The 144,179-nt window shown below is 37.0% G+C and overlaps 1 protein-coding gene and 3 long non-coding RNA genes across 10 annotated transcripts; 3 read left to right on the forward strand and 1 right to left on the reverse strand.

The window, feature by feature from the left end:
• Positions 1-26,038: 26,038 nt before the first annotated feature.
• LOC122019220 (dentin sialophosphoprotein-like) lies at positions 26,039-52,920 on the reverse strand. The gene is made up of 13 exons (XM_042576712.1): positions 52,901-52,920; positions 52,354-52,816; positions 49,943-50,169; positions 48,979-49,052; positions 47,182-47,250; positions 46,717-47,072; positions 45,053-45,121; positions 44,897-44,985; positions 28,501-30,618; positions 27,759-27,836; positions 27,499-27,610; positions 26,938-26,988; positions 26,039-26,820 (listed from the first exon to the last, which is right to left on the reverse strand). Exons 1-13 carry the CDS (start codon positions 52,918-52,920, stop codon positions 26,770-26,772), a joined length of 3,777 nt encoding a protein of 1,258 aa, XP_042432646.1. The 3' UTR covers positions 26,039-26,769.
• A 39,062-nt stretch (positions 52,921-91,982) lies between these two features.
• On the forward strand, positions 91,983-92,802 carry LOC122021370. Of its 4 annotated transcripts, none has more exons than XR_006122530.1 (4): positions 91,983-92,297; positions 92,368-92,476; positions 92,544-92,588; positions 92,677-92,802. It is a non-coding gene; the product is annotated as an uncharacterized LOC122021370 (long non-coding RNA). The 4 variants fall into 4 exon arrangements; XR_006122531.1 differs by having other exon boundaries at positions 92,373-92,476; XR_006122529.1 differs by having other exon boundaries at positions 91,983-92,262.
• Positions 92,803-100,906: 8,104 nt separating this feature from the next.
• On the forward strand, positions 100,907-101,726 carry LOC122021369. 4 transcript variants are annotated; one of them, XR_006122526.1, is made up of 4 exons: positions 100,907-101,221; positions 101,292-101,400; positions 101,468-101,512; positions 101,601-101,726. It is a non-coding gene; the product is annotated as an uncharacterized LOC122021369 (long non-coding RNA). The 4 variants fall into 4 exon arrangements; XR_006122527.1 differs by having other exon boundaries at positions 101,297-101,400; XR_006122525.1 differs by having other exon boundaries at positions 100,907-101,186.
• Positions 101,727-139,043: 37,317 nt separating this feature from the next.
• On the forward strand, positions 139,044-139,397 carry LOC122019735. The gene is made up of 3 exons (XR_006122009.1): positions 139,044-139,088; positions 139,196-139,257; positions 139,355-139,397. It is a non-coding gene; the product is annotated as an uncharacterized LOC122019735 (long non-coding RNA).
• The last annotated feature ends 4,782 nt before the right edge of the window (positions 139,398-144,179 follow it).

The raw sequence follows: 144,179 nt of genomic DNA on the forward strand, positions 1-144,179 counted from the left end.
AAGGACGGAAGTTGGGTTCAGGTGAGCCCTATTCCGGATGGCCAAGATCACCCAAGCGAGCGGAAGACTCGGACTGAGGGGAACGGAGCCGGAGCAGAAGACCCGGGCTGAAAAAGTCAACGAGGTTGACTTTCCCCACTCGGGGTGCCCGGAATAGTCTGGGGCGCCCGAAACCATTTAGGGGCGCCCATAACCATTCCGGGCGCCTGGAGTTGACTTTTTGACCAGGATCGTGTCAAACGCGATCCGTTGTGAAGGGATAAAATTTTATCCCTTCCCAGGCCTGGAACCCTTCCAGGTACCCCGACCAAGGCTATAAATACAGCCTTAGTCCAGAAGCTTAAAATCATCTCAGAAATTGTGTATTCCAACACTTGTGTGCTTCCAGTTATAGTTTAGCTTCTATTTCTTTGTGCGTCATTGTTGTAAGAGGCTTCTTCACCTGAAGGAGTACTAGTGGGATATTTTCCTTGGATTAACAACCTCCCCTGTTATAACCAAGTCAAATCTTTGTGAGCCTCTTATTTTACTTTCTGCTTATTTATTTTATGCAAGTGTTAGTTTAAGAAGTCCGAGAAGGGTTGGTCTTTATTTTTGCAGGGCTATCCAACCCCCCCCCCCTTTCTAGCCGGCCCAACGATCCAACAAGTGATATCAGAGCAAGGTTGCTTCAGGAGGACTAACCGTCGATCGAATCGAAGACGATGGTCGGACCAAGCATATACCCGCCAAAGTTCAAAGGGGAATTTGCTACCTGGAAAAAGCGAATGTAGGTATTTTTTAAAATTGATTTTGATTTATTATTAATTATGGAATTCGATTTTGTAGCACCAGAGGGAAAAGAGATGTATTAGTGGACAAAAAAAGAGCATGTCGACTACGTGGCAAATGGAAAAGCAGAGTACCATCTGCTGAGCATTCTTCCGCCACAAGAAGTCAACCGAAACGGTAACTACAACTCTGCGAAGGAACTTTGGGAGAAGTTCCTTGACCTACATGAAGGGGCGTCCGAAACCAAGCTCGCAAGATGGGATCTAATTCGCAACCAGCTCACCAACCTGCGACTTGGAGAAGGTGAAACAACTGCATATCTGCACTCGAGAGTCAAAGAACTTATCACCAAACTTTCGAATCTTAGAGAAAAGGTAAGTAATCGAGATTCACTCAGGTACGCACTAAATTCTTTTCCTATAAATACGAAATGGGCATCACCAGTAGATGCCTTTTATATTTCTAAAGATTTAGAAAAAATTACTTTAGAAGAATTATTCTCGACATTTGAAGTACATGAATCAAGATGTGCAGGTACGAAGGAGCCCAAGCACAACGTCACCTTCAAAGCATCGAGAGATGAACTTGAGTCAGAGTCCTCTCTCGATGACAAGGAAATGGTTATGATGGTAAGACGTTTCAAGAAACTTTATAAATCTAAAAATACTAACCATCTGCAGGGTAGAAAAAAGAGGCTAATCCGCTGCTACCACTACAACGAAGAAGGGCACGTTAAGGTCAACTGCCCCAAGCTGAGGAATAAGGACAAGGATAAAGTTAAGAAGCCTATTCAAAAACACAAGGCATTAAAAGCGACGTGGGACGATACATCGTCCAAATCGAAAATTGAGGCCTTCTCCGGACTTGCACTAATGGCAAGTCATCAAGACGACGACTGCGAGTCAAGCTCTTCCGAAATGAGCATCGAGAGCATCGATGAAGGGAGAGCTACATCGGAAGATAGTAGCAGTTCAGGGGGAGACACGGACAACGAGATCAACAAGTTAAGTTAGGTACGATCTCTTCCTCCCGATAAACTATTTAAGTTTATTAAAATGTTAACTAAGGATTGCTATAAGTTAGAAAAAGAAATTAAAATTTTAAAAGCACTACTTGCTAAATCTTGCCCTTTAGAAGAGTTTGAAAAAATAAAATTAGAAAATGATAATTTAAAAATACAAGTAAATAACTTGAAAATCGTGCATGCTCATCTAATACAAATGTTAGAAAATTTAATAATCTAAATTGGTATTTTAGATACCACAAGGCACAAATTAGGAATATCTCAAAAAGGTATGCCCCTAAGAAATTTTTAGTCAATCCAATAGACTGGAACCTATATTGGGTTTCAAAGTCCTATTTAACTTGAACTATTAATTAGATTTAGAGCTTTCAGTGAGAAAATTAGACATTAAATTTCTTTATGAGGCTTTGTCTAAGAAAGTGGTTGTTGCTTCAATAACCAAGAAGGCATAGTGCCTCACCACTACTTGGAAGGCAAAATATTAAAAGAAAATGTTTAATTAACTTTCTGATAAAGCATTAAGAAAACTTAGATTTAATAAAAAAAATCTTTGAAATTTAATAATGCTTTAAAAAGTTTCTTAAACATTTTTTTGGAAATCTTTCAAAAATATTTGTATACTTATAAAAAAAATTCTTTCATAAAATTTTTACTTAGAAAAATTCTCAAAATTCTTTTACCTAAGTTAAAAAAAATTTTCTGAAAAATTAGAAATTATTTTTACTCAGAAAATTTTCTTACCTAAAGTTTTTTTTACTTAGAAAATTCTCAAAAATTTAAGTTAGAAAAATTCTTTCAAAAATATTTCTTTTGCAAAACTTAAAATTTTTTTTTAACTTAGAAACATTGTTGAAAATTATTACAAGTTTTTTACATAATTTTTAAAACTATCTAAGTCTTAACCCTTAGAATTTTTCTTGAAACTCCATTTTTTATGTGATCAAAGTGAGAGAAGGAAAAAGTATAAGTCTAGGGGGAGGTAGACCAATCAATTTTTTCTACAATCTCTCTATATTTTTGCACTTTATTGTAATATTAGTTATTTCTTTTTATGTCTATTTACCCTACCTTAACTTGGGTTGCTTACATCAAAAAGGGGGAGATTGTTGAAACCCCAAGGTCATTTTGGTGTGATCAACAAGTTAAGTTAGGTCCTGTCATATTTTTAACCTTGTGTCTAAGTGTGCAGGAGCTTAGGAGCACAAGGAGTCGAGCAAAAGACGCATCTAGCGAAAAGGACGGTACGGGAGGGAGCCGACGGGCTCAGTGTGTCTGAGGTACGAGGCGCTGTGGAATAGTACACAGGCGGACGAGAAGGAGGCGCGCAGCGTTTCCGAGGGACGAGAAACCAGAGCGGAAGGTTGCTCGAGAAGGCCGAAAGTTGGGTTCGGGTGAGCCCTATTCCGGATGGCCGAGATCACCCAAGCGAGCGGAAAACTCGGACTGAGACGAACGGAGCCGGAGAAGAAGACCCCGGCTGAAAAAGTCAATGAGGTTGACTTTCCCCACCCAGCGCGCCTAGAGTTGACTTTTTGACCAGGATCGAGTCAAACGTGAACCGTTGCGAAGGGATAAAATTTTATCCCCTCCTAAGCGCCTGGAACCCTTCCAGGCACCCCGACCAAGGCTCTAAATATAACCTTGGTCCAGAAGCTTAAAATCAACTCAGAAATTATGTATTCCAACACTTGTGCACTTCCAGTTGTAGTTTAGCTTCTATTTCTTTGTGCGTCATTGTTGTAAGAGGCTTCTCCGCCTGAAGGAGTACTAATGTGATTTTTCCTTGGATTAACAACCTTCCCGGTTGTAACCAAGTCAAACTTTGTGAGCCTCTTCTTTTACTTTTTGCTTATTTATTTTATGCAAGTGTTAGTTTAAGAAGTCCGAGAAGGGTTGGTCTTTATTTTTGCAGGGTTATCCAACCCCCTTCTAGCCGGCCCAACGATCCAACAAATATCTATCCTACCTGATGTCAATTGGTATTAAAGCAAAGGTCATCATCAGATCCAATGGAAAGTTATCATGGTCGTGGTCGTGGTCGTGGTCGCATTTGCAACAACAGGTAGATTTTGGCTGAGGAAGCCTTGCACCATGGTTATAGCATTCATGACATAATAGTGATGAGGAATTTACATAGACAAGTCGCAAACCTAACCCAGCATCTAGCTGAGGCGACGTGAATTATTGAGTCTCATGGGCTCTCAGATCATGAGATCTCATATCATAGATCAAAGTCTTCTTTTGAGAACTCTTTTCACCAATAGGCTGCGTGCCAGGAGCATTATAGTTGGTAGGAGCCCTATGGAGACCTCGATTTTCTGGTTGAACTGCCCGAATTTTCTTGTTCATTGCAAGAAGAGGACTTCATTGATTGGGTCAATGAAGTGGAGTGAATTTTTAACTATAAGAAATTTCAAGATTGGATGAAGATAAAGTTAATTGTTGTCAAACTCAAGAGGCGAGCATCAGCGTGATGGGAGCAGATGCGGCGCTTATGGGACAAATAGAGCAAAACACAAATAACTGATTGGGCAGAGATGAAGCAGAAGATGAGGGAGCACTTCCTTCCTTTCGGCTATGCCCAAGCTCTGTTTCAGTGACTTCACTCATTGAGATAGGGTGCAAGATCGATCAACAATTATATAGAAGAGTTCTTCTAGTTGATCGCCCAAAATGACTTGTCCGAGACGGAGGAACATATAGTGGCATGATACTTAGGGGGTTGTGCCTGACCTTCCAAGATATCCTTAGCCTTTATTTATTGTTGATATTTTTAGATGCCTACCAGTGTGCACAGGTAGTTGAAAAGTAGCAGAATTAGAAATTGGTGGGGAGAAGCGACCAAAACAGTCAGCCAGCTCGCCCTCAGAATTATTTCCTGCACAACAATAGCCACCACAGGTTTACTCTAAGACCCATATCAGATATTATCAATGTGGTGAACAGGGACATAGGGTGAACTAATGCAGGAAACCTGCTCTTACTGATCCGAAGGGTAAAAATTTACTAATCGAGGAAGATGTAATAGAAGATACAACAGTAATTAAAGAACTAGTGTATGCAGCTGATGATATGTTTTACGATGATGGCTATGAGACTTTGGTCATACGCAAGATTCTGTAGACCCCCAAAGGTGATTCAGGGGATGAATGGTTGAAACTAATATTTTTCACACTACTGTTGATGTCAGCCGTAAGTGCATGATTTTATCATCAAGTAATAAAAATATAGATCCCATAGAAACTATTAATTAATCACTAGTGACTTCACAAAATAAGTTATCTAGATAATCAAAGGTTGAGTTGGTCATGAATGCATAAGGAGAGAGAGAGAGAGAGAGAGAGAGAGAGAGCACAAGTGAGCAAAGAGGAAGGTAAGAAGTTGAATTGGTGGATGATAGATTCTAGAATTTCAGTTTCACTATGATGCTAGTTAATGTCCCTATGAATTATTCATCTCCTGAATTCCTTACTTAGACACTTGTAGGGATTTTAACTAAAGTCTAACATAACCCTGCAAAGATCACACTAGAGAGTCTACACCCAGTTCCAATGCCATTAAGTAAAGAAGGAACACAAGAAAGTCCGATTAAAGAGATACCCGAGGGTCCTCCGGTCATACAATCGCTAGAATTATTTAATGTACTTCCTAATGATAGATTAATGATATTAAATAGAAGAAGTAACCTTAAAAGTCCAGTTAAAGGGATACCCTCTATCAAAGGGTCCCCCAGTTATATAATTGTTAGATTACACAAGTAATTTCCTAATATTAATTTGGAGCAAACTCATTAAACTCTAATTGGCTTCCCTTCTATAGAATTGATTCCCATTTCAAGGAAATGTCATAGAAAGTAAGGATATCCTCTATCATAAGATTCCCTAATTATATAATCTAAAGTACCTCCTCTACATGGTACCCAAAACTCTACATCAAAATGTATTGGCCTCATACATATTTTGTCAAATACATACAAGGCACAACACACAAGAATAAGTTATACAACATGTCATTAAACAAGGAAAAGATTAATTATATAGTTCATACATCAACATCACGACATAATTATGTCCTACATCCTAGATCTGGAAATCTTATCAATTGTGAAGGTATTACAACCAAGAGACAAGAAATAAACCATCCTACAATCAAACCACAAGATAAAGAGGAGAGAAATGCTTATCCATGTGATGTTATTCTTCTCAGTTGAAATCCTTGCTCCGGAGGTGGACGAATCATTGAAATCAATGAAGAAGAAGGCTCTAGGATTCCCCCAAAGGGGGAGAACCCTTATTCAAGGAATGGGATGGAGCCCCCAACCCTAGATTAGAACATAAGATGTGAAACAAAGGGGAGAAACCCCCTTTTATAGGTGGGGGCATGACCCCTACCTAGCCCATGTCACAATTATGCCCCTAGGGCATGACATGGCTATGTGCCACCCCTTGAATGGGGCAACATGACCATGCCTAAAGGCATGACCCCTCCCTAGTTCAGGTCTGGAAATATGGCATGGCTAGGCCATGTGATCTAATGGTTTTTAAGGGGCACGACTGACACCTAACTTTGCTCTGGAAGGGGGCACAGCCATGTGATTTCACACGGCCACACCCTGGAGTCCCTTTGGTGGGAGGCATAGCCTACTCCTATTTTTCTCAAGAGAAGACACACGGTCATGCCTCTTGGCATGACCCCTATTGTTGATCTTCCAAAATTGCTTAAATGTGCCTTTCTACTATAGTTTCACTCCAATTTGTGCTCTATTAATAAAAATAAACAAAGAGAGCATCTCTAAAAAAAAGATATGTAAGTAAGATATTATAATGAAGTAGGGTGCAATATATATGTGCAATATAGATTATACTCATGACATGCAAATAGATGTGCATCAAACAATGGTTGAAAATACCCCTAGACTTAAATCTTTGTTTGTCCTTAAGTAAAAACTACAATCTAGATTTATGTGTGTAGATGGTGTGTCATAATCCCTAGTGAGTAAATTGAATCCTAACAAATTATTTCATTGGTAAGAAAAATACAAAAGTTATTCGATTAAGGCCTGAGAAATAATTCTCCATGCTCAATGCAATAGTAGCCTAAGGTTCTCAAGTTCCAATCTCTAATCCTAATCAAGTCATCATATAAATGTGTTTTATATGCCTCCAGTAATAGGAACTTACTTGCCATATGCATGGTTCATCCTTTTCAATTTACCCAAGGTCTCAATGGCGTACTCAATATCAAGAGAAACATAGCAGTTATTTCCCTAGTAACCTAATTCGGTTTCAAAGAATAATCACTAGTTTCTACTCATGACAACTATTTTCTATCCCTTATTTTAAATGATTTGATTTTTTATGATATAAAAGTGTATCACTAACACAAATGCAAATATATAAATACAAGGATTTTAATTTTTCCAAGTGAGCTGACATGATTCAAGTCTCATCCCGTAACTAAAATGTAATTCAAGAAATCACCATGAAAACACAAGTACTAATCAAGCTTTATGAATCATTACTATTTTTAGAGTTATCTACCATCAAAACTAGACAAAGTGAAACGAGATCCTAAAATAAGGCTAACACTCAAACTCTTATGGTAAAAGCATTACTCACTTCATGCTAAAATGGATACGAGAAGATAGATCACTAAACAAACTAGAATACCAAATCATAGCACATAAATATCTAGAACAAGTGTGCTAGTATTTTACATTAAGGGACAAATAATCATGACATGATGTATGATGCAACTAAAAAACTTTTTGCTCAAAAAGAAATATGAAAAAAATAAATCTAAACACAATACATCCTCTAGACTTAAATTTTTCATTGTCCTAATAAAAACTAGAAATATAATATGGAGGAAGTTTTAAAGTTAGAGAGGTTACCAAGTGATATGCTCTAAAATGGTTGAGACATTGATGTGCTAAAAATGCTCCTCTATCTGGTATTCTCATTCCTCCACAACCTTGAATCCTACAAAAAGAAGATAGACAAGAACAACTAAGTAGAGAGGTTAGGTTAAGGAAAAAGAAAAGTACACTAAAAATAAACTTAAAACTTAAATAAAAACAACAAAGAACTTGGGTTGTCCCCCAAGAAGCTCTTATTTAAGGTCATTAGCTTGACCCCTTATTGGTTTCATATAAATCTTGCTCTTGCTAGAGTAAGATACCTCTGGACTTTCCTGTTAATGGCCCAACATACGGAGGGGGCTTTCATCGTGGGAATAATATCGTGACGAATCGCTCCTTCTTCTTCTTCTTAAAGATTCTCTCTAAAAGTTGGAGAAGGTGCAATTGAAGTATCTAGGTCAAGAGCACAATTATTATAATTGATGTCGAGCCTTATTCAGAAGAAATTGATGCATCGGTAGAAGTGTGAGTGCCCAACATTGGGGTTTCCAGCTATCCACTACTTCCCACTTAGAGGGTTGCACATTATTATCATCATCTACCCCATCTATAATCCAATCATCAATCAAGCATATACTATCAGGAGTTGCAATAAGAACAATAGAAAGATTGGTTGAACATACACCAAAAGTCCTAACAATGTTTGGACTATCATCAAATATATTATCCCCATGCGAAATAGTAGAGAAGTTCTGTAGAGCCGAAAAATCATATGCAGAATTGCCATCAACTTTACAATCCATCCCCTCCAAAACATCATTTATCTATAACTCCAAATTAAGACTTGATATAAAAATTAACATGATAAAGGGTGTAAAAGCATAGATCATAGGCATTGAATATAGAAAGATGTGCATTAAATAGTACAAAATAACATATATAATCTATGCACATCACACCCCCAGACTTAAACTTTTTACTTGCCCTCAAGCAAACTCTGCACTCTAGATTCTGATGGATCGAAAGCGCTAGAGGGGGGGTGAATAGCGCTCGTGGCTATTTTATATGTTTATCGAAGTCGTAAAACACTCGAGTAAAAACGTAGCGGAAATGAAAGAAACACAAGCAGATGAACACAGTGGATTTACTTCGTTCGGATCCTTGATCGACTCCTACTCGAAGGCCCGCGATCCTTGATCGCTTCCGGTGGGCAACAACTATAATTCGTAAAAGTTACAATCTGAATTACAATTAAAGCAGTAAGTAAACTAATACCGACAACAACAGATCGAAGAGTCTGAGCTTTGGGTTGTCGACGTCGAGTAGTAGCACTTCAAGGTCGTCTCGTATGCAGTACTTCACAAAAGAAAGCTTAGAAGATTGTTGTCTTGAAGCTGCACCTCGACCCTCTTTTTATATGACATTCAGGGCGCCTGGATCCTTTCCGGGCGCCTGGAGTGTGACGTGGCCAACCAACCAGGATGCTCCACGTGGCGAAGTCGTGCAGGGGATAAAACTTGGTCCCGGGCGCCCGGACCTGTTCCGGGCGCCCGGACCTGTTCCGGGCGCCCGGACCTGTTCCGGGCGCCCGGATCCATCCTGGGCGCCCGGACCTCCTTTTTCCAGGAGCTGCTTCTCCTGCAAAACAAGGTTAGTCCGAGCAATTGCATACCCTGCAAGATAATGTTAGAATCTGATAAAACATAGTAAAGAAGAGCTGACAGTCTTCGGACTGTCCGAGTCTGACTTCGGATTTCCAACCGAAAACCCTAAGTCGACCCGACGCCTACTGTTCCCTCTACAGGGAACGCGTCCTCACCTACTCCCCTCAGGAGAGATTACCTGATGCCAGTCTGGTCCTCCAGACCGACTGGACTTTCCGCCTAGGGTTACCACCCCCTAGGACCTAGGGTTACCGCCCCCTAGGGTTTTTCTCCACCTAGGGTTACCACCCCCTAGGACCTAAGGTTGCCGCCCCTTAGGGTTTTCCTCCACCTAGGGTTACCGCCCCCTACGACCTAAGGTTACCGCCCCTTAGGGTTTTCCTCCACCTAGGGTTACCGCCCCCTAGGACCTAAGGTTACCACCCCTTAGGATTTTCCTCCACCTAGGGTTACCGCCCCCTAGGACCTAAGGTTACCACCCCTTAGGATTTTCCCTCGCCTAGGGTTACCGCCCCCTAGGACCTAAGGTTACCACCCCTTAGGATTTTCCCTTTGCCTAACCGCAGCTAGGACTTTCATGAAACACTTATTCAACATGTTAGATCACCATAAACCTTAACTTTGAATCCTTTGTCATTATCAAAACTCAGGTTCGATCGTCGGATGCTCCCCGCACCAACAATCTCCCCCTTTTTTATTATGGCAATCGAAATTCAAAGTTAAGTAATAATATGCAGTAAGGTATAAGTACAAGGAAAGGGGAAAAAAAATGGCATTACAAACTCCCCCTTAATATAACCTCCCCTTTGGATTTTTGTTCTCTTTGAATTTCTCTACTCTCCCCCTTTGCCATACATCAAAAATAAGCTAGTTTTGAAAAAAAACTTAACTTTTCAAGACAAAACTTAGCAGAATTTTCTTACAGAATAAAAAATTTTAAATAGAAGAGACTTGAAAGTCTTAAATTTGAAAAATTTTGAAAAGTTGTTTAAGGCAAAGGAGAATCGATAACCTTAGTGTTTAATAGTTTACAAATTTTGTTTTAGTAAGGTATCAGAGCCCTAAGGTCCAAGCATGAGTCAAGATTTGGTTTTGATCAGGTATCAGAGCCCTTAAGTACAAGCATGCTTAAATTTTAATATTGCCTCTAGAGAACATCTTGCCAATTAGCTAAGTTTAGAAAATAATTTAACTAAGTTTAGTTAGAGAAAACTTAATTAAGTACTTAGCTTTGAAAACATTATGATTTGAAGGTCATAAATACTTTTAATTTTAAAGCTAAAAAAAATAGCTTGAATTTTCGAAGATATGCCAAAAATAGTTTTTTAATTTTGAGGTCAAGTCAAAAATTTTTAAAGAAAAACCAATTTTAAAACTGATTTAAAATCACTCCCCCTTAATTAATAAATTTTTGAGTTCAGGAGTTCAAGCATGAGAGGTTAAAAAATTATTTTTCTAATTTTCCATCTCACTCATTCTAGATTAACAAGCATGTTTAGCATATGAGTGAGTGTGAGATGAAGTTTACTTTAACTTTACAACATTGAAAATATCAGTTAGAATTCCAAATAGGTGACCATTATTTTTAAGATTTAAGAATTAATTGAGTTTAGAATTTCAAAGAATTTTAATAACTTCTGAAAAGAATTTTGAAATTAATTTATAAAGATTTTGAAATGATTTTGAAAAGATTTCTCACATAAATTTTAAAAGAATTTTGAAATTAAATTTTAAAGATTTTGAAATGATTTTGAAAAGATTTCTCAAATAAATTTTAAAAGAATTTTGAAATTAAGTTTTAAAGATTTTGAAAAGATTTCTCAAATAAATTTTAAAAGAATTTTGAAATTAAGTTTTAAAGATTTTGAAATGATTTTGAAAAGATTTCTCAAAAGAATTTTGAAATTAAGTTTTAAAGATTTTGAAATAATTTTGAAAAGATTTCTCAAATAAATTTTAAAAGAATTTTGAAATTAAGTTTTAAAGATTTTGAAATGATTTTGAAAATATTTCTCAAATAAATTTTAAAAGAATTAAGTTTTAAAAGAATTTTTCAAATAATTTTGAAATGAATTTTAAAGAATTTTTCAAATAATTTTGAAATGTTTTTTTTTAAAAAGAATTTTTCAAATAATTTTGAAATATTTTTTAAAGAATTTTTCAAATAATTTTGAAATGATTTTTAAAGAAATTTTGAATTAATTTTAAATTTCTTAGTCATCTCACCTGATCTAAATTTTCAATCAGGGAATTCTATAATTTTTGTGAGATGAATTGAGGTTCAATTTTAGGATTATGTTAAACTTTGTGTTAGATTCAGGTTTAGCTTTGGGTTCAACAAGTAAGCATTCTTTGGATAAACTTCTGGGCTATGGTGAGTCACAAGGAACTCATTAAAGTAACCATGCCTTCGAGGTTTTCCAAATAGTCCTACCCATTGAACTTAATACTAAACCTTGGTCTAACTAGTTAGGATCCATTTAAGGGTAGCTTCGGTCAGTTTCACTTAGCCAAATGCACCAGGTCGAAGCCATATCTTCCTAGACATGCGATGCCCAATTTTCCCTAACGTACTATCATCCAAAAACTTTACCAGTACTGTGCTTCAAGTTAAAATTTAACCCTTTTTTAATCTATCCTTATTTACCCATCCGGGTAATCTACTCTTGTATACCCATTTTGGGTAGATTAAGTTAGGTTACCCTGTCGGGTAAATAGATTTCGGAGTTGCCAGCTATTCTGGACCCTCCTTCTATTTGATTTTTGAATTCTGAATTTTGAGTTTTAGATTTATTTTGAATTTTTAAATTTGAGTATTAGAATAATTTTGATTTTTAAATTTTGAGTTTTGGATTGATTTCGAATTTTGGATTTTGAGTTTTAGATAAATTTCGAATTTTTAAATTTGGGTTTTAGATTAATTTTGAATTTTGAGTTTTGAGTTTTGGATTAATTTCAAATTTTGAATTTTGATTTATTTTGAATTTTGAAATTTAAATTTATTTTGAATTTAAATTATGTTCTTAATATTGTTTTTCTATTAGCTCCCCCTGGATCATAGCCTCGATATGGTCTATCAAGGTAATAGACTTGATCCTTGGGGACCCAATAGTGACCATTTCCAACTTGATTAACCAAGTTGGATTTTGGCACCCATGCTTAGACAATTTTTCTATTATTTCTATTAACTAGCGATAAATATGATTTGTATTTTATTTTAGTTTTAAATCCAAGTCCAGTTTTATTGTAAACTGCTCGCTGTTTTCCAAGAATCAGATTCAGATTCTTGGAGCCCAAGGTGAACCGTTCCAATGTGTCCTTGAGTTCTTTAATTTGAGCTTTCAAATTGGAATTTTCTTCCTCAAGTTGTTGGACTTGAGTTGAACTTCCAATTTAAACTGACTTAGTTAAAGGGCTCGAGTCAGTCGCTTCCTTAAGGGCTGTTACCTCCTTTTGGAGCGACTTAACCCGGACGTTGGATTTAGCCAACTTTTTTACTAAGTAAGGCAATAATTCATGCAAGTTATCTAATTGAAATTCTGCGAGTAGTGAACTTACAGTGGGTTTTGGTCCTTCGGAAACGAATGCGGATTCGTGGCTTCGATCAGACTCAGTCTCGGATTCGCTCTCGGTTTCTGACTCATACTCGGACTCAGTTTCCGCCACGGTTGCTTGTACTGGTAGAGCGAGGAAGCTCGTTGGTTCTTCTTCGTCGGACCCGGATTCATCTGAAGACTCGGACCATATCTTTTCCTCTGTCTTTCTTGTACCTGCAACCATCGTAATACCTTCCTCGACCGAAGTAGTGTCATACTGTTCATCTAATTCAAATAAATTGTCTATTAAATTATGCTTACTTACTTGGGTACCTTCGTGTAACTGAATCAGATTCTCCCATAGCTCCCGGGCGCTTGAGAATGGGCCGACGCGATTCAGCTCCTTATTCGTTAAGCCGCATTGTAGTGTATACGTTGCTTTTGCGTTTGCTTCTACCTTTTTGATAAGGTTCGCGTCCCAGTTCTCGTACGGTAGTGGCATGCCGGCGCCGTCAGTTGGTATTTCGAGCCCGGTCTTGGTGATCATCCAGACATCGAACTCGGTTTGTAGATACGACTCCATTCGGCCTTTCCAGTAGCCGAAGTCTTCGCCGGAGAAAAGCGGTGGACGAGTGGTGCTATAGCCTTCTTGAAGAGCCATTGAATCTTGCACGAAAAAGTTAGCAAAAAACTTGTCCCATGACTTAATCCTGGATTAGTAGTGTGGTAGAAGGAAAGAAATAGAAATTTACGAGTTTCGAGAAAAAATAATAAAATAATAATAAAATATTATTAAAAAAAATATTTAAAAAATATTATTTCAAATTTTGCCAAATTCAATATTTTATCAATACTAATAAACCGTGAAAGGATGAAAATGAATTTTTCGAAAATAATTTTGGAGGGAAAAAATGAAAGGCGTAAGGTTTTATTTTTACCCTATACAAACGACAAAGCCACGAAAAATGCTTGAATGGTGGTTGCACCAGTTCAAAGCGACCCCGCTCTGATACCAATTGATGGATCGAAAGCGCTAGAGGGGGGGTGAATAGCGCTCGTGGCTATTTTATACGTTTATCGAAGTCGTAAAACACTCGAGTAAAAACGCAGCGGAAATTAAAGAAACACAAGCAGATGAACACAGTGGATTTACTTCGTTCAGAGCCTTGATCGACTCCTACTCGAAGGCCCGCGATCCTTGATCGCTTCCGGTGGGCAACAACTATAATTCGTAAAAGTTACAATTTGAATTACAATTAAAGCAGTAAGTAAACTAATACCGACAACAACAGATCGAAGAGTCTGAGCTTTGGGTTGTCGACGTCGAGTAGTAGCACTTCAAGGTCGTCTCGTATGTAGTACTTCACAAAAGAAAGCTTAGAAGATTGTTGTCTTGAAGCTGCACCTCGACCCTCTTTTTATATGACATTCAGGGCGCCTGGATCCTTTCCGGGCGCCTGGAATGTGACGTGGCCAACCAACCAGGATGCTCCACGTGGTGAAGTCGTGCAGGGGATAAAACTTGGTCCCGGGCGCCCGGACCTGTTCCGGGCGCCCGGACCTCCGGGCGCTCGGATCCATCCTGGGCGCCCGGACCTCCTTTTTCCATGAGCTGCTTCTTCTGCAAAACAAGGTTAGTCCGAGCAATTGCATACCCTGCAAGACAATGTTAGAATCTGATAAAACATAGTAAAGAAGAGCTGACAGTCTTCGGACTGTCCGAGTCTGACTTCGGATTTCCAACCGGAAACCCTAGGTCGACCCGACGCCTACTGTTCCCTCTACGGGGAACGCGTCCTCACCTACTCCCCTCAGGAGAGATTACCTGATGCCAGTCCGGTCCTCCAGACCGACTGGACTTTCCGCCTAGGGTTACCACCCCCTAGGACCTAGGGTTACCGCCCCCTAGGATTTTTCTCCACCTAGGGTTACCACCCCCTAGGACCTAAGGTTGCCGCCCCTTAGGGTTTTCCTCCACCTAGGGTTACCGCCCCCTACGACCTAAGGTTACCGCCCCTTAGGGTTTTCCTCCACCTAGGGTTACCGCCCCTAGGACCTATGGTTGCCACCCCTTAGGATTTTCCTCCACCTAGGGTTACCGCCCCCTAGGACCTAAGGTTACCACCCCTTAGGATTTTCCCTCACCTAGGGTTACCGCCCCCTAGGACCTAAGGTTACCACCCCTTAGGATTTTTCCTTTGCCTAACCGCAGCTAGGACTTTCCTGAAACACTTATTCAACATGTTAGATCACCATAAACCTTAACTTTGAATCCTTTGCCATTATCAAAACTCATGTTCGATCGTCGGATGCTCCCCGCACCAACAAATTCATGAGCTAATAATGAGTATCCCTAGTGATTCTATTTAGCACTATCAAACTAGTAAAACTAATGAGCATAATCAAGAATGATTTACAAGAAAACATTTGATTGTTATCAAATAAAATTCTGCAATCTAGAAACATATGTAGGAGTAAGTGCATCATAATCCTTAGTGAATAATTTAACTCTATCAAACAATTTTAATAATGAGCATGATCATAGATGGATTTAACTCATCTTAAGAATGATTTCTCCATGCTCAATGTAAATTGTGGCATAAATTTCTCAAATATCAATTCCTAATCCTAGTCAAGTTGTCATTGAACCATCTTTTTTTTTTATTCCCAGTAGTAAACACTGCTTGGTTCATCTATCTTAAATCTACCCAAGGTCTAAAGAATGTGCTCGATATCAAGAGAAATCTAGTGTTCATTTCCTCAGTAACCTAACTCGATCTCAAAGGGGCAATCAACTAGTTTCCACTCACAATAACAAATTTTTCAATCCCTTATTTCATATACTCCTTTTTTTCGTTTCTCTTTTTTTCAATTACACATTTGTAACAATGCAATTGGTGGGATTTCCATTTTTTCCAAATGAGTGTTAATGCTTTGAGTATCAATCTAGTGACCAAGATGTAGTTAAAAAATCACCATGGGAATTCAAGTACTCATCAAGTCTAATGAATCATGACTATTTTCAAAACCATCAACTATCAAAATAAGGCAAAGTGTAATGAGATCCTTAAGCTAGACTAGAATCAAATTTTTTCAATAAAATACAATGCTCATGTCCTGCTATTGAAGATAGAGAAAAGTAGGTCACCAAACATACTAGCACTAATAACCTAACAACATGAATCTAAATGATAACGTGCAGAAAAAATTTTGTTATCAAACAAATGTTATGCTCATTTTGTTTCACTAGAGATAAAAATAAATAAATTACTAAATATACTAGTACTAAAAAGTGTAACTCATGACCTCTAGATAATTATCATGCTAGAAGTTTACCATTGGACAAGTCAGTAGTAATAGTATGGATAGTGTAACTCAAAATGCCTCAAAACATAAGAGAAAACTAATCTAAGAAAACAAAGTCCAACTAAGTAAGAAATGTATGCATCTAAGTATGCAACCCCCCAGACTTAACTTTTCATTGTCTCAATGAAAACAAAGTCAAATATGAAAGAGATTTAAGGTTAAATGAGTTACCAAGTGAGGCATAACAAGTTAATGGGTCAATCGATTTCTGAAATTACTCCATTATCCTCAAGCCTCCTAAACAATATATTCTAAAAAAAGTATGGGCAAGAAAAACTAAGTGATTAGGTTAAGAAAAGAGAAAATAAAATAAACTAAAATAACTATATATAAGAAAGAAACTTGGGTTGCCTCCCAAGAAGTTCTTGTTTTAGGTCTTAAGGTCAACCCCTTATCATATCCACCAAGCTTAAATCTCAACCTTGGCGGCATCAAATATTTTAAACCTTCTTGCATAAGGTTCTAAAATTCTCCTTAACTAATATGTCTTTCTTCAAAGGTTTGTCATGAAATTATCTATGTGAATCCTTTGCAACATTTTCCTTGAAGCCAACATGCTCAACAAAGAATTGGTTAGTAGCATTAGATATATTAAATAAAAGCATACTACTACCAATTATAGGAAAAATTAAATCATTGAGCATGGGTGTCACTGAAGGAAATGATTCTTGGGGCTTTGCATAAGTCCCTATATTACCTTCATTATTCATATCTGGTCGTACATCATCTATAGAATTAAATTGCTATGTGAACCAAGGAAATGATGCTTGGGGCATTGCCCCTACACTTCCTTCCACAACTTCATCAATAGCAAGACAAAGGGAAGACTCATCTTGATTATTGACAATAGGAGGTATTGGAATTAGAGCTATGCACTCCTCTATTAGATTCTCTATTTCATTTGCCCCAAGCTCATTTATATTATCATCAATCATCTCATTTGATTGAGCCTAGGAGGCTTTGAAGTTTTCCCACATTTCACATAATCTATCTTCCAAGGTGTGGAAAAAAAATTCTATATCTTGTTCCTCAAGCTCATATTCATGTATAATGCTCATCTAAGGGTCCTCCTAAATTGAGAGTAGATCCGACGGCCTTTCATGATGGAAGTTCCATTCCTCTATTTTGTAGGCATCCATCCTGCTCTATCGAACCCGCACGAGGTTCTGATCCCCATTCTCTCTTGATTGGCTTCCACTGATCGGGCATGCTCTCTATGAACCCCACTCTAGGCTCTGCCGGACCCACACTGGCTCTCTACTGATGTGTATAGATTATATATATATTTGGATATTGTTTGACGCATATCTACTTATATTTTATGAATATAATCTATATTTATTGCATCCTATTTTATTATTATATTATACTTCTACTCTTTTATTCGGAGATCTATTCTTTGCTTGTTTGGATTAATAGGATGCAAATTGGAGTGAAAATAGAGTGAAAATGCACATTGAAGCAACTTTAAAAGATCAAAAATAGAGGTTGTGCCAAGAGGCATGGTCATGTACCCCCTCCAGAGTAGACCTAGGGGCAGGCTGTGCCTATCCCCATAGAGATCCACATGGCAAGTTCATGCCTCTAATTTCTAGACAAAGACGTGGCTTGGTTGTTCCTCTTTCTTCCACCAAGTGCCACGGCCTGGTCGTGCCTTCAAGCACAGTCGTGCTGCCCTCCTCCCATAGCTTACACACCATGGTCGTATCTTTTAACATGGCTATGTGGCAGAGAAAGCAAGGGCCATGTGCCATGTAGTCAAGGTTATGTCATGTAGAAACAAGGTCATGTTGAATCCTAGGCAGACTAGAGACCAAAAGTAAAACGACCGTAACTTTGTGCTCGATTGGAGTTACGGGTTGTTTCATATACCAATATATAGCTAACTTCAATATCTACAACTTTGCTTCAATCTTCAACATAAGAATCCATGGTCTAGATATGCTAAATAGTATGGCCATGTCGTATCCTCTACCAAGACTATAGACCCAACTTTGAACCACATAACTTATAGCTTAGTTGGAGTCACGGGTTGATCTAACTATAAAAATATAGATAATTTCAAGAAATACAACTTTGGTTCAGAGCTAAACACAAGAAAACCACATTTAAGGGGTGAAAAACCTATTTTGGTGGAACCCTATAAACCTGGCTTAGGGCTCCATCCCCTTCCTTTGGGAAGGGTTTTCCCTCTAGAGAAACCCCTATAACCTCTATCTTCGAGTCGTCGATGATCCATCCACATCCGGAGCAAGGAAATGCCTCCAAAGACATGGAACTTCAAGGATAAACGTTCTTTCCTCTCTATTTCCATATATTGAGAGTTATAGTTTGCTACTTTTTTTGTCCTTTGGTTGTATTCTCTTGTAATGGAGTAGATTCTCCAATCCTTAGAATGTGGAAAGTAGTTATGATGTGATGTTGGTGTATGAACTAAGTATATTCCAATTTTCCTATTCTGTGATATATTTATGATTAGTCTATGTGTGTTGTGTCTTATATGTGTTTGACAAAATATATATATGGTGAATGCATGCAAATGTGAGGGATTTGTATTTATATTAAAGTAACTGGACTAGATAATCAGGGGATTCTTAGTGACAAAGGATATCCATTCAATCGGACGTATTAAGCCCTTAGTGATAAAAGGGCATCGATATTATCCCATTTTTTGGAGACCTTGATATAGGGATCAATCTTTTACTATAGAAATTCTAATTTTTGATATGATTAGAATCTCTATAAAAGTATAAGCATTGAGATTAAGGATATAAACATATTCTAGAGATATTAACTAGCATCATAGTGAAACTAAAATCCTAGAATCATTCCCCCGAGTAACTCTTCTCCCTTGATCACTTTCTTTTTCTCTCTCGAGATCACTCTCCGTCTCTCCCTCTCTCTCTCTCTCTCTCAACCCTAGTTCTCAAGACTTCACCCGACTTTTTACCATCTAAATAATTCACCATGAGAAATCAACTAGTGTTTAATCTACAGTCCCTGTAGATCATATTTTTATAACTTGACGATAAACTGTGCACTTGCGGATACACATCACTCTCGATTGGCTTTCGTCGATCAGACAAGCTATCTACAAACACTAGTTCTGGCTCTTTCAGACCCACAAGGGGTTCTGATCCCCATTCTCTCTCGATTGGCTTCCACAGATCGGACAGGCTCTCTACGAGCCCCACTCCTAGCTCTGCCAGAGCCACACTAGGCTCTACTCCCCGTCATCTCCCGATTGTCTTCCATCGATTGGACAGGCTCTCTATGAGCCCCACTCTTAGCTTTACCGGACTCGCATAAAGCTCTGCTCCCCATCCTCTCTCGATCAGCTTCCGCCCATCAAACAACCTCTCTACGAGCCCCTCTCCCAGCTCTATTGGACTGACACGGGGTTCTGCTCCCCATGCTCTCCCGATCAACTTCCGCTGATCAAACATACTCTCTACAGGCCACACTCCTAGCTCTACAAGACCCGCACAGGGCTCTGCTCCCTGTCCTCTCCCAATTGGCTTCTACCAATCAGACAGGCTCTATATAAGCCCCACTCCCAGCTCTGTCAGACCTACATGGGGCTCTTCTCCTCGTCCTCTCCCGATTGGCTTCCTCTAATTAGATAAACTCTCTCCGAGCCCCACTCTCGGCACTGTTAGACCCACAAAGAGATCTACTCCCCATCCTCGTCTGATTGGTTGTCGTCGATCAAACAAGCTCTGACGAGCCCCACATCCAGTTCTATTGGACTCGTACGGGGCTCTGATCCCCATCCTCTCTTGATTGGCTTCCATCAATCTGACAGGCTCTCTACGAGCCTCACTCCCAGCTCTATCAGACCCACACGGGGATCTGCTCCTCGTCCTCTCCCGATTGGTTTCCACCAATCAGACATACTCTCTACGAGCCCCACTCCCTGCTCTGCTAGACCCACACGGGGCTCTACTCTCCGTCCTCTCCTGATTAGCTTCCGCTGAACAAATAGGCTCTCTAGACCTACACGAGGATTTGCTCCTCACCCTCGCTCGATTATCTTTCCTCGATCGAACAGACTTTGTATGAACCCCACTCTCGGCTCTGTCAAACCTGCAAGGGGCTCTAATCCTCGTCCTCTCTCGATTGGGTTCCACTGATCAGATAGGCTCTCTATAAGCTCCACTCCCGGCTCTGCCAGACCCACTGATGCGTGTAGATTATATATGTTATTTTGCACTATTTGACGCATATTTATTTATATTTCATGTTTATGATCTACGTATTCTACACCCTTTTTTATACCATATTTCAGCATAATTACCATTTTACGTCCAAAGATTTTCTTGGTGTCTATTTTCATTTTCAAGAGTAGTTTGGAGCAGTAAAGGATTTAGAATAAGCAAAAGGAGACAACATGAAGAAAACTCTGACCTAGCCATGCCTTTCCCTTGGTGAGGGAAATGAAGGAGTGGAGTGCCCAAGTCAATGAGTGCAACCAACAACCATTTCAGAAACAAATTAGACCTAGCCATACCTTAAGGCACAACCAGGAGAAGCTGCAGGAGTTGGCCATGTCATATGGCATGACCAAGGAATAAGAAAGGATGTAGGTCATGCCAAATAGTATGGCCAGGAAGCAGACCCAGCACAAGTGAAGACATGGTCGTGCCTCAGAGCATGGCTAAGAGTCTGCCCTTGCTGATCTCCAAAGAAGAAATGGACTAAATCGTGCCTTAGGGCACGGCCATGCTTCCAAGAGTCAGAAAACTATAGGGTTAAAGAACTGGCCATGCCAAATGGCACGGCCCAGATAGAGAAAACAAAGTAGTCTATGTTTTAGTTGTGCTATTTAGCATGGCCAAACACCAAAGACAACGCTAACTGTGCCATACGGTGTGGCCTGGTGCCCAGAACCAAAGCCAATTTGGTTCTGGCCACGCCAAATGGCATGGCTAGATGCACAGGGAGTGGCTTGGTCGTGCCTCACCTCATCTCCTTCAAAGGAGAGGAGGATCCTAGGCGAGAAAGGGTGATAGAGGTCAAATCCTTGCACTCGAATACGTCATCTGGGCGATCCGAGACTGCCCTACTATTCCATCCTCACCGGTACTCTAAGATCTTCATCCAAGGGCTTCACTCGACATCAAGAATAAGTTTTTCTTCACCTTCTTTAGGGTTCTTGAAATTCTTTTGGATTGTAAATCTTCCAATTATAGAGTAGATTTTTATTATTCTAGGATGTATGGAATAATTGTAATGTGTGGATGTTGTAAACTCTATTGAATTGCCAATTTCCTTATTTGATGAAGCTTATACGGCACTTGTTTTATTTGATAAAATGCTATCAATTAGGCTTTCCTTATTAACATGAAGTTATCTATCTAGATTGCATTTTTGTATACCTAAATCTAATTTCTGAGTTAGATACATTGTTGTGTGTCTATGTCTGGCTGTGAACTTGAATTTTCATTAAATTAATGCATAAGTTTTTGCCTCTTTTGAGTATACATTCTGATATAGCTCGGCATGGCCTTAGGATACTTTTTTAACGTTGAGTATCTAAGGTAACTATCCTTTTATATAGAACGTAACCTCCTAAGGGAGAACAATTCTATATATGGATAAGTCTATCACTTGACTTAATGGGCTTCCCCTAATCATATGCTACGCAAGTGACCTACATAATCTAGAGATGTACACCTGAGAGAGGCCTTATGGCAGGAGGTACTCTACTAAAAATCTGAACTCTCTATGTTACTTCTTCACTTGATGGCATACCTGGTTATTAGCAAGGGAAATACTCTGATATACCGTCATGGGATGGTATTCGATAGTAATTTAGATTGTCATGCAAATATACAAGTGGAAAACTAGGAAAGGGCAAATTCATAGCACATCATTCACCATTACAATGAAACCCACAGCCTAGAATATTTTCTGAACTAAGGACTTCCTCAGTTATCTTCTTTTTCAATTATTTTTCACGTCTTAGTTAAAAACCTAAAACAAACGATTATCAATTGCTATCTAGCTTAATTCGAAGTGTAAAACCAATTAGTATTTAATTCTCAGTTCTCGTGAGATTGACTTATAAATGTTATTACTTAACGACGATCGTGCGCTTGTGGTTACGCACATCACCCGCAAGGGGCTTTGCTCCCCGTCCTCTCCCATTTGGATTTCACAGATTGGGCAGGCACTCTACAAGCCCCACTCTTGGCTCTATCGGACTCACACAAGGCTCTATTCCCCATCCTCTCTCGATCAGCTTCCACCAATCGGACAAGCTCTCTATGATCCCCACTCTCGGCTCTACCGGACTAACACAGGGCTCCGCTCCTTGTGCTTTTCCAATCGGCTTCCGCCAATCGGACAAGCTCTGTATGAGCCCCACTTTCAACTCTTCCAACCCCCGCCCCACCCACGAGGCTCTGCTTCTCGTCCTCTCTAGATTGGCTTTCGTCGATCGAACAAGCTCTATAGGAGCCCCACCCCAAGCACTGTCGGACCCCCATGGGGCTCAGTTCCCTATCCTCTACTGATTGACTTCCGCTGATCGGGCAAACTCTCTACAAGCCCTACTCCCAGCTTTGTTAGATCTACAAGGAGCTCTGCTCCCCGTCCTCTCCCAATTGGCTTCTGTCGATCAAGCAGGTTCTCTACCAGCCCCACTCTCAGCTCTGTCGAACTCACACAGGGCTCTGCTCCTCGTCCTCTCCCGGTTGGTTTCCGCCGATCAGACAGGTTCTCTACAGGCCCCACTCCTGGCTTTGCCAGATCCGCATGAGCTCAGCTCCCCATTTTCTCTTGGTCGATTCCTGCCAAGCAGACTGGTTGTAAAAGAACCAGCACTAGCTTACTGGGTCGTGCATAGAACTCTACTCCCTCTCCTCTAGGGATATCGACACAACCCATTTAGGCCTCATAAAAGAGTGGGCTCGCTATAAGGTACTCATCCTTTAGCTAACCGCCTAATAGGCCTCCCGGCCCGTAACCCCATTTCACCGTTAATATAGCACATGAGTGTGTCAGAGAGACAAAAGATAGTATTTGTGTACATATACACAATATACCCTCCCCATACTAGCAATGTGACTATCGGATATAGTGTAAGCATGGTGATGAGACAAGTTGACTGATAACAGGATAATGTCTTATTAAAAATGAGGATTAAGAGAGATATTATAAAAGGGTGTCATTCTCTGCTAGTGCAAGTACACGCACATATAGTGAGGCATTCTCCTACTTTTTATTTTGTACCACCACTTTGCTATCATTATTTTCTAACTTGATCATCAAAATAACTACACCAAATACCCTTCTAGTCCGCCCACTGATGATTTTTCGTCTCCCCTTTCTAGTATTCAGAGATGATTACTGAAGTTCTTTAGCTTAAAGTTTTCTTCATAGTCAACTTTCACTCAACTCACCGACAGGCCAGGGCTCCCTGCTTCCAAATGGAATCAAGTTATGGCTTATTCAAGGCCAACCAATAGGAGTTCATGCCTAAACTCGACCCTCTTAAAGAGGGAGATTAAACATAGATGCATGCCCGATGACATAAAGATAATACACAAATCTAAACTAATTATGGAGGTAGATCTTTTTGTGATATGTATATATTCATAACATAATGTATTCATCTTATTTAAAATTTAAAACTTAATCCTCTTATTATTCTTGTGAAATAAAAAAAAAAGCACAAATCTTATATATATATATATATATATAAAAGATAATACACAAATCTAAACTAATTATGGAGGTATATCTTTTTGTGATATGTATATATTCATAACATAATGTATTTATCTTATTTAAATTTTAAAACTTAATCCTCTTATTATTCTTGTGAAATTAAAAAAAACACAAATATGATATATATATATATATATATATATATCACGTGGCACATGCAGGTTTGTACAGCAAGATAATAAAATAAAGATAAAAATAAAATGAATGAAGGAAATGGTTGATACTTGATATGTTAACAAGGTTTTGTTCCTTGAATAAATCTATGAGAAATCTATTTTACTCTCCCTTTTAAGAGTATAATTTTGATGGAATAAAATGAAAAGTGATAGGACCTGGCTTGATGAACTTGATAATTTATTGTATTTCCTTTTTTAATTTAATTTTTTGATAAAATACGAGAGATTGCACACATATATATTCTAGTTTATTTGTTTAATTTAATAAATTATTTAATATTATTTATTTAATTAATTTTATTTATATTGAGCGAATAGAAATAAACTATTAACAAATTTAACATCAAAATTATTCACAAACGTTCAATTAATTTACAATTATATTTGAGATGATGCTTGTCACTGGCAAAACCAATTTGATACTCGAATAATAGAATTACCATATAGAGTAAGATTCAAATCTCATGAAATTCATTCGGTAGAGAATAAATTCCACCCATTTAGAATTTTAAGTTGTCTCACACATGTCCAAACAATAAGTGCCAAACATATCACGTAATTTTGAGAGCAGGGAAAAGGAAAAAGCTGCAATGCGTCATTCATATCCATGGACAAGACATTTTTAAAATAATAATAATTTTTTTATTTTTTTACATAGAACAATGATGTATATGACATCTTAGGGCCTTTTGCAGTGAATCTGATTTAAGCTCAACTTTAGAAGCCGTAGGACCTACATTGGTGTTTTTTCTTATTTTAAATTTTAATTTTATGTTTTTTTTTTTTCCCAAAATTATATGCAATCTTAAGTTTCATTTTTCCATGTAACAAACCAATCTTGAATAAAAATAAAAACACAAATCAATTTAAAAAATAACTTGTAAAATTAATTGTAAATAAAAATTGTGAACTATTCATCAAACTTAAAAAATAAATATACAAATAAATTTTAAAAAAAATCTAAAAATATATATATAAGTTTAAAATATTAGACACACTAATTAACTAAAATTTTAAAATATAAAAACTTCAAACAATTAAAAGCTCAATAATATCTGACAAGTCAAGCTAAATTAAGCTCGAACTAAAAAAAATAAATTATAAATTTAAACAACGTGATTACCATACCAAACAATACAAATCTATTTAATAAATAACTTATAAAACTAATTGTAAATGAAAATTATGAATAATGCTCCATAAGCTCATGAACCATTTCTTATCAAACTTAAAAATAAATATACAAATAAAAAAATCACAAAAAACAGATAAGTTTATAATATTAAACACTAATTAACCAAAGTTTTAAAACGTAAAAACTTCAAACAATCAGACACACTCAGATTAAAAGCTCAATAACATCTAAACAAGTCAAACTATAGTTAAGCTCGACTCAAAACAAGAAAAAAAAAAATCATCTTGAACAACCGTTTGTTTGGTTAATTTTGAACTCAGCTCAACTTAACTTGATTACCATACCAAACAATTGTAATCGACACAAGGCTTAATTTAGCTTAACTAATTTACAGTCATATGTCTTGCCATGGGCACCTATGCCGGTAGCCATCTCTACAAACAAATCAAAGTAACAGTTGAGTCCTAGGGAATCTTAGAAGAAAACATAATATCACAGAATTGAATGGCCATTAGTGCTTAACTCAACTCAACTTGAACAACCGTTTTAGCAACTTAACTTGATTACCATACCAAACAATTCTGATCGACACAAAGCTTAATTTAGCTTAACTAATTTACAATCCTATGGCTTGCATGAAGTAATCTTAGGGTTGTGCTCATGTCAATACCATGGGCGGGTATGACTGTAGCCATCTCTACAACCAAACCAATGTGACAGTTGGGTCCTAGGTAATCTTAGAAGAAAACATACATAATTGAATGGCCATTAGTGCTTGGAACATGGAAAACCATTTCTCCAACAACAGAATTACATCTGGATGATCATCGCTTAGACATAAAAAAGAACCATAGAAACATATCATAATTTACAGGTGGTCGAAACCAAAATTAGCTCATCAGAAATTTACTGACAAGATAAACAACTAATTTCAATCAACAAGTGTATATCCGCAAAACTCCGGCTAAAGCCACAGACATGGCAATTATCATCTTATAGTAAAAGAATATACAAAAGTGTTTGAGACGACCAACCTGACTGTGTACCCTTGGGAGCTGCTGCTACTTGAGTTCTTCACAGAGCATTACTCCACATTTTGCATTCACCAAACGGATGCATTTAGGGCTCCAAGTTAATGTAAATCAACATCTGTATGTAGTGCCAAGCAATAATCTGCATATTGTCAAAGTTAATTGTCTGATCAAACGTCTGTCCTTTGGAGCTCGTCTGTCCTTGGGAGCTCATAATCTTGAGAATATAAGGTGATTGTGGCAGGCGGCAACATAGACTCATCGGAAAATTATTGTTTTCAACTCATTGTCAGTATGCTGGCAGTGCAACTCTTAATTACCAAACCAATGTAGCTTCAAACTTTATCATGCAATGATAGAGTACACCAAGCAACTTATGGTTCCAGGGACTCAGCACATATCTAACTGCTCGATGCAATGCAGAATAGACACTCGACTCAAAACATATATCAAGTCTTATGCAAATAAACATTCATTCGTCCCCATAGTCCTTTGCAAAGATCTTGATTCTCTGTTTGAGATTCTGCACAAATTCACAAGAGTTTAGGGGCGGAAAACTGTTTTGATCTTAGAGATATATGGGATGGAGGAACAGAGAATGTCAAATGAACGGATGCCTTAATCAATGGTAAAATCGCACCTTCAGTTCTTCATGAAGCAATGTGAAGACCCTTTTCATCTGTTTGTTCCTCTGAAATATCAAAGGCCAGAACAAATTTAGTGCTAAACCACACCATTTCTAAAGAAAAAAACACATTCATTCCTTGTCATTACAAACTAGCAAGAGTTACATTAGTAATACAAGGTAGAAAGCTAGATAAAAATCAATAGATCAATTTATATGGATATCCATTAGCCACTCCATATGCAAATAGCAGACTTGAGCAAAAGATCTTAAAGAGCCTTCCATAAGACTAACCGAACCAACAAATGTGCAGCATGACAACAGAATCCCTTCTCCCACAAACAAATTCAAGATTTCATTAAGCATGATACTACAAGATTGGCATAGATTATGTTGGGATTCAATGCTTATTGTGGTTTCTAGCATTCTGTCATCTTGACCAACAACTAAAAGCATTGATTTTTCTTAACTGTTAACAAAGCAAAGATCATGATTAAGCATAATTTCTTTCAGAAATATTTGACAACTTCTCAAATTATACAAAAACAGGAAATTGACAAAGTACAAGAAATCTACCTCACAATAATGGTGATACATATCTCTCAACTTCTCAACAAGATTATTATATTGCTTTCTATCTTGTTCTTTAGCAAATTCAAGGTCATTGCCAATTTGAAAGAACTGATTCCTGCATTACAAAAAAACACAACATAAAAATGAAAGCACTCATTCCACAGAAGCTTTGCTCATAATGGACAATTAAGAGAATTTCAGGATACTTAAGCAGTTCCTTAGACAAAGTTTACTATGAAGTGGATAGTTATGAACCACAGTACCTAATTTTCTCCAAGTTCTTATACAAGTAGCAGTATACTTCGTATTTCTCTTGGAACTCCTGGACATAAAGCTCATACCTGCTTCAATTTATTAGTCAAGAAAGAAAGAATTTAAAAGCAGCAAATAGATGAGTGCAACCGGGATAATTAAAACTAATATATAAATTATTAAAAGAATGCAACCTCATGTCAAGGTAAATATGATGGAATGCAAAATATTAAAATATTTACTTTAACAAGGACAAGAAGACTGAATTTTCCATCTTTATTTCCTAAATTGGAAAATAACATCAACGGTAACACAAGATCTTGACTTCAACTATCTTCACATTGCGATGTCAGACACTTCCCATTATTCTAAACACCTAAATGAACATTTTTCCTTAAAAAAAATCATCCTATTTTTAGACATTTATTAGCCACAGAGTAAGCAACCAAACACACTCATATCTATGGAGAATCTGAAACTACACGTAAAATTACTGTGACCCTCATTAAGTCAAGAAACCTGATATCTAAATCAGCTCCAATTTAAGTAAGAGTATAAATTGTAGCTCTGTAAGTAAGAATTTATGTGGATGAAAGGAAGTATAAATTTTGCATGCATGGAATAAGATGCTGATTTTTTATAGTAGATGTCTATTACTTTCAATTTGCACATACAGCAAATGAGATGCTAATTCTAACATAATTACTATAATTGTTGATTTCATTACTTAAAGCTACAATAGCAAGAACTTACTGCGAAAAGTCCTTTATTGGGCCCTTGAGTTCTGGTTCAACTTTGTCATATTTTGAATAATTTGAATTATCATCGTCAGATGAAGAATCCCTCATATTCCTGTCATCATTCATCATCAGAACATTTCTCTTACTTTGTTCTGAGGCACTTGATTTCTGCTGTCTCTCACCATTCAAGTGACAAGTCAGGCCACCATTCTTGTTATCAGGCTGTGAGAACATGCTAGGACGAATTTTTTTGGAAGCATTTGTAAAATTTTCCTGATCAATTCTGTGGCCCATTCGCTTTCCATTTCTTGCAGCTGTTTCTGCAGAAACATCCCAGTAAGGAACCTCAGAATCACTGTTATCCAATCTTGGCAATTCATGGTTGAGGATAGTTGCTCGTGGTTGAGGCTTTCCAGACTCAGCTGAATCAGAAAAACGCTCTGTAGGTTCTCTTCTTTGAAGCACACGATTCCCTTGACCTGCACCTTTAGGACTTGGTGATGGCTTCTTTGAACCAGACAAGGTATTCATCATAGCTCTTCCCTTGTTGATTTCAAAGTCTGAATTAGTCATACCTCTTCCCTTGCTTATTTCTAAATCTGCACCATCATTAGTACTAGCTTTGTTATCCAATGTCTTGAAAGAACCTATTCTATCCAGTTGTCTCTTAACCTCCACAGACTCTTCAGCAAGGCCTGGAATCTCACGAAATTCACCCAATTCCAGATCTGAAATCTCTCTTCTGAGCGAAGGTCCCTTGGTGCCTGAACTTATAAACTTTTCAGCCGCAGAAGTTTGCTTACCAAATTGTCCGTTTGTCACACCTTTTGGAAGGTTTCTCTCCCTTGTATCCTTGACACCACTTCTTGTATCCTTCTGCACTTTTACCTTTAAGTTAGATAGGTTTTCACAGGAATGGAAATTCTTATCCATGTTATCTCGACCAACTTCAACATATCTGTTTCCAATTTTTTCAGTGGCTCTGATAAGTTTTTCTTTTAAATCTGAACCTTTCTTCTTACTGAGTTCTCCAATTTCTTTACCAGGATGATCAACATCTAAAGCAGAAGCAAAATCAGGACTTGGACTCACACTACCCAAGTTTTCAGTTGCAGCAATTCTTCCATAGTTATCTGTATTCTTTCCACCCTGCAAAATATCATCTAACGGCATTGAATTGTAACCATTAGGCTTGGAGCCTTCGGGGGATTCATGCTGCATATTATCAAATAAATTAGCAACTTCTAATTTTCTCAAAGACATTGCTTCAGCAGAGCTTGCAGTTTTTGCCCTTTTACCACTGCCTGTTCTCCCTTCAGAGTTTTCTGAATTGATAGTCTTTCTGGTCTTATGTTTGGTAAATTTTCCACTATTGTCTGATAGATCATGATGAGGCCTGTCTTTCATGATGGTTTTCCTGTCATTGTTGCTTGACTTAAGGATTGGGTCATTTACATTATCAAAAGAATAATCACCAAATGACATTTGCTGCTTCTGCAATTGCTTTCCATCATAATGTGAAGTAGAGATTCCTTTAGCAGAGATATGAATATTTTCAGTTGCTTCAGGATTTTCAAAGAGTTCAATGTTCCTATGAGGAGAGCAATCACTAGGATTGACTGCTTCAGTCATCTCATCCATTCTATTAAGTTCATTCAAATCAAAAGGTATTGAAACTTCAGCTTCTTGATCAATTCTAATCTCGTTTTTCTCATGATCATCCTCAGTCACTGCTTTATGCACATCCATCTCTCTTTCATTGTCACTAGAAATTATATCAACATCAACATCAGATACCTCCTTGCTGCTGGAATCATCACTGTCACTGTCAGAACTGCTAGCCTTACTTTGACTACCACTGTCACTTCCACTGCCACTGCTCTCACTCTCACTGTCGCTATCACTTCCGCTTTCACTGGAGCTGCATGCTCGACCTTGACTATCATTGTCAGCCTTGACATGTTCGAGAAAGAGCTCCTGAGCACTTCCTACCATGTCAGGATTCCCAATGATATCTAGTTCTTCTTCCAGATTCATATCTGGACTTTGTTGTTCAATTTTCTCATTTGAGAATTTCTCTTCATGGACTACCTCTACTGCCAAGGTCTTGTCATGTGGGGTGTTAGGAGAGCTGCAAATGAATGGGAAATTTTTGGTGTAAGTAGCTAAAAGATAAGAAATTACACAGGATTGCCAAGTGTATTATAAGGGAATTTTCTTGGAGTAACAAAAGAAAAGACAATGAACCGTCATATAGAATAAGAACGCCGTACACCACAAGGTACAAAAGGTCAAGCATGGAGCATAAAATTCTCAATTTAGAGCCTGTATATTGCCACAAACTAGAACCTGTATATCCACAATTATAAAGATTGCCAGAAGATGACTAAGCATACAGTACAACTGCTATTCCCAATATGAGACCTGAATATTGCCACAGTGCATGACCGGCATCAGTATGTTTTCCTAGTGTCTCAAAACTCATATGATCATAAAGGCATGGACAATCAGGACACAAGGGTGACATGAATAATGAAGGAAATATGGCATGATCTGGTGCGTTGTAGGCAAATGCTTACTATTGGAAATACATTAAAAAGAAGCACCACTAACCATTTGGAAGAAAGGATCAATGAGAATCATGTTTGAAAAATCAAAACATGAAGGTTACAATAAAGAGTAATCATGACCCCTTAGATTAAAATGTAATGATAACCGTAAAATTAACCATGTTTCGTGGAAAGTAATAAGAAAAAGGTTAAATAGCAAAGGTGTTGAGATACAAGTACGATTACCAGGAGCAACAAAAAAAAATAATATGTAAACATTTGTTAACAATTAGAATTAGGTGTATCCTCTCAATAGAGGATTAATCCAACGAGATAAAATAAGATTGGATGTTGTAAATGTTGATGCAAGAAGCACCAGATCATCGAACCCAAGTTTTGATAAAGGGTTCAAAGTTAAGGGTTATTGTGGTTCTAATAAATCTGAATGAGTGTGCAGGAAAGTCCTAAGTGAGCTTAGGCAAGGTAAAATTCCTAATAAATACTAGGCGGGTGGAAAGTCCTAGTTGCGACTAGGCAAGAAAGTCCTGGTCCAAGAGATTAGGCAGAAGTCTTAGCAAGTCGAAAACATCAACCAAAAAATCCTACTAGTCGAGGACAGTAGGTGAAAAACCTGTAGGTCGTGGACACCAGGCAGAAGACTAGATTAGTCATGGACAGATCGGGGATCGAACATCTAGCGGAAAGTCTTGAAGTCCAAGATACTGAACAAAAGTCCAAACGATCTGAGGACCGATTTGGCATCAAGTAAACTCTCCTGAGAAAAGTAAGTAAGGACAGTTGAGGGAATGGTAGGCATCAGATCGACCTAGAGTTTCACGGGAAATTCAAAACTCAGAACTAGACAGTCCCTAAACTGTCAAATTATCTTTATTTTGACTGTACTAACTCTTTGAACAGGAAATATTATTTGTGTTCGACTAACATTGGTTGCAGGAGCAAAATTGAGTTGGCCAAAGCCCTCTGCGTTTGAGGCGCGGAGACGCCTCCTGTGTGATGGAGGCGCATCGGTGCAGAGATGCCTCCGCGCAGATCCAATTCGAGGATAGACTCTGCTTCAACACTTGTCGTGTGGACTCGAGGCGCCTCCGTCCAAACGGAGGTGCCTCCGATCAGATTAGAACCGAGCTTTTCGAAGCTAATCCAGATTAAGCTAGAGATGCCTCCATTTGCTTGGAGGCACCTCAGTTCACCTATATAAGCACACTGTCGAACAGTGTTTGAATGCAACACTTCAAGCGACAACTTCTATGTTCAAACGCCCGCCGCGCTACTCTGACTTCTGACTACAATGCTGCGACGACACTGCTCCGACAACTGCGCTCTACATCGAATTTTCATACTGTCGGTATAATTTATATTACGCAAACTTGTAATCATTTTTTGTAAAGGTCTTTGTAATCATCGAATTATTAGTGAATTACCCCATGAAAGTGATCATCGATCGCGGGCCTTCGACTAGGAATCATCACAGACTCCGAACCAAGTAAAACCAAAAGTGCTATGTTTTTCTTATTTCCGCTGCTTTTATTACTCTTGAGTATTTTTATGAAAAATGTGAAAAAGTCACGAGTGTTATTCACCCCCCCCCCCCCTTTAGCGCGCTTTCGATCTTACAATTGTGTATCAGAGCGGGGCCGCTCTGAATCGGTGTAATCATCGTTTGAGTAAGTTTTTTCGATGGTATTTTTGAGTTTTTCGGAGTCGATCAGAATCGGTGCTATCACCCTTTCCAATCAAAAAATTTTTAATCGAGTTTTACGTTTCTCGAAGTTGATACCATACCACTTGAGCTATTTTTCACCTTTTCTTCTCCCACACTACTAATCCAATTGTCTTGGTACATTTGTCATGTCATTTTTTTTGTGAGCATTTTTTTTTAAATGGTCCATCAAGAAGGCTATAGTATCGCTTGCCCGCCTCTTTCCTCCGGTGAGGATTTCGGCTACTGGAACATCCGAATGGACTACTACTTGAAGGCAAAGTGGAAATGTGGATCATCATTCAAACAAGGTTTGCATTACCACTCGATAGTGAAATGCGAGAACTAGACCCGCATATAATGAAAAAGGTCAAGACCGACGACAAAGCAACTCAAACTCTCTAATACGGCCTAACCAAAGAGGAACTGAATTGAGTCGGTCTGTTTATAAGTACAAAGGACCTATGGGAAAAACTAATCAAATTGCACAAGGGGACTTCCAATACAAACGTAAATAAACGCTACTTAATTTAAAATAAATTATATAATATTAAAATGCAGGATGATGAATCGATGAGTCAATTACACACTCGGATCTAAGACTTGGTCAACGGTCTCCACGCGATCGGACAAAAGGTGAAGAACCGCGACATTATAAGGTATGCGTTAAACGCTTTTTCGAGGAATACTTTGTGGGCATCAATGGTAGATGCGTACAAAGTTTTCAAGGATCTTTCATTGATTAAATTAGATAATTTATTTTCGGAGTTTGAATTACACGAACAGACTAATGCACTTCCGGTGGAAAAAGGTATTGCTTTGGTTGCAGGTACAAGTAATACGAAGGAATCAAATAACAAGTACCGAACCGAACCCGAGTTTGAAGGAGAATCGGATTCAGAAGACAACAACGAAATCATTGTCGAGCTCGTGAACCTGGTTCGAAAATTGTACGAAACAAGATGGGGTTCACCAAACGAGAGATCAAGAAGGTGATTCAAACGAAGACGAAGCAATTGAGTCCAAATTCGAGCACAAAGGCCAAGTCAAAAGTCACCTATTACGGATGTAACAAGAAAGGACACCTCAAGTCAAACTGTTTGAATTTGAAGGAAGCCAAAAAGCAATGGAAAAAGAAGGCGCTACAAGCAATATGGGATGAGTCTTCAGAAGACTCGGACGAAGAACACAAGCAAGCAAGCTTCCTCACACTTTAGGCCCGAGAACGAGTTGCCGAAATTGAGTCCAAGAACAAATCTGAAGCCAAGTCCGAGCGAAGCCATAGATCTGTATCCTTTTTCGAATGACCAAAAAACACTGTAAATTCTCCTCTAGTAGATAAGTTGTATGATTTAATAAATTATTTTATGCACAAGTTAGCCAAATCTAATGTCTGAGTCAAGTCCATCCAAAAGGAGGTAACAACTCTTAAGGAAAAGACTAACCCAAGTCCTTTGAACAAACCAATTTAAATTGAAACTTCAACTCAAGTCCAACAACTTGCAGAAAAAAATTCCAATTCGAAAACTCAAGTTAAAGAACTTAAGGACACGTTGGGACTATTCACTTTGGGTTCCAATAACCTTGATCTAATTTTTGGAAAACAAAAGGTCATATACAACCGATCTGGACTCGGATAGAAGGCCAAACATCGATTCAGATCTTACTTGTCTTTAGTAAATCGAACCAATAGAAATCTAGTCTAAGTATGGGTCTCCAAGTCTATCTTGACTAATCAAGTTGGACTTAATCAATATTGGATCTCCAAGGATCAAATATATTACCTTGATAGATCTTATCGAGGGTATGATTCAAGGGGAGTCATAGGGATGTAAATGAACCAAACGGTTCGCGAGTTAGTTGGGGCTCGATTCGGTAAAAAGCTTGTTCGAGTTTGTTCGTTTATCGTATCGAGTCAAGCTCGAGCTCGAGCTCGATTTCGAGCTCGACAGTGTTATCGAGTCAAGCTCGAGCTTAAGGATATTCGGCTCGTGAGCTTGCGAACATGTCCGTTTAGAGGCTCGCGAGCTCGGGCTCGAGCTCGACTCGTTTAAAGGGCTTGAGCTCAGCTTAAAACGAGCTTGGCTCGCGAACATGTGTTGAGTTTATATTATTTTAGTTATTAGGTTGGTTAAATCTTCATTCAGATGAGTTTTTGAGCTCGCTTAATGAGCCTACAAAACGAGCTCTAAAATGAGCCAAAAAATGAGTCTGAGCTCGCTTAACGAGTTAAGCTCATTAACTATGATAATCGAGCTAATAACGAGCCGAACTCGAACTAATCGCGAGCTTGGTAGTTCCAAAACGAGTCGAGCTCGAACCTTGTGATAAAAGTTCGATTCGAGCTCAAGCCGAGCTCGAGCCCGAATATAACTTAAACGAGTCGAATTCAAGCATAATATTGTTCGGCTCGATTCGGCTCATTTACATTCCTAGGAAGTCAATAGGAAGATCATCTTTATTATTAGATAGATTTGCTTGATTTACTGCTTTCTGCCTAGATTAGGATAGTTAGATAAGGACTTAGGCTTGATTGACACTTGACTAATTAGATTAAGCATTTTTAGAAAGAAAGTTAAATATTTAATTTCCTTAAAAAGTTTTGTCTATAAGTGGTCATTGCTCCAATACACAAGAAGGCTCTGTGCCTCGTCATAGCCTACAAGCAGATTATCAAAATGGATATTTAACCGACTAACTGTTAAATATAAGTCTAATTCAAATGTAAAGGATTTCAAATTAAATCAATAAAAATAAAATTAATAATCATCTCACAACATACATAAGAGTCCCTGTTTAAAAATTTAGAAAAATGTGAGATGTGGATTTAGGTTAAAATTAAGAATTAACTTAACTTAAACTTGACTCAACTCAAACAAACTCAAACTTAACTTAACTCTAACATACTCAAACTTCACTCAAACATAATCAAACCTAACTCAAACTTAATTAAATCTAATAACATATCCATCTCACACAAAACACATAGGAGTAACATGATTGATCATCTAGATTGGGTGAGATGGAACATAAAGAGTTGAAATCAATCAATCTATCTTATAATCTATTTAAATTGGATCTAAATCAAATACTTAATGTGTAGAAATATAATGATTTGAACAAATGAATGTTAGATAGTGAATGCTACAAACACATGACTGGAGACAGATTGAAATTCACCAAACTAAAACTCAAGAACTTAGGATCAGTTGTATTTGACAATAACAGAAAACTTAAGGTGATCGGAACAAGTAATATTGAACTGAGTTCCGATTTCATTATTCGAAAAGTTTTATTAATTGATAAATTTAAGTTTAATTTACTTAGCATAAGTCAACTATGTAATTCTGGATATCTAGTAACATTCTCAAACTCTGAATGTGTAATTAAGAATATCAAAAATTTTAAAATTATAGTTAAGGGAATTAGGAAAAATAATATTTACACAATTAACCTATCAACCTCCTCACTCAAGTGTCTATTGACACAACAAGAAGAAACCAAGTTGTGGCACAGAAAATTAGGTCACACTCACATAAGACTCATATGTAAAATGTGTCATAATGGTTTAGTTAAAGGTCTATCAAAAATTAAGAAGTTTAGAAAATATAATTTGTAATGCTTGTCAACAAGAAAAATAAACCAAATCAACCCACAAACCAACAAACCTAAATCAAACCAACTCAATACTTGAGCTCCTACATTTAGACCTTTTTGATTCACATGAAGCTAAGTCACTAAGCGAAAACCAATACCGCTTAGTAATAATTGATGACTACTCAAGATTTATATGGGTAAAATTTTTAAAACCCAAAGATGAAACCTTTGAAATTTTTAACAATTTCTGCAAATTAATAGAAAATGAAAAAGGTATAAAAATTAAAAGAATAAGCAATCATGGGGGGAATTTGAAAATCATAAATTTACCAAATTTTATCAAATAAATGGATATCACCATAAATTTTCATGTCCTAGAATCCCTCAATAAAATGGACTAGTGAAAAGAAAAAATAGGACATTACAAGAAGTCGCTAGAACCATGTCAACAGAAGATAACTTAAGTAATCAATTTTGAGCGAAGGCAATAAATACAACATATTATATTCAAAATAGAATTTTGAAATATATTATAGTAAAATACCCAACCTAAATTATCTAAAAGTATTTGGATATAAAGTACACGTATTAAACACTAAAAATTACTTAGATAAATTTACATCTAAAACAACTAGTATTTTCCTAGGGTACTCCACAACTAGTAGGGCATATAAAGTCTACAATAAAAGCACCCTAAAAGTTGAAGAAACAACCAATGTAATCTTTGATGAAGAAAGTAATCCATCTAACTTAATTGATGTAAATAATAATCGAAATACTAGAAACATAGAAGATGATGAAATTAGACCTGACTCAAGTGAATCAGATCAACCAATTGCTAACTCTAACATAAGAACACCTAGGGTAAGATTCAACCACCCAGTTGACAAAATTTTGGGTGTCCCAAACCTAGGAGTTCGAACTCGATCATCCTATAGAAATTTAAATCAAATAGTCATTATCTCCAAGATTGAACCCAAGACTATTGAAGAAATCGTATCTGGCCCAGATTGGACAATTGCAATGCAAGAAGAACTAGCTCAATATGAAAAAAAAAAAAAATCTGGAAACTAGTATCTAAACCTAAAAATAAATCCATAATTGATACAAAATGGGCCTTTAAAAATAAACTAGACGACAAAGGAGAAATTGTGAGAAATAAAGTCCGACTAATAGCTAAGGGGTTCAGCCAAGTAGAAGGGCTAGACCATAAGGAAACATATCCACCTGTAGCCAGACTTGAATCCATTAGGATGCTGCTAGCTTATGCAGTACATAAGGGATTCAAGTTATTTTAAATGGACGTTAATTCTGCATTCCTTAACGGATTCATCAAAAAAGAAGTTTATGCAAATCAACCACCAAGATTTAAGGACCTAGACCACCCAAATTATATCCTTAGGTTAAAGAAAACATTATATGGATTAAAACAAGCTCCTAAGGCTTGATATTATTGGTGCAATCGACCTCCAAGGTTCTAATATCTGACAAATATTTAAGTATGTTTAATAGAGCTTGATCATGAAAGTCCTAGTCATGACTAGGCAAGGATGAGAAGTCAACCAAGTGACTAGTCCTAACTGTGGTTAGGCAAGGGAAGTCCAAGTTGTAGGCTAGGCAAGGGAAATCTCGGTATATTGTGGAAGCCAGGTGGATTCAGTAGGTCTGGAGGACCTGATCCCTGGGTAGCCAAATAATAAGGCAAGGAAAATCTCGGTAGATCGTGGAAGCCAGGTGGATAGGTCTGGAGGACCTTATCCCTGGGTAGCCAAATACTGAATCTTGGTGAGTGAGCCAGGTGGAGAAAACCCTAGGGGTGGTAACCTTAGGTTCTAGTAAGTGAAGTCAGATGGTAAAAATCCTAAGGGGAGATAATCTTAGGTAGCGAGAAGTCTTAGAGGAGTGAACTCCAAGCAAGGTTGATCAGATGACCGGACCAGCGGATCTTGGTGATTCTAAGTTTAGTTTTACCATAACATTCTGTATTACTATTATTGTTGCTGGCTAATTTAGTATTGCAGGAAAGACCTTAGTGGATCAGGCGATCCGACACTGAGCAGAGAAAGTCCAAACAAGCCTGGAGGACCAATGTTTGGCAGGTAAGTTGAGGTAAACAACTGGAGGAGCGATAATAAGGTCGTGTTCCTGAAAGGAATAACCTAAGGTCGCTGATCCAACTGAAGAAACCGGGAAGGTTTCCAAGTTGAGATCAAGACAGTTGAACTGTCTATTATTATTACTCATGCATTTATTATTCCTGTGCTAATATCTGTTTTGCAGGATTATTGTCTAACACTGTTTTGCAGGTTCAGTCTGATCGGTCGATCGAACCAGATGATCGGTCGACCGAACAAGGCCAACTCAGAGCATGTACAAGTTCAAACTAAAATAAAGTTCGATCATAGCTTGATCGATCGACCGAACCATATGATCGATCGACCGAACCCTGATGACTCAGCACACTTCAGATCGATCAGAAACAAAAGGAAAGCATGCTGATCGATTGATTGAACAAATGAATCAGTCGACCGAACGATCACCACATTAAAGCACAGTAAGTGTGAATCTAGGCAAATCTCGACGAAAAGAGAAGGATCATGTTCGGTCGACCGAAAAGAAGGATCGGTCAACCGAACCCTTAATGATTAGTTAATGTCGAAGATCAAATCAGCATCATATCTCAGCAAAGATGGAAGGGAGCTAGTTCGATCGACCGAACCCAGGGATTGGTCGACCGAACGTCGATGGTTCTTATAAAAGAGAGCTCGAGGTCCAAGGCTGAGTAACGTTGTTTGGTTCGAAATTAATCATTGTGCAAGATTCTGCTGATCGTGCTACTACTCTACAACTCGCAAGCTACTCCATCCAGAAGTGTCGACCAAGCTTCATCTTTTATTATTGTTGGTATATTTATTTAATCTTGCATTGTACTTAAACTCTTACAAGATAATAGGGTGTTACTATCTTGCATATTGTACACACTACTTCTTTCCGAGGTTTTCGGAAAGAAGAGTTTTAGTGGATTGCTCATCGGTGCGGTCAAGGATCGCGGACCTTGGAGTAGGAGTCGACCTAGGCTTCGAATCAAGTAACCGTACTGAGTATTTTAATTTCCGCTGTATATTCTGATTGTCCTTAAAATACGAAAAGAAAAGTTTTAAATGTGCGATATTCACCCCCCTCTATCGCACTCTTTCGATCCAACATATATGAAAGATTATCAACATACCTAATATCTAAAGAGTTTAACCAAGGCCAAATTGACTCAACTTTATTTGTTAAAACCTTAGAAAAAAATATCGTTATAGCCCAAATTCATATAGATGACATTATTTTTAGCTCAACCAATACAAATTTCTTAAAACAATTCATTAAATTAATGAAAAATTAATTTGAAATGAATTTAGTAGGTGAATTTAATTTTTTTTCTTAGGCTTACAAATTAAACAAACCAAAAAGGGTATTTTTGTCTATCAAACAAAATATGCTAATTAATTAAAAAATTTAGAATGAAAAATTCTAAAAATATTAATACCCCAATGGCAACTAATGTAAAAATCGATTCGGACTTAGAAAGCAAACAAATACTTAAAGTATTATAGAAGTGCAATAGGAAGTATGTTATATTTAACTGCAAGTCGACCTAATATTTTATTTGTAGTTAGTATATGTGTCAGATACCAATAATGTGCAAAAGAATCACATTTAACAAATATAAATAGAATACTTAGGTATATTAAGGGCACACTAAGTGTAGGACTTTGGTACCCCTAGGACTAGCACATTTGACTTAGTTGGGTACTTTGATTGCTGGGTGTAAACTAGATAGAAAAAGTACAAGTGACAGCTACCAATTTCTAGGTCAATGCTTAGTAAGATGGTGCAATAGAAAGCAACGTTGCCTTATCCACTATTGAAGCAGAGTACATAGCTATAGAGGAACGTGTAACTCAAATTTTATGAATGATTCACACTTTAAAAATTATCAATTAGAATATAAAAATACAAAAGCCTCAATTAATAATATAAGTTCAATCAACTTAACAAAAAAATCCAATACACCATTCAAGAACTAAACACATAGAAGTCAAAAATCACTTTGTAAGGGATCATGTAGCTACTATGTTGAGTCTAAGTCAAATCTAGCAATTATCTTCACTAAACTCTTACCTGAATTTGAGTTCAATACTCTTAGAAGACAGTTAAGAATGTGCATCATAAAATAGGTTGCTTTATAACTTATTTTTAAGTTTCTAATTTCTGCTTTAAAAATCTGTTTTTCAAAATTTCTAGTTTTTAGAATTAGTATGTTTTCAACTTTAAACCCTGTCTTTCCAAAATCAATGTTTACAAATTGAGCTACAGACTTAGACTAGGTTTTTCTCCTAGAAAGCATGAACTAATAGAGTTAAGCAGCCAGCATCTCACAAGCACACTAGGACCAAGGTTTAAAATTTCGACCCGTGCCGAGGTTTCGGTCCGGGACCAGAATGATTTGGTTTCGGTACCGTATCGTGCCGATATAATTTCGGTATTTTTTAAATATAAAATATATTAATTAAAAACTAACATATTTAACATAAATATTTAAAAAATAAACAAGATAAAAAATAATCTTTTAAAAAAGAAAAAGATATGAAAATAGATAAATAAATAAATAAATAAATAATTTATTATAATTTTTAAATTAAAATAAATGAAATATAAAATTAATTAGATAATTTTATTAAGGGTTTAATAAAGTCTCTTTAGATTATCTCCACCATAACTAAGAGTTGATTAAAAAAATTAACCTAAGTTTAATTATAAAAAATTTGAAATCCGACACCACTCGCGAGCCCACACGACTTCGGTGATGTCGCAGGGTTGCGCGACCAGCCATGGCCACGGGGATTGCATGATTCCTTGGGCGCGACCACATTGGTCGTGTGACCCCTCTATAGTGATCGCACGATGCCTCCACGGCGACAACAGAAGGATTATGCGACCTCTCTGCTACTATTGCAGGGTCGAGCGAACCCTACCACGGGGTCACGCAACACGTCGCACCTGTCGTAGGTCTGGTGCTGGGGTCGTGCCGATGTCAGTCGCCGAGCGGAACGAGATGTTTCGCCCGTTTCGACCGTTTCGGCACGGCACTTTAAACCATGACTAGGACTACCTTGCTTGGGATTGAAAATACTTAGAACAGTGCGAGATGTTTAGGACTTTGTTTGGACTTCAGAATGCTTATGTCAGTGCATTAACATAAATCTGGACAAAAAATACCAATGTAAATTGATCAAGTTAAGTCATCTTTCTTAGTCAAACTAGATGAATTACTTACTTAACTTGACTAACCAAGTAAACACCACTATCTTCTGATAGCAAGCTAGTAACTAAAGGTTAGACATTTCTTTTAAGAAAAGTAGATGATTATTTTAAATATTTTCTTAATAAAAATTACTTTGATTTTTGCATGTTTGGACTCTAGGGTTATATTCATTACATAATTTATCAAATTTTTTTTCCTTGAACAAAATAATTTTTAAGCACTTATATCTCTAAATTGTTTAAATCCCTTTTCAATTAAGGCATTAATTGAGGGGGAGTTCTTTACATTTCTTTTGCAAATTATTTTTGATATATGTCAAAAGGAGAGAACAAGATTAAAAGTTAAATTAAGATTAAAATGCTAGATTAAAATGCTAGATTAAACGCTAAGTTTTTTGTCTTTCTAAACCTAAATTAAGTTTTTTTCAAATATAGTTTTTGAAATCTAAGTACAAATATAGTTTTTGAAACCTAAGTACTTTCTTAAAGTAAGTTTTTTCAAAAGCTAAGTACTCTTTTAAGTTAAGCTTTTTTAAAAGGGTGCTAAGGTTTTAAAAAGTAAGGAGAAAAAGAAAATTAAAGTTCTTAAAAAAAAACTAAGTTCTTTTTCAAAAGCAAAGTTTTTTTTTAAAAAACTAAGTATTTCAAAGCTTAAGTATTTTTAGAATAGAAGAATTTAAAAGTTTGATGATATTCAATGATTTTCAAAAAAATTCAAAGTTAAGTGTTACTTTTTAGGGGAGCTTAAAGTTAAAATATTTGTTTGGAAAAATCTTGAAGAGTGTTTTGTTTCTATACTTAGAAATTTTAACTTTGAAAAAAAAAGAACAATTGAAAATTCTTGCTTGTATAGGTCTTTAGTTATTCTTAACTAGTAATGTTTTACTTAACTTTGAATTATGTTGTTATAATCGAAAAGAGGGAGATTGTTGGTGCAGAAAGAATCAAATGATCGAACCTAAGTTTTGATAATGGCAAAGGGTTAAAAGTTAAAGGTTATTGTGGTTCTAATAAATTTGACAGAGTGTGCAGGAAAATTCTAAATGAGCTTAGGCAAGATAAAAGTTCAAGTGAATACTAGGCAGGTAGAAATCCCTAGTTGCGGCTAGACAAGGAAGTTCTTGACCAAGAAACTGGGCAGAAGTCATAGCAGGTTGAGAACATCAGATGGAAAATCCTAGTAGTCGAAGACAGTAGGTGAAAGACCTGGAGGTTGCGAACACGAGGTGGAAGACTAGACAAATCGAGGATCGGACGTCCAGCAAAAAGTCTTAAAGTCTCATATGCTGAGCAAAAGTCCAAATGGTCTAGAGAACCGGTTTAGCATCAAGTAAACTCTCTTGAGAGTAGGTGAGGATGTGTTCCCCGTTGAGGGAACAGTAGGGGTCGATTCAACTTAGGGTTTCACGGGAAATCCAAAAGTCAGAACCAGACGGTCCCTAAACTGTCAAATTATCTTTATTTTGACTGTGCTAACTCTTTAGTGCAGGAAATATTATGTGTTCGACTAACATTGGTTACAAGAGCAAAATTGAGTTGATCGAAGCCCTCTGTGTTTGAGGCGCGGAGGTGCCTCCTGTGTGATGGAAGCACCTCAGTGCAGAAAGTGCGGAGGCACCTCTGTTCGAGGAAGCGCCTCCGCACAGATCAGATTCAAAAATAGACTCTGCTTCGCCTGTTGCATGGAACTCAAGGCACCTCCATTTGAATGGAGGCACCTCTAGTCAGATAAGAACTAAGCTTATCGACGCTGATCCAGATTGAGCTAGAGATGCCTCGAATTGCTTAGAGGCACCTCAGTTCACCTATATAAGCACAGTGTCGAACAATGCTTCAGTGCAACACTTCAAGCAACAACTTTTACGCTCAAACGCTCGCCACGCTACTCGGACTTTCAACTACAATGTTGTGATGTTGCTCCGACATCTGTGCTCTATATCGAATTTTCATACTGTTGGTATAATTTATATTACGCAAACTTATAATCATTTTTTGTAAGTTCTTTGTAATAATCGAATTGTTAGTGAATTGCCCTATGAAAACGATCGTCGATCGCGGGCCTTAGAGTATGAGTCGTCACAAACTTCGAACCAAGTAATACCAAAAGTGTTAGTTTTTTCTTATGTCCGCTGTTTTTATTACTCCAAGTATTTTTACGAAAAACATAAAAAAGCCACAAGCGCTATTACCCCCTCCCCTCCCCTCGCGCGCTTTTGATCCTATAATAAATATTATTTGAAGAACAAGAGAAGGTGCAATTAGATCAAAGAAGATATAGCTAGATGTTTACATCAAGTATAAAACGTGGTGCTAAGACTAGGGGGGAGGCAAACCAAAGAAGATTTTGTTTGAAACAACAAAATGAAAATTGGATGGCCATAGATGTTCTTATACATCACTAAAAGTTTCATATAACTCTAAAATAGTTGAACCTTATCGTCAGTTGGTGTTGCTGCTTAACCAAACCCCCTTTCAGATATTTTCAAAATGTGATAAAATTGCAGGGAGAAAAACTTATCATTAGTTGCAGTTTTTATTCAATATCAACATTATAAGATACTGATAATGATAAGGAAATTGGCATTATTATCCAACAATCATGAAATGAAAACCTTTCCTTAAAGGAAGATTATTGCAAGAGCCACATGGAAACTTCCAAAATAGATTAAATACTATACTGAACCAAATCTAGTTCGACAAACTTTGTTGATTGTGAACCAATGAGTTTTGAAGCAACACAGTTCTCATTTAGCTTTCCATTAGTTGCCAAAAAAGGAAAACCGCAAAGAAAGGCATGTTTGTTATTTCTTCACTAAAATATTACTTGAGAATACAATGATAATAATCTCTTTAAGTAAATTCACAACATGAAATCAGTCTGTCAAACGATAGAAAATGGTGATCCCAATATAAAAGGAAATTTCATCAAGAAACAAACTCGAGTCTACAAAAAAAAACAATTGAACAGAAGATTGACAACTATGCTTCAAAAAAGGGGTTTCTTAGTTCATAGATCCTTAAGATGATGCGGTTGCTTCAAAAGATCCATCACTAAATTGTGATTCTTTTTTACCTTTTCTTTGTGAATTATATACTATTTGTAACCCAAACTAGTGAAAGATCAAAATTTTCCATTAATATTGTATTTTAATTAATAGACCCATGTTTGTTAATGAAGCAAACAAGTAACCAAAGAATCAATTGATTGAAAAACAATTTATGAGATTTACCTCCCAGAGTTAGGTGCTTGTAGATTGATGCTTTCCAACTCCATTCCAGATTTCAAAAAGTACCTCCCTGGAGCTTGAAAAGTTGCAATCTGTAGAAAAAGGTGACATAACAAGTAGTTCGTAGATGTAAATGCCTGTGTAGACAATTGATCTTACATCTTTTATGATGCCTTCAAACTTCTTAGAAGAGGTTGACAGTCTCTCTCCCACTGCTTTCTCCAAAGCCTGGAAATCAAATTATCCAAATAAGATACTCAATGTCCAATGAGAGGAATTTAATATGCTGTCTAAATTTAAAATAATAAAACAAAAAACTAAAATAGCTTCAGTAAAGCATTTTTTAAGAAAGAACAGCTCAGTACACGAACATCCCACCAATGCAAGTGGGAAGGATCAAACATTGGTCTATTGTATGCAACCTTAACTTGCATTTTGCAAGAGGTTGTTTCCTCGACTCAAACCCGTGACCTCAAGGTCACATAGCAGCAACGTTACCATTGCTGCCAAAGCTCCCCTTCTAGTAAAGCATTTAAACAAAAAAAGAAAAAGAATGATTTGTGTATGATTTTAATTGACTTTAAAAAAGTTATGATAAGATCATCCGTTGTGGTGGGGTAAGAACGAAATGTCAAATTGTATTATGCAATAAAGAACATGTGCTAAGTAGCCACTGATGTTAAAGTTACGCCACTGATGTTAAAGTTACTAGGAGAATTGCTAATGATTTTGTTGTAATTGCAAGTTTACATCAAGAACCAACTCAAGTTTCTAGCATTTTGCATTAGTACTAGATGAACTCACCAATTCATACAAAATAAACCTCCTTCATATGTGTTATTGATAGACTATTAAGAGTATTAGGTTAATTGGGTTATTAGTGTTAGTCTCACATTAAGATTTTGGATATTAGATTTTTAGGTTGTCTATAAATATTATGTAAATATCTCTTTAGAATATATGAAATACAACATCTTCCCCCAAAATCAGCATGGCATTAGAGCCTCTCATTATGATCTAGGGTTTCCAAAATTAGCCCCTTGAGGGGAGGACATTGACAATGGCAATCCAAGCCACTTTCCACATCTCATTATGATCAGGCAGCAAAACCATACAGAGGATAAAGATTGCCTTCTATTGTCCACTTATATAACTAAATGAACAAACCAAAGTAACCTGGTTAATTTAATAGAAATTATTCTATGTTAGTATATATTAATTAACATAACATTAGTTGTGCACATAACCAAACAAGGTGAACAACTGGATATCACAAACTCCCAATGAAAACAAACTGTACCACAAAATTTAGTTTACTAGATATGATACTCCTAAAACTAGAGAAATACTAGCTCGCCAATACCTTCTATCTTCTAGCTGAAACACTTGCCCTCACCATCAAGCACCAAATTCAACAAGCTACAGTCCTTTCAAACAACCAAAAGAACGTTTCCCTTGCTATCACCCCTACAATTCCTATCCTCACCATTTCCACACCTCAAACAGCAGTCCCCATTTTTTTATACACTGATACAAATTAAAAAAAGTCAGATGAGCAAAATTTTGCAGTACTTGTGAGAAAAAAAGATAGCTTTGTGATGGAAAAGGAGACGAGATTGAACACAAAGCAGTGGTAGTTAATCAAATTTGTTGTGTGGTGTACATGTTTGCTTCATTTAAGAGGTTTATACACCAAGATTAACCGTGACAACCAACAGGAGATTTCAAATGGAATAATACAACCAGAAATCATAAGATGTTTTAAACTGAAGAAGGATAAGTACCAAATGTGGTTAAATTAGTATAAGCAAAAATATATCTACCTTCAAGTTCATTCCCTTGGGATTTTTTGAGAGTGCAGTGATCAGACGGTGACGCAGATCCATTGAATGGTCAACAGTATGACCTGCATCATGCCCACTTGTATCGGGTTTAACGTCACTGTGAACCTTCCGAGGTAATTCCGTTTCAAAGTTCCCAATTTTTTCTTTGTTTAGATTTGATGAAGCAATACCATCATGATGATGTGAATTATTGCCAGTTCCAAACGATGAAGCAGATGTGACAGGCAAATGTTGCTCAGGAGGTGTTGAAAGTGGGGACACTGGAACTCTGCCCTTGCTATTGTTTGAACTAGTTACAGACTTGAAAACAGATCTGGAAGGACCAATGTTGGAAACTGAAACAAGGCAAAAAAGAATCAGCATCAAAATGTTTGACAAGTGTAAGAAATGGTAAGATATCACAGCTACGGGAAAATCTGAATTTTGCTAGTGGTGCAAATCCACCTGGATTTGAGTCAACTTTCCGGTTTTTGAAAAACTCTTTTTGTTTCCAATTCATCCTTCGCATGCTACCTAGTAGAAGGGGGACCAATATGATACATCAGTTAAGACCAGCATCGAAGGTGCACCTAAACTGCAAAAAGTTATCTCAAAGAAAAAAAAAACATTTGAAGTATAAAAATATCAATCAAGATTAAAAATTGCTCTAATGCTTAGGCACATAATCAAATAAGAAACACAAGCTGTGTTCAACTTACCAAAAGTCGGAAAAAAATGAACATTTGGAGAAAAAGTAGTCTAGTTGGAATTGTAACTGTATGGATTGTTTTTTCTAGATTATTTGTATAAATAGGCTAGGAAAAGTATGCAAGTTTTTCTGGAAAATGATGCACATGCGCTGACATAGATAAATATGCTAGGAAAAAGATGAGCATAGCTAAATTAAACTTGAAGCTTGAATTCCAGAAAAAAAAAATTAGAAACAAACATTTAAAATACATAGAACAAATATTGAATATATCCCGGTGCACGAAGCTCCCGCTATGCGGGGTCCCGGGGAAGGATCCACTACGCAGCCTTACCCTACTTTTTGCAAGAGGTTGTTTCCAGGATTCGAACCCGTGACCTTTTGGTCACAAAGCAACAACTTTACCGTTGCGCTAAGGCTCCCCTTCCAACAAATATTGAATATGTAATTTCAAAAATAAGAAAAGAATCAATGAAATACTCAAGATGGATGACCATGAAATAATTAAGACTCAAAGAAATATAAGTTAAAGAGTTCTAGGTATCTTGGATCTATTACTCAAGAAGAAGAGGACATTGATGAGCAATGAGGATATTAATAATAGAATAAAAATTGGGCAGAAGAAACGAAGAGGAGCTTCTGAAATTGTATGATCTTTGTGTTCCCTTTATGCTCAAAGGAAAATTTTATTAAAAAAATGGTATGAAGATCAATATGTTGGGCTGAAAGCCTGAAACAACACATGTAGAAACTTAGTGTAGTAGAGATTGATAATGGTAAGAAATATTATGAAGTTACTGAACGGATAAATAAATAAATATTAATATTCAGTAGTAACAAAGTGTAGCTTTAATAGATAATAAAATGTGAGAAAATAGGTTAAGACGATATCAACATATTCAAGGATGACCATAAATTTTATATTCGTGAATTGAATCTCTTAAAATGAAGCTGTAAGAGATAGAGGGACTCTAAAAAGAATACTAGTAAATCTAATAAACTTAATTCAATTAATTTGAATATTGCAAGCAATATAACCTTGCATAGAGCTCAATGAATGAGTAACATACATGAAGCCAAGCCCAAACATTCGGACAAATATGGCTAAATAATGATGATAAATTGACGCAGGCATTTATACACAAAAGTCATTATTCGATGAAACAGCCATGCCTTGTTGGATACAAAAAGCATACTTATTGGTAATAACTACAAAATAGATGTGGCTTCATGCAGTTTTCTCCAAAATCGAAATGAAGGAAAACATAGAATTCAAATGTGGAGAAAAATCTGAAGATATTTTCAAACATCATATGCCTATGTCATTATCATAAAGGAAAAAATGTGGTTCCCAGCTCAATCAAGGCAAGAAAAAGCAAAGAATAATTCATTAGAAAGAAGAAGGTGAACTATTACTTAGAGAACTATGCTTCAATGAGCAGTGGAACAAAAAAGGAATGACAGACAAGCAAATAGCATTAAAACAAAGCATAAATTACATAAGGCCAAAACAAAATTAAAATGATGTCAATAATAGAAGAGTAAGCACTGACCCTCAACTGCAGCAGCAGCCATTGATTTGGCCTGATTTTTCACAGATGGATTTGCAGGGTCTAGCACTATTGCTCTGTAAGTATAAAAGACAATCAAAATGTCAACAAGTTTCTTCACACATGCAGAAGGATAAAAGTGGCATAAGGACCCAATTTAATGGTTAAGTTACCAGATATTCTTGCTTCTTCATATACAATCACAAATATGAAAGAAAAACATTTTGTTGATATAAAGTGTCAATGACAAAGAAAACTTAGTAAAATTCAAGAACTGTGATTTTCCAAAAAAATTCATGACCGAGCAATTAACGCTAAAAAACCCATAACAAACATTCCAACCTAAGAAAATGTCTAAAAAATTCTAATAATAAATCAGCATAGTTAATATCAGGAACTTGTATTTTATCCTGTTGTTATATAAAAAAAATTATATCTGATAATGATGCTTTGCAATTGCAGTATTATAACACTTATATTAGTCCCTGAGTTTTATAACTTGAAGATAGATCTTTAAACTTCGTGCACTTTGCTTCGAGTTTGGAGCACAGGAGCTCAAGAGAATGGGCTCCATGATGATCTATTTGGAAGGATTTAGAGGAATACCATCAGTGTTTAAATTGATTGGATTTCATGTGTTTAAAATAATGCCTTGAAACCAAGTTTCAAACCTTTACATATCGACAAAAACTATGAATTAGTCAAAATTCATTAAATAGGTAATGTCCTCACATATATTCAATAAACTAGGAAGAAAAATTAGATCACCTTCAGGAGGGTAAGATCCAAATTGGAGATCATTCACTAACTTGGCAAAAGAAAGTCATTTGGATTAGTGGAAGTGCTAAATGTAGACAAAGATGATGTTCTTATCATCCAAAGTAGCATCATGCCAATTCCAAATAGACCCAGATGATTCCTTAGTTTTGACAATTAGAAAAGCTATCTAAGAATGCCAAAAACATACTTTCGCGATTTTGATAAGCGTTCAGCCTCCTCTGATCGCATTTTGACATGGTTTTTTGTGGACTCATCTAGGATTCGTTGAACGGTCAGCTTGCGCCATGCAGCGCCACTTTCAACAAGTAATCCATGTCCATTCTCTCCACTTCGTTGTTCTTCATATATATCACAAAGATCCCTAAGTTCTCTAGACCATGTGAACCTGAATTCTTTGCCTCCAACATCAATTACCTGATGCAAAGAAGCAAAGTTCAGTAAATAAATTTAATCAGCGCAAATGAAATATAAGAGGCGTTAACATGGTGTCATAATAGGAAATTTCAATTGCAACTAATTGTGAGCTTCTTATATCCATGGTTCCATACCAATTAATCAAACTCTTTAAAAATTATTATATGTTGCACAGACATAACGTAAATTTAGTGTCTATAAGAGAGGAAGTACTCAAATTTAAGACACACTTAAATTCACATTTTTATGCACAATCCATTGAATCAACTGGTGATAAATATTCTATGGAGGATGTTCAAGGTCTCATAATCACGTGTAAAATAGAAGCCTTGCTCATGTCACTCATAGGCATGTAATCATTGATGGCCCATTACTACTGTCTAATTAAAATTAAGTTGTAATAGTTAAGGAGAGGAATTTCCAATTAAATCAGCTCAGATGCATGGTAAATGGCATGCTACAGAATCAGTTCACAAACAAATTTCTAGTTGAATGAACTAATATACATCATAAATGGCATGGTACTGAAACAGTTCATATCATAATAAAAGATTTATGACAAAGCAGGTGCACCAACCAAGTAAAAGAAACAATTAACAAAGCTACAAAATATGTCAAACATGTTAAAATAACTTTGCGTTGGCATTGTTTCAGTTAAAATAATTGTTCATGAGGCCGCCGTGAGAGGCCTCACGGCTTTGCCGGGTGGCGGTGCCAATCAGCAAGCAGAACACAAAAATTTCATCCGATGACGATGTCAGTGCCGGTTGACAAACGGAACTGTAAAATTTTGCTGTGACGGCACGGCACGGTATTTTACACCATGTTGTTACCCTTAGCTTTTGTCACTCATGGCTATGTATTCTTTGGCCCATTACTACAATCTAGCTAAATTAAATTGTAACAGTTGAGGAGAGGAATTTCTAATGGGATCAGCTAATGAACATTTCAAATAGCATCATAACCAAATTTCTATTGAAATCAGCTAGTATACATCTTAAATGGCATGCTACAAAAACAATGCAGATCACAATCAAAAAAGTCCAACAAAACAGCTGCATCCACCATGTAAAAGGAACTATGAACGAAAATACATAGTATGTCAAATATGCTAATGTAACTATCTGGTGCCATTGTTTTAGTTTCAAGATCATGTCATCCTCATCAAATGGCATTGTTTCAGTTCCATGGTTATGTTGTATATAATAGCATTAGATTGACAATAACAAAAGGGTTAGTTAATCCTGATCATTGTAAGACGGTTGACAATAGTACACTGAAGAAATGGACAATGTTAATCGACTAGAAGTTGGCACTTATCCAGTCAACTTGGTTAACAAGAACAAACCATTATAGTGCAAGCTGGCTCCATCTAATCACCTTAACCACGTGGCGCTCCATTATTGAGAAGGCTTCACTTTGAGGTCAAGAGCTAAAAGGAGACATGGAAAGGGGTTTTTGGATTCATGCTATAGTGACTTAAGGAACTTTGGAAATGTCCATAGCCACTTTGGTTCACACCTAATTGCTTTCCAACCATCTCAACTACAGTTTAATAGTTATTTCATTTATTATCCCTAGGAATCCTAAGTTCAACACCCAAGACAGATCCCTAAACCCAAGCATAACTCCAACAATAATCATCTGTCAAGGTCAACAAACCTTGCCTAAGTTCCCTGCAATTTGATAAGCTAATAGAATTCCCATACTTACTTCCATCAAGCTCTTCTCATCTCAGTCAATTCGAGGCAAGCTTCCCCAACAAAAGTCTGAGTCAGGACTTGTGGCTAGTCAGCTTTTATATCTATTATAGTTTCATCAATAATAGATTGGCATCATTTGTGGTGACTGAACTAACAACCTGTCGAAATCATTTCAATATGCCGGAAGCAAGATTACCTACTGACGAGGGAATTCTATAGAACTTAAGAGATAGGGAGAATCTCTTAAGTACAACACAAATATGAAGAGATTAAAGATATGAAATAGTGGAACAAAAAGTGATAATTTTCAATAGATTGGGCCTAATTACTGCTCTCGGGGGGTGCTAGTCAATATCCTTGTCAAACTTTAAGACCGTATAGACCAAAATCAAGCAGTAAAATGTCATACGGTTGTTCTCCACCTTCCCAATTCAAAATTCGCACATATAGCAAATTATTTTATAAACCAAATAGAGCTTACGTTTCCCTCAGGATTATTCAAGTTCGGATCGAACTTGATTCTGGCAACCCCTCCCTGTGCCTCGACGCGCCTGATTTCATCAACCAGGTCAGGGGTAAGGCGTATGATCGCGGCGAAGTCAGGCGGGCCTCCGCCAGATTCGAGGCTGAAAGTCTCCTCGCGAGAGGGCGGGGAGGGGGCAGCCGAGCCCCTGCCCGGTCGGCCCCTCCCAACGCCTGCGGAGGCGCCGATCGGCAAGCGACCGCCAGGGGCGGTGGCCGGGCGGTGGAGAGAAGAAGAGGGAGGAAGGGAGCGCTTCACGTTCCCACGCCCAGCTCCGCCACCCCTCCCGAGCTTAAACATCTCCGAGGCGGGAGCTACTTCGCCGGAGCAGATGGGATCGGAGGCGGAGGCGGAGGCGGAGGCGGAGGGTGGTGGGAGAGACTGTCTTTTAGGGAAACAAAACGACACGAGGTCTTCAGTTCTTTTATTTTAATGCTGGAAATCGTTAATTATATATCGACTCTGCGATGTAACACAACGTGCGATCATCCAACCAAGTAGAAACGATATTTTAACATCGGTCATTGAGACAAACAAATATCAATTAAAATAAAAATAAATGAATTTATTTGGTAAAAGAGTACTCTAAGTTTTTAGCGCAGTCAAAAAGTAATTAAAAAAAATCAAAAGAGCACTTTAATATATTTTCTATCTCAGAAATATTCTTATTATAACACTAAGGGGCGTTTGATTCTTTTCTATGAATAGAAATCGGAATGGGAATCATTGTATTATGGAATGAAAATGGGTATGAGCATGGATATCCCTCTTAAAAGCAATATTTGGTTACTTGCATATTTTCTATCAAAATAAATCAAAATTTTCTTTTTTACCCTTAAAAGAAAATAAGAGAAAAAATTAGATGTGAGAGAAAAATAAATGTGAGAGAAAAATATGATGAAAGAGAATGATGAGAGAGAAAATATGATGAGAGAGAAAGTGTGATGAGAGCGGATGAGAAAAGAAAGTGTGATAGGAGAGAGCATGATAAGAGAAGATGAAAGAGAAAATATGATGTGAGAGAAAGTATGATGTGAGAGAAAGTATGATGTGAGAGGATGAAGAGAGAGAAAATATAAAAAAAAGGAGAGAGAGTGTGATGAGAGAGAAAGTATGATGAGAGAGAAAGTGTGATGAGAAAAAAGAGAACAGTGAATGTGATGGGAGAGATTGAGGAGAGATAAAGTATGATGAGGGAGAAAGTATGTTGAGGAAAAAAAAGAGGGAGTGTGACAAGAGAGATTGAGGAGAGAGAAAGTGTGATGAGAGTGAAAGTGAGATGAGAAAAAAAAAGAAAAAAGAGAGTGTGATGGGAGAGATTGAGAAGAGAGAAAGTATGATGAGAAAAAAAAGGAAAAGAGTGTGATGAAAGAGATTGAGGAGAGAGAAAGTATGATGAGAGAGAAAGTGTAATGAGAAAAAAGAGGAAAGAGAGTGTGATAGGAGAGATTAAGGAGAGAGAAAGTGTGTGATAAAATGATGAGAGAGAACAAGGAGAGAGAAGTGATATGAAAGAAAAAATAAATAAATATATTTTGAGATTTGATATTAAGGGAGAAAATTTTAGTTTTAGGTCAAGGGTATTTTTGAAATAAGGAAATATTTTGATTGATGAAAATAGGGTAATGGCTCATTGAATGGGAGGTACATGGGAATGAGTCATTACCCAATTTCAAGGATTCATTCGCTTATTTGTATTCCTATTCCTATAATCCAAACATTAACAATGGCAATCAATGATTCTCATTCTCATTCCCCACTCCTATTCCTCTTAACCAAATGCCCCCTAAATATAGTAATAAGCAACATATGGTGACTACCATAACATATAACACCATAACTGCTAAAATATCGTAAAAATAAATTAATTCAACTTAGAGGTATAAATAAGTTAAGTCATACTTGAACTATTCAGGTTTCAATTCTAAAAAAAAATTCATTCGAGTCTGTTTGATTAAATTAATATATTGAACTCGAGCTTGATTTCGAACTCAAAAATATTATCGAGTCAAGTTCGAGCTTAATAGTATTTGGTTCGTAAACTCGTGAATATATTCATTTAGATGCTTGTGAACATATTTGTTAACAGGCTCACAAACATGCTCATTAAGATATATACATAAATTAAATATAATAATATCTTAAATGAGCTCAAACTAACATCGTTTAACTTTTAAATGAATTATTTTTGAATCGAGCTTGAGTCGTTCACGAGCTATTTAATTTTACTAATTATGAATCGAGCTTGAGCTTAAGAATTAAAAGCTCAAATCAAACTCGAGTTGAACTCGAGCCTCCTACTATTTGATTGGGATGTGTTCGATTACATCCGTAATTCAACTTAATCAAATTTACTATAAAACAATTACATTAAAAATAATATTTTATCAACTTTATTAAAATTATTAAAATTTGATCAAAATCATTTTAACTAGGTCAAAATTACTTTAAAATTTGATGTAGGAGGATCCAAGCTTTAAAAGATCATAAATTTTAACTCGAGTTGAGTTACGAAAACATAATATATCAAATCGAATCTCGTTCATTAATCTACAATTGATTATTAGGTGTAACCCGTAACGACCTAATTTTTGGCTCAAAAAAATAGCATTTAAAGTCTTTTCGGAGGCTCCAAACAATTTTTGTCATTGTTTTAGGGTTATTTTCATCTTTTGCATTGTTAGGATTTTAAGACTATTGGCCCTTTGTTTAGTTGATGTTAGGGGATTATCTTTTATTTTGAATCAATTTTATTCAATTAAACTTAGAGACGACGTCTCTACATTTTGGCAATTTCTTGTATTCTCAAAACTTCCTCTGTGAAAACCAACCTCCGAAATAATCGTTATTCCATCTTGTTAGGATGTATACTAAAAGCTTAACTTTTTGTAAACATTTATTTTGAAATAAGAATCACATTGGTCAAATGTCTGCATTTATGTTAAATGCAGTTGTCCATTTAATTTATATTGTAGATAACATGATATGTGGTGTCACACAGAAGATCATGTTATCAGTTCCTTATAAATTATAAATAGTAACTCACAACCAAGATGGAATGGGGTAAATCATTGGAATGGTTGTAGTGTAATTTGGTATTAATTTATCTTGACTATAAAATTACACTAGTACACTATGTATGTATTAAGCAGGATCATTTAAAGTTGTTTTATTTATTCTGACTACATAAAAGGACAAGACCTCAGTTATTATGGATGTGCGTACTCTTAATCATGATATACAGCACGTATACTTAATATTTATTTCTTTAATTTATCAATGGGTAAGATTTAGTTCGTTAAATCAATAGGTCTGATAAGTTGAGAAGTGATATTATTTATATGGTGTGTTATTGATTATAGAATGAAACTGTGTCCTAGTAATCTAGGTTGATGATGTCCCCTTGAGGAACTCATAAGGATTGTCATGTAAACCCTACAGGTGGACTTAGTCCGACATGACAATAAAGTTGAGTGGTACTACTCTTGAAGCTAGATATTAATTAAGTGAGTTGTTAGTAACTCATTTAATTAATGGGCATTCGATATCTTAAATACAGAGAGATTAACGCACTCATAATAAGAAGGAGCTCATAATGTAATACGAGATTGGTGCGGTAGTTCAATAATAACTCTTTAGTGATATGAGTTATTATTGATGTACTTGAGTTAGGTGTTCGGGGCGAACACAGGAAGCTCAAGCTCATCGGGAGACCAAAATCAATTTCTCCTCTCGGTCCCTGTTGCAGCCTCTATAAAGCCTTGTATCCACAAAGTCACTTCTTACCCAAGTAATGGGTCGGACGCATCCTTGCTTGGAGCAAAGGGAGCCGGCCAAGCATTATTTGGAGCCCAAGAGGTGGGCGTGTAACGCCCCGCCCCTACTGCTAAGGCGACGGGGGTTACTTACCATACTTATCAATTTAATAACTTATTACAGCGGAAGTCTTACTTGTAAATTTTTGAAACATAGAATCCATATGTCATACTTTACATTATTTCAAGACATATAGGAATTAACATGATAAAATGTCATGGAGTTACAATCATAAAATAATATCAACTAAGCACAATTCATATTTAATGAAAGCAGGTCTTTTCTTCTTTAGCCAGTCACTACCCCACACATCTTGCTAGCCCCTCCTACTGCTCCCCTAGTTCATCCAACCTTTGCCCTTATCTGTGGTACAAGAAAGTAAGCTATGAGCACTCATGGCTCAGTAAGTTCCTTTCCTACTCACAAAATCCGTATAGCATGTCAACAATCACAAAGCATATATCAAAGCATAAAGCATCATAGCATATCATACATGATCATCATACGTATCATGAGCACAATCATAGATATCATGGCATAATCATGGCATAAACACAAGGTAGCATGGCATAACATAACATGATCATCATACTCATCATGGCATATTCATAAAGTATATGCAAGGTGAACTTTTAAAACATGCATCATGTCTTGTTTAAAACGTATAGTATAGATACTTAAACATAATCTCAACATAAGAGGGGATCCTGGCTTGTACCACGTACATAAATGCGCGCGTCCTAGTAGGTCCAAGGTAGCAAGTCTTGAACCCTACAAGGCATATACTAGGCCCGTTTCTTAGTCCATCGACCTAGGGGCACTTAGGAGGTCATCCCTAACGAGGCCCGTTTCTTAGTCCATCGACCCCGGGGCGCTTATGGAGCCCACCCTTGGTACAAGCCTTAAAAGTAAAATAGCATGTCATATTTACATAGTCCATATTACTCATGTCATATTCATATCATGAAGAGTGCTCTTGATCCCACTTATAGGGAAGCAACTCTTTTAGGCATAGCTTAAAGCATGTATATTTGAGCACACAGCATATCATGATTTTGAGCACACAGCATATCATGATTTTGAGCACACAACATATCATGAACACATGCATAATTAAGCATACAACCTATCATGAGTTTAAGCACATAGCATATCATGAATTTGAGCACATAGCATATCATGAGTTTAGGCACATAGCATATCATGAATTTGAGTACATAGCATATCATGAGTTTAAGCACACAGCATATCATGAACTTGAGCACATAGCATATCATGAAATTTAGCACACAACATATCATGAAAATAAGCACATAGCATATCATGAAATTTAGCACACAGCATATCATGAAAATGAGCACATAACATATCATAAAATCAAGCACACAGCATGTCATGAATAGGACCTAACATATATAAATGAACATCACAGCATGTCATACTCTCCACATATCATAAAACATTGCATGTGAAGTTCATGAAAGAACACAATTAGGTCTCTAACCCTAGTAACAAGTGGTGGCCGAAACATGTAGAGATGGTTTAGGTTATCAAGCAACAAAAGAACATGTGAACCCTAAACATCTATCATTTCTTATGACATAAGAGGCATCTTAAGCATGTTAGGTATAGGTTCCAAGCTTTCTAGGTCCCTTTTCATAACCTGGCCGAAACTCATTAAGCCCCTTTTTGGGTTATTAACAACATATAAGCATGAACAACCCTAACACTTTTCATATTATATTCCATAAGAAACCACTTGAGCATATTTGATTTAGGTTCCAAGTTCTCTAAGCCTTTAACCCTAACATGGCCGAAACCCTAGCAACATGTTTCTAGGTTACAAGCAACATGAAAAGGTTGATCTTCATACTAATATATCAATACATATCATGAGAATCACCATAAGTACTTTTAGTCTAAGTTTCAAGCTTCTCAAGCCTTTTAACCTAATGTGGCCAAATCTTGTAAGCATGGGAATTAAGTTTCTAGTGGCATATTAGCATGAAGACCATAAGAACTTTCCTAGCATTCATTTCAAAGAATAACATGGACCACTTAGTTTAGAAATTTAAGCATCCTAGGTCTTAAAAACAATTGTGGCCGAATGCTAAAGAACAAGGATTCAAGTTTCAAGCAACATGTGAACATTGATTTATTTCATATCTCTTCATCAAGTAGATCATAAGTATCTTAGACTTGATTTAAACTTTCCTAGGGTTCAAGTCTTAAAATGTAACACCCCTAAAAAGCCTAGATAAAGTAAGGGCAATGAGAGTACGAATGTAATGAAAAGAATGTGTAGATAGTCTACATTGAATGTTACGATGGGAAGGATTTAGATGATTAAAAACTTTATGAAAGAAAATAAAGTTGAGAATATAAAGTTCTATACATGATTTATAATGTAAGGAATTAATGTAAACAAAAGAGATATGAGATATTATATATGCATGTATGAAATATTTATGCATAATGCATATACATGAATTATTTTGTACAAAAATATGTTAGGAGAAGGATTTGATCCTTGGTTCTCTTGTGGATGCATGCATGTGTTAACCAAGTGTGATAGGAGTGAATATTGTAAAAGGAGAGATGGGAATTATAATTAAAGGAAAGAAAGGAGAGAAATTAAGAGAAAGAAAAGAGAGAAACTCAAGAAGCATTTCTCTAGCATATTCTTTCTCATTAAGAGGAGAAGTAAATGAGGAGGATGAATCAAGTCAAGTTTTCCTCCCCTCACTTTAGTATAAATAGGCATGGAGGGGGGGGGGCTTCATCCTCAACTCACTCTCCTCCTCTCCTCCATTTGTGCCGAGCACTCTTCCTCCCTCTTTCCTCTTGTTGCCGAGAGCAACAACTCTCCCCCTTCTTTCTTTCTTTTTGTTGCCGAGCAACACAAGAGGAAGAAGCCTCCTCTTCTTCCTCCTCCTCTCCACCAAAAGACCTAGCCACTTCTTCCTCCATTGGTGCCGAGCAAAGCAAGCAAGGAAGAAAGGTCCACAAGCAAGTTCTCAACTTTAGGAAACTTAAGCAAAGAAGGTAAGCTTCCCCTCACCTGCGGTACAAGGCTTTCATGTGATTTTCGGATTCTTTTTCTATGCCTTGAAAGAAAGTTTTCCCCTATGTTTGTATACATATATGATGCATGATCAGAGGTGTATGTAACCCTAGAATTTCAATCCAAAATATTGTAAATAGGTTAGGAAAATTATTGTCTAACCAAACTAGTGCAAGTTTCCCTCTATGAAATGCTAAGGACCTTCCTATGGTTTTCTTGCTTGGAAGTTGATTGGAACCAAAAGAACCCCACTCTCATGTTTCGGCCAAGAAAGAATTTAGGGTTAGGAGGACCTTGAATTTAAAATAACTATGCTTATATGACATGATATAAAGTTCTTAAGAGTTGTATACTTGTATGTTGAAAGAAACTCATGAACCTTACTCTTAATATTTCGGCCATGGTAAGGTGATAGTTTAGAGAAGCTTAAACAAAATTCTAATATGCTCAATGACCTCTGTGATATTATGTTATGAAAGATGATTAATGCTCTCATGTTTAATTGGAATATAGAAAATTAGTTACATGATTTATGACATGTAAGATCACAAGAGTCCTACCTTGTTTATGATCCAACCTTGTGTATGATGTTCTTAGTAAATCTTGCTATGAAATTTACTTAGGTTTCCCATGCTTTAGGCCACTTAAAGGAAGTTTATATTCTATGAATTTCGGCCAAGTAAGGTTTAAAGGACCTAGAGGCCTTGGAAATGAAACCTAAGGGGTTAAAAGTACTTCTTATGAAAACTTGATAATGTGTGAATGTGATACATGTTTGTATGACCTAAATGAATCATTATGTGTTCGGCCATGAAGGGATAGATGCCCTAGAAACCCTAGAACAAAAATTAAATATGTCTATGCCATGCTGTATGAAAATGATATGATAATAAGTTAGAATGCATGATTGCTTTAGTTACGAAATGATATGCATAATGAAGTTATATTATGAAATATGCCATGATGTGTTATAGCATAGAAAATGCTATACATAATGAAAAGAAATGAAGTTATGTTATGTGATAGCATAGAAAATGCTATACATAATGAAAAGAAATGAAAAAGAATAAATGCATGAAAGATTGTTAAGGACATGATATGATAGTTATGCATGATAAGTTATTTTTATGGTTTGTACCAAGGGTGGGCTCCGTAAACGCCCCGGGGTCGATGGAGTAAGACTCGGGCCTCGTCAGTAATGGGCCTTTGAGTGCCCTAGGTCGATGGAGTAAGACTCGGGCCTAGTATATATGCATGGTAGGGCTCAAGACTTGCTACCTTGGACCTACGCATTATGTATGTGGTACAAACCGGGATCCCAAATGATGATGATATTAATTTCAAGTACTATTAAGTATAAGTTTCAAATTCACGATGCATTGCCTACATTCATATGTGCTTGAATTATATGATGATATGATATAATGTCATGTGATATTATGATATGAATATGATGCCCTTGTATGTCTCATGCTTGTGATTTATTTGTTTTATGATATGATATTCATGCTTCTATGAAATGATATGTGAATAAGAAATATGCATGATATGTTTGAATAGAATGATATGTTATGTTATGATTAGTTGAGACGATGATATGTTGATCCATTCTTGATATACGATGATTCTCGGTTTTAGTGAGTAGGAAAGGAACTTACTGAGCCATGAGTGCTCATAGCTTACTTTCCTTGTACCGCAGATAAAAGAGAAAGCTGGATGTACAACGGAGCAGCAGGAGGAGCAGATAGTGATGTGTGTGGTGGTGGCTCGGCTAGGACGATTCGGACAAATTAATATTTTTAGTTATAAGTTCAATATATGCACATTTGAACAAATCAGAATATGTGATATTATGCTTAATAAATTAAATTCTTTAAAGTTTTTATTCTTCCGCTGTTATAACTAAAGCATGTACGTAAGTAGTATAAGAACGTAGCGCCACCTTTGGTTGGGTAAGAAGGGTGGGCGTTACATAAAATGGCCGAACCATCATATACATAAGAAATATTGTTCAACTTAACCTAAGATCATGACATGTCATATTAGCTTCATATCTTGTCTTATGAGAATCATAATATGCTTAAATTTTTAGGTTAAAGCCCTTCTAGGCCCCCAACTCTATCATGGCCGAATGTACATGAATATGGAATCCAGTTTAACTTGACATACTAGGTGTAAAAACATTAACAACACCATTTATCATGAGGTACACATCATAAGAATAAGGGAACATGCTTGGTTTAGGTTTAGAGCTCTTCTAGTTCTTTTGTTCCTTCTATGCCGAAAATCTAAGTTCATAAATTTATGTTCTAACCAAACATTCTAGCATGAAAATATTAGTTTAACCCTCCTACCATAAGGTACATAACATAAGCAACATCATGAACATATCTTAGTTGGTTTTCAAGGTTCTTTAAACTCTTTCTTTTTCTTTGTTTGGCCGAAACCCTCATGAAACAACCATAGATTTTTAAGAAATATTTTTACATAACAATCACATAGCTATTGTACCACAGGTGAGGGGAACTTACACCCTTTCGCTTGTGGTTTTTCTTAAGGAGGAAAGTGTTCTAGTTGTTAAGGAAGGAAGAAGGTTCTTCTTCTTGTGCCTCCTTTGATTTCCTTTGCTTGGGAGGGCTAGAACTTGAAGATTTCTTCTTGGAAATTAGCTTCCTTGGAGAAGAACTTGACTTAGTGCTCGGATCAAAGAGTGGGAGGATCTCCTAGTCTCGGTGAAGAAAAGAAAAGGGAGGAAGGAGGAGGAAGAATGAGGAAAATGAGAGATTTACTTCTCATTTTTCTATTTATTCATCATGAGAGGAATTTATGCCTTCATTAATCTTTCCCTTAATTCATCCATTACTCCTCTCTTGATTCCCACGAAAATGAGGAGAGGGAAGGGTGAGGAAGACAACTTGCCTTCTTCTTGTTCCTTTTCTTAACCAAGAGGGTGAAGAGGTGAGCAATTTGGTTTTCTCTTGCTCTTTACTTTATTTTTTTCCTTCTCTCCTTTAACTAATATTTTTATTCCTTACTAGGCATATGTTACTCTCTATCCTAGTGGTGATCATGCCATTAATCTTTCCCTATTATTGGTGGGAGGTTCGAGGTTCAATCCTTGGCCTCCACCTCTTACCTCTTATTTTTATTTTGTTTCTTACTCTTCTTTTTCTCTTATCCTTTTTATTTATTTCCATGCTCTTAATGAGAATAATACTCATGTATTTATAAAAATTCATGGGTGTTACAGGGCGGCCCCAAGCACATCTTGGTATCCAAGATGTGGCCGGCCACATAAGTTAAAAGGAAGTTTTAATTTTTGTTTAAAACTTTCCTTTTTAGCGACCACATGAAGAATAAAAGGAGTTTTTATTTTTGTGTTAAAAATTTCTTTTTATATCCATCCTCATGGTTTTAAAAAAGAGTTTTAAATTTTTTAAATCTTTCCTTTTATAACTATCTACAAAGTATTAAAGAGATATTTTAATTTTGTTAAAATCTTTCCTTATTTGTAGTTATCTAAAAGAGAGATTTTAATTTTTGATAAAACTTTTCTTTTTTGTAACTATGATTTACAAAGAGAAGTTTTAATTAATCTTTCCTTTTTTGTAGTTGTCTACATGTTTTAAAAGAGAGAGATTAATTTTAAAACTTTCCTTTTGTTGCCATGTACAGTAGAAAATTTAAAAGAGAGAGATTTTAATTGTTGTTAAAATTTCCTTTTCTAAAAGGTGGAGGTCATAAATAAGGAAGTTTTAATTATGTTTAAAACTTTCTTTTTTTGCCATGACCAAGGATTATAAAAGAGGAGAGGGTGCCTCATGAGATATACAACCTAAGCCTTGCCTCCTCTCTTCTCTTCCTTATGGACGGTGCTCTCTCTTCCTCTTCTCACTTTGTTTCTTCTCTTAGGCCGGCGTCACCATCTTCTTCTCTTCCCTTTCTTCTTTCTAAGGTTGGCATCTATCTCATCTTGATGGCCAAAACTTGAAAAGAAAAGAAGAGATCCTTGGTGGCCGGTTGTTTAGAGGGGAAGAAGAAGAAGAAAGAAATTTCCTATTTTGGCATCCCTTGGTGGCTTGAGTTTCTTGGAGACAAAGAAGTGGTTCGGGTGGAGTTATCTTGGTAGATTGTCGCCCATACGATGTCTAAGAGAATGAGAGGAATACAACAGAAGATCAAGAGGTCTTTAGCTACAAAGAAAGGTATAACTAATTAATGGTTTCCGCTTCGAATTAATTAGTTAGTTTTCTTTGCATGAATTCTGAAATACCAACACAAGAGGCTAGCGATTTTATGTTTCCATTTCGTGCTATCGATTTTGTATTTCGATTTTGTGTTTCGATCTTGTGTTTTTATTGTGGTCTCTTTAGTTAAACCGAGGGTCACTGTAAGAAGTTTAAACATCGAATTTCTTTGAAAGACTTTATCTAGGAAGTGGTGGATGATCTCATACCCAAGAAGGCCTAGTGCCTCGCCATGTTTAACCTGGAAGTCGATCTTTGAAATATATATTTAATCATCTTCTGTAATATAGCTTAACTTAGGAATATCACATCGGTTAAACTTGGAGTAAAAATGTTAAGTATCGTTTCCAATCCAAGTTTAACTTTTGAAGGACAATTTTGATTAATAATGTTAAGCATCGTTTGCAATCCAAATTTAACTTCAGTAGAGCACATGGGTAGCTAGGATAATTCTATGCTTGTACAAATTTTTGTACAGAGGAACTAGAACGGTATTCCGAATAGTAACCAACAATTGGTATTGGAGCTAGGTTTTTCCCTCTGTGTGTTTAGTATTCAGTTAATTATGAACTTTTCATACATAAGTTTAGGCAGGATAATAGTAGGATGTATAAATAGATTAACTTTATGGTTGCAGACTCCAACTATTATGACTTATTGTGATTGTGTGTGATTGGACCCTCGGACATGTCGAGGGCATTTTATGTATGTGCATGATTGTAATTATTAAATACAGAAGGAGCTGTATTAGTTATTAGGATTTTACATTCTGTTCGATCTAGATTACATATACATTCCTTCGTAGAATATATGATCGATAAATGTAAAATTTTATTTTTGTCGCGGATCGTATCCTTGCGAGGCATGGTACTAATTGAGCACCGGAGGTGCAGTGGAAAAGGAAGTATGATGGATGCGACAACGTAAACCCTTTGGCGGCTAGAGTTGGTGGTATACAGAGGACAGCATTGGAAGAGGTCATAATAGTTGGAAAATTAGTTTTCATATTTATTGTCTTTTATGTTGTGATGTGCTTGTGTTTGTGTGCTTATGTGCATGTTAAAATTCCTCGTCTCTAAATAACTAAGTGGAAGAGGAATTTTATTTAAATTCCACGATCTCCATTACTGGTTTGTAAGTGATGCATTCAAACTTGCGTGTTGGCTCTAAGTGTCTTCCTCCACAACGGATGAGTTTGTTTGTGGATCACTAGATCAAACTTCCTTATTGGATGGTTATAGGAAATTATTTAGGAGCGTGAGATCTTCTCCAACTGAAGGGGCACAATCCTATTTAATGGACTAAGTATCAATTAATGATATACAATTAGGCACATTTAATAGTATCCTCCCCATCGGAGTTACTGATATTATTTGTGTGACCGAAGAAAAATCAACTATTAATTTGTCATAAAGTTAGGTTGACAAGATAATAAAATTAATGGGAAAATTCTCCTCTTACAAATGATTGAATTTGTATATGTCCACACTAACATGACATACAAAATTTATGGTGTTTGAGGTAATTTTATTTGTCATAAAGTTAGGTTGACAAGATAATTAATGGGTAAAATCCTCCTCTTATAAATGTTTGATTTTGTATACATCCACACTAACGTGGCATACAAAAAATTCACAATGTTTGAGGTGTTGGTGAATTTAAATAATATTGTTTGAGGAATCAATATTATTTTAAATTCTAAAGTCTTGACCAAATATTTTGTGATTCTTAGGATGACCTTCAATCCCCTTACTGTTATATTGAAAGAGAACAAACTTACTGGTCTCAATTACATTGATTGGAAACAAAACTTGGACACTAAGGTGGACTGCCCTCTCAAAAATGAGAATAATAATGGTGTATCTTATTCATTAGTTGTTGAAACATGTTTAGTGGTGTTATCTACTGGTACCTGGTGTGTAGATACGGGAGCCACTGATCATGTCTGCAATTCATTGTAGGGGTTCCAAGAAACTTGACGACTACATGAAGGGGAAATCACCGTTTACATGGGTAATGCTACGAAAGTGGCGGCTATTGCAGTGGGAGGTGTTTATTTATCCTTTGATAGGAATAAAACATTGATTTTGAGAAATTGCCTTTATGTACCAAATTTTAGAAAGAATTTGATTTCAGTTTCTAAACTATTTGAGGATGGATATTCTGTTTCCTTTGATGACAAAGTAGTTATTAAGAAAAATAGAGTGGTTATCTGTTCTGGTACATTGGTTGGCAATTTGTATACTCTAAATCCAATAACTCACACGATGCAACAAATGGAAATTAATAACACATCTTCTAATTCTAATAAGAGAAAGCATCCTTCGGAAATGAACCAAACATATCTTTGGCATCTAAGGCTAGGTCACATTTGTTGGTTGCTACTCGAAAAACCTAGAGGTTCCACTGTATAAAAAAATTTGTACAAAGGTCTGAACCTTTTCCTAGCTACCATGTGTTCTTTTAAATTAAATTTTGGATCGCCTGCGGAACTTAACACGTTTGATCCAAAACTTAATCTATTTGTTCTTTTAGGTTTTGACTTGGGTCTCCTGCGGAACTTAACACGTTCGACCCAAATCACCTTAAGTTATTAATTCCATTAAATATTAATTTCCATAATTGGTTCCCAGTACTGACGTGGCGAGGCACATGGCCTTCTTGGATATGGGAGCAACCACCACCGACTAGACAAAACCTTTTATGGAAAGCTAATATTTAATTTCCTAAAATAACTTTAGGTTAACCGAAAAGAACAATCAAATCACAAGGGAAAAAAACAAAAGAACACAACATCGAAAAACATATTCAAAATACTAGAATCGCATGCCTCTTGTATTTGGTATTATTTCCAAAAATAACTAGTATGATGCGGAAAGAAAAATTACTAGTTATACCTTTTAGAAAGACCTCTTGATCTTCTACCGTATTCCACTTCTAACCTCGGACGTTGTGTGGGCAACGTTCTTCCAAGATGAGAAACCACCAATCACCTTCTTCTTCCTTGCAAGTTTCGGCCATCAAAACATCTTCTAGGATGAAGAGGTTCGGCCACCACCACCATGCTCCAAGGGATGCTAGAAACGAGGCTTGCTTTCTCTCCTTCTTCTCCTTCCTTGATCCGGCCACTAACAAAAGCTCCACCAAGAGATAAGTTTCGGCCAACAAGAGGAGAGGAGAGAAATAGGGCCGGCCACACCACCAAGGAAAAGAGGGAGAAAAATAGAACAGAGTCGTTAGCCTTGAAGCCTCCTCTACCCCCTCTTTTATAATCCTTGATCCTAGCAAATAAGGAAAATTTAATAAAAATTCCCTTAATTCTTTTTCCATTGAAAAGGAAAAATTATTTAATTAAAATAATTTTCTTTCTCAATTTTATTTGGCCGGCCACATAAAAGCTACAAACAAGGAGAGTTTTAATTAATTAAAACTTCCTAATTTATCTCCAGAAATTTATAAAATTTCTCCAATAATTTAATCCCTTCATGATTGGTTTATAAAAAGGAAATTTAATAAATTAAAATCTTTCTTTTAAACATGTGGATAAAAAGAAAGTTATCTCTAAAAATTAAAATCTCTTTTAATCTACAAATAAGGAAAGATATCAAATCTTTTCTCAATCTTTTGTAGAAACTAATAAAAGAGAATTATTAATTTTTAAACTTTCTTTTAAATCATGAACATGGTTAAAAAGGAAAGTTTTCTTAAAATTTAAAATCCTCCTTTAATCAACAAATAAGGAAAGTTTTTACCAAAAATTAAAACCATCCTTTTAAACTACAAATAAGGAAAGAGATTAATCTCTTCTCTTAATCTTTTGTAGAAAACTATAAAAGAAAATTTTTAATTTTTAAACTCTTTTTTAAAATCATGATATCCACATAAGAAATAATTTTAATAAAAATCCTTTTTAATATTCTAGTGGCCGGCCACCTAAGCTTGGGACCCAAGCTTTGGCCGGCCACCTACATGGCTCATCCACTTGGTCTTGGCCGACCCTAGCTTAGGTTCCAAGCTAGCTTGGCCGACCCCATTGGATGGGTAAGAAGGTGGGTATGCGGTGGGTATAAATCTCTATATACTAGAGGTTACGATAGGGACCGAGAGCAGGAATTGGTTTTGGTCTCCCGATGAAATTAAGCATCCCGTGTTCGCCCCGAACACACAACTTAATTTCATCAATAATAATTCATTCCACTAAAGAACTATTATTGAACTACCGCACCAATCCCAAATTACATTTTGGGCTCCTTCTTATTATGAGTGTGTTAGTCTCCCTGTGTTTAAGATAACAAATGTCCACTAATTAAGTAAGTTACTGACAACTCACTTAATTAAGATCTAGCTCCAAGAGTAGTACCACTCAACTTCATCGTCATGTTGGACTAAGTCCACCTGCAGGGTTTAACATGACAATCCTTATGAGCTCCTCTTGGGGACATTCTCAACCTAGATTACTAGGACACAGTTTCCTTCTATAATCAACAACACACACTATAAGTGATATCATTTTCCAACTTATCGGGCTTATTGATTCATCAAACTAAATCTCACCCATTGATAAATTAAAGAAATAAATATCAAATATATGTGCTTGATATTATATTAGGATTAAGAGCACACACTTCCATAATAACTGAGGTCTTTGTCCCTTTATAAAGTCAGTATAAAAGAAACGACCTCTAATGGTCCTACTCAATACACTCTTAGTGTACTAGTGTAATTATATAGTTAAGATAAACTAACACCTAATTACACTACGACCTTCCAATGGTTTGTTCCTTTCCATCATGGTCGTGAGCTACTGTTTATAATTTATAAGGTACTGATAACATGATCTTCTGTGTGTGACACCACACACCATGTTATCTACAATATAAATTAATTGAACAACTACATTTATCACAAATGTAGATATTTGACCAATGTGATTCTTATTTCTAGATAAATGTTTATACCAAAAGTTAGACTTTTAGTATACACTCTAACAATCTCCCACTTATACTAAAAGACTAAGCTGCCATATTTGCTGCCATACATCTGATTCCCATGCCTTTCAAAAAGCTCTTGCCTTAAGGACCTTAGGTTATCATCTGAAGCAATCTAGGCGGCAACAACTTCTCCTCGTTATACAATTTCTCGTATTGGGTAGTACTTGCGCTCTATTGTGTTTACTTGCCTTATAGACTCATGGTTTCTTCGAGTTTGTTACTGCACCATTATTATTACAATAAATTGTAATAATCTTTGGACAAACTAGAAATCATATCTAAGTCTATCTTGAGGTAATTAAGTCATTCAGCTTTTATGGCTATCTCAGAGGCTTGCCATATACTCAGCTTCTATAGTGGAGTCCAGAAAAACACCTATGCTTATCACTCTTCCAGGAAACCCGGCAACTAATTGCCTATGTGAGAAATTGCCGTATTTCTCTGCTCCCATATCAAGCCTTACTTTGAAAGTTACTGCCTTCCTGTCTATCCCTCTTTTCCTATTTTTTTACACCCAACGGCTTTTACACCATTTGGTGATTCTACAAGCTTCCAGATTTTATTAGAATACATATATTCTAATTGTGTTATTCATTACTCTTTGCCAAGATGCTACATCTTTATCTTGGAGTACTTCATCATATGACCAGTGATCAGGTTCATGTCCTCCAGGGATCGAATCCAAAAACATGAACCTATTTAGGTTGCCTAACAACCCTCCCACTACGACAGGGCACTTTCTTCAATTGTGTATTATTTGTGATACGTGTTGCAGTTTTCTTGTGGTATCTCATCTTGTACAGTTGGTACTAGGTTAGACATGTCCTTTATTATTTCCTTAAGAACAAATTTACTTATGAGCACGTGGTTCATTTTATAGTCCTTTTCTAAAAACAGTCATTGATGCTAACAATAGCCTTCTGATTTTTAAGACTATAAACATACTTTTGTTTATCTAGGATAATTTTCAAACAAGTGAACTCCTATCCAACTTATCATAGTCTCTCTTTAACATATGTGCTGGATTACCCGAATCCGAATATGCTTCAAAATAGGTTTTCACCTATACAACAATTCTATATGAGTAGAGAGTTCTAACTTGGAAGGTACTATGTTCACTTTCGTTTTCAGAGTTTTATCCTTAAAACAAATTTGGTAATTTTCTGAATAACTCATCATCTATCTAATTATTCCATAAGAGTCCTTTACCTTCTTTCTACTACACCATTCTGTTGGGGTGTACCAGATGCAGTTAGTTGGGATTGAATCCCTACTTATGATAAGTGACTCCTAAATTCTCCCAAGAGGTACTTGCCACTACGTTCTTACCATAGTGACTTTTACTTTAACATTTCTCCGCATCAGCCTTGTACTATTTGAACTAATCAAAGTACTTAGTCTTGCGGTACATTAAGTAAATTTATTTGTATCTTGAATAGTTGTCTATAAAATAGACGAAATATTCAATACTACCTCTTGTCTGGATAGTCATAGGATCACACAAATCAGAATGAACCAATTTCAACATATCTTTAACTCCATACCCCTTAGACTTAAAAGCTTCTTGGTTATTTTTCCTTCCAAGTAAGACTCGCAGGTTGGAAAGATTTCCACTACTAATGAACCCAAAAGTTCATCAGCTACCGATGAATCCTACTCTAGTTAATATAACCTAGCCTTAAATGCCAAAGATATTAATGGTTCATTTCCGAAGGTTGCTTTCTCTTAAAATTAGAAGATGTGTTACTAATTTCCATTTGTTGCATCGTAAGAGTTATTGGATTTATAAATTGCCAACCAACGTACCAGAACAGATAACTTCCCTCTTTTTCTTAATAACAACTTTGTTATTAAAAGAGGCAGAATATCAAATTCTTTGAATAGTTTAGAAACTGAAAACTAGCTCTTTCTAAACTTGGTGCGTAAAGACAATTACTCAAAAATCCATGTTTTATTCTTATCAAAAGATAAACATCTCCCACTGCAACAGCTACCATTTTTACAGTAGTGCCCATGTGGACAGTGTTTTAATTTTCATTTAGTTGTCGGGTTTCCTGGAACCCTGCAATGAATTACAGATATGACTAATGGCATCTTGTATCTACACTCTAGGTTCTGGTAGATAACACCACTAAACATGTTTCAACTAATGAATTAAATACACCTATGTTGTTCTTAGTTCTAAGAAGACAGTCTACCTTAATGTCCAAGTCCTATTTCCAATCATTACAATTGGGACTACTAAAAACACCTATGTGAGAAATTGCCTTTATGTACCAAATTTTAGAAAGAATTTGATTTCAGTTTCTAAACTATTTGAGGATGGATATTCTGTTTCTTTTGATGACAAAGTAGTTATTAAGAAAAATAAAGTGGTTATCTGTTCTGGTGCATTGGTTGGCAATTTGTATACTCTAAATCCAATAACTCACACGATGCAACAAATGAAAATTAATAACACATCTTCTAATTCTAATAAGAGAAAGCATCCTTCGGAAATGAACCAAACATATCTTTGGCATCTAAGGCTAGGTCATATTAACTTGAGTAGGATTCAAAGGTTAATAGCCGATGGACTTTTGAGTTCATTGGTGGTGGAAAACTTTCCAACCTACGAGTCTTACTTGGAAGGAAAAATGATCAAGAGACATTTTAAGGCTAAGGGGTATAGAGCTAAAGATGTGTTGAAATTGGTTCATTCTGATTTGTGTAAACCTATAGCTATCCAGGCAAGAGATGGTTTCGAATATTTCATCTCTTTTATAGACGACTATTCGAGATACGGGTACATTTACTTGATGTGCCACAAGTCTGAGTGCTTTAATAAGTTCAAAGGGTACAAGGCTGATGTGGAGAGACGTCATGGTAAAAGTATCAAGACCATACGATCTGATCGTGGTGGCGAGTACCTCTCAAGAGAGTTTAGGAATTACTTATCAGAGGCCGAGATTCAATCCCAATTGTCTGCACCTAGTACACCCCAATAGAATGGTGTGGCGAACCGAAGGAATAGGACTCTTATGGAAATAGTTATATCGATGATGAGTTATTCTGAATTACCAAATTCGTTTTGGGGATATGCTCTGGAAATGACAGCGTACATTCTGAACTTAGTATCTTCTAAATCAGTATCCTCTACTCCCACAGAACTGTGGAATGGGCTAAATCTAGTCTAAGACATGTTCGAATTTGTAACGACCCAATTTTCCCTATTTCGAGTTATAAATGTCCTTAAAAATATTTGGAAATGCTTTTAAAATATTTTAGAGATTTTTAGAAATTTTGAGAGTATTTTTATGTAATTTTTGGAGGTCGTTTGATATTTTTACTAAACGAAAGAAGTTTTGACAAAAAAAATATCCAAGCCGAGATTCGAACCGTGGACCTCGAACCTGAACCAAGCCTTAACCGAATCCAGCCAGCCAACTATTCTGCAAACGTTTTGTGAATGAATATAGAACGAAATACATTTAAGTAGTAGTTAGGAACAGTTAAAATAAAAGGGGAATAAAACGCTCGGCTGAGGATTCGAAACCACTACCTTAGACTCGGGCGAAAACGTAGTCAACCAAGTGTGTCGGCGGGCGGTGTTAATTAAGGAAAGAGTGAATAATACTTAAGCAGTAGTTAGATGATAAAAACCCTAGTTATAAGAAGAGAACCTAGGTTTTATCCCGTGACCTAAAATCCCTTCTCCTCTCTCGCTCGCGAACGGTGTGCGATGGCTCTCGGGCAGAAACGAAGGAAACCTAGGGTTTCCTCCCTTCGGCGGCCGGCGAAAGCTTCTTCCGGCCGATCTTCTCTCAACCGTGACCCTCTCGTCGAGGAGAGCACGCGGACCCGAAGGAGACGCCGAGACCTTCACTTCTCTGAACCCTAGAATTCTTCTCTTTCGGCAGTAAGTCCAAGAAAGCATTATAAGTACTACTCACCTGTGGTAGGAGTTGCTCCGAATTTGTTTGGATGTTTCCTTGTATCTCTTGAATTAAAAGCATGCTGTACAGAATTTTTCTGATTGTGCTTGCTGCCGTGAATCAAAGAAGAAGGAAGGGATTTGATCGGATTAGGTTATGGTTTTGTGGGCAGGCCATGGGTAGGAGATGAGTTAGATTTCAAGTATGTGGTGTAGTTTCTGTGGTTACTGCCATAAACGGAAATGACTCACATGTTTATAATGTCTCAGTGTATGATTTCCTTGCTTTCGGTTTTTACTGTGCCGAGTAGAATAATATGTTAGAGTTTCTCCTTCCTTGCTCTGTTTGTTAAGCCGAACAACCCTACCTATTGGCATGAGAACCTCGAGTTTCATTATTGACATGTTTCAATTGTGATAACCCGAACAACCCCTAATTCCAGCATGTAGTTATGTTTTAAGCATGCCTTTAGCACTTAAATGTTGTATTCTTGTAAGTCTACCTGCTGCCCATAAATTCCAGCAAGTTTGTCTTCCTTTGGGCCGTGCAAATGGGCATAAACAACCCTTAATTATTAGTATGCAGTTTTGGTTTTGCTTGCTACCTCCATGAACATGAACAACCTTGCACAGTTTAGTTTTCCTTGCCACTTAATGAGCATGCACAACTTGGTACACTAGTATGTTTGGATAGATCGTTTGTTGCTGTTTTAAGGGCAAGAACAACCTTGTTATAAGGATTAGGAGTTAGCTTATTTTGCTACCTTATCTAGCATTCTAGTGTTTGGTTTCCTTGCATTTCAGTTGCTTAGTTTCCTTTGCATTTCAACATGCAATTCAGTTTTAGAATTTCACAGCTTTGCTCTAATTTATAGCATGCTTAGAGAGTTCAGACTTGCTTTCCTTTGATTTATGTCTATTGTAGCATGCTTAGAGAGTTCAGACTTGCTTTCCTTGGAGTTATGTTTATTGTAGCATGCTTAGAGAGTTCAGACTTGTTTTCCTTTTATTTAGTTAGAATGAGTTTAGCATTTTCCTTGCTACTCAAAGGGCAAGAACAACCCTTTATTTAGTTAGGATGAGTTTAGCATTTTCCTTGCTACTCAGAAGGGCAAGAACATCCTTCATTTAAAGTATGTAGTATTAGTTTCTTGAATTTCTTGAACATGAACAGCTATTAAGTTTATTTTGTAGTTTGATTTGCTTGCTTTATTTTTATAGCATGCTCAGTTAGTTGCAATTCTCTACTTGTTAGATACACATGCTCAGTGTTAGTTTCTTGAATTTCTTGAACATGAGCGGTATTGAATTATAATTTAGTTTCTAGTTTCTTGTTTTGATACATATACATATACATGCTAGTTAGCTTTTAATAGCTCTTTAATCTGAAGCATATAGTTAGTTGTTTTTGCTATTTTAATAAGATGAATAGCCATGTATTTTAGTGGAATAATTATGTGCCCTATTAAACCTTTTGAGGAATATGGGTAACTACAAGTAAGAAAAAAGACCAAGGTCTAGTTAGAAAAGATAATAAGTAAATTAAAGTAAGAGACTAGAACCCGACTTCCGAGGTTGTCGTTAAACAAATCCAGGTGACCAATTCCGAGGTCTTGGCCCTGGTAAGACCGAGGTCTTTACCCTCATAGGGCTGGAGGCTCGCTACCTCAGTCTCTATTAGAAAGCGCGCATGAGATGATACTAAGCCTGTAACGACCCAATTTTCCCTATTTCAAGTTCTAAAAGTCCATAAAAATATTTGGAAACACTTTTAAAATATTCTAGAGATTTTTAGAAATTTTTAGAGTATTTTTATGTAATTTTTGGAGGTCGTTTAGTATGGTTACAAAAGAAAGAAGTTTTGACCAAAAATTTGTTGAAGGTGAGACTCGAACCCAAGACCTCCGGTCGAACCTGACCCAACCGGACACAGCCAACCAACTGGGCTACGTGTGGTTTGTTAATAAGTATGAAGCGAGATATATAAAAGTTATAGTAAAGAACAAAGTTAGACCTAGTTATAAAGGATAAGTTAAGAGGGATTAGGGGATATTTTCTCTCGAAACCCTTTCTTCTCCTCTGCTTCTCGCGTGCGACGGCGCCGTTTCTGCCGAGCGGAGAAATACAAAGCCCTAGCTTCATCTCCGGCGGCCGACTAAGGTCTTCTTCCGGCGAACCTTGCGGATCCGAGCTCCTCTCGTCGAAGAGAACGCGTGAGCACAAAGGAGAAGCCGAAGTCCTCATCTCCGTGAAGCCCTAGCTGTCCCCTTCCGGTTGTAAGTCCTAAAAGCAAGGGTAAGTTCTACTCACCTGTGGTAGGAGTAGGCTGAATTTTCAGATTTTTTGTTCCTTGTTTCTGGATCTTGCTGTGCCGAGTAGAAAAGCATGTTAAAAGTTGTTGTACCGAATTGGCCATGTTAGGGCTATAGGGTTTCGGTTTTTACTATGCTAGGCCTTCCTTTTCAATCAATTAGGGTTGTTGTGTGGAAAATTTTATTTGAGTTTCTTTGTAGAAGCTGCTGTGCCAAATTTTACCATGCAAAGTGTTGTGCCGTGAGTTCTTGCTTGGGTTTGCTATTGAACAGGACTATAAGTTAGGGTTTTTCCCTTTTATTCCTTACCTTCTGTAGCCTACCTATTGAGCATGCTATTTATTGTCTGAGTTTAATTGTATAGAGGAAGTTTAGCTCTTGATTGTAGTATCCGTGTATGTCCACCTGCTGCCATAAATTCCAGCAAGTTCATTTTCTTATTTTGACCGAGCAAATGGGCATAAACAGCCCTTAGTTAATAGTAGGTAGTTCCGGGTTTTGTTTGCTACCTCCATGAACGTGAACAACCCTTCACGGTTAGTTTTCCCTTTCCACTAAATAAGCATGCACAACTTAGTATACTAGTAAGTTTGGATAGATTATTTGTTACTGTTTTAAGGGCAAGAATAACCTTGTTATAACAGTTCAGAGTTAGTTTATTTTGCCCTATTTTACAGCATGTATAGGAAACTCAAAGTTGCATTCTTTTGCCCTATTTTACAACATGTTTAGAAAGCTCAAAGTTGCATTCTTTTGCCCTATTTTACAGCATGTTTAGAAAGCTTAAAGTTACTTTCTTTTGCTCTATTTTATAGCATGATTAGTAAGCTTAAAGTTGCTTTCTTTGCTCTATTTTATAGCATAATTAGTAAGCTTAAAGTTGCTTTCTTTGCTCTATTTTATAGCATGGTTAGTAAGCTTAAAGTTGCTTTCTTAGCTCTATTTTATAGCATGATTAGTAAGCTTAAAGTTGCTTTCTTTGCTCTATTTTATAGCATGATTAGTAAGCTTAAAGTTACTTTCTTTACTCTATTTTATAGCATGGTTAGTAAGATTAAAGTTGCTTTCTTTGCTCTATTTTATAGCATGATTAGTAAGCTTAAAGTTGCTTTCTTTTGCTCTATTTTATAGCATGATTAGTAAGTTCAGATTTGCTTTCCTTTACCTTGTTTTATAACGTGCTTAGAGAGTTCAGATTTGCTTCCCTTGTGTTATTTTCATGTAGCATGCTTGGTTAGTTGTAATCTTACACTTATTAGATATATCTACAGGATTCTAATAAGCTCTAATAAAGGATTATGAGAAGTGTGAGTAAAGAAAAAGACCAAGGTCTAGTTAAAAAGAGATAACAAGTAAACTAAAGTAAGAGGCTAGTACCCGACTTCCAAGGTTGTCGTTAAACAAATCCAGGTGACCAATTCCAAGGTCTTGGCCCTGGTAAGACCAAGGTCTTTACCTCATAGGACTAGAGGCTCGCTACCTCAGTCACTATTAGAGAGCGCGTAAAACAAAGATGGTACTAAGCCTGAGCCCAAAGAAGAAGAAAAGAAAAGAAAAGAAAAAGAAGAAGAAAGTGAAAGAGAAATTAAAAGATTAATTTCTGGTATAAAGATATAAGAAAATGAAATAAGTATTATGCTTAGAATCAATAGAAGTTAGTTTCTTTAATTCTGAGCCTACAGTAGTAGTTTTATTATTTTCCTATCAGTTAGTGAGCATGTTTAGTATTCAGTTTTATTTCTGTATACCATGAGTACATGTAGCTTTGCTTTTAGCATTTCAGTTTTAGTATTGTTGCATTATTTTTATGCACTTCGAGTTTTTGTGAGATAGATTAGTACTTACTAAGCGTTTCGCTTATAGTTTTATTTTTTCCTCCTACTGCAGATAAAGGAAAAGCTAAGATATGAAAGGGAGGCGACAGGGTGGTGGTGGTGCTGAAGGTGTGTGATGACTGGACTATGGAGAGATCCAGAGTTTGCTAGCAAATCTTCAGGACCTATCGGTTTAGAGTTTTTGTTTTAGTTCTCTTCTTAAATACTATTATGAAGTTTTGTGAGATTGTGATTGAGTTTGATTCGTATTTGTAGCTTATCATGTCCTACTCTTGGAGTTATGTTTAGTTCTTATTGCTAGACTAGTTTTCGTTGATTATAGTGTGATTTTATTACTGCGTGGTTGTGAAAAATGTGTTCCAGCCGCCTGTGGCCGCGTATATATTGTTTGTATTATGGATTTGGTCACCGGTACAGGGGAGACTCTGTCGAAATTTTTTGGTAGGAAATTCCTCTGGGCCGTGATAAATCTAACTGATGTTATTAATAGCGTTAGTGACATTAGTAAGTAGAGTATAGTTAGGTAACGGTCGCCCTTAGAGAGTAGTAGTAAGAAGGGTGGTTGTTACAAAGCCTGGGCCCAAGAAAGAAAAGAAGAAAGTTAAGAATTAATTTCAAGTATAAAGCTATAAGTAAATGAAACAAGTATCACCTATGTTTAGAACTAGCCAAGATTAGCTCTTTTAATTCTAAGCATACCGTATTAGTTTCATTTTCTTTCCTTATGAGTTTATTGAGCATGATTAGCTTTATTTCTAGCATGCAGATTTATTCTTATATCATGAGTATGCAGATTTATTCTTATATCATGAGTATGCAGATTATTTTAGTGTTTTGCTATAGATGAGCATGTTTAGCTTTTCTTTTTAGCATTTCAGTTTGAGCATCCTTTGCACTTCGAGTTTTTGTGTGATAGTTTAGTACTTACTAAGCGTTTCGCTTATAGATTTATTTTTTTCCTCCTACCGCAGATAAAGGAAAAGCTAAAGTATAAAGAGGAAGGAGACAAGGAGATGCGTGATGGATGGTGTGTGATGTTGAACTGTGGGAGAGATCTGGGAACATTATTAAGTTATTTGAGTTTTGGTGAAAACATTTGAGACTGTATCATTTATTCTAGGTCCATGAGATTATCTTTGGTTCTAGATTGCATGCTTTGATGTAATTGTTAGTAAGTTAGTACTTTGATGCTTTCTTGAGTTATAGTTTTGATATGTTTATGTTAGTATAGTTATGTTATAAATGCATGTGATGTATGTATTGGATTTTAGCCCGCTGAACAGCAGATACTCTGTCGAAATTTTAAGTTTTCTAGAAACATTTAGTACAACTTACTACACTAGTTGTTTTAAAATTACTGCGTGAGTTGTTTGATATATGTTCCAGCCGCCTGTGGCTGATGTATATAGTGTTTGTATCTCAGTTTAAGGTCACCGGTACAGGGGAGACTCTGTCGAAATTTTTCGGTAGGGATTCCTCGTGGTTTCGATCACACCGGTTAAGTAGAGTTAGTAGTTAAGTAACGGTCATCCTTAGAGTGTAGTAGTAGTAAGAAGGGTGGTCGTTACAGAATTTGGGGAAGTCCAGCACATATGTTGAAGGGAGACGCTGATAAGTTAAGTTAGAATCATGTACAGAAGCTCGCTTATTTATAGGATATCCTAAAGAAATGAAAGGAAGTTTATTTTATAGTCCTAAAGAGCAGAAGGTCATTGTTAGCACCAATGCCCGATTTTTAGAAGAGGACTATATAATGAACCACTAACCCATGAGTGAAATTGTTCTAGAAGAAATGAAAGAGGGCACGCCTACTTTAGTACCAATATTGCAAGATGAAATATCACAAGAAACTGCAACACGTATCATAAATGATGCATAACTTCAGGTAGTGCCTCGTTGTAGTGGAAGGGTTGTAAGGCAACCTGAAAGATTCATGTTTTTGGGAGAGTCTTCAGACTTGATCCCAAGCAAATATGAACCTGATCCCCGAACATATGAAGAAACACTCTAAGATAAAGATGCAGCATCTTGGCAAAGAGCAATGAATTCAGAAATAGAATCTATGTATTCTAACAAAGTTTGGGAGCTAGTAGAACCACCAAATGGTGTAAAAGCCATTAGGTGTAAATGGATCTACAAAAGAAGAAGAGGGACAGACGGGAAGGTGGAAACTTTCAAAGCAAGGCTTGTTGTTGTTAGAGTGTATACTAAAAGCCTAGCTTTTGTAAACATTTATTTTGAAATAAAGAATCACATTGGTAAAAAATGTCTACATTTATGCTAAGTGTAATTGTTCAATTAATTTATATTGTAGATAACATGGTGTGTGGTGTCACACACAGAAGATCATGTTATCGGTTCTTTATAAATTATAAACAGTAACTCGCGACTAAGATGGAAAGGAATAAACCATTGGAATAGTCGTAGTGTAATTATGTATTAGTTTATCTTGGCTGCTAAATTACACTAGTACACTTTGAGTGTACTGAGCAGGACCATTTAAGGTAAGTTCTTTTTATACTAATTTAATAAAAGAACAAGACCTTAGTTATTATGGAAGTGTGTGCTTTTAATCCTAATATAATAACAAGCACATATATTTAGTATTTATTTCTTTGATTTATCAATGGGTGAGATTTAGCTTGATAAATCAATAAGCCCGATAAGTTGGGAAATGATATTACTTATAGTGTGTGTTATTGATTATAGAAGGAAACTGTGTTCTAGTAATCTAGGTTGAGAATGTCCCCAAGAGGAGCTCATAAGGATTGTCATGTTAAACCCTGTAGGTGGATTTAGTCCGACATGACGATGAGGTTGAGTGGTACTATTCTTGGACTAAGATATTAATTAAATGAGTTGTCAGTAACTCATTTAATTAGTGGACATTCAACATCTTAAACATAGGGAGACTAACACACTCATAATAAGAAGGAGCCCAAAACGTAATTTGGGATTGATGCGGTAGTTTAATAATAATCTTTAATGGTATAAATTATTATTGATGAAATTAAGTTGAGTGTTCGGGGCGAACACGGGAAGCTTAATTTCATCGGGAGACCAAAACCAATTCCTCCTCTCGGTCCCTACCGTAGCCTCTTATTTATAAAGTATTATACCCACCTATACCCACCTTTATACTCATCCTAAGGTGCCCGGCCAAACCTTGCTTGGAGCTCAAGCAAGGGGCCGACCAAGTTAATCCTTGGATGAACCAAGTGGTGGTCGACCCTAGCTTGAGTCCAAGCTTAGGTGGCCGACCACATCATATTAAAAGGATTTTTATTTTTAAAAATTTTCTTATGTGGATTCTATAGTTTTAAAAGAGAGTTTAAAATTTAAATCTTTCCTTTTATAGCTTTCTACAAAAGACTAAGAAAAGGTTTGATATCTTTCCTTATTTGTAGATTGAAAGAAAGATTTTAATTTTAAGAAAACTTTCCTTTTTTGTAACCATGTTCATGATTTAAAAAGAGAGTTTTAAAATTAAATATTTCCTTTATAAGTTTCTACAAAAGATTAAGAAAAGATTAGATATCTTTCCTTATTTGTAGATTGAAAGGAGATTTTAATTTTAGAGAAAACTTTCCCTTTTAGAAATCATCCACATGTTTAAAAGAAAGATTATAATTTATAAAATTTCCTTTTATAATCCACCATGAAGGAAAAAATTATTAGAGAAATTTTTATTTAAAAATTTCCGGAAACAAATTAAGAAGTTTTAATTTTGAGATTAAAACTTGGCTTGTTAGGAGAGATTGGAAGGTGGCCGACCATATGATCTAAGAAAAGGATTTGATTTTAATCAAATTAAAATTTTCTTTTCATGACAAAGTAATAAGGAAGTTTTTATTTAAATTTTCCTTGTTTGCCAAGACCAAGAATTATAAAAGAAGGGGGGGGGGGGGGGGGGGGGGGGCCTTCATGGATAACAACTCTATTCTATTTCTTCCTCTTTTTTCTTCCTTGGTTGTGGCCGGCCCTAGAGGTTCTCCCTCTCCTCTTCTCTTCTTCTTTAGTGGTCGGTTTCATCCTTCTCTTGGAGCTTTTGATGGTGGCCGGTTCTAGCTAGGAGAAGAAGGAGAGAAAGGAGGCTTTGTTTCTTGCATCCCTTGGAGCTTGGTGGTGGTGGCCGAAATTCTACATCCTTGGAGGATTCTTGGTTTGGCCGAAACTTGCAAGGAGGAAGAAGAAGGACTTGGGTGGTTCTCATCTTGGTAGATCGTTGCCCACACAACGTCCGGGATAAGAAGAGGAATACGGAAGAAGATCAAGAGGTTGTTGCATACAAAGGAAGGTATAACTAGTAATTATTTTCCGTATCATATTAGTTTTTCTTTTGTATGAATTCCAAACACAAGAGGCATTAGATTCTAGTTTTTTGAATTGTAATTCGAGTTTGTGTTTTTCTTTGTTTTTCGAATTTGTGATTCGATTGTTCTTTTTGGTTAAACCTAGAGTTATATAAGGAAATTAAATATTAGCTTTCCTTAAAATGCTTTGTCTAGGCGGTGGTGGATGCTCCTATACCCAAGAAGGTCATGTGCCTCGCCATGCAGTCGTGGAAGCTAATTTTGAAAATTAATATTTAATTGAATTTATAACATAGGTTGATTTGGATCAATAGTGTTAAGTTCCACTTGCGATCCAAGTTTAAACCATTAAGAACAGATAAGTTAAATTTGGAATCAATAATGTTAAATTCCATTTGCGATTCCTACTTTAACTTCTAAAGAACACAATAGGTTGTTTAGGAAAAGGTTCGACACTTGTACAAAATTTTTGTACAATGGAACCGGTACGTTCCTCCTAGGACTAACCAACAATTGGTATCAAAGCTAGGGTTTGCCTCTGTGTATTTGGTTTTCAAATAGATTATGCACATGTCATACATAATTTAGGCAGGATAATAGTAGGATGTGCTAACTTTGTGGTTGCAAGCTCCAACTATTTTGGCATATAGATATTGTGTGTGATTGGACCCTTGGACATGTCAAGGGCATTTTATTGTGTGTGCATGATTGTAATATTAAATACAGCAGGAGCTGTATTAGTTATTATGATTTTACATTTTTGTTTCGATCTAGATTACATGTATATTCATTTGTGGAATATATGATCGATATATGTAAAATTCTATTTTTCTCACGGATCGTATCCTTGCGAAGCGTAGTGCTATTAGAGGACCAGAGGTGTAGCAGAAAAGGAAGTTCGATGGACCCGATGGCGGTGGCTAAAGATGGCAGCAGCTAGGGTTGGAACACATGAAGAACAATGATGGAAGAAGCCATAATAGTTGGAAAATTAATTTCCATATTTATTGCTTTACTGTGATGTGCATGTGATGTATGCTAGCATAGGTTAAAATTCCTCACTTTAAAAACTAAGTGGGAGAGGGATTTTTAAATAAATTCCACGGTCTCCATTACTGGTTTGTAAGTGATGCAACAAGCTTGCGTGTTGGCTCTGAGTGCCTCCCTCCACAACGGATGAGTATGTTGCGGATCACTAGATCAAACTTCCTTTATGGATGGTTATAGGAAATTATTTAGGAGTGTGTGATCTTCTCCAACTGAAGGGGCATAATCCTATTTAATGGACTAAGTATCAAGTAATGGTATATACTTAGACGTATTCAATAGTATCCTTTCCAACGGAGTCACTGCTATTGTTTTACGTGACCAAAGGAATACCAACTATTAATTTGTCATAAAGTTAGGTAAAACTCCTTCTTACAAATGTTTGAATTTGTATACATCCACACTAAGTGACATAAAAAATTCACGGTGTTTGAGGTAATTTTATTTGTCATAAAGTTAGGTTGACAAAATAAAATGGGTAATACCTCCTCTTACAAACAATTGAATTTGTATACGTCCATACTAATGTGGCATACAAAATTCATGGTGTTTAAGGTAATTTCAGGTTCAAAAGATAATTAATGGGTTAAACCCTCCTCTTACAAATGTTTGAATTTGTATACATCCACACTAACGTGGCATGCATAATTCCCAATGTTTGAGGTGTTGATGAATTTAAATAATATTGTTTGAGGAATCAATGTTATTATAAATTCAAAGTTTTGACCAAATATTTAATCAAATAAAGACCAACTATTAATTTTATTTGTCATAAAGATAAGTTGACAAGACAATAAAATTAATGGATAAAATCTCTTATTAAAGTTTGAATTTGTATACATCCACACTAACGTGGCATATAAAATTCATGAGGATTTTTTAAGGAGTTGGTCTTGACTAAATATTTTTGTGATTCTTAGGATTTAAAATGTTGGTCAATCCCCTAGCTGTTATTGTTAGCTAGAGCCCTAGAACCAATCATTTGATGGTTGTATTTTTGACTTGTTGTATCATATTCTATATATAAATAAAGGCATTTGGTTATTATACTTACTTGTATTGGTGCCAAATAAACTAAGTATAGTAACGTCCTTGAGTAGAAGGTTCTTGCCTATATCAATCGGTTAGTTGAACCGATAGTGAGATGATATAGGGAACATTACTCTTAATCATTCCTAGTCGAGTATTAACATTCAGGGACAATGTTAATGCAATAAGACTAGCATGTAGGTCAACTCTATGACTTGATCTCACAAGTCATAGATATAGAGATATCAAGTTGACACATGGGTATATATTAGAGAATGTATACTGAATGACCCGCCATGAGAAAGTATCATGGATCGTTATATGAGTGTCATATACTTTCTCATGTGGCTATTAGTATGACTACTAGTCCTTAGACCTGAAGTCACCATAGATCCCTACATAAGGAGTTATGTACTTTGGTTTCGTCAAACGTCACCCGTAATTGGGTGGACTATAAAGGCGATTACTGGGTATGTAATGAATTATGCAGAGGGATGTGAGTGATGTAGATGGGATCTATCCCTCCCATATGACGGGAGTGACATCGGTATTCTTGATAGAGTGAGACCACTAAGTGCATGGCCATGCCCAAATGAGTCAATATGAGATATTGAGCTCATTTGATCGAGTGAGTCTACTTGGAGTTCAAGATTTAGATTGATTAGAGGATGACACGGTCTATGCCTCATATTGATCAATCTAGATGTCTAGGATAGAAGGACACTTGTCATATATTGTGAGGAGTCACAATTAGTAGTCATAAGGTGATGTTGGATCTCAACATTCTTGTAACTTGGGTAGTAATGATGTGTTGCTAGATACCGCTCATTACTTATGCTCCTAAATGGGTTTAGGGCATTGCCAACGTTACAAGAACCTATAGGGTCACACACTAAGGACAATTAGATGGAGATTATGTTCATATGATGAACCAAGAGGATTAGATTCATTTGATGAATCAAATTGGATTAAGAGTAATCCTAATTGGGCTAACTTGAGTTGGACTCAAGTGGATTCATGTATTCAATGAGTCTAATTTAGATTATGACTCATTAAATCAACTTAATTTAATGAATTAGATTCATTATATTAAGTTGGCTTGAATCAAATAGTTAGATTAGATCAACCATGGAAGAGATTTGGTCAAGTTTGACTTGACTTGAGAGGAAGATTAAAAGTCAAGTTTGACTTGACTTTATGCCACCTCATTGGTGAGTTGGCATTGATGTGGACCAATGATGTTACTACACATCATCATGGGTGTCATCTCATGGAGGTTACAACTCTTTAATGGCTCCACATTAATTGCACTTAATGTGGAAATGGGAGTTACATTCTTTTGAAATGTGGTCGGCCACTATTGTAGGGGAATAAAATGAATTTTTCATTCAAGCCTCATTTACTTCATCCTCTTCCTCAAGTTTTTGCTCTCTCCCCTCTCCTCCTCCTTGGCCGAATACCACATAGGTGCTAGCACACCTTGGTTTTGGTCTTCTCCATCTAGAGTTGTTTGTGTGGATACTTCTAGAGGAGTATCTATTTTGATACTCTAGAGATCCGGTATTTTGGACGAGCGGGATTCACGTCGGGCACGCATCAAGGGTATAAACATCTTAACCTTTGTAGATTTAGTGTAAATCTAAGTTTTCTAACTCGTACTCGAAATTTTTCGAATTTTTCCTTTGCACGGATCCAGTGGCATGGGTGATTCGGGGTTTCTGCGACGTGAAAAGCGGTTTTCGCGGCCTGAAAAACCCAACAGTTATACTATAGGATAGACTTAGTGGTCCCAAGTATAATGATTGAAAAAAAGACTTGGACATTAAGGTGGACTGCCCTCTTAGAATTGAGAACAATATAGGTGTATTTTATTCATTAGTTGTTGAAACATGTTTAATGGTGTTATCTACCAGTACCTGCTGTGTAGATACAAAAGTCACTAATCATGTCTGCAATTCATTGCAGGGTTCCAGGAAACCCGACAACTATATGAAAGGGAAAACACTGTATACATGGGCACTACTGCAAAAGTAGTAGCTATTGCAGTGGGAGGTGTTTATCCTCCGAGAGGAATAAAATTTAGATTTTGAGAAATTGTCTTTATGTACCAAGTTTAGAAAGAACTAGATTTTAGTTTCTAAACTTGATATTATGTCTCTTTTGATAACAAAGTTGTTATCAAGGAAAAGAGGGAAAATATCTGTTCTGGTACGTTGGTTGGTAATTTATAAATCAAACAAATTCCACGATGCAACAAATGGAAATTAATAACACATCTTCTAACTTTTAAAAGAGAAAGTAACATTCGGAGATGAACCAATCTTATCTTTGGCATCTAAAGCTAGGTTATATTAACTTGAGTAGGATTCAAAGGATAATAACCAATGAACTCTTGGGTTCATTGGTAGTGGAAATCTTTCCAACCTGCGAGTCTTATTTGAAAGGAAAAATAACCAAGAAGCTTTTAAGTCTAAGGGGTATGGAGCCAAAGATATGTTGGAATTGGTTCATTCTGATTTGTGTGGACCTTTGACTATCCAGGCAAGAGGTTGTCTCGAATATTTCATCTCTTTTATAGATGACTATTCGAGACACGGGTGCATTTACTTGATACGCCACAAGTCTAAGTGTTTTGATAAGTTCAAAAGAGTACAAGACTGATGTGGAGAAACGTCAACGTAAAAGTATCAATACACTACAGTGAAAATCGTAGTGACAGTACCTCTTAGGATAGTTTAGGAATCACTTATCAGAAGTCGGGATTCAATCCCAACTAATTGCACCTGGTATACTCCAACAGAATGGTATAGTAGAATGAAGGAATATGTCTCTTATGGAAATAGTTAGATTAATGATGAGTTATTCAGAATTACCAAATTCGTTTTAAGGATATACACTGAAAATGGAAGTGAACATAGTACCTTCTAAGTCAGAACTCTCTACTCCCATAGAATTGTAGAATGAGTGTAAGCATAGTCTAAAACATATTCAGATTTGGGGTAGTCCAACACATATGATGAAGGGAGACACTGATAAGTTGGAATATGAGTTCACTTGTTTGTGCATTATTCTAGAGAAACGAAAGGAAGTTTATAGTCCTAAAAATCAGAAGGTCATTGTAAGCACCAATGTCCGATTTTTAGAAAATGACTATGTAATGAACCACAAGCCCATAAGTAAATTTGTTCTTAAGAAAAGGACACGTCTAATCTAGTACTAACTGTACAAGATGAAATATCACAAGAAAATGTAACACGTATCGCAAATGATACACAATTGCAGAAAGTGTTGGTGCGGTTAGCACTAACAGTCTAACTCAGGTTTTGATAAATGACAAATTAGATTAAGTTAGGTTTGTCGTGATCTAACACTTTGATCGAGTGTACAGGCTAAGTCCAGACAGGTCGACGGGCTGACCGGATGTCTGACACGAAGTCCAAGCGGGTTGATGGGCTGACTGGACGCTTGGCACGAAGTCCAGCTAGGTCGACGGGCTGACCGGATAGCTAGCGAGAAGTCCAGACGGGTCGAAGGGCTGACCGGACGTCTGGCAGGTGAGTAAAGGTAAGTCACTGGAAGGGAGTGACTATGAGGATGCATTCCCAGGAAGAGAACATTAGGCGTCGATCCAACTTAGATCCATTTCGGATATCTAAGTCGAGATCGTGACTAGATTTCGATCTCGGAAAGACGGAATCTAAGTCATACTCTTGATATTGAATTTATAAAACTGTGCTAACACTTTGTTTTGCAGGAAATATATTATATATTTGCCTCGGACTAACCTTATCTTGCAGGAGAAGGAATCTCTGGAGAAAGGTGGTCCGGGCGCCCGGAGGTCCGAGCGCCCGGAACAGGTCCGGGCGCCCGGAGGTCCGAGCGCCCGGAACAGGTCCGGGCGCCCGGGAGGCAATTTTATCCTGATCGCGTCGTCGCCACGTGGAGCTCATTGGTTGAACCTGCCACATCTCACCAGGGCGCCCGAAAGGGATCCGGGGTGCCCCGAGCCTCATATAAAAGAAGGGTCAGGGGTGGAGCTCACAACAACAACTGACAAGAAGATCTTCTATTGCTTGCTCTGCGCTCCTGCGACGCTAACGAAGCTCCGACAACGTACTTTTTCCTTTTCGATTTATTCCTTTATCGGTATTGCTTTTATTTTCATTAGCATTTTCTGTACTTAGTTTGTAATAATTTTTGAACTGCTAGTGATTGCCCACCGAAAGCACTCAATGAGTGCGAGCCTTGGAGTAGGAGTCGACATAGGCTCCGAACCAAGTAAAATTGGTCTGTGTTAGCATTGCTTACTTTTTCCGCTGCGCTTAACTCTTTTTGAAAGAATTTTTGTAACACCCCACCCTCCTCTCTACTAGTCTATGAAGGTGGGACGTTACTGTACTACTAACTTTACTTAACTAATCTTGCTCACATGTTGAAAGTATTACTTGAAACTCTCAGAGACTCAAGACATGCAATTAAAAAGCAATAGGAAACCTAAATAACTCATCTCAACATTCTACTCAAGCATATGTTTACAACTAAAACATATCAGACTACACATGCATGTGGGAATAATACAATTCAAAGAAAAATGGAACTAATGTGCATAGTAATTTAAATGGAAAAGTTCTAAATACATAAAAACATCCTAAGAACAAAACCATCAACATAAAAGAACTATTCCAATAATGCAAGAAAGGCTAAAACCACCTAAATTTCACAACCAGTCTTAAATACAAAAATAACTTAATAAATTCTTTAATTAAGGTCCCAAGGCTTCCATAGTCCAGACATCACACATCCATCCTGCACCTCCTTGTCGCCTTCCTTCACTGTACCTTTCCTTTCCCTTTATCTGCAGTAAGAGGAAATGTAATTATAAGCAAATTGCTTAGTAAACGCTATCTAACTCACAAAACTCGAATATATATGTGAACAGGAATAAATCTATAAACTGAATGCTTAAAAGAAATACTACTCATACTCATCTAATAACAAAGAAATCAAACATACTGAAATGATAAACATGTAAAGCTGCTCAACTAATAGCAAATAGTAGTAAGAACAATCTAAACAACATGCTAGCATAAAAGATAACTAAACTTGCTGATCTTTAAACTTATGTGAAACTTATTTCACTTGTTCAAAACTTATACTTTTATACTTCAAAATAATAAAAATCTCTTGGGCCCAGGCTTAGTACCATTGCGCGCTCCCTGATAGAAACTGAGGTAGCGAACCACCAGTCTTACGAGGGTAAAGACCTTGGTCTTACCAGGGCCGAGACCTCGGAAACGATCACCTGGATTTGTTTAACGACAACCTCGGAAGTCGGGTACTAGCCTGTTCAAATAAAATACTTGTTACTTATATATACTTCTAATAAAAGAATACCTCATGCAAAACTGAACAAAAATCTGCATACAAGCTTAACAAAAAAATCTGTCGAATTCTCCTAAGACTAGGCTGTTCATGCCCATTGTACAGCACAAACAAAACCAACCAACAGAAATAATCCGCACTGCCATTTGGTGGCTGTTCATGCTCAATAATTCAACACAAAACTAAATCTACAGAACGTAAAATTACATACTTTAAGAACTAAAACTAATACTATTTGTTCATGGTACGTGCACCCAAAACCAAGGTAAAACCCACGACATGCTCACCAACAATATGGCAGTGTATACACATTGCAGCTAGTAAAGGATTTGCTACTTGAAACCTAAAAAGACATAGTTGTTCTTCATGCTCAGTGCCACGGCAAGGAAAACAAAGGAAACCAAATTTCTGCACATAACCGTGCATTGTAGTGACCACAAGCCAAACACATGCTTAAACCCAAATTCTATACTATCTTATGTTCATTTACTAGTATCAAAAATCCAAAATCTGGAAAAACTCCATATGAACTGATCATGCCCGTTAAGATCATAAATAGAAAGATCTACATCAAAAATCAATCCGAATTTCCAATACAAAGCCTGAAGAAAATAGCCCACATGCTTAACTTATACCAATCATCCTCTTCCTTTCTTTGAGGTCCACGGCAGCTAGCACAAAAGCACCGTTCCTTATAATGCGCTTCGAACAGAAACAATAAGGAAGGAAAAAAAACTCCAATAGCTACTCCTACTGCAGGTGAGAAGCACTTACCTTGTTCTTGGACTTACAACCGAAGAAGAAGGACTTCTAGGGTTTCGGAGATTGCAAGTTTCGGCCTCCTCTTCATGCCCTCGGGTTCTCCTCGACGAGCGGTCATGAACGTGTGAAGATCTCACGGAACCACCCTTGGCCGGCTGCTGGAGACGAAGCCCTAGCTCCGGCTTCATTTCCACCCGAGCAGAGATGTCGCGCGCAGTCGGGAGAAGAGAGGAAGGGTTTAGGTCATGGAAAAATAACTCCAATTCCTCTCTTAACTTATCCCTTTTAATACCTAGATATTTCTGTTATCTACTACTGCTTAAAGTATTTTCGCCCTCTCTTTGATCAGCATGGCCTTGCTGGGTTCCTGGTCATCCGAAATAACTTAAGGCTTTGCTTAACCAGAGGTCTTCGGTTCAAACCTCGGCTCAACCTCTTTATTTTTTGCAACTTGTTTCTTTTGGTAAAAATACCAAACGACCTCCGAAAATTACATAAAAATGCTCTAAAAATTCCTAAAAATCTCTAGAATATTTCTAAAGCATTTATAAATATTTATAAGCACTTTTAGAACTCCAAATAATGAAATTTGGGGTGTTATAATTTTTATAATCGATATTCACCCTCCTCTATCGAAACATCACGATCCAACAAGTGGTATCAAAGCAGGTATCGCTCTGATTTGGTGCAACCACCAATCAGACAAAGGGGGATCTTTTTAAAGAAAAATTAGATATCGTTCGTTCTTAAAATAAAACCTTATGCCTTTCATTTTTCCCTCCAAAACTGGTTTTTAAAAATACATCATCATCTTTTCACCATTGCTTAGTATTGACAAAATATTACATTTTCAAAAATTTGAAATAATATTTTTTTATTAATATTTTGTTAATATTTTTTTTGAAATTAGTGAAATACTATTTCTTTCCAACACTACTAATCCAAGACCAAGTCTTGGGACTTTTTCTCTATTTCCATGTGTGCAAAACCAATGCCTCTTCAAGAAGGATAGAACCCCGGCCCAACGAACCACCACCGTACGATCAAGATTTCAACTACTGGAGGCGAAGAATGGAATGTTTCTTAGGAAGTCTAAACTTTGATTATTGGCTGATATTGAGAAAACCTTCTCAGAACTCAGAACTAAACACAAATGTAAGTAAAATTATTTGTAATTTTTACCTAACAATGTTTTATGCAGACTAGAAAAGTACAAAGATGCACATGAGCTTTGGACCCAGTTGATCAAACTTCACGAGGAGCCGATGGAGCTCAAGGATCAAGTAAAAATCGAATCCAAACTCGGGTTAGATCCAATCGAAAAACCTACTGAATTAGGGGTTGCGCTCAAGGTTAGTAATGTTTACCAAAATACCCCTGCTAATAGTAGTTTAAATAATCAGCATGATGATTCAGATAAGTATGAAATTATTCCAAGTATGGTGCATGATAATCTAGATCTAAATGATTTAAATTCAAAATCACAAAATAATCTAGATTCTGATCAAGTCAATCAAGACTCTGATCAAATTGGCATCAACCTTGACTTAGTCAAATAGAACAATGACCAAATCAATTCAAATAATTTAATCGATTTAGAAAATTTAAAATTAAGTGATCATCTAGACATAAATACGTCAAACATTAAAATAAATTCAAATATAGAAGTTAAAAATGAGAAAATGGATAAAATCAATAATTACCTTAATAAAGTATTTAATAATCAAGATAAAATCAGTCTAGAAAATGCTATCCAAAACCAAGATAATATAATTAACAAAAAATTAACTTTTAAAGATAAAACTAATCTAATAAATTCAATTAATCATTTCAATTTAAAAGGAAATATAAGGATAAAATCAAACACTTTAACAAACATAAAATTGAATGTTAAAGATGACATATTAAATAAAGATAATCTAGAAAATTTAAAATTAACAATTAATAAAAGGCTAAAAGATAAAACTTTAAAGAAATATAATTCAAACAATTTAATTAATTCAAATTTAAAAATTAATAAAAACATAAACTTTAAAAATAAGCTATTAAAAAAAGATAGTTCAATTAACCTAATAAAATTGAAATTGAAAGAAAATTTAAATATTAAATATACTCTTTTAAAAGAAGATAATTTAACCAATTTAATTAATTAAAAATTAAAAATTTAAATTTAAAATTGCAAATTAAATATTAAAACTTAACTAAAACTAACTCTAATTATACAAAAATCATAAAATAAAAAGTCAATAATTCAGGGGGAGGCTCCAGAATAGCTGACACCTCCAAAACTAACCTACTCGATAGTGTAACCCAAACCAACCTACCCGGTAGGGTAACAAGGACTAATTAGAAAGGGATCAAGTTTAACTTGACCCATGGTACTGGTGAAGTTTTGGATGATAGTACGTTAGAGAAGCTTAGTCTATGCATGTCTAGGAAGATATGACTTCGACCTGGTGCATTTGCCTAAGTGGAACTAGCCGAAGCTACCCCTTACGGATTCTAACTAGTTAGACCAAGGTTTTGTATTAAGTTCAATGGATAGGACATTTGGAAAACCTCGAAGGCATGGTTACTCTAATGATGTCCAGGTAACTTGTGAGATCTCGAAAAATTTAATTAATAGGGTTATTTGAGAAATAGCCTTATAGAATTTTTCCGGAATTTTTAGAAATTTTCTGGGAATTTTTCTGAGCTCGTACGACGGGTTTTGAGGGGACGATTTGACGGGTTCGGATACAGCCTATTTGGGAGACCTATTTAAGAGAAGAAATGTTTAATTAAATAAATTCCCTTTTTCTTATATCTTTTCTCCCCAAACGCCGATTTCGATCCCTTCTTCCCCAACTTCTCCTCTTTCCCCGATCTCCCTTCCCTCTCCGATCTCCCTCGCAGACGAGCGGCGCCGACAGGAGCGAGGCTCTAGCTCCGGTGACCTTCCTCAACCGGCGTCGACACCCTAAGGTCAGATCCGATCGATGCTTCTCCTTTCCAGACTGTAATCGGCCGAGGAGTTGCGGTTCGGCGGATCTTGCGGTAGATGGCCGAAGATGCTGCGGCTAGGGCACGGTGAAGGACCAAATCTCGCGTCTCATTCCACCGAAGCTTGGAGTGATGCCCTAGTTTGGATTTGTGCCACTCGATTTGCCGGCGTGGGTAAGCTAGCCCTAACGGAATCTTCCTGTTCTATGGTTTGTGCCCTAGATCGAGTCTTCTTTCCCGATTCTTGCTGATTGCCTCCCTGATTGTTGGCGATCCTAGGTCAGGTCTTGGATTCCCTTGTTGATTGTTGATTTGAGGATCGGAGGAATCTTTGGTACGTTGCTTCACGGATTCGATCGGGTTGTGCGACATCTTCTGGAGACTTGAGGTAAGACTTCATTTGGAAATTTGAGGGGGACCAAGGAGGATCTTGTAATCGGTTTTCCTTTGATCAGATCATGGACTTCTTCATGGTTGCCGATTGAAGTCTCAGATTGGAGGTAAGATTGGGTTCCGGAATTAGGTTATTGTTTAACTGGTGATGTTTATTCCTTGATCTGATCCGTGATCTCACCTTGAACCGAATAGTATACTGGAATCTAGCAGAGATATGCTTGCTCTGTGGTGATTCTATGGTTCAGCAAATTTCCTTGTTGCCAGCAGCAAGTTTGATCCGAACAGAGGAGTTGATTCCAGTAGGTTGTTATGTTCTGGTGTTGTTGTGATCCGATTGAATCCAGTAAGGTGAGGTGAGGTTCGGTTCTAAGATTGATTTAGGAATATTGAGATGATTGTGTGACCGATTCTTCCTTTCCCTTGCTCACCAGAAGTATCCGGTTGGTGGACAGCAGCTACATTAGGGCTGTGAGATTCTGTTCTGTTCTTGCTGTGGTGTTCTTTGATCCTTTCTTGGTTCCGGCAGCACACCAACCAGCAGCCTCCTAGTTCCAACATCAACAATAGCTGAGATTGAGGTAAGGTGTAGTGATGTTGATACATGATTAGGGTAATTGTTTCATGTGTTGATAAATTAGTCTATGTATTGAATAGGGTTAGGCTTGAATTGAATTTTGGTTGGAACATATTGTAGATCATGTTTCGAATTTGAATATTAGTTTGATGATCTTGTTCTAGATGGATTAGGGTAAGTGTGATTGATCAGTTATTTATGTGTAGGTCTGATTGGAGGTTGTAATTGGTTAGTTGATTGTGATTAGATATAATTGTTTGAATTAATCTAATAGGGTAATTAGGGTTAGGGTAATTAATCCTAATTTACTATTGGATTTTAATTGGGAAGGTTGAGATGATATTGATTAGGGTTTTGCCCTAATTTGTTATTAGGGATTTTACTTAGCTATTCATTTGGATTTAGCTAAATAAAATATATATATTGTTTGTTGACACAGGATTCTGATTCGAGACAGGCGTCTCGACGTTGACTTCGGATTTGGGATTGTACCTTCTATTTGAGGCGGGTACCCTTTGACTTATCTTTTGATACTGTCTTATGATATGTATAGTTTATATATAGTTGCTAGTGATAGGTGGTAGATTTATTTCTTCCCTGGTCTTAGCTAGTTGATACCTATCACATGCTTCATCTGTTAGTTGCCTTACTTCAGGATTGGATATTTACCTCTTGCCATGTATATATATGTTCATAGAGATGCATGTCTATAGTGCTCTACTCTACCGGATTAGTTGCTTTACATGTGGGATACATGCTCTTGGATTCATGATACTTACATCATTGTTATATGTGATATCTTTGAGTTTATGCTGTTTATATCATGGTTATATATATGCGTTTACCTTTTGGGCACCCGCATATATGGAGGAGGCTATGTTCAGGTATGACATACTGTAGCATCATGCACCATCCTGCATGATTGCATGCTGGGCGATTGACGACTCCATTATTGTTGAGCTCGTCGGTCGGCTACATGGGCCTGCACACGACGTGACCACTGCATGGGTAGTGGCACAGCACTCAGGGTGTGTATGGCAGGTTGCCTGGTGGTGATTGCTCATGGGTAGTGTGATGCAGCGTGGTAGCACGCCGGGGTCCCTCCCCGTCATTGTGTACCGGGAGATGAGAGCATTGCGCTCCCTCACTATGTTTGAGGTAGGAGGATAGGTGTACTTCGACAGCATTCCGTCCACTCAGTCACTCATCAGGGGTAGTGACGACAGAGTGCACAGCCCTACCTACTCGGTCTCGCCATCACGTGTGATACGGCTGACTAGCGTCAGGGGTGACCATGTCATATCGCATCATATGCACAGATTGCATTTATTGTGATTGTTGCATATTGGATGATGCACTTGGGTGACTGCATATGATTGACATGCATACAGGATACATGTGTATTTGTTCTGACTATCTTTATCTGTGTATGTCCACAGTCATTCGCCCAAGCCTCGCAGGTGAGTATATTTATTATTCTTGCTGTAAACTGTATTACATGCTTCTGGTTACTCATTACAGTTTATTCAGCTATGCATACCTGTTATATTGTTAGGAGACTGTACTGTAGGTCCTATGGTTTAGGAGACTGTACCTTAGGATATTACTGGTAGTTATATGTTGCTGTACATATCTATTGGATTACCTGCTGAGTTCTTTGAACTCACCCCGTTGTTACTATTTTTCAGGTTGAGGCCGTCAGGAGAGATTCCAGTCGCTAGCCCCGTTATCGCGAGGATTTTCTTTGTCGGATTATATTTTGCTTTTGCATCTTATATACTTGTATTGTGGGTTTGTATTGTGGACTTCACATTGAACATTCGGGTTTGCTACTTTTGTTTTCCGCTGCGGTTGTATTTTCATTACTTCGTGGATTTGTTTTCTTCGTTGTAGTGGAGTAGGCTGTCTGCATATATCTTCGAGGTTCTATATCGTCTTTCCTTATTGAACTGCGTGGATTGATCTTATATTATATCTGTGTGGAAGGTTGATATAAACTGCGTGGCTTGTTCTTTTGTATTGTATTATTCCGGCCGTGTGTGGCCGAGGTATGGAGATGTATGTATACTGAGCTTCATATTGTCCGCCGTGCAGGGGAGATGCTGCCGAAATTTCTTCGGACAGGGACTACCTGGGGCGATACCAATTTTTGGTATCAGAGCTAGGCTCACGATACTTGCTCTTCGTTTTGGATTTTCGAGGTTTATCTGATACCAATTTATTTGGTATCAGAGCACAGTTTTGCGATATCTACTTGTCGGGCTTCGGATTTACGAGGCTTACTTTCGTGAGCATTTCTCGGTATTTCGGATTGTACGGATTTCCGTCGATTTTCTCGTTTCGGAATTTCGAGGCATTTTGACGAGGTTTTATTGGTTCTATTTGGGGCTAAGCAGCGACAGGATATCTCCAGACGGCAAATAGGTACATTAGGTAATTTTGCAGTTCTTATACCTGTAGTGATATCTGGGTAACATTTCTTTACAGATATGCCACCTACACGTGTACCGGCATCGAGACGTGGGCGGCCACGTAAGAGGCCGTTAGATTCTCCTGAGACAGAGTCTTCAGAGAGGTCTGCTAGAGCCGAGCCTGTCCGCCAGGGGCAGACTCCTCAGGTCATTGTGGGTACGTCTACGTATCAGATCCCGATAGTTCCGACGTCAGAGGTACCTACCTCGACTGTACCACCAGTGGTACCACCGTCGGCATATTCAGCACCTCCCCCACCAGCTGTACCCGCAGAGTACCCGACACCCTCTCTAGCTGTGCCCGTACTTGGCACCCCAGATAGCTGCACCGGTTACTGCATACCCGGCACCCGCACCAGCAGTACCGGTTACTCCTTATCCGGTACTTCCCCCCGTACCTCCATTCGCCCCTACTTATGCCTACTCAGCAGTTCCACCTGCAGTACCCACCCCAGGTTATACGGCAGCACCAGTGGTACCTCTTCCGACCTATCCCTCAGTACCACCCATAGGACCAGCTCCAGTGGTTCTACCTAGTTCCGCATGATTCCTACCGGCCTAGTTGCGGCACGAGCACGGATCCCAGGCTTAGGAGTCGATGAAGAGTCGATTCACATTATTCCGCGGGGAGACTGATCCGAGCATAGCTCGTCTTGGATTGAGACTATAGAGCGGACATTCTTTATATGGCCTGCTCCGAGTGGGGAGCTAGCTGCTTACCACCTACGAGATGGGGCAGAGATCCGGTGGGACACGCGATCATAGGCGACCAGCATATTACTTGGACGAGATTTAGGAGGCATTAGAGTCGATTTTTCCCAGAGCATATCGGATGGCTCTTGAGGATTTTCTTTGTCTTGACGAATAACCGCCGATGATGGATTATAATGCCGAATTTAATCGGTGGCGGTCTGTCCGAGTTAGTTCGATGTGATCTCGTATGTTGATTTGTCGAGGGCGGACGGGCATCTTCATGAAGATGTCGGTTTTGCTGTTCATCATACACCAAGACCATCGGATAGAGCTCTCATGATTGAGTCTACTCATCGAGAGTGAACGCAGAACAAGAAGAGCGGTGATCGGGGCGGTCGGCGACCACGACTCTGGGCGGCGAGCGATCGCTTTCAGGCAGGTGAGCACGGGTCATCGGCGGCCGTCGAAGCGTCGGGGCGTTCCCGCCCGGCGAAGCGGAAGCGATCCAGGTGACTCTTCTTGCACGGATGCGGGCCGAGATCACATCACCTGCGTGCGCCTTGGGGTGTCGGTTTGCTATTATTGCACAGGCACTTGAGCCGAGATTGTTATTGAAGGCTCGACATCAGGATCTACGCCGGGAGGGCAGTTTGGTCGATCAGGGACTCGCGAGCGGGCAGCCAATCTTCACCGTCGGTAGGGCGACTCCCCTGCGACAGCTGCATATGGCATGCACGGCCAGGAGCATTCCAGTGTTCTGATGGAGTCCCAGGGTTCTATTTCTGGACCTCAGTATCTGACTCAGCCATCGGCGCAGTATCAGTTACAGCCTCAGCCACCCGTTCAGTACATACTGCAGCCCATAGCCCCAGCTCTGACTCAGTATCCAGTACCGACTCAGTGGCAGGCTCAGACTCCGACGCAGCAGCCTTTGGCAGTGCTACCGCCTCTACCACCGTCAGATACTGGACGAGTTCACGCGGTCACCAGAGAGGACGCACAGCGGGCCGACGGATCCGTTTTTCGCGGTACGGTTTTACTTTATGCATTTTCTGCTGATATGCTAATTGATACGGGTAGTTCACATTCTTTTATATCTGGTGCATTTATGAGAGAGATTGGTAGACTACCTTCTCATAGACCGCGACGACTGACCGTCTTCTTACCATCCGGTGATACTTTGGAGGTCACTCAGGAGGTCAGAGGTTGCCCGTTAGATTTTGGTAGCATTATACTCACGGTAGATTTGTTAGTATTGGAAATGGTCGAGTTCGATATTATCCTTGGCATGGATTGGTTGTCTGCATACCATGCCACAGTTGATTGCCAGAAGAGGGTGGTTACTTTTCGACCTCCGAACCAACCCTCTTGGGATTTCACTGGCATCAGAGACGATGGGATATCGACCATTTCTGCGATACAGGCGCAGAAACTGCTATCACATGGATGTCAGGGATTTCTATTATCGTTGATTACTACTGATGACATCAGTAGCCCTCAGCTCTCAGACGTTCCAGTGGTCCGAGAGTATCCAGACGTTTTCCCAGACGAGTTACCAGGTTTGCCTCCCCGAAGGCAAGTGGAGTTTGCTATTGAGCTGATTCCAGGGACTGCACCAACATCGAAAGCTCCTTATCGGATGGCACCGAAAGAGTTGGACGAATTAAAAGTCCAACTCCAGGAGTTATTGGATAGGGGGTTTATTCGTCCTAGTGTATCTCCGTGGGGGTCTCCAGTACTATTCGTCAAGAAGAAGGATGGTACTCTGAGGTTGTGCATCGATTATAGGCAGCTGAATGCAGTGACTATCAGAAATAAGTACCCCTTGCCACGGATTGAGGATTTATTTGATCAGCTCAGAGATACATCAGTGTATTCTAAGATTGATCTGCGGTCAGGATATCATCAGCTGAGAGTTAGAGATTCTGATATTCAGAAGACAGCTTTCCGCACCAGATACGGACATTACGAGTTTTTGGTAATGCCATTTGGGCTTACCAATGCTCCAGCAGTATTTATGGATCTGATGAACCGTATCTTTCTGGAGTACCTAGATCAGTTTGTTATTGTGTTTATCGATGATATATTGATCTATTCGCGTTCCGAGGAGGAGCATGCGCAGCATCTTCGCATAGTCTTGGAGACTCTTCGACGACATCATCTGTATGCGAAGTTCAGCAAGTGTGCATTTTGGCTTCCCTCAGTTGGTTTTCTAGGACACGTGGTGTCTAGCCGAGGTATTTCTGTGGATCCTCAGAAGATCGAGGCTATCACTAGCTGGGAGCAGCCCAGGAGATCCGTAGTTTCTTGGGCTTACTGGATATTACCGACGATTCGTTGAGGGTTTCTCCGGCATTGCTATGCCGCTGACACGTCGACTAGGAAAGGCGTGAAGTTCACGTGGTCGAGGCTTGTGAGACCGGCTTCCAGGAGCCGAAGCGGAGATTTGGTTTTGTCAAGTGATGCCTAGAGGTGGAGCTATTCGTGATTGTGGCCATGTTGTGCATGCAATCATGTGTTTGCTACTCAAGGGCTTGACCATGGCTTAGATGATATGGATTTAACAGCTATTATCTTTGCTTTTAGGATTAAGAGACATCATCTTTAAGTGGTGTACTTTTGAGATTTTATCGATCACTAACCAAATATTTCTTCACACGGAAAGAGATGAGCCATAGTTAGAGATGGATAAAGTTTCTTAAAGATTATGGTTGCACTATCAACTATCACCTTGAGAAAGCTAATATAATGGTAGATGCACTGAGCTAGAAATAATGCATATCACAGGGTCGCAATTACTAATTTTCTACGACAATTTTCGGACTTGGATCTTCTCAAAGTGAGGCAAACACCACAAGAAGTTTTGATGTCCTTGATTGCACAGTCATTATTACTCAAGCGGATTAAAGGGAGTTAGTTGTCAAGCAGACTAATGGAGCAAAATAAGGGAGTTAGAAGGTGAGTTTCTCTAGAGTTAGGCCTAAAGTTAAAAACTTTCTATGGTGTGCGTGGATCTCTATGATTTCAAGGCAGATTGTGCTTTCCTAGGCACACCTCATTGATGAGCATCTCATTCAAGAAACATTGATCCAGATTTGCAATTAATATTAGTAGGACTCAGATGTACAAAGATTTGAAGCAATTGTATTGGTGGAAAGGTATTAAAAGAGACATTGTAGATTTCATACTAGATGTCTAGTGAAGGCCGAGCACCCGAGCACCGTAGACCACTGGTTTACTTCAGAGGATCCCTATTCCAGAGTGGAAGTGGGAGCACATTACCATGGATTTCGTGGTTGGTTTGCCTAGGACTCGTCGAGGTTATGATGCGATTTGGGTAATCGTTGACCGATTAACCAACCGCATTTTATAGCGATCCGGAAGACTGATTCTCTGGATCGATTAGCGAGTTATATTGTCGAGAGATTATCGGATTGCATGGAGTTCCGTTGAGCATTATATCGATAGAGACCCGCATTTCACGTCCGATTACGGCGGTGGGCCTTGGGCACAGCTTTGATCGGCATTCCATCCGCATGGATGGGCGATCGAGCGGACTATTCGACATTGGAGGACTTCCGAGGTCTTGTGTCATGGACTTCGGAGGCAGTTGGGAGGACCACCTGCCATTAGTGGAGTTCGCCTACAACAACAGCTATCATTCGGCTATCCAGATGGCACCGTTTGAGGCATTGTATGGTAGGCCTTGTCGGACACCCGTCCTCTGGGAAGAGGTTGGGGAGGCTCAGTTGGTAGGACCTCAGAGAGCTCAGCAGGATGCAGAGCTGGTTCGCACTATCAGACGGAGGATGTCAGAGGCTCAGGACCGTCAGAAGAGTTATGCTGATCAGAGACGGAGACCCCTGGAGTTCTCCATCGGTGATCATGTATTTCTTAGAGTTTCACCCACGAAAGGGGTGAAGAGATTTGGTCTCCGAGGTAAGCTAGCTCCCCGATATATTGGACCATTCCAGATCTTGGAGAGGATTGGCGCAGTAGCTTACCGTCTGCCGCTACCACCATCTCTAGCTGGTATTCACGATGTATTCCATGTATCTATGCTGAGGAGATACGTATCCGATCCGGCACATGTTCTGTCAGATATATCTGTTCCTATTCAGCCTGATGTTACTTACGAGGAGGTTCCTGTACGGATTCTGGACCGTAGAGAGCGTCAGCTGCGGAACAAGACTGTCCGACTGGTTAAAGTCGGCTGGCAGCATCATTCTGACGAGGAGGCTACTTGGGAGCTGGAGGATACGATCCGAGCTCGATACCCTCATCTTTTTACTTGAGGTATGTGGGTTGGAGTTTCTTTCAGCATTTATACTGTTTGGTTATATTATAGTGTTTGCTGTTGGTTATAGCGAAATTTGGGGACCAAATTTTTATTAGTAGGGGAGGATGTGAGATCTCGAAAAATTTAATTAATAGGGTTATTTGAGAAATAGCCTTATAGAATTTTTCCGGAATTTTTAGAAATTTTCTGGGAATTTTTCTGAGCTCGTACGACGGGTTTTGAGGGGACGATTTGACGGGTTCGGATACAGCCTATTTGGGAGACCTATTTAAGAGAAGAAATGTTTAATTAAATAAATTCCCTTTTTCTTATATCTTTTCTCCCCAAACGCCGATTTCGATCCCTTCTTCCCCAACTTCTCCTCTTTCCCCGATCTCCCTTCCCTCTCCGATCTCCCTCGCAGACGAGCGGCGCCGACAGGAGCGAGGCTCTAGCTCCGGTGACCTTCCTCAACCGGCGTCGACACCCTAAGGTCAGATCCGATCGATGCTTCTCCTTTCCAGACTGTAATCGGCCGAGGAGTTGCGGTTCGGCGGATCTTGCGGTAGATGGCCGAAGATGCTGCGGCTAGGGCACGGTGAAGGACCAAATCTCGCGTCTCATTCCACCGAAGCTTGGAGTGATGCCCTAGTTTGGATTTGTGCCACTCGATTTGCCGGCGTGGGTAAGCTAGCCCTAACGGAATCTTCCTGTTCTATGGTTTGTGCCCTAGATCGAGTCTTCTTTCCCGATTCTTGCTGATTGCCTCCCTGATTGTTGGCGATCCTAGGTCAGGTCTTGGATTCCCTTGTTGATTGTTGATTTGAGGATCGGAGGAATCTTTGGTACGTTGCTTCACGGATTCGATCGGGTTGTGCGACATCTTCTGGAGACTTGAGGTAAGACTTCATTTGGAAATTTGAGGGGGACCAAGGAGGATCTTGTAATCGGTTTTCCTTTGATCAGATCATGGACTTCTTCATGGTTGCCGATTGAAGTCTCAGATTGGAGGTAAGATTGGGTTCCGGAATTAGGTTATTGTTTAACTGGTGATGTTTATTCCTTGATCTGATCCGTGATCTCACCTTGAACCGAATAGTATACTGGAATCTAGCAGAGATATGCTTGCTCTGTGGTGATTCTATGGTTCAGCAAATTTCCTTGTTGCCAGCAGCAAGTTTGATCCGAACAGAGGAGTTGATTCCAGTAGGTTGTTATGTTCTGGTGTTGTTGTGATCCGATTGAATCCAGTAAGGTGAGGTGAGGTTCGGTTCTAAGATTGATTTAGGAATATTGAGATGATTGTGTGACCGATTCTTCCTTTCCCTTGCTCACCGTAGTATCCGGTTGGTGGACAACAAGCGTAGCTGTGAAGTTCTGTTCTGTCTTGTGGTGTTCTTTGATCCTTTCTTGGTTCCGGCAGCACACCAACCAGCAGCCTCCTAGTTCCAACATCAACAATAGCTGAGATTGAGGTAAGGTGTAGTGATGTTGATACATGATTAGGGTAATTGTTTCATGTGTTGATAAATTAGTCTATGTATTGAATAGGGTTAGGCTTGAATTGAATTTTGGTTGGAACATATTGTAGATCATGTTTCGAATTTGAATATTAGTTTGATGATCTTGTTCTAGATGGATTAGGGTAAGTGTGATTGATCAGTTATTTATGTGTAGGTCTGATTGGAGGTTGTAATTGGTTAGTTGATTGTGATTAGATATAATTGTTTGAATTAATCTAATAGGGTAATTAGGGTTAGGGTAATTAATCCTAATTTACTATTGGATTTTAATTGGGAAGGTTGAGATGATATTGATTAGGGTTTTGCCCTAATTTGTTATTAGGGATTTTACTTAGCTATTCATTTGGATTTAGCTAAATAAAATATATATATTGTTTGTTGACACAGGATTCTGATTCGAGACAGGCGTCTCGACGTTGACTTCGGATTTGGGATTGTACCTTCTATTTGAGGCGGGTACCCTTTGACTTATCTTTTGATACTGTCTTATGATATGTATAGTTTATATATAGTTGCTAGTGATAGGTGGTAGATTTATTTCTTCCCTGGTCTTAGCTAGTTGATACCTATCACATGCTTCATCTGTTAGTTGCCTTACTTCAGGATTGGATATTTACCTCTTGCCATGTATATATATGTTCATAGAGATGCATGTCTATAGTGCTCTACTCTACCGGATTAGTTGCTTTACATGTGGGATACATGCTCTTGGATTCATGATACTTACATCATTGTTATATGTGATATCTTTGAGTTTATGCTGTTTATATCATGGTTATATATATGCGTTTACCTTTTGGGCACCCGCATATATGGAGGAGGCTATGTTCAGGTATGACATACTGTAGCATCATGCACCATCCTGCATGATTGCATGCTGGGCGATTGACGACTCCATTATTGTTGAGCTCGTCGGCCGGCTACACGGGCCTGCACACAACGTGACCACTGCATGGGTAGTGGCACAGCACCCAGGGTGTGTATGGCAGTTGCTCTGGGAGGCTCCGCTCATGGGTAGTGTGATACGCAGCGTGGTAGCACGACGGGGTTCCTCCCTGTCATCGCGTATCGGGAGATGAGAGCATTACGCTCCCTCACTATGATTTGAGGTAGGAGGATAGGTGTACTTCGGTGTATCCCGTCCACTCGGTCACTCATCAGGAGTAGTGACGGTAGAGTGGACGGTGTCACAGCCCTACCCTCTCGATCTCACCATTGTGTGTGAGATGGTTGACTGGTGTCAGGGGTGACCATGTCATATTGCATCATATGCACAATTTGCATTTATTGTGATTGTTGCATATTGGATGATGCACTTGGGTGACTGCATATGATTGACATGCATACAGGATACATGTGTATTTGTTCTGACTATCTTTATCTGTGTATGTCCACAGTCATTCGCCCAAGCCTCGCAGGTGAGTACAGTTTATTTCAGTTATGCATTTCTTATTATTCTTGCTGTAAACTGTATTACATGCTTCTGGTTACTCATTACAGTTTATTCAGCTATGCATACCTGTTATATTGTTAGGAGACTGTACTGTAGGTCCTATGGTTTAGGAGACTGTACCTTAGGATATTACTGGTAGTTATATGTTGCTGTACATATCTATTGGATTACCTGCTGAGTTCTTTGAACTCACCCCGTTGTTACTATTTTTCAGGTTGAGGCCGTCAGGAGAGAGTCCAGTCGCTAGCCCCGTTATCGCGAGGATTTTCTTTGTCGGATTATATTTTGCTTTTGCATCTTATATACTTGTATTGTGGGTTTGTATTGTGGACTTCACATTGAACATTCGGGTTTGCTACTTTTGTTTTCCGCTGCGGTTGTATTTTCATTACTTCGTGGATTTGTTTTCTTCGTTGTAGTGGAGTAGGCTGTCTGCATATATCTTCGAGGTTCTATATCGTCTTTCCTTATTGAACTGCGTGGATTGATCTTATATTATATCTGTGTGGAAGGTTGATATAAACTGCGTGGCTTGTTCTTTTGTATTGTATTATTCCGGCCGTGTGTGGCCGAGGTATGGAGATGTATGTATACTGAGCTTCATATTGTCCGCCGTGCAGGGGAGATGCTGCCGAAATTTCTTCGGACAGGGACTACCTGGGGCGTGACATAACTAACCATAGCCGAGAAGTTTGTCTAAAGAATGCCTATTTGTTAAGCCCAAAGCTAAACCTGAATCTAACACAAAGTTAAACCAAACCCTATAATTGAATCAAATTCATCTCACAAAAATATCGGATTCCCTTATTGAAAATTTAAATCGGGTGAGATGACTAAGGATCAAAATTAAATTTTGAATTAAAATTTAAGATTAAGATTAAAATTAAAATTAAATCTCGAAATTTAAAATTTTATTTTAATCTTAAAAATTTATTTCAAAATTAACATTAAAATTTTAAAAATCATCTTAAAAATTCTTATAAAATTTATTTTAACTTAAAAATTATCTTAAAAATTCTTTAAAAATATTTATTTAAAAATTCTTTTAAAAATCATTTTAAAAATTCTTTTAAAAACTTTTAAAACCCATTTTAAAAATTCTTTCAAAAATTATTTTAAAATTATTTTAAAAACTCTTATAAAAATTCTTTTATAAATAATTTTAAAAATAATTTTAAAAACTTTTAAAACCCATTTTAAAAATTCTTTTAAAAATTATATAAAAACTCTTATAAAAACATTTTAAAAATTCTTTCATAAATTATTTTAAAAATTATTTTAAAAACTCTTTTAAAAATTATTTTAAAAATAATTTTGAAAATTCTTTTAAAAATTATTTTAAAAACTTTTAAAACCCATTTTAAAAATTCTTTTAAAAATTATTTAAAACTCATTTAAAAATCATTTTAAAAATTCTTTCAAAAATTCTTTTAAAAATTCTTTTAAAAATTCTTTAAAAATTCTTTTAAAAATCATTTTAAAAATTCTTTTGAAAATTATTTTAAAAACTTTTAAAACCCATTTTAAAAATTCTTTTGAAAATTATTTATTTTTTTTTAAAAATTATTTGAAAACTCTCTTAAAATCATTTTAAAAATTATTTTTAAAACTATTTTAAAATCTTTTGAAGCCCATTTTAAAAATTCTTTTAAAATTATTTAAAATTCATTTAAAAATTATTTAAAATTCTTTTAAAAATTATTTAAAATTCTTTTAAAAATTATTTAAAATTCTTTTAAAAATTATTTAAAAACTCTTTAAAAATTGTTTTAAAAATTATTTGAAAACTCTTTTAAAATCATTTTAAAATTTCTTTCAAATATTATTTTAAAAATTATTTTAAAAATTCTTTTAAAATTTATTTTAAGAATTGTTTTAAAAATTCTTTAAAATCTATTTAAAAAATTATTTAAAAAATTCTTTAAAAATTCTTTATAAATTATTTTAAAAATTCTTTAAAAACTATTTTAAAATTTACTTTAAAAATTATTTCAAAAATTCTTTAAAAATTATTTTAGAAATTCTTTAAAAACTATTTTAAAAATTCTTTAAAAACTATTTTAAAAATCACTTTAAAAATTATTTTAAAAATTCTTTAAAATCTATTTTAAAAATTCTTTAAAAAATATTTTAAGAATTACTTTAAAAGTATTTAAAAAATTCTTTTAAAAAAAACTATTTTAAAAATTCTTTAAAAATTATTTTAAAAATTCTTTAAAAACTATTTTAAAAATTCTTTAAAAACCGTTTTAAAAATTCTTTAAAAACTATTTTAAAAATTAATTTTAAATTTATTTTAAATTCTTAAAAAATATTTTAAAAACATTTAATTTTGTTTTATTAAAAAACAATTTATGTAAAAATAAAAAAAATAATACTTTTTTAATAAATTCTTTTAATCATTAAAAATCATTTTAAAGTCATTTAAAAATTAGGACACTTAAGCTAATTAAAACGTTAAAACTTAAACTAAAAACTTTAAAATTGAAGTTAAAAATGAATTTTAAATTAAATTAAAACCCAATATTAAAATTAAACTTATTTTAAATTTAAAACTTTAAATTGAAACTTAATTTAAAATTTACAATTAAAATTAAACTTAAATCATTTTTTAAAAAAATTATATTAAAAATCCCTTTTTCTTAAATAAAAAATTATTATTTTTAACTTAAATCTTTTAACTTAAAAACTAAGTTTTTCTTAAAAAATTAGTTTAAAAAGTCATTGTAATTCAAAAAGCAAACTTAAAGATAAAATAAAATAAAATTATAATAAACCCTGAACCCTAAATTCAAATTATATTAAAATATTTGAACTAAATCTAAACCCTAATGACATTATTAACAAATAATTAAAATTTGATTAACTTAAGATCATAAATTTAATAATGGAAGTACGAACTTCAAAAATTAACTGTGATCTAAATTAGATATGACCTTATATTAAATAGTTAATTAATGCTTAACCTTAATTTAACTCAATAAATCTTAATTTTATTGTCAATCAAAATATAATTAAGTCATAATTTATCATTATTAACGATTGATTCAAATTGAACCTTAACTATATTTAATAAATTTAACGTCGAATTAATACTAACCTTAAACTAAGTTAATTCTACTTAAAAGGAAGTAAATGAATAGTTAAAATTATAACTAGCACTTTCATTAAATCAACTCAATCAATTAATACGAAATTTATATTATTTTAATAAGTATATAATTATTGAATCAAGTAAAATTTAATCGATAAATTATTGATAATGATAAACTGTTATTGAATTAATAACAAGTTATCTTATTTAATCTTAAACTTTAAGGACCTGAATTTAAAATTAATTAATTTTAGAATAATTGATTAATTTAACTTAAATAAACAATTATACCAAGTATATAGAGATACTTATGTAAATAAAAAGGTGTTAAGGCTTTGAACATTAAGATACCCAAACCTTAGTGTTAACCTAATTGGGAGAAATAAATTAAGGAGAGTAATAAAGTCAAGGGGAGTATCAAATTCAGGGGGAGGAATTAATTAAATATATATTTTTTCCTTTATTAAAAATAACTTAATTTGACTTGAAAATTTTACGTTTGCCTTTATAAAACTTATAATGGTTTAAATTTGCAAAAAACTTCTTTTTGAAAATTTGTTCAATTCTACAAAGCTTATCTTTATATTTTATACAAAACTATTTTTCAAAATCATCTTACTAAAGTTGGATTTACTTAAAAAATTATGTCAGGTTCAGGGGGAGAATTAATTGATTTCATACTTATTTTCCTTCATTCTGAAATTAGCTTTGTGAAAATATTCTCTTAAAAATATTTTCAATGTGTTTGAAAAATCTAACTTATTTTTGGAAATCTAATTTGATATATCTATTTTTGAAAACTAGCTTTTATAAAACTAAGCTTTTAAATTGGATTTTATAAACTAAGTTTTTGAAAATTGAATCTTTTGCAAACTTACTTTTAATTAGTTTTGAAAAGTAGATTTTTCAAACTTAATCTTGAATTTTTTTTTGAAAACTCATTGTTTCAAAGTTGAAACTTATTTTGAAAATTTAAATCTTGAGTTTGAAATTTTGGTTTTGAAAACTTAGGTTTGAAAAGCGTTTCAAAGTTGAAACTTATTTTGAAAAATCTACACTTGATCTTGAAACTTTGATTTTGAAAAACTCATGTTTGTAATGCGTTCCAAGTTGAAACTTATTTTGAAATTTTAATTTCTTGAAAGTTGGAAGCAGATATATTTAGTATTTATTTCTTTAACTTATCAATGGGTGAGATTTAGCTCGATAAATCAATAAGCCCAATAAGTTGGGAAATGATATTACTTATAGTGTGTGTTATTGATTATAGAAGGAAACTGCGTCCTAGTAATCTAGGTTGAGAATGTCCCCAAGAGGAGCTCATAAGGATTGTCATGTTAAACCCTGCAGGTGGATTTAGTCCGACATGACGATGAGGTTGAGTGGTACTATTCTTGGACTAAGATATTAATTAAGTGAGTTGTCAGTAACTCATTTAATTAGTGGACATTCAACATCTTAAACATAGGGAGACTAACACACTCATAATAAGAAGGAGCCCAAAACGTAATTTGGGATTGATGCGGTAGTTTAATAATAATCTTTAGTGGTATAAATTATTATTGATGAAATTAAGTTGAGTGTTCGGGGCGAACACGGGAAGCTTAATTTCATCGGGAGACCAAAACCAATTCCTCCTCTCGGTCCCTACCGTAGCCTCTTATTTATAAAGTATTATACCCACCTATACCCACCTTTATACCCATCCTAAGGTGCCCGGCCAAACCTTGCTTGGAGCTCAAGCAAGGGGCCGACCAAGTTAATCCTTGGATGAACCAAGTGGTGGTCGACCCTAGCTTGAGTCCAAGCTTAGGTGGCCGACCACATCATATTAAAAGGATTTTTATTTTTAAAAATTTTCTTATGTGGATTCCATAGTTTTAAAAGAGAGTTTAAAATTTAAATCTTTCCTTTTATAGCTTTCTACAAAAGACTAAGAAAAGGTTTGATATCTTTCCTTATTTGTAGATTGAAAGAAAGATTTTAATTTTAAGAAAACTTTCCTTTTTGTAACCATGTTCATGATTTAAAAAGAGAGTTTTAAAATTAAATATTTCCTTTATAAGTTTCTACAAAAGATTAAGAAAAGATTAGATATCTTTCCTTATTTGTAGATTGAAAGGAGATTTTAATTTTAGAGAAAACTTTCCCTTTTAGAAATCATCCACATGTTTAAAAGAAAGATTATAATTTATAAAATTTCCTTTTATAATCCACCATGAAGGAAAAAATTATTAGAGAAATTTTTATTTAAAAATTTCCGGAAACAAATTAAGAAGTTTTAATTTTGAGATTAAAACTTGGCTTGTTAGGAGAGATTGGAAGGTGTCCGACCATATGATCTAAGAAAAGGATTTGATTTTAATCAAATTAAAATTTTCTTTTCATGACAAAGTAATAAGGAAGTTTTTATTTAAATTTTCCTTGTTTGCCAAGACCAAGGATTATAAAAGAGGGGGGGGGGGGGGGGGGGGGGGGGGTGCCTTCATGGATAACTCTATTCTATTTCCTCCTCTCTTTTCTTCTTTGGTTGTGGCCGGCCCTAGAGGTTCTCCCTCTCCTCTTCTCTTCTTCTTTAGTGCTCAGTTTCATCCTTCTCTTGGGGCTTTTGATGGTGGCCGGTTCTAGCTAGGAGAAGAATGAGAGAAAGGAGGCTTTGTTTCTTGCATCCCTTGGAGCTTGGTGGTGGTGGCCGAAATTCTACATCCTTGGAGGATTCTTGGTTTGGCTGAAACTTGCAAGGAGGAAGAAGAAGGATTTGGGTGTTCTCATCTTGGTAGATCGTTGCCCACACAACGTCCGGGATAAGAAGAGAAATACGGTAGAAGATCAAGAGGTCGTTGCATACAAAGGAAGATATACTAGTAATTATTTTTCGCATCATACTAGTTTTTCTTTTGAATGAATTCTAAACACAAGAGGCATTAGGTTCTAATTTTTTGAATTGTAATTCAAGTTTGTGTTTTTCTTTCTTTTTCAAATTTGTGATTCGATTGTTCTTTTTGGTTAAACCTAGAGCTATATAAGGAAATTAAATATTAGCTTTCCTTAAAAGGCTTTGTCTAGACGGTGGTGGATGCTCCCATACCCAAGAAGGCCATGTGCCTCACCATGCAGTACTGAAAGCTAATTTTGGAAATTAATATTTAATTGAATTTATAACATAGGTTGATTTGGATCAATAGTGTTAAGTTCCGCTTGCGATCCAAGTCTAAACCATTAAGAACAGATAAGTTAAATTTGGAATCAATAATGTTAAGTTCCGTTTGCGATTCCTAATTTAACTTCTAAAGAACACAATAGGTTGTTTAGGAAAATGTTCGACACTTGTACAAAATTTTTGTACAATGGAACCGGTACATTCCTCCTAGGACCAACCAACAGTTGAAAAAGGGTATACTCAGAAAGAGGGAATCGATTATGAGGAAACCTTTCGCCGGTAGCCATACTTAAGTCTATCCAGATTCTTTTATCTATTGTTGCTCATATGGATTATGAGATTTGGCAAATGGATGTCAAGACAGCTTTCCTTATTGGAAGTCTTGAAGAAAATATCCATATGAAGCAACCAGAGGGATTCATTGCGAAGGGCAAAGAGCATCTTGTTTGTAAGCTCTATCGGTCTATAGACTAAAGCAAGCTTCGAGATCTTGGAACATCTAGTTTAATGAAGTTATCCAGTCTTATAGATTCATTCAGTGTCTGGATGAGTCTTGTGTATATAAGAAGTGTGACGGAAATGTGGTGGTATTTCTTGTACTATACGTACATGATATTTTGCTCATTGGCAATAATGTCAAAATATTGTCAGAAGTAAGGGTATGGTTGTCCAAGTGTTTTGATATGAAGGACTTGGGAGAATGTGGACATATTCTTGGGATCAAAGTAATAAGAGATCACAAGAAAAAGATATTGTCCTTATCCCAAGATTCATACATCAATACTATCCTAGCTCGTTTTAGCGTGCAAAACTTCAAGAAAAATTTTCTACCTTTTCGGCATGGAGTACCCTTATCTAAAGAAATGTCTCCTCAGACATCAAAGGAGATAGAGGAGATGAAGGTGGTTCCTTATACTTTGGCTGTAGGAAGCCTAATGTATGCAATGCTATGTACGAGACTGGATATCTGTTTTACCATGGGCATGGTTAGCAGATATCAAAGTCACCCAGGATCGGGACACTGAACTGCCGTAAAGCATATATTAAAGTACCTGAGAAGGACTAGAGATTATATGCTAGTTTACAAGGCAGATGATTTGCTCCCTGTGGGGTACACGGATTCAGACTGATAGGGACAATAGTAAGTCGACCTCGGGGTTTTGTGTTTACTTTAGGAGGTGGAGCCATAACAAAGGAGGAATGTTAAGCAGAAATGCGTTTCAGGCTTCATCATGGAAGCTGAGTATGTGGCAGCCTTTGAGGCAGCCATAGAAGTTGTATGGGTCAGAAACTTTATGACGGACTTAGATGTGATTCCTGGTTTACCCAAAATTATTACAGTTTATTGTGCTAATAGTGGTGCAGTAGCAAACTCGAAGGAACCATGAGCCCATAAGGCAAGTAAACACATAGAGCGCAAGTACCACCTAATACGAGGAGAGGTTGTTGTCGCCAAGATTACATCAGTAGATAACCTGGTAGATCCTTTCTCTAAGGTCTTTCCAGCGAGAGATTTTGATAGGCATGTTGAGAGGATGGAAATCAGATGTATGACAATATATATGGTAGCATAGTCTTTTAGTATAAGTGGGAGATTGTTAGGATGTATACTAAAAGCCTAGCTTTTTGTAAACATTTATTTTGAAATAAAAATCACACTGGTCAAATGTCTGTATTTATGTTAAATGCAGTTATCCATTTAATTTATATTATAGATAACATGGTGTGTGGTGTTACACAGAAGATCATGTTATCAGTTCCTTATAAATTATAAATAATAGCTCACAACCAAGATGGACATTCACATATTTTGCGTATGCTTTATCTATGCATTTTCGTACTTCCAGCTTTTCTTTTAGCATATTTACTCTTTTTGTTCGGAGATATGCTTTTGTGCATTTTCTGTACGCAGGAGTCATATTTGGAGAAGAATTTATGATTGAGGCCAAATCTGTAAACTAACGAAAGGAGGAAGACACCACCTTGGAGTGCCACATGGCCATGTCTGGGAGAGTGACCTAGGTCGTGTGCTGATGCTCACCCATGCAGCATTGGCAGAGCAGAGGAGTGTCCAGGCCATGTGGTGAAGCTTTCCCATGTAGCTTCTGCAGAAAAGGAAAAGGCCACGACCGTGTGTGCATCACACGACCATGCCAATTATGAAGCCAGGAGAGCCACGATCGTGTAGCTTTACACGACCGTGCAAGCTTTCCAGAAGCCAAACAAACCCTAGTTGTGTCCCAGACACGACTGTGCATGAGTTCTAGAATTGGAGGCAACACAGGCCGTGTATATCTACACGGCCGTGCAAGGGTGGCAGTGGCAGAACATGTCACGACCGTATTCATCACATGGCCGTGTGAGATGGGCAGTGAAGAGAATGACCTAGGCCATGTCTCACACATGGCCGGGTCTCGGGGTCGTGTAGCGCCCAAATTCTTTGCTCTATATAAGGGTTTCTTTCATCATTTGAAGGGGGAGTTCTCCCTTTTGGGAGAGAACAAGATTTGGGCAATTCCTCACTTTCTTGGAGGGATTTTCTGGTGATCTAAGGGCATATCTTCAACGAATCGACTCCGAGATCGAGGATTGGATCCGAAGACCTTTCTTCATCGTAGATAAGCTTTTCTTCCCTATCTCTTCTTGGGTTTTGGGATCAAGATGCTTATGATCTTTTTGTCTTTGGGTTTCTTTTCTTGTTCTATGGATTAGATTTCTTTGTTCTAGGATGGAGGGAGTATTTGTAATATGATTTGATGTAAACTCTTGTGGATTTGCCAATTTTCTATTTCTATGATTTTATCTTGTTTGTGTCTATTTGATCTTGTGTGGATTGTTGTGATTGGACTTAATTACCATACTTGATTGAATGTTTGAGTATCTTGTGGATCTTGTAGAGGTAATTCCTCATTCGATTATCTGAGAGACGTACGTGACAAACAAGACCGTATAAGGACAATTGAGAGATAATCTTGAAGGTGAAATAAGGTCATTCAAGGGGGTAGGATAGATTGTATGCATTAATCTTTTATATCTTGATATGGGTTGAGAAGTAATGAATTTCTATATTGATTATCCGAGGGGCGCATGTGACAGGCAAGCCCGTGTAAGGACATCATAAGAATCATTCCTAATTGATCACATTTAGATATAGATTTTAGCCCTAAGCCGGTTGTCTATTGCAAGAGAGAATCAACAACCTTCTACAATTGATGGACAATTGAGGAATAAGATTTGGTAAATCATTTACATTTAATAACATTACAAAGAAACCAAAACTCCTAGAACATCCTTTTATCATAGCCCTTATCCCTGTTTCTATGCTTTTACTTCTATGTTTTACTTTTCATAGTTGCACTTAGTTTTATAAATCAATTGATTAGTTGTTTAGCTAATTCGTGTTGAGATATCTTTAGTGGTTATAACAAGTCTCTGTGGATACGATATCTTTCTTTATTAATGACGACGTATCCGTATACTTGCGGAACATTAACAATGGTTGTAGTGTAATTTGGTATTAGTTTATCTTGACTATAAAATTACACTAGTGCACTATGTGTGTATTGGGCAGGACCATTTGTGATTGTTTTTTATACTAACTACATAAAAGAACAAAACCTCAGTTATTATAAATGTGCGTACTCTTAATCATGATATAATAACAAACACGTATACTTAATATTTATTTCTTTAATTTATCAATGGGTAAGATTTAGTTCGTTAAATCAATAGACCTGATAAGTTGGGAAATGATATTATTTATATGGTGTGTTGTTGATTATAGAATAAAATTGTGTCCTAGTAATCTAGGTTGATGATGCCCCCTTGAGGAGCTCATAAGAATTGTCATGTAAACTCTGTAGGTGGACTTAGTCTGGCATGACAATAAAGTTGAGTGGTACTAATCTTGGAGCTAGATATTAATTAAGTGAGTTGTCAGTAACTCATTTAATTAGTGGACATTCGATATCTTAAACACAGGGAGATTAACACACTCATAATAAGAAGGAGCCCATAATGTAATACGAGATTGGTGCGGTAGTTCAATAATAACTCTTTAGTGATATGAGTTATTATTGATGAACTTGAGTTAGGTGTTCGAGGCGAACACAGGAAGCTCAAGCTCATCGGGAGACCAAAACCAATTTCTCCTCTCGATCCCTATTGTAGCCTCTATAAAGCCTTGTATTCACAAAGTCCACTTCTTACTCAAGTAATGGGCCAGACGCATCCTTGCTTCAAGCAAGGGGGGGTCGGCCAAGCATTATTTGGAGCCCAAGAGGTGGTCGGCCCCAAGCACATCTTGGTGTCCAAGATATGGCCGACCACATAAGTTAAAAGGAAGTTTTAATTTTTGTTTAAAACTTTCCTTTTTAGCGGCCACATGAAGAATAAAAGGAGTTTTTAATTTTGTGTTACAAATTTCCTTTTATAGCCATTCTCATGGTTTTAAAAGAGAGTTTTAAATTTTTAAAATCTTTCCTTTTATAGCTATCTACAAAGGATTAAAGAGAGATTTTAATTTTGTTAAAATCTTTCCTTATTTGTAGTTATCTAAAAGAGATATTTTAATTTTTGATAAAACTTTTCTTTTTTGTAACCATGATTTAAAAAGAGAAGTTTTAATTAATCTTTCCTTTTTTGTAGTTGTCTACATATTTTAAAAGAGAGAGATTAATTTTAAAACTTTCCTTTTGTTGCCGTGTACAATAGGAAATTTAAAAGAGAGAGATTTTAATTGTTGTTAAAATTTCCTTTTTTAAAAGGTGGAGGCCATAGATAATGAAGTTTTAATTATGTTTAAAACTTTCCTTTTTTGCCATGACCAAGGATTATAAAAGAGAAGGAGAGGGTGCCTCATGAGATATACAACCTAAGCCTTGCCTCCTCTCTTCTCTTCCTTGTGGTTGGCCCTCTCTCTTCCTCTTCTCACTTTGTTTCTTCTCTTAGACCAGTGGCACCATCTTCTTCTCTTCCCTTTCTTCTTTCTAAGGTCGGCACCTATCTCATCTTGGTGGCCGAAACTTGAAAAGAAAAGAAGAGATCCTTGGTGGCCGGTTGTTTAGAGGGGAAGAAAAAGAAGAAGGAAATTTCCTATTTTGGCATCCCTTGGTGGCTTGAGTTTCTTGGAGGCAAAGAAGTGGTTCGGGTGGAGTTATCTTGGTAGATCGTCGCTCACATGACGTCCAAGAGAAGTAGAGGAATACAGCAGAAGATCAAGAGGTCTTTAGCTACAAAGAAAGGTATAACTAATTAATGGTTTCTGCTTCGAATTAATTAGTTAGTTTTCTTTGCATGAATTCTGAAATACCAACACAAGCGGCTAGCGATTTTATGTTTTGATTTCGTGCTATCGATTTTGTATTCTGAAACCTAGTATCGTGATCATAGCGTTCAGGATGTGATGATTGAGGATTTACATAGACTAGTCTCAAAATTAACCCAGCGTTTGATGACACAGAATTTTGAGGATTGTGAGATCATTGATTTTGATTATGAGTCTACTTTCGAAAACTTATATCACAATCATGTTAAATTTTGGGAACATCGTGGTCGAGAGGAATAATATGAAGACCTTAGTTTTCAAGTTGACATGCTCGAGTTTTTTGATATGTTATAAGCAGAAGGGTTCGTTGATTGGATTTACGAAGTGAAGAGAATTTTTTATTATAAGAAAGTGTTCAATCGTGTGAAAGTGAAACTAATTGCCTTCAAACTTAAAGGTTGATAGAGCATCAATGTGGTTAGAGCAGTTGCGACAATCATGAGACAAACAGGGTAAAGTCAAGATCACTTACTGAGAGAAGATGAAAAAAAAGATAAAGGGTCAATTTTTTCCCTCCAGTTACACTCAAACTTTGTTTTAGCAACTTCATGCATTGAGGGAGGTGCAAGATCAGTCGATGATTATGTAGAGGAGGTTTACCAATTGATTGTCCTAAATAATCTATCTGAGACAAGGATCAAATGGTGGCACGATATTTAGGGGGGGGTGTGTGCCAATCCTTATAAGATGTCCTCAATTTTCATTTATTGTGGATTATTTCATAGGCCTACTAATGTACCATATGTTGGATCGAGACGCATGTGAGAGGGGGGTAAATCACATGGTTTTAGAAAACTAAGTTTTTTAATTTTGAAAAACAAAGTGCGCAACAAAAAATCAAACACGAAAAATAGAAACAAACACGGTCGATTTTATTTGGTTCGGAGCCTTCGACAACTCCTACCAAGACCCGGGTCCCGTGGACCTATCGATGGACAATTCACTAAATGTCTCTTCCAGAACCGTTGAAAGAGGTGATCGAATATATGAGATAGGGTCAATGTAACAACCTACACTTCCCCTTTTTAAAGATTGTGTAGAAGCTTGTGTAGTAGTTGATTCTAATGGCTTGGGTGAAACATCTGTATAAAGGGTATGGAAGGCGTTTCCCATAGCCTTGAAGGCACCTCCCATATGAGAAATTTGATCTCAAACATCCTAGTTCTTATCTACGACGAAGTTTAAAATTTATCTTACAAAAGGCATCTTCTACAACACCAAAGGTAACTTCCATGAACAATGCGAAGGCGCCTTCCAATGCTTGAAGGCCCTCGAGCACTATTCACCAAAGATTTTTTGTGCTTCTTTTGTCCTGTAAAAAGTGTTAGTCCAATAACTTGCAAGACAAGTGTTAGCATAGTAATAATAATGAGTAGTAATTAGACTCTATCTTCCTGAGACCAAAATCTAGTCAAAGTCTCAATTTAGATTTATGAAAATAGACCTAAATTGGGTCGATGCCTATTGCCCATTCGAATAGGGACACATCCTCACTTGATCACTATCCTCCAGTAATTTACCTTTACTTTTTTTTCCAAGTGTAGAGATACCTTCCGGAATCAAATATCTAGACTTCGGGAATCAAACATCTTGACCTACCCAAATCGCATATCTGATCTTCTCCAATCTGGAATCGCACATCCCGACCTACTAGAATTGCACATCCGGTCTTCTCCAATCAGGAATCACACATCTCGACCCTTGCTAGAATCCTATATTTGGACTTCAACTTGTCAAGAATCAAACATCCCGACTTGCTGAAATCACACATCCGGTCTTCAACCAATCATGAATCGAATATCCTAACTAGGGTTAGTCAACCCTGCGGTAACATGGTTAGATCACAACACATCTAAATTTAACCTATTTATCATTCATCAAAATTCAGGTTTAACCATTGGTGCCAACTGCACTAACAATCTTCTCCTTTTTGATGCAATGACAACCTGGGTTAAAGTTAGAAAAAAATAATGCAAATGTAATAGAAATTAAGAGCATTTTTAAAGTTAAGGATTTTAAGTTTTTAGTTTATTTTTCTTACTTAACTCTCCCCCTTTGGTATTCATAAAAAAAAATCATGCTAAGTATACCAAAGTATTGAAACACACAAATGAGTATAATCTTCTCATAAAACCTTGCAAGTTTATCGTAGGGATGAGTTTAGTGTAAAAAAAATTTTGGCTCAATTTGAAAGATTTTTTAAAATTTATAGTAGGTTTTGAAAGGTAACTTCTACAAAATAATTTTAAAGTTTTAAGTTTTAAAGTACCAAAAGTAGTTTTCAGGATAATTGCAAACTAACCTTTCAAAATATCGGATGAGTGGGTTGCAAAGGTACTTTTCAAAGCAATTTTCAAAATAAGCTTTTTCAACCATTTAAAAAATTTATAAGAATTCTAAAGATTTCCAACATTTCAAAAACAATTGAAATGACTTTGCAAATTATCATTTCAAAATATTTTTAAAAGTAGTTTTGATACTTTCTCCAAGTAGAATAATAACTTTGGAAATATTTACTTTGCAAAATATTTTTTAAAAAATTTATCAAAGTGAAAAAACCTTTGAATAAAACTTTTCAAAAAATTTCAAAGTGTTTTTTAGAAATATATTTTTCAACTTGCATTTTGCAAAGCAGATAGTTTGAAAAGGACTTTTTTTTTACAAAATAAGTATCTTAAAAATAATTTTGAGCATATGTTGCAAAATTTGAAAATAATTTTAAAGATGATTTTGAAAATCATTTTGAAAGTATTTAGAAAAGGAAATAAATAATTTGGAAAATTATTTTTAATTATCCTCCCACTAAATAAAAAAAAAACTTTAAATGTCTGACTGTTAGTTACTAACTAATTATCAAAAGATAGCAGTGTTCACTGGATTAGTCAGGTTAAGTAAATATAACCAGTTAGTATTTGACTAAGATGGATTACTTAACCTGATCACTGTGATTTTGGTATTTTTTTTTTGCTCAGACTTGTATATTGATGCCCTGATATAAGTATCTTAAGTCCAAACAATTTGCTTATGCATCTCACACCTTTATAGGTTTTGGAATGCATAATCAAGGTAGGCCTAGTGTGCTTATGAGATACTTGATTCCTAGATCTATAGGAATATGTTTTCTATGGACTTGATCTAGACTAAGGCTAACATCAATTTTGAAATTATAAGGAAATGGAAATTTTTAGAAAATACAAGTAAAGATTTTTTTTTCTAGAATTTATAAATTATTTGAAAATTTATTTTGAAAAAAGCATTCCTAGTCTATCGTGTACATTCCTAGTCATCTTCATAGGTTACTAAATTTGAATTCTTGTAATAGTTTAGTAAAAATGTCAGCTAAATTTAACTGGGACTCCACATAATTGAGTTCAATGTCTCCTTTAGTGGCGTAATCTCTAATAAAGTGATGTTTGATTTTAATATGTTTAGTTTTGAATGATGCACCGGGTTTTTGGTTAAGTAAATTAAACTGATATTGTCAATATGGATTTTTACATTTTTATATTCTAAGTTAAAGTCTTTTAACGTGTGTATCATCCATAACAGTTGTATTGTACACTCACCCATTGCTATGCACTTAGCTTTAATAGTAGATAAAGCAATATAGTGCTACTTTCTACTAAACCAGCTAGCAAATGATGGTCCAAGTAATTGGCATCCACTACTTGTACTTTTATGATCTAGTTTACAATCGACATAGTCTGAGTCAGAGAAACATATTAGTTTAAAATTAGGTGTTCTAGGGTACCAAATCCCAACATTTGGTGTGCCTTTCAAATATCTAAAAATTCTTTTTACATTAGGTAGGTGGTGTTGGCCTTTTTGTATGTCACGAGGCGCTCCAAATTAATTAAAATTGGAACTCATTAAAATTAAGACAAGTGTCGTAGTAAGGAGTCCCAAGTCGTATTTTTTTTTTTCCAAGGGCAACTAGTGAATGTATGCATATCCTAGAATTGATTCAAATTAAGTTATTACATCAACAAGGTCAAACTAGAACTTCCACTTAACTTGCATTTCAGATTGAGTTCTTCTAATAAGATCAAAAACAGATTCAAGTAAGGTTGATCTCCTCTAAACATTATCACCTCCAATTCATCAAATTAGCATCAATTAAATTTAGATTCTAATGCACCATTGAATCAAACAATTCAACTCTATCTTTTCTTTTCTTAATCACAGTAACAAGTAAACTCAAAGATTCAATCAAACTTGTAGGTACCTAAATATCATCCAATTCACAATTACAATCTAATTTGACAATTAAACTCAAAAGCCCATTCTCAATTACAATGATCAGAGGTAACCAATCAAAACATCAAATAAAGCATCCAACACTTAGATAAGATCATAGTCACAAAGATTGAATTGCTAACTAAATCACAAAACCCTATAAACTGTTAGTATCATTATTGCAAAACTAATCAGAAATTAGATCTAAGGTTAGGGTTTGTAAAGCAGTAAATCATAAATAGGGACTGCAGTAAACTGAAACAAGAAACAATGATACGGGAAATGAATCAGATCTGATTATCTGAGCTAGTTTCAAAGACAAAACAAAGAAAGAGATAAAGAAAACCAAACCCTAGCATTCCTCAATCCAAATCCGGAACAAATCTCATCAATCTGCTGTACAACAGAAATGCCATCGGAAACCTCCCCTCAAGCTTTCAATAACTAATCTCTAACCTCCAACTATTACCAGTAGGTGCTCATAGTCTTTGAAAACCTCCCCTCTAACTCCCATCCTTCTGATAATCTCACCAGCCGAAGAAAATAGAGCTTGACTCTGTAAATTTTGCAAACCAGATCAAATGACCAATTCATCCAAGTTATGCTATGGAATGGAAGTCGGAATGAGATCTGAGACTCAAAGAAACCTCCCTCTTAGCTCAGTTGGATGTGAAAATTGCTGAACAAGAAACCTCCCTTGCACAGGATCGCGGTGATGAACAGAACCAAGATGCGCCGAGAAACCTCCCTCCAGCACCCTCTGATCACCGGAAGATGAACGCCGACAGTTGGAGATCGTCGTCGTTGAAGAAGTTAGCTCTCAGATTTGGTTTCGAGGAACGGGAGCATCGGCGTCGCGACGGAGAAGAACGTGAATAGTGAAGAAATCGCGAGGAAGCTGAGCCCAAACATCACTGTAGCTTCTCACGCGGCATTTAAACAACTTCAGTTCTGATCGGACGACTAAGGAGTCTCGGTGCTTGATCAACGGTGGAAAACATCTCAGATCTGGATCAAAAGGTATTGATCTTCATCTATGGTCCAGATCTACTCCTCATTAGGTTGGATGAGCCAGATCTTCAACGGATGACTCAGATCTCCGTGATCTTCAATGGACGGTCCAAAACACTCCAAGGCTTGATCGCTTCATTTAGCCCTAGATTTGAGACCAAGTGTGGCCTGATCTGGTTGGGTCCACAACCCTTTTGATGCCTACAAAATAAGAATCAAATATTAGCACCAAATACCATGAAAATTAGCTAATTTGCAATTATGTCCAAAATCAAATGCAATATTGAAATATGAGGTAAAATGTGAAATTAAGCTATGAAAAGATCATGAAAAATATGCATTATGAATTAAAACAATATAGCAAAATCATGGTTATCAAATCCACCACACTTAATCTTGGACACCCCGTTCAAGTCAAGAAAACTAAAAATCATCTCCATAAAATTCCCTAGCAATACCTAGAAGATAGTAAAAAGAATTTAACTAAGGTCATCTTAAAGATCACAAATAATCATGAATACAATCCAAATAATAATCAGTAGGTATGGTAGTTTCAATCCAATTGAAAAATTAAGCAAGTTGCAATCTCACAAGGGATTTACCTATTCTAGCTCCCACACTCAAAACATGTATTAGTGGAGCTCACTCAATGTCACTCACAACATTTCACTATCATAAGCTTGCTTATTTTCTAATTCTCCACCACTATAAACATAACATACATGAATCAAAAGGATTTATCAACAAGAATTTAAAATGGAAGCAAGAAGAATAATGAAAATGGATGAAATAGGCAAAAGAAAAGAATTTAATGGAGAAAATGAGAAGATAAGAGTATTGGAGGAATATACTTGATGAGTTGACCACTTTGATGTGTAAAGAGATGAATACTATTTGTCATTACCACTTCAAAGTATCAAGCTAACCTCTCCTTCAATTTAATGGTAAGCATAGAATCTTGATACTCTATCTTCCATATTTGATACTCTTTTGATGTGCCATTTTTTCAATTTTCTTCTTCACTGTTTTCTCCTTTTTCCACTTCAATTCCAGAAACAATTCCAGCATTTGAAAGATAAAACAATCTCACATCAATTTATGAAGAAGACTCCCTCCCCTACACTTAAAGTATTGTCCATCTCGGACAATAAAACACATCATGCTATTCACTTATTTGATACTAATCTAGCCACTGTTTGCTTCATTCTGTAGATTTTGTTTTCTTTTCTTTCGGAATTCAAGTAACCAAGCAATTTGATTCAAAACCTCAATTCTAGCATAAGCCAATTCCATAACTGAACTAACAAACCATATTCAGAAACAAATTCCTAGTATCAATTTCAGAAAATAGCCAATTCCTTTTTCAGCTGCACTCTCTTTTCTTCAATTTTCTTTTTATTTTCATCCTCTTTTGCATTTAATCTAAAGCAAGGCTTAATCACATTTTCGTTCAATGGCACAAATCTAACACCAAGTAGCACAGTTAATTTCAGATCTGGATCCTTATATAGAATTCTGACTTTGTATCAATTTTGCATTGTTTAGCCACCAAAAACCTTAATATTTCTTCATCTTACTTCTTAAGGTCACTATCAATGCATACTTGTCACTCACCAGAGCTTCCAATCTGCCTAGCTTCACTCACTAGGATTTCTCTTTTGCCTGGCTTCACTCACCAGGTCTTTCACCTAGCTTCACTCACTAGGATTTTCACCTGGCTTCACTCACCAGGATTTTCTTCTGCCTGACTTCACTCACCAGGACTTTCACCTAGCTTCACTTACTAGGATTTTCCTCACTACCTAGCTTCACTCACTAGGTCTTTCCTTCTGCCTAACATCCCAGTTAGGACTTCCCAGTCAAGTATCCGGTCATCCTTGACCTACTTGACTCTTCTTCAACCAACCTTGCATTGTCAAACATCGAAACCCAAACCAAGACTCAAGCTTGGTCAACCAGGTCAACCTTGACCTGAGGGATGTTGCACCAACAACCCGGACGAGTCTTCTTGAGAGGAACCGGAGACTCTAAACCATCATGAGCACAGTCTGTTAGCTAGAGCCCTAGAGCCAATCATTTGATGATTGTATTTTGGACTTATTGTATCATATTCTATATAAATAAAGGTATTTGTATTTTGGTTATTATACTTACTTGTATTTGTGCCAAATAAACTAAGTATAATAATGTCCTTGAGTAGATGGTTCTCACCTATATCAATCGGTTAGTTGAACCGATAGTGAGATGATATAGGGAACACTACTCTTAATCATTCCTAGTCGAGTATTAATATTCAGGGACAATGTTAATGCAATAAGACTAGCATGTAGGTCAACTCGATGACTTGATCTCACAAGTCATGGATATAGAGATATCAAGTTGACACATGGGTATACATTAGAGAATGTATACTGAATGACCCGCCATGAGAAAGTATCATGGATCGTTATATGAGTGTCATATACTTTCTCATGTGGCTATTAGTATGACTACTAGTCCTTAGACCTGAAGTCACCATAGATCCCTACATAAGGAGTTATGTACTTTAGTTTCGTCAAACGTCACCCGTAACTGGGTGGACTATAAAGGCGATTACTGGGTATATAACAAATTATGCAGAGGGATGTGAGTGATGTAGATGGGATCTATCCCTCCTATATGACGGGAGAGACATTGGTATTCTTGATAGAGTGAGACCACGAAGTGCATGGCCATGCCCAAATGAGTCAATATGGGATATTGAGCTCATTTGATTTAGTGAGTCTACTTGGAGTTCAAGACTTAGATTGGTCAGAGGATGACACGGTCTATGCCTCACATTGACCAATCTAGATGTCTAGGATAGAAGGACACTTGTCATATATTGTGAGGAGTCACAATTAGTAGTCACAAGGTGATGTTGGATCTCGACATTTCTTGTAACTTGGGTAGTAATGATGTGTTGCTAGATACCGCTCATTATTTATGCTCTTAAATGGGTTTAGGGCATTGCCAACGTTACAAGAACCTATAGGGTCACACACTTAGGACAATTAGATGGAGATTAGGTTCATATGATGAACCAAGAGGATTAGATTCATTTGATGAATCAAATTGGATTAAGAGTAATCCTAATTGGGCTAACTTGAGTTTGACTCAAGTTGATTCACGTGTTCAATGAGTCTAATTTAGATTTTGACTCATTGAATCAATTTAATTAAATGAATTAGATTCATTATATTAAGTTGGCTTGAATCAAATGGTTGGATTCGATCAACCATGGAAGAGATTTGGTCAAGTTTGACTTGACTTGAGAGGAAGATTAAAAGTCAAGTTTGACTTGACTTTATGTCACCTCATTGGTGAGTTGGCATTGATATGGACCAATGATGTTATTCCACATCATCATGGTTGCCACCTCATGAGAGTTACTAGTGAGTGCCACATCATGGAGGTTACATTCCCTCTTTGATGACAACTTAATGCATTAATGAGGGGGTTACATTTGGGAAATGTGGCCGGCCACAATTTGAATGAAAATGGATTCATTTTCATTCATGTGATGATTCATTGCATCTTCTTCCTCTCAAGCTCTCCCTCTCCTCCTTCCTTGGCCGAACCACATAGGTGCTAGCACACCTTGGTTTTTGGTCATCTCCACCTAATTAGTTCGTGTGGATACTTCTAGAAGAGTGTCTATTTTGACACTCTCGAGTTCCGGCACCGTTTGGACGAGCGGGAACGCGAAGGGCTTCGCTACAAGGGTAAAGCTCTCAACACATAGATCTAGGAGTAGATCTAAAGTTTTTGAAACTCGTACTTGTATTTCATTCGGTTTTTCCTTGTACGGATCTACGGCTTTGGGTGATTCAGGGTTTTCGCGACGTGAAAAGCGGTTTTCGTGGCCCGAAAAACCCAACACAGTCGATTGGGAAATCTCTTGAAGTAACCCGGACGGGCCTTCTTGAGAGGAACCGGAGACTCTAAACTATCAAGAGAAAAGTCGATCGAGAAATCTCTTGAAGTAACCCGGACGAGTCTTCTTGAAAGGAACCGGAGGCTCTAAACCATCATGAGCAAAGTTGATCGGGAAATCTCTTGAAGTAACCCGGTCGAGCCTTCTTTAGAGGAACCGGAGACTCTAAACTATCATGAGCAATGTCGATCAGGAAATCTCTTGAAATAACCCGGACGAGCCTTCTTTAGAGGAACCGGAGACTCTAAACTATCAAGAGCAAAGTCATTTGGGAAATCTCTTGAAGTAACCCGAACGGGCCTTCTTAAGAGGAATCGGAGACTCTAAACTATCAAGAGCAAAGTCGATCGAGAAATCTCTTGAAGTAACTCGGACGGGTCTTCTTGAGAGGAATCGGAGACTCTAAACCATCATGAGCAAAGTCGATCGGGAAATCTTTTGAAGTAACCCGAGTGGGTCTTCTTGAGAGGAACTGGAGACTCTAAACTATCAAGAGCAAAGTCGATCAGGAAATATCTTGAAGTAACCCGGACGGGCCTTCTTGAGTGGAACCGGAGACTCTAAACTATCAAGAACAAAGTCGATGGGTAAATCTCTTGAAGTAACTCGGACGGGTCTTCTTGAGAGGAGCCGGAGACTCTAAACCATCATGAGCAATGTCGATCGGGAAATCTCTTGAAGTACCCCGGACGGGCCTTCTTGAGAGGAACTAGAGACTCTAAACTATCTAGAGTAAAGTCGATCGGAAAATCTCTTGAAGTAACCCGGACGGGCCTTCTTGAGAGCAACCGGAGACCCTAAACTATCAAGAGCAACGTCGAACGAAAAATCTCTTGAAGTAACCCGGGCGGGGCCTTCATTAGAGGAATTTGAGACTCTAAACTATCAAGAGCAAAGTCGATTGGGAAATCTCTTGAAGTAACCCGGACGGATCTTCTTGAGAGGAACCGGAGACTCTAAACCATCATGAGCAATGTTGATCGAGAAATCTCTTGAAGTAACCCGAACGGGTCTTCTTGAGAGGAACCGGAGACTCTAAACCATCATAAGCACAGTTGATCGGGAAATCTCTTGAACTAACTCGGACGGGCCTTCTTGAGAGGAACCGGAGACTCTAAACTATCATGAGCTGAGTCATGTAGGATTGAGTACCTGATCAAAATATGATAGAGCACAGGACTCTATTGACTCAAATTAATCGGGATTCCACGCCCAATCGAAAACTCAAAGATTGATGAAGTTCTTCATATTAGATCGATTGGGATTACGCACCCGATTGACAACTTGAAGGTTGATGAAATTCTTCATATCAAATCGACCGAGATTTTATGCCCGACTAAAGGTTAATGAAATTTCTCATATTAAATCGTTCAGGATTATATGCCTGGCCTAGATTTAAAGTTACCCGGATTTCTTTATAAAGATCACTCGGCATTACACTCCCGACCAGGATTCAAAGTTCAAAGGGATTTCTTATACATATATAATCCTTCAAAATTACATTCTCCAACAAAAGTCACGATCATATGAAGTCCTCTATTTAAAATCGCTCAGGATTGTACGCTCGACCAAGAATACATAAGTCCTATGGAGTTTTTCATATATAGTTGCTCGGGATTACATGTTCCTCGGAAGCATGGAGGTCTTTGGAATTCCTTATATACAGTCAGGCCTGAATAGAGATCAAAAAGTTTACGGAAAAGCCTTATTGTTCAGAGCCATATGATCAATTATGATACCACAACAAGAAAAGCTTTGGAGCAAGACATTACTTATTCTCAAGAAGGAGCAGCCAGATAATGAAGGTCGGAAAAACAGGTAAGTACAAATTTTCACAAATATTGCAAGTACTTAATTACAAGTCTTTTATAAATACATAATCATGCTTACTCAAAATGGCTCATCAAATTTTCGGGTAATTCCTGGTTAAGTTTGTGACGGTTTATGAATAGAGAGGGGGGTTCTCGAGATAGATAACCACCTTCCCTCATTTGCTGGATAACCCCTGTCACAGAATGATTTAAAGTCCCTATGATTCGACGAACATATTCATTAACAAACGCTGGAGACCTTAGATAAGTTAAGCGCCTATCTTCCCAGCGGTCTTCCTCCTGCTCCTTATAACTTTGAAATTCAGTTTGTAGTTTAGTATTTTGATCTTTGAGAGTGTCTCTCTCCAATTTAAGCTGTTCTAGTTCCTTTTGGAGTGAGGATATCTCCGCATCCTGAGCTTTTCTTTTTTCTTGCTCTTGTAGAAGAGCAAACTCTTTCGAGGCTGAATCTTGAGCCTGATCAGAATGAAAGATATTGTGAAGACTCTCCACTTTTTCTAAAACAATATTCTTATGAGAAACATATGAAATAGCTTTGTCTTTCAAAGCAGTTTCCACCTGGAGGCTGGAAATTAACTGATCCACCTGTAGCTCCAGGGTTTTCCTTTCAAGCTCTTTGTTTTTCAATGACTATTGCTGATGCTGCGATTCCTTTTTCATAGCCTCTATTTGTTGAGTCTGTGAAGCTATCTTCTCTCGTAATTGAGTAAGCTCAAGGTGGGAAGGAGGAAAATTGGCTCTCAGTGCCTCTACTTGAGCTTTTAACTTGCTATTGTCCCTTTCAAGGGAAATGAGTAGCTGGTTTAGATAAAGACTTGAGGCAAGGAAATAAAATAATACTGCAATTAGCGGGAAATAGTAATGCGTTAACAATACATAATGAAAAACACTTACGACAATAGCTTGACGACTATGCCTGTCAACGCGGTTTGAAATACTGGTGCCCCTTAACAGCTCTTGGCTATGTAGCTAAGGCTCAGCCAACGGGCCTTGTAGCTATAGAAAATCGTAACTAGGAGGATTTGAAGCTTGTCCCATTTGAGAGGGCAGACCTATAGCTTGTCTAAACAGAGGTAGAAGGACAGAAGGTGAAGAAGGTCGGGTGGAAGAAGAAGGAAGAGAAGGATAGGAAGTGGTAGAAATGGGAATAACAGAAGAAGAGCTAAAGGGGATGGAAGATGGCAAAGTAATGAAAGTGGATTCAGTTGTTGAGGCACGGATAGCTGATGGTCCTGGACTCGGAGAAGATCTCTTGCAAGGTGTTCTTTTAGCTCGTGGTCCAGAAGTCAGAGGAGGTAAGGCCAAGGAAAGGGGTTGAGAGGATACAGAAGTAGTAGTAGCCATCTGAGAAACAGAAGTAGCTGAAACAATAACAGAAGAGGAAGGAATAAGTAGACCTAGTCTTATCATATTAAGAGAAAGGTTAGAGACAATGTGAGTAGGAGGCATTGGTTCTTTACCTCTCTCAAAAGAAATAGGTGAAGGAACAATGGGGATCTGCACAAAAGTACCAAAAGTGTCACTAAATGGAACTTCCTCAGTAAGCGTAGGTTTCTTGTGTATGACAACAAAAGGTTGTTCTTCTTCCTTTTCCAAGGAAGCAATAACTTCCGCTACTTGTTCTTCCTTAGATAATAAACCCAGAGTAGAGGTAGTAGAATTAGCTCGACAAGCTTGTAGCAATTTTCCTCCAAGTTTATTCAAAAAAGACTTGGTCATAGTTGGGTTCTTGTACATAAGAGCAGGTAGAAGAGCATCAGCTGAAATATAAAAATTAAGCGTTTTTATAGAAAATAATTAACAAATGACTAATAAACATAGTCAAGAATGTCTGAACATACCAAAAGAGACCTCCAAGGGGGTTTCAATGGAGCTTATTCCAAAGGGAAACATTAGACCTTCTATAATCAAGGCCGGTAAGTAAAATTTAGCCCCCTTTAACTTGGGTAAGACAGAAGAAATTGAGGGATCAGTAAGGAAGCCATCACTGCTAGGAACTGGAGGAAGGTCATATATTTAGTTGGTAGGAAAAGGAGGGGGAGAAGGAAGACGTATAAAGAAAAACTTGTGACGCCACTCCTCTTGAGGAGGAATCCCACTAAATAAAATAGCCTTAGGGAGAGACTGAAATTTAAAGACACCAATGTTTACTTGGTGGGGAATGAAGAAGTAGTGGAAAAGGTGAGGGGACAAAGGAAAATATAGTAGTTTGGATACCCCAACAAAACCCACAAGGATAGAAAAAGATTGAGGGGTAAGCTGATTAAGAGGAATCTCAAAGTAGGTACTAACATCAACAAAAAAGGGATGAAAAGGGAATCAGAAATCTTGTAAAGCTTGATCCCAAAAGATATATACACTTCCTAGAGGAGGAAGATACGGACCACTTTGAGAAGTAGGGCGAACTATATAAGAAGGAAATGATGGATCGAAAGCGCTAGAAGGGGGGGGGGGGGTGAATAGCGCTCGTGGTTATTTTTAGCGATTTAAAACATAGATTATAAGTGTGAGATACGACAAAATAAAATAACCTATAATGATTTATGGGAATTTTTAGACATTTTTCTGGATTTATTTGGAGGACATATGACAGTGTTTAAAGGGATAATAGAAATCACCATTTGAGAGGCTTATTAGGGAGTTAATTAGGTGGAGTAATTAAACCCTACCTATATAAATAAGAAGCTACAGTACTCGAGCCCTAAAGGCCGCCTCATTCCCTTTGCATTCCCTTCGTGTCCACTCCACCGAAACGCTCGATTTCCCCTCGAGCTCACCCTATCCGCCGACGGGATCAGCATCGACGCACGCCCGCGGTCGATCGCCGACACTTGGTTGTGAGATGAGTCTCCGGTCTCCTCCACGTCGAATCGGAGATCTCATTGTTGGTTGCTACTCAGAAAACCTAGAGGTTCCACTGTACAAAAATTTTGTACAAAGGTCTGAACCTTTTCCTAGCTACCATGTGTTCTTTTAAATTAAATTTTGGATCGCCTGCGGAACTTAACACGTTTGATCCAAAACTTAATCTATTTGTTCTTTAAGGTTTAGACTTGGATCTCCTGCGGAACTTAACACGTTTGATCCAAATCACCTAAGTTATTAATTCCATTAAATATTAATTTCTATAATTGGTTCCCAGTACTGACGTAGCGAGGCACATGGCCTTCTTGGATATGGGAACAACCACCACCGACTAGACAAAACCTTTTATGGAAAGCTAATATTTAATTTCCTAAAATAACTTTAGGTCAACCAAAAGGAACAATCAAATCACAAGGAAAAGAAAAATAAAAGAACACAACTTCGAAAAACATATTTGAAATACTAGAATCGTAAGCCTCTTGTATTTGGTATTATTTCCATAAATAACTAGTATGATGCGGAAAGAAAAATTACTAGTTATACCTTATAGAAAAACCTCTTGATCTTCTACCGTATTCCTCTTCTAACCTCGGACGTTGTGTGGGCAACGATCTTTCGAGATGAGAAACCACCAAAGCACCTTCTTCTCCTTTCTTCAAGTTTCGGCCAAGCACTATGCTTCCAAGAGATGAAGATCTTTTTCCATCAATCAAGCTCCAAGGGATGTAAGCTTTCTCTCCTTCTTCTCCAAGCTAAAATCCGGCCACCACTTGATCTTCAAGGAGGAAGAGAGGTCCGGCCACAAGATGGAGAGAAGAGAAAGGAAGGAGTCCGGCCACACCAAGGAAGAAAAGAAGGAGAAAATAATAGAGGTTGTTCACCCTTGAAGGCTCCTCTACCTCCACTTTTATAATCCTTGGTCTTGGCAAATAAGGAAATTTTAATAAAAACTTCCTTAATTCTTTTGCCATGAAAAGAAAAATTTTATTTTAATTAAAATAATTTTTCTTCTCACTAAAACATGGCCGGCCACTTATTTCCTCAAATCAAGGAGAGTTTTAATTAAACAAGAATTAAAACTTCCTAATTTGTTTCCGGAAATTTATAAAAAATTTCTCCAATAATTTTATCCCTTCATGATTGGTTTATAAAAAGGAAATTTAATAAATTAAAATCTTTCTTTTAAACATGTGGATAAAACGAAAGTTATCTCTAAAAATTAAAATCTCTTTCAATCTACAAATAAGGAAAGATATCAAATCTTTTCTTAATCTTTTGTAGAAACTTATAAAAGAGAATATTTAATTTTTAAACTCTCTTTTAAATCATGAACATGTTTAAAAAGGAAAGTTTTCTTAAAATTTAAAATCTTTCTTTAATCAACAAATAAAGAAAGATTTCAAATTTTAAACTCTCTTTTAATCATGTAGATGATTTACAAATAAGGAAAGTTTTTACCAAAAATTAAAACCATCCTTTTAAACTACAAATAAGGAAAGAGATTAATCTCTTCTCTTAATCTTTTGTAGAAAGTTATAAAAGGAAATTTTTAATTTTTTTAACTCTCTTTTAAAATCATGATATCCACATAAGAAATAATTTTAATAAAAATCTTTTTTAATATTCTAGTGGTCGGCCACCTAAGCTTGGGACCCAAGCTTTGGCTGGCCACCTTCATGGCTCATCCACTTGGTCTTGGCCGGCCCTAGCTTGGGTTCCAAGCTAGCTTGGCCGGCCCCATTGGATGGGTAAGAAGGTGGGTATGCGGTGGGTATAAATCTCTATATACTAGAGGCTACGATAGGGACCGAGAGGAGGAATTGGTTTTGGTCTCCCGATAAAATTAAGCATCCCGTGTTCGCCCCGAACACACAACTTAATTTTAGCAATAATAATTCATTCCACTAGAGAACTATTATTGAACTACCGCACCAATCCCAAATTACATTTTGGGCTCCTTCTTATTATGAGTGTGTTAGTCTCCCTGTGTTTAAGATAACAAATGTCCACTAATTAAGTAAGTTACTGACAACTCACTTAATTAATATCTTAGTCCAAGAGTAGTACCACTCAACCTTATCATCATGTCGGACTAGGTCCACTGCAAGGTTTAACATGACAATCCTTATGAGCTCCTCTTGAGGACATTATCAACCTAGTATCTCTAGGACACAGTTTCCTTCTATAATCAACAACACACACTATAAGTGATACCATTTCCCAACTTATCGGGCTTATTGATTCATCGAACTAAATCTCACCTATTGATAAATTAAAGAAATAAATATCAAATATATGTGCTTGTTATTATATTAGGATTAAGAGCACACACTTCCATAATAACCGAGGTCTTTGTTTCTTTATAAAATCAGTATAAAAGAAATGACCTCAAATGGTCCTACTCAATACACTCTAAGTGTACTAGTGTAATTATACAGTCAAGATAAACTGATACCTAATTACACTACAACCTTCTAATGGTTTGTTCCTTTCCATTTTGGTCGTGAGCTACTGTTTATAATTTATAAGGTACTGATAACATGATCCTCTGTGTGTGACACCACACACCATGTTATCTACAATATAAATTAATTGAACAACTACATTTATCACAAATGTAGACATTTGACCAATGTGATTCTTATTTCTAGATAAATGCTTATACCAAAAGCTAGGCTTTTAGTATACACTCTAACAATCTCCCACTTATACTAAAAGACTAAGCTGCCATATCTGCTGCCATACATCTGATTCCCATCCCTTCAACATGCCCATCAAAAGCTCTTGCCTTAAGGACCTTAGTGAAAGGATCTATAGGTCATCACCTGATGCAATCTAGGCGGCAACAACTTCTCCTCATTTATACGATTCCTCGTATTGGGTGGTACTTGCGCTCTATTGTGTTTACTTGCCTTATAGACTTATGGTTTCTTCGAGTTTGCTATTGCACCAACATTATTACAATAAATTGTAATAATTTTTGGACAAACTAGAAATCATATCTAAGTCTATCTTGAGATTATTGAGTCATTCAGCTTTTATGGCTACCTCAGAGGCTTGCCATATGCTAAGCTTCTATGGTGGAGTCCAGAAAAACACTTATGCTTATCACTCTTCCATAGTTATGACTTTACCTCCTAAAGTAAACACAAAACCCCGTGGTTGACTTATTATTGTCCCTATCCGATTGGAAGTCAAAATCCTTGCAACCCACAAGGACTAAATTAACTGCCTTGTAAGCTAGCATATAATCTCTAGTGCCTCTAAGGTACTACAATATATGCTTTACTGCAGTCCACTGTCCTTGTCCAGGGTTACTTTGATATCTGCTAACTATGCCCTTGGCAAAACAGATTTCTGATCTCGTGCATAGCATACATTAGGCTTCCAACAGCCGTAGCATAAAGAACTGCCTTTATTTCCTTTATCTCCTTTGATGTCTACAGAGACATATCTTTAGATAAAGTTACTCCATCCTAAAAAGGTAAGAAACCTTTCTTGGAGTTTTGTATGCTTAAAACGAGCAAGGATTTTTCCGATGTATGAAGCTTGGGATAAGTAAAATATTCTTTTCTTGCGATCCCTTATTACTTTGATCTCAAGAATATATACATTCTCCCAAGTCCTTTATATCGAATTGTTTGGACAACCATACCCTTACTTCTGACAACATTTTGATATTGTTTCCAACTACCAAAAATGTTATCTAAGTATAGTACAAGAAATACCACCACGTTTCCATCACATCTTTTGTATACACAAGACTTATCCGGTTACTAAATCCATAGATCTGGATTACTTTGATAAATCAGATGTTCCAAGACCTTGAAGCTTTGCTTCAGTCCATAGACTGATTGAGCTTACACACAAGATGCTCTTAGCCCTTTGCAATGAACCCTTCTGGTTGCTTTATATGGATGTTTTCTTCAAGACTTCCATTAAGGAATGCTGTCTTGACATCCACTTGCCAAATAGATAAAAGAATCCGGATAAACTTAAGCATGACTACCAGTGAAAAAGTTTCCTTTTTCATCAAGCCTTGCTTTGAAAGTTACTACCTTCCTGTCTATCCTCTTTTCCTATTATAGACCTTTTTATACCCAACGGCTTTTACACCATTTGGTGATTCTACAAGCTTCAGATTTTATTAGAATACATATATTCTAATTCTTTTATTCATTACTCTTTGCCAAGATGCTGCATCTTTATCTTGGAGTGCTTCATATGACCGGAGATCAGGTTCATGCCTCCAGAGATCGAGTCCAAAACTCTCCCAAAACATGAACCTATTTAGGTTGCATAACAACCCTCCCACTACAATAAGACACTTTCTGTAATTATCAATTTGTGATACGAGTTGCAGTTTTCTTGTGGTATCTCATCTTGTACAGTTGGTACTAGGTTAGACATGTCCTTTATTATTTCCTTAAGAACAAATTTACTTATGAGCACGTGGTTCATTATATAGTCCTTTTCTAAAAATCAGTCATTTATGCTAACAATGACCTTCTGATTTTAAGACTATAAACCTACTTTTGTTTATCTAGGATATCTTACAAACAAGTGAACTCCTATCCAACTTATCATTATCTCTCTTTAACATATGTGCTGGATTACCCGAATCCGAATATGCTTCAAAATAGGCTTACACCTATTCAGCAATTCTATATGAGCAGAGAGTTATGACTTTGGAAAGTTCACTTCCGTTTCCAGAGCATATCCTTAAAACAAATTTGGTAATTTTCTGAATAACTCATCATCTATCTAATTATTCCATAAGAGTCCTATACCTTCTTTCTACTACACCATTCTGTTGGGGTGTTCCAGATGCAGTTAGTTGGGATTGAAATCCAACTTCTGATAAGTGACTCCTAAAATCTCTCAAGAGGTACTTGCCACTACGATTTTCCATAGTGACTTTTTACTTTAACATTTCTCCGCATCAGCCTTGTACTCTTTGAACTAATCAAAGCACTTAGTCTTGCGGTACATTAAGTAAATGTATTTGTATCTTGAATAGTTGTCTATAAAATAGACGAAATATTCGATACTACCTCTTGTCTGGATTGTCATAGGATCACACAAATCAGAATGAACCAATTCCAATATATCTTTGACTCCATTCCCCTTAGACTTAAAAGCTTCTTGGTTATTTTTCCTTTCAAGTAAGACTTGTAGGTTGGAAAGATTTCCACTACTAATGAACACAAAAGTTCATCAGCTACCAATGAATCCTACTTAAGTTAATATAACCTAGCTTTAGATGCCAAAGATATAATTGGTTCATTTTCGAAGGTTGCTTTCTCTTAAAATTAGAAGATGTGTGACTAATTTCCATTTGTTGCATCGTGGGAGTTATTGGATTATAAATTGTCAACCATCATACCAGAATAGATAACTTTCCTATTTTTCTTGATAACAACTTTGTTATCAAAATAGACACAATATCTATAATAGTTTAGAAACTGAAATCAGGTTCTTTCTAAACTTGGTATGTAAAGACAATTACTTAAAATCCATATTTTATTCTCATCAAAGGATAAACATCTCCCACTGCAACAGCTACCACTTTTACAGTAGTGCCCATGTGGACGGTGATTTACCTTTCATTTAGTTGTTGGGTTTCCTGGAACCCTGCAATGAATTGCAGACATGATTAATGGCATCTTGTATCTACACACCAGGTAGATAACTCCACTAAACATGTATCAACTAATGAATAAAATACACCTATATTGTTCTTAGTTCTAAGAGAACAGTCTACCTTAATGTCCAAATTCTATTTCCAATCAATTATAATTGGGACCACTAAGTCTATCCTAAAGTATATCAGCTAGGGTTTGACCATCTTCCTAAGAATCACAAAAATATTTAGTTAAGACCAACTCCTTAAAAAATACCCATGAATTTTGTATGCCACGTTAGTGTGGACGTATACAAATTCAAAGAGGAAATTTTATCATTTAATTTTATTATCTCGTCAACCTTACTTTATGACGAATAAAATTAATAGTTGGTCTATCTTTAATCAAATATTAGGTCAAGACTCTAAATTTAAAATAATATTGATTCCTCTAACAATACTATTTAAATTTACCAACACCTCAAAACACCGTGAATTTTGCATGCCACGTTAGTGTGGACGTATACAAAATCAACATTTGTAAGAGGAGGGTTTTACCCATTAACTATCTTGTCAACGTAACTTTATGACAAATAAAATTATCTCAAACACCGTTAATTTTGTATGCCACATTAGTGTGAACGTATACAAAATCAATCATTTGTAAGAGGGGTTTTAACCCTTTAATTTTATTATCTTGTCAACCTAGTTTTATGACAAATTAATAGTTGGTTTCATTTGGTCACACAAATAATAGCAGTGACTCCGATGGGGAGGATACTATTAGATGTGTCTAAGTGTATACCATTACTTGACACTAAGTCCATTAATAAGATTATGCCCCTTCCGTTGGGGAAGATCACACGCTCTTAATTAACTTCCTATAGTCATCCAAAAATGGAAGTCTGTTCTAGTGATCCGCAAACAAGCTCATCCGTTATGGAGGAAGGCACTCAGAGCCAACGCGCAAGCTTGTTTGCATCACTTACAAACCAGTAATGGAGACCATGGGATTTACTTAAAAATTCCTCTCCCACTTAGTTATTTATTAATAAGGAATTTTAACTATGCTAGCCTACTAAACTTGTAAACTAACATGCACACACAGCACAATATAAAAGCAATAAATAGAAAATCTAATTTTCAACTATTATGGCTTTTATCTCTAGTTGTCCTCCGTGTGTTGTCATCCCAAGCTGCTGCCATATTTGGCCACCGCCACCGGGTCTAGCTGTCGCATCCATCTTGCTCCTTGTTCCGCTGCGCCTCTGGTCCTTAGAAGGTTCCACGCTTTGCAAGATTCGATCCGCGACATAAATAGAATTTTACAATTTTGATCCTATATTCCATAAAAGGAATGTACATGTATCTAGATCAAAAATAAAATCCTAATAAAACTAAATACAGCTCCTGCTGTATTTTATAATACAATCATGCACACACATATAAATGCCCTTGACATGTCCAAGGGTCTAATCACACACATAAAACTATAAGCCATAATAGTTGGATCCTGCATCCACAAAGTTAGCACATCCTACTATTATCCTGCCTAAATTATGTATGACATGTGCATAATTAAACTAATACCAAATACACAGAGGCAAAACCCTAACTCTGATACCAATTGTTGGTTGCTACTCGGAAAACCTAGAGGTTCCACTGTACAAAAATTTTGTACAAAGGTCTGAACCTTTTCCTAGCTACCATGTGTTCTTTTAAATTAAATTTTGGATCGCCTGCGGAACTTAACACGTTTGATCCAAAACTTAATCTATTTGTTCTTTAAGGTTTAGACTTGGATCTCCTGCGGAACTTAACACGTTTGATCCAAATCACCTAAGTTATTAATTCCATTAAATATTAATTTCCATAATTGGTTCCCAGTACTGACGTGGCGAGGCACATGACCTTCTTGGATATGGGAACAACCACCACCGACTAGACAAAACCTTTTATGGAAAGCTAATATTTAATTTCCTAAAATAACTTTAGGTCAACCAAAAGGAACAATCAAATCACAAGGAAAAGAAAAATAAAAGAACACAACTTTGAAAAACATATTCGAAATACTAGAATCGTAAGCCTCTTGTATTTGGTATTATTTCCATAAATAACTAGTATGATGCGGAAAGAAAATTACTAGTTATACCTTATAGAAAACCTCTTGATCTTCTACAGTATTCCTCTTCTAACCTCGGACGTTGTGTGGGCAACGATCTTCCGAGATGAGAAACCACCAAAGCACCTTCTTCTCCTTTCTTCAAGTTTCGGCCAAGCACTATGCTTCCAAGAGATGAAGATCTTTTTCCATCAATCAAGCTCCAAGGGATGTAAGCTTTCTCTCCTTCTTCTCCAAGCTAAAATCCGGCCACCACTTGATCTTCAAGGAGGAAGAGAGGTCCGGCCACAAGATGGAGAGAAGAGAAAGGAAGGAGGCCGACCACACCAAGGAAGAAAAGAGGGAGAAAATAATAGAGGTTGTTCACCCTTGAAGGCTCCTCTACCTCCTCTTTTATAATCCTTGGTCTTGGCAAATAAGGAAATTTTAATAAAAACTTCCTTAATTCTTTTGCCATGAAAAGGAAAATTTTATTTTAATTAAAATAATTTTTCTTCTCACTAAAACATGGCCGGCCACTTATTTCCTCAAATCAAGGAGAGTTTTAATTAAACAAGAATTAAAACTTCCTAATTTGTTTCCGGAAATTTATAAAAATTTCTCCAATAATTTTATCCCTTCATGATTGGTTTATAAAAAGGAAATTTAATAAATTAAAATCTTTCTTTTAAACATGTGGATAAAAAGAAAGTTATCTCTAAAAATTAAAATCTCTTTCAATCTACAAATAAGGAAAGATATCAAATCTTTTCTTAATCTTTTATAGAAACTTATAAAAGAGAATATTTAATTTTTAAACTCTCTTTTAAATCATGAACATGTTTAAAAGGAAAGTTTTCTTAAAATTTAAAATCCTCCTTTAATCAACAAATAAGGAAAGATTTCAAATTTTAAACTCTCTTTTAATCATGTAGATGATTTACAAATAAGGAAAGTTTTTACCAAAAATTAAAACCATCCTTTTAAACTACAAATAAGGAAAGAGATTAATCTCTTCTCTTAATCTTTTGTAGAAAGTTATAAAAGGAAATTTTAATTTTTTTAACTCTCTTTTAAAATCATGATATCCACATAAGAAATAATTTTAATAAAAATCCTTTTTAATATTCTAGTGGCCGGCCACCTAAGCTTGGGACCCAAGCTTTGGCCACCATCTTAACTCATCCACTTGGTCTTGGCGGCCCTAGCTTGGGTTCCAAGCTAGCTTGGCCGGCCCCATTGGATGGGTAAGAAGGTGGGTATGCGGTGGGTATAAATCTCTATATACTAGAGGCTACGATAGGGACCGAGAGGAGGAATTGGTTTTGATCTCCCGATAAAAAGCATCCCGTGTTCGCCGAACACACAACTTAATTTTATCAATAATAATTCATTCCACTAGAGAACTATTATTGAACTACCGCACCAATCCCAAATTACATTTTGGGCTCCTTCTTATTATGAGTGTGTTAGTCTCCCTGTGTTTAAGATAACAAATGTCCACTAATTAAGTAAGTTACTGACAACTCACTTAACTAATATCTTAGTCCAAGAGTAGTACCACTCAACCTTATCATCATGTCGGACTAGTTTGACCTGCAGGGTTTAACAGGACAATCCTTATGAGCTCCTCTTGAGGACATTATCAACCTAGTATCTCTAGGACACGTTTCCTTCTATAATTAACAACACACACTATAAGTGATACCATTTCCCAACTTATCGGGCTTATTGATTCATCGAACTAAATCTCACCCATTGATAAATTAAAGAAATAAATATCAAATATATGTGTTTGTTATTATATTAGGATTAAGAGCACACACTTCCATAATAACCGAGGTCTTTGTTTCTTTATAAAATCAGTATAAAAGAAACGACCTCAAATGGTCCTACTCAATACACTCTAAGTGTACTAGTGTAATTATACAGTCAAGATAAACTGATACCTAATTACACTACAACCTTCTAATGGTTTGTTCCTTTCCATTTTGGTCGTGAGCTACTGTTTATAATTTATAAGGTACTGATAACATGATCCTCTGTGTGTGACACCACACACCATGTTATCTACAATATAAATTAATTGAACAATTACATTTATCACAAATGTAGACATTTGACCAATGTGATTCTTATTTCTAGATAAATGTTTATACCAAAAGCTAGGCTTTTAGTATACACTCTAACACTCATCGGTGGCATCCTTCATCAAAACGTAGCTTCGCGCAAGGGATTCTCAGCCGGGAGAGGGGAAATCTAACTCCGGTGATGCTGGAGTGAGATCTCTTGTTCCAGAGCTCCATAGTGGCGAGAACCAGGTAGCTGATCCATTTCCCCGAGCCTTAGAGCCAAGCTGATTTCGTCGGGTTTCCCTTCCGCCGCTTGTGGTGGCTCCTGGCAGTGAGGTAAGTTAGGGTTTGGTGCTTGTTTTGGGATTTTCGGTTTTAGTTGGAACCTGTGATTGGGGTGCCGGAATGAGAGATTGAGATGATTGTGGTTTCGTTCGTGGTAGTGTCACACTGGGAGGAGCACGACCATACCCTCCAACAACTGTTCTTCACCGGGAAGCAGTAGGTAATGTCTCTATTGTTCCAGATGTTTAACCTGCTGACCTAGGTGTAGGATTCAAGTGGTATTGTGTGATGAATGGTGTGATTTCAATGGCTTGTAGCTCTATAGGAGTTTTGATCAGTGGAGCTGCGACAGCAGGCAACACTAGTGAGATTGTGCCAGGGGTCTCACCTTCCGGCAGTGAGTTATCAGTGGGGGAGATTACTGTAAGGTAAGCTTTAGATTTTGGATACTTAGTTTAATTGAATACGTATGTGTGCATTGGTGTTTGGGGGACGAAATGCATGATTTGGGAATTCTAATTGACATAGTTTCAGCTGGGAATTATTTGATCCGAAGACATAAACTAGGGCTTTGGTTTAGGTTGTGCAAATCAGTGTGGATTCATTTGGATAATGAATGAAACTTGAATTAAATTCACATGTCATGTACACTAGTATAGTTTTTCAGTTTCATATGTGGTTAGTTAAATTTTGTACATTGACACAGGACTTTGATCGAGGCGGGTATTGTGATGAGGTTGACGTCGGATTCAGCCTACATTTGAGGTGGGTACTTTTTACTTGTTTCTTTAGTTATTATTCTTGGTGCATGAGTAGCCTAGATAAAGTAGAGTTTATCTTGACTCCACTCATTTTATTTCTTGTGCTTGATACTTTATCCACTCAATCTTCGAGATGCTCACTTTCGTATCTATACAGTCTCCCGTTGTTATTCTTGATAACTAGCAAATACTATATGCCATTTTTGCCTGTTTGACTACTGTTTATTTATGCTTAGTATTGAGCATGCGGATTTATGTAGCATACCTGATTTCCTGTTATATATATATGATGACTGTTGCATTATTCGCATCATGTCATTGCATGCATAGCCGACGACTTTGGCTCCCTTGTGGTTGAGACGGTCGTTGGCCTGGGCCGCACGCTCGGCCACTCATGGGTGGTGGTAGCTTGGAGCGTACGGCATGTCCTGTCGTGCCCCCCACTCGCACACTCATGGGTAGTGTCTGCTGGAATTGCGGGCAGCAGGGACCCCCGTCGCAGACGTAGCTGTTCAGCTACTATACAACTGTCCCCTCGGCCACTCGAGAGTAGTGGTAGCTGGAGTGGTGTACAGTCTGTCATTGTCCCGGCCTCTCATCCATACTGGGGTCATGGACTTGATGGGTCGGCGGGAGTGACCATCCGTGCATACGCTACTTTTTGATATACCTGTTTATGTTGTTTATGCTTACTTATGCAGTTCTGTTATCACATACCTGTTATATATGCTTGGACACTGATTTCTATTACAACATGCTTTATATGTGATTTTGGTAGTTATGAGCAGTACTGTAGCAGTTTATGTTATCTCAGACCTTACACTGTTAGCCTAGGATATGGTATCAGATATGGATATATACTTTGTTTACCCAGTAGTATCTGCTATTTATCTTTCCGAGACTGTACCCTTTTGTATTCTTGTTCTTTATGATACTCATGCACTGTCTATTCTATTACCCGCTGAGTCTTTATACTCACCACCCACATTGGTAATTTCACCAGGTAGTCGATAGATGATACCAGTACACCGGAGGAGGTTCCCGACTGCTGGTCCCACGTCGCTTCCGAGGACGGTTTTATGATTTTGGTTTTCATTTTATTGTGAATTAAACCTTTGAATTTAGCATTGTAATAATTGGGCTGTGGACTTGTTATTTTTGTATTTGGTTGTTTTGTCGAGGAGTCAAGCCGGTCCGGCCCGCTGTGAGTTTTCGTTACCTTATACTTGTTATTTTTGTTTTCCGCTGTGTTTGATTTTCCAGCCGTGTGGGCTGCATATTATCTGCGTGGTTGTGATTTAATTTGCATATGTTTTATCTGTTGGTGATGTATACCGGTTCCATTTGTCACTGCTACAGGGGAGGTGCTGTCCGATTTTCGTCGGACAACCTTACTCTTGGGGCGTGATAATTTATTGGTATCAGAGCTACAGGTTTACGATGCTAGATTCGTACGTTTTGGATTTTTCGTGATTTTATTCCTCGAAGTGACTTTTTGGGATTTGGGACCAGGCGGCGGCGGAACACCTCCAAGTTATAGGCTGTAAGTTTTATAAGTACGAACTTATATTGTTTGTAGTACTTATTAGTGGTTTACACCAGGTATGAGACATGGTCGAGCGGTAGCCGGTTCTCGTCGTGGTCCGAGACGACCACGGAAACAACCCATTGAGGCTGAGGAACCAGAACCAGTGACTCAGGAGGCAGATTCTTCTAGGGATCCAACTGATGTTGAGACGGTTAGTCGAGGACAGACCCATCAGACTCCTAGAGATCAGGGACGTCAGCCTCAGGAGATCCCTTCAGTCATACCATCTGGTAGAAATCGGGAATTTCAGCCTCAGGGGATTCCCTCTGTGATACCATCAGCATTTCCTACTCCTGCTACTACTGATTGGATGAGGGACAGAGCTCGGATACCGTTGCTGGCGAGGTCCGTCAAGGACAGATTTACCTTATATTTGGGCGGAGCAGATCCTTGGGTTGCTCAAAGTTGGTTGAAGAATTTAGAGAGCACCTTTGGGTACTTGAGTTGCACGGATGAGGAGAAAGTGGAATTGGCAGCGTATCATCTCCGGGATCAGTCAGTCACATGGTGGGACATGCAGAAGACGATCTTTGGAGAGCAGCGCATCACATGGACAATGTTCCGAGATGTGTTTGAGCGGCAATATTTCCCAGCGACCTTTTGTCTAGCTCGACGCCAGGAAATTCTGAGTCTCAAGCAGGGCGACCGGTCAGTGATGGAGTACAATGCTGAATTCTGTAGGTTGGCAGAATTTTGTCCTCACTTAGTGGCACAAGATTATGATCATATGCAGCAGTTCACTTAGGGTCTTGCAGCATCCATTCGGATCCGGATGTCAGGATTTCCAGGTAGTTCCTATCGGGAGGTTCTAGATCGAGCACTATTTATAGAGATGACTCAGCAGCAGGTAAATCAGGAGAAAGGACATGATAAGCAGTCGTCGCAAAAGAGAGGGAATAAAGGTCAGAGTTCTCGGGCTCCCTCCGGAGGATCGTCTCGGCCTCAGAAGACTGGGCGAACAACGGATGGAGGTTCTCGTCCCCCTCATCATGATCAGAAGAACTTTGGTGGGACCAGGTGTTTTCAGTGTGGGTCCAAGAGTCACACCAGGAACAACTACCCGTTGGATCATGCTATATGTTTCTACTATAAACTTCCGGGGCATGAGAGTCGGGATTGCACTCTAAAAGCACAATTGGAGGCTCCTAAAGTTACATCTCAAGAGGAATCATCCTCTCAGTCACGTTCACAGAGGAGATCGCAGAAGACTCAGAGTGCCCCACGTCAGCAACGCCCACAGCCTTCTCAGGGACAGATATATCATGTATAGGGTCAGGAACCAGCGACTACACAGTATTCTGCCGCAGTGTCTTCTCATCAGGCATTTCCAGCACAGTAGGATTTTCATCCACATCAGCCTTACTCAGCATATCGGCAGCGGCCTCAGTCTCAGTATCAGCAGCCGGTTCCCGCACCTACGATGCCAGCGCAGACCACTTTAGGGACACCATAGCCGAGCTCAGAGGTGGGTCGTGTTTATGCTGTTACACGGGAGGAGGCACAGCGAGCTGAGGGATCGGTTTTCCGAGGTACTATTTCAGTTTATACATTTACTGTAGATTTATTGATAGATACTGGTAGTTCCCATTCATTCATATCTCGAGTATTTCTAGGTAAAATCAGGAGATTGCCTAGTCGTCGGACACACGGGCTGACAATATCTCTACCATCTGGCGAGGTACTAAGTATTAGTTTGGAAGTCAAAGGATGTCCTTTAGACTTCAATGGTCAGACTTTTATGGTGGATCTGCAGGTATTGGAGATGGTGGCATTTGACATTATATTGGGCATGGATTGGCTGGCCATGAACCATGCCACGGTTGACTGCAGAGCGAGAGTAGTCACATTCTGACCTCCCGGTCTACCATCGTGGACATTCATCGGAACCGGGGGTGATAGGATATCAGTCATATCAGCAATGCAAGCGAGAAGATTATTGTCGCATGGTTGTCAGGGATATTTGCTGTCCATGGTTAATGCTGATACGGATGCATTACCACGACTCTCGAACGTTCCTATTGTTCGAGAATTTTCAGATGTATTCCCTGACGAACTCCCCGGGTTGCCTCCAAAAAGGTAAGTCGAGTTTACGATTGAGTTGGTTCCGGGAACCGCACCGGTATCCAAGACCCCCTATCGCATGGCACCAAAGGAGTTAGAGGAGCTGAAGGTTCAGTTGCAGGAGCTGTTGGATAGAGGATTTATCCGTCCCAGTGTTTCTCCGTGGGGAGCACCGGTATTATTTGTTAAGAAGAAAGACGGATCACTAAGATTATGTATTGATTACCGACAGCTGAATGCGGTCGCTGTCAAGAACAAATATCCATTGCCACGTATAGAGGATTTATTTGATCAGCTGAAGGATACATGTGTATATTTGAAGATTGATTTGTGCTCAGGCTATCATCAGCTCAGGGTTGGAGATGCGGATATTCCGATGACAACATTTCGCACTCGTTATGGTCATTACGAGTTCTTGGTAATGCCATTTGGGCTTACCAATGCCCCAGCAGTGTTCATGGATCTGATGAACAGAGTATTCCTTGAGTACTTAGATCAGTTCGTGTTACTGCACCAGTGTTAGTACTTCCCTCTGGCATGGATGGATTTGTACTTTTCACGGATGCATCATATCAAGGATTGGGTGCCGTACTTATGCAGCGCGATCGTGTGGTGTCATATGCCTCACGTCAGCTGAAAGATCATGAGAGGAACTATCCAATTCATGATTTGGAGTTGGCAGCTATCATCTTCGCACTGAAGATTTGGCGACATCATTTATATGGGATCACC

This window comes from Zingiber officinale, chromosome 9A (assembly GCF_018446385.1).
Source record: "Zingiber officinale cultivar Zhangliang chromosome 9A, Zo_v1.1, whole genome shotgun sequence".
Classification (NCBI taxonomy): Eukaryota; Viridiplantae; Streptophyta; class Magnoliopsida; order Zingiberales; family Zingiberaceae; genus Zingiber; species Zingiber officinale.

Bases quoted from the DNA above. Each gene is read 5' to 3' on its own strand.
- LOC122019220 (XM_042576712.1), bottom strand. From the start codon at position 52,920: ATGACCGATGTTAAAATATC. The intron at 50,170-52,353 runs GTAAGCTCTATT...TCTTTGCATCAG, and splicing joins TGAATAATCCTGAGGGAAAC to GTAATTGATGTTGGAGGCAA. The intron at 26,989-27,498 runs GTAGATTTCTTG...TTGATATTTCAG, and splicing joins TGTATCACCATTATTGTGAG to AGGAACAAACAGATGAAAAG.